The 110603-nt window shown below is 28.7% G+C and overlaps 4 protein-coding genes, 2 long non-coding RNA genes and 1 other non-coding gene across 9 annotated transcripts; 4 read left to right on the top strand and 3 right to left on the bottom strand.

Annotated features, from left to right (window-relative positions):
- Positions 1 to 2706: 2706 nt before the first annotated feature.
- LOC107442574 (uncharacterized) lies at positions 2707 to 9849 on the bottom strand. The gene is made up of 4 exons (XR_001583884.4): positions 9712 to 9849; positions 9544 to 9612; positions 5153 to 5379; positions 2707 to 2899 (listed from the first exon to the last, which is right to left on the bottom strand). It is a non-coding gene; the product is annotated as an uncharacterized LOC107442574 (long non-coding RNA).
- Positions 9850 to 13434: 3585 nt separating this feature from the next.
- LOC107438395 (uncharacterized) lies at positions 13435 to 23792 on the top strand. The gene is made up of 3 exons (XR_011636162.2): positions 13435 to 13586; positions 20553 to 20692; positions 22767 to 23792. It is a non-coding gene; the product is annotated as an uncharacterized LOC107438395 (long non-coding RNA).
- Positions 23793 to 34023: 10231 nt separating this feature from the next.
- LOC147813510 (zinc finger MYM-type protein 1-like) lies at positions 34024 to 35256 on the bottom strand. The gene has a single exon (XM_087160061.1). It carries the CDS (start codon positions 35254 to 35256, stop codon positions 34024 to 34026), a length of 1233 nt encoding a protein of 410 aa, XP_087016187.1.
- Positions 35257 to 41565: 6309 nt separating this feature from the next.
- Positions 41566 to 77756, bottom strand: LOC107438397 (uncharacterized). 3 transcript variants are annotated; one of them, XM_087159016.1, is made up of 18 exons: positions 77432 to 77756; positions 77214 to 77297; positions 72076 to 73209; positions 69447 to 69509; positions 67278 to 67337; positions 65910 to 65975; positions 63996 to 64052; positions 63874 to 63915; positions 63161 to 63199; positions 60429 to 60538; positions 58052 to 58179; positions 56697 to 56781; positions 49776 to 49870; positions 49102 to 49239; positions 47595 to 47730; positions 46239 to 46428; positions 44156 to 44259; positions 41566 to 41689 (listed from the first exon to the last, which is right to left on the bottom strand). In XM_087159016.1, exons 2-18 carry the CDS (start codon positions 77248 to 77250, stop codon positions 41621 to 41623), a joined length of 2553 nt encoding a protein of 850 aa, XP_087015142.1. In that variant the 5' UTR covers positions 77251 to 77297; positions 77432 to 77756; the 3' UTR covers positions 41566 to 41620. The 3 variants fall into 3 exon arrangements, with proteins under 3 accessions (XP_087015142.1, XP_087015143.1, XP_087015144.1); XM_087159017.1 differs by having other exon boundaries at positions 63161 to 63196; XM_087159018.1 differs by lacking the exon at positions 63874 to 63915 and having other exon boundaries at positions 77214 to 77748.
- TRNAR-UCU (transfer RNA arginine (anticodon UCU)) lies at positions 77721 to 77793 on the top strand. Its single transcript has one exon. It is a non-coding gene; the product is annotated as a tRNA-Arg (tRNA).
- A 7048-nt stretch (positions 77794 to 84841) lies between these two features.
- On the top strand, positions 84842 to 95033 carry LOC107438398 (uncharacterized). The gene is made up of 2 exons (XM_016050682.4): positions 84842 to 85553; positions 90545 to 95033. The coding sequence occupies exons 1-2, from the start codon at positions 85136 to 85138 to the stop codon at positions 91357 to 91359; spliced, it is 1233 nt and encodes a 410-aa protein (XP_015906168.3). The 5' UTR covers positions 84842 to 85135; the 3' UTR covers positions 91360 to 95033.
- Positions 95034 to 96352: 1319 nt separating this feature from the next.
- Positions 96353 to 110336, top strand: LOC107438399 (uncharacterized). Its single transcript, XM_016050683.4, has 2 exons — positions 96353 to 97786; positions 107921 to 110336. Exons 1-2 carry the CDS (start codon positions 97366 to 97368, stop codon positions 108733 to 108735), a joined length of 1236 nt encoding a protein of 411 aa, XP_015906169.2. The 5' UTR covers positions 96353 to 97365; the 3' UTR covers positions 108736 to 110336.
- The last annotated feature ends 267 nt before the right edge of the window (positions 110337 to 110603 follow it).

The following is a 110603-nucleotide window of genomic DNA, read 5'->3' as shown; positions in this document are numbered from 1 at the left end:
TAGAAGACACAACAGTTAAATGCCCTTTATTTTCTCTTAAACTCATTAAAAAAAAAGTTAATATGCAGGTTTCCCTTGATTCTGCCCCCCTCCCCCATTGAATGCGCCTGTGGGAAGGAAATTGTATTGGTCATACCGATATTGGAATGATAAGACCATCCATTTTGCTACAAACGTTTGACATTGGACAAGTATAGAAAGACTCATTCCCAATCCAAACATGATTTAAATGAAAAGGCTGAATGCATTTTTTGCGGAAGATACAAATTTTCAAATTCAACAGCTGATGAAATCCATAAAGAAAACTATTTTGCCCAGTTCCGAAAGCAGAATCAAAAAAACAAAAATGTTTGAGCCACACAGCTGATGGAACCAGAGCTGAATCTAGACCTCCTGGAAACTCCACTCGTGGATTATGTCCATGCGTTCATTTTGACTCCTCATCACTTTATTGTCGAGACATTGCAACAGATTGGACTGTATGACGACTACCCGGATGAATTTCAACAATTGAAATACACGGGTTCTTTACTTGCGTTTAATGAGGAGAGCAGTTTGGATCGAGAGGCTTCAGCCTTGTTCCGAGTGTTTTTTTCCAACACATGGACGTTCTATCACGTATTTGTTCGATCTTATGCCTATTCCAGTTTCAAAATGAAAATGTCCGTATTTGATTCCAGTCACTCGGTGGTCTCTTCCTTTTGGTGGTTGTACGATTGATAAGGAAAATGTATTAGCTTATCATAAAGTACATCGTCATATGATTGTGACCGAGCGGCCTATTTGAAGCTTGGAAATTGGTCAAAGTGTCTCATGCGTCAGAGAGATATTGCAAAGGACAGAGAAAACTCAAGACACCCCTGCACTTGGCAAATGCCATTCACTACGTATCCAGTGAAAATTCTCACTGTTCCTGATCCAAGAAACCAGGTGTTGAGCAAGGCGGGGATTTTAATATATCAATCGTCCTTTACAAGATCATTCAGTCATTTTCCTGGCAAGTTTATGTCCGAAAGGTTTAATGGAATGGATAAACCAACAAAAAATCGTAATGAAGTCGTCGTAGATTGGAAAATTGAAGCGTACTGGTCGTCAATATCGTCTGAAAGTGCTCAAAACCATGAATCTTCCAGAATGTTACATTTATTTGCGATGGGATTATGAACCTCATCCTGCTGGAGATCAGAAAGTGTTTTGTACTGAAGACGATATTATGCTCGTCAGACAAATGAATGTTGAACCCGCCTTCATGAATAAAATAGAGGCTATGAAAAATCAGATTTGAATGGAAAATTCTTTGCGGCAAATAATGAAGAATTTATATTACACGTTGAATAAACAACAAGTCTTTCAAATGGGCAGTTCGCACGTGAATCGGAAACAAGATGTAGAGATGCATAAACTAAATGCAGAAATTGAAACAAGAAATGAGAGATTCGAAGAATCAGACAGCCGCAACACAATACGAAAATGAAATACTAAAGCTGAAACTTTGAGACACATACAACTACAACACGAAAATGAAACGCAAAATCAGCGAAACAGGGCCTGGAATGTTTTATAAGTCCATACAAATTTAATGGAACCCACTGCGCATACCTAGCTACAATAGAATCATACTGCTCATGGGTACAAATTTGTTTCTAGAAAGTTCTATAAGTCCATAGAAGGAGAATGGAACCCACTGCGCATATCTATCTACAATAAAATCGTACTGCGCATCCATAACCAAGGAATCCTGGAATGTTCCTGAAGTCCATACAAATTGTATGGCACTCACTGCGCATACTTGGCTGCAATAGAACCGTACTGCGCATGCAAATCCAGAGGGTCCTGGAATGTTCTATAACCCAAGTAGCACTCAATATCGATTGATCTCGAAGAAAATTCGCTTACAACGTCCATCGATATTGTTCCGAAACATCGATCCATATAAAAACGCCCGATTTTTTTAATATTGTACGACATTTTAAAATTTATATGGGTCGATATTTCAATAACGCCGTAGAATGTCGAGTTTGAAAAAAACATATTCCACGGCGTCTACAGATACAGTAGAATGTCGATGAATATTTTCATCACGTTATTCGCACAAGAAATATTAATAAGCATTTAAAGATGCGGCAGAACGCCGGTTGATAATTTTGATACGTTATTCAGGAAAAATTTTTTACTGGGTATTGCAGGATATAGGTATATGTCTGTTAATTATTTTATAAGCTTTTGCACTCCAATTTCAACAAAAAATAAGCACTCAAAAATATTTTTAATCAGCTTCCAAAAATATATATAATTAGGATTTGATCAGTAATTAATTTAAGAATTAAGTGTAAAATAGGTGAATAGAAATAAGTGTGAGCACTGTAGATGGAATTTAAGAAGCGAATATTAATGCAAGGCATGATAATTATTTTCAGGTCAACTATGATTTATAATTCAACATCAAAGACTATTTGCTTCTTTTAAAATAACCACATTTTCCACGCATGTAAATTAGTTTTCCTATTTTTTAGCATTAGCAATGCACATTTTATCGTCAGACAGGATTCAGTCACTGAAAATTAGTAATTTAATATATTGCACAACAGCACAGCACTAAGAACTCATAATATATTATAATTTTATAGGTTTAATAAAATTAACCCTTCTGATATGAATGTGCTTTGTAATATAGAAGGTGTGAATGCAGAGGAATTAAACAAAAAGTAGCTATGAATATTTTATTTGAATAAACATTTAAAAATTTAGTAAAACAAATTGGCACATTATTGGGTCTCCAAGTCCAAAGAATTGGTTACATCAAATATCTTAGGTTTTCGTCCTTATCAATCAGTGGCTGTAGCAGACCTTCCCAAATTTTTCCGCAAGCTCTTGGCCTCAAAGCGTTTGAGAACTGTAGCTGGAAGCAAAAGATTGATTAATTAATAACATTTAAAAATTGAAAGACTAACTAACAAAACACAATTTATTAATGAGTATATAACGAAACTTAGAGAATTAAATTGAATGAAGGGCTTAGAGCAATGATTCTCAACCTTTTTTTTTTGTTGCGAAACTCTTTTAACGATTTCGAAATTTGACGGCACACAATAAAAAAAAATTAGACTAAAAGCTATTTACTTACCTATAGTACACTGTGTTAAATAGTTTGTGATAATAATATGTACTACAAAAGCACGTTTATTAAGGGATTAATTATTTCTTTCGACTGATTTTTTATCAGTTAGTAACAGTTATTTTTTTCTTCTTTTTGCCAGTTATTAATTATTAACTTATTTTTTGGGATTTCTTGTTAACTAGTTTTTTTGCTAATTATTAATTATTAGCTTTTTTTTTAGTTAGTTATCCTTTATATATTTGGTTTTTCTATAGTTATTCTTTGTTAATTTGCTTATTATTGCATAGCTTACTTTAATGATTAGCTTTTATTTCCATTTGTAAGATAATATTTAGCTTGCTTTCCTTTGTTAATTAATTATTTTAATAGTCATTAAATTTCCTACTTATTTCAACGTTTTTTTAAAACTGTGTGTCAAAGGCAATTTAATTATTCCATCTCATTTTAAGATAGTCAGAGACAAGGCAATCACCGACAAAGATGTTCATGCAGTTAAAGCGTAGAAAATTTATAAAAAGTATACATATACTTTTAATGAACATTCTAAGAATTTGACAGCACAAGAAAGTATCACGGCACAGCAGTTGAGAATCACTGGCTTAGAGAATCGACACACAGATAAAAAAAGGGCATGCTGCATTACACTGTTTCGTAAAACTGTCTGAATATTCAAAACGGCAATGCCGTTTTGAATATTCAGACAGTTAAAACAGTCTTAGATTAAATAATAAATTCCTTAACAACAAAAAACACTATAATAAAAGCTTATCAGTTCAATATTCAATTTTACTTCTATGTATTAAAGAACATTCACTTAAACTAATGTGAATACACAAAAAGTATTGAAGTTGAAAATAAGATTTATATTTAAAATTTAGATCTGATATTGATTACTTATGATTGCACATACTTAGAAGTATAATGAAACAAAAACTCAAATTTATTATAAATACACTACACTTCCAAATGCATTCAATTCTTTAATGTAATCATTTTTTCTTCTTTTTTTGATCAGATCCAAAAACTATTGATGTAAAACTGTGTTAGACTTAGAAAATTAAGCTTTTAAAGCTTCTTTATCTTGCTCACGTTTTGGGTTTGGATTTTTGAAACTTTTTTGCAATATTTGGCGTCCTTTACATGGGAACAAATTTTTATTTTGTATTTTTCAAATAGAAAGAATCTCTCCCTAGCATTATTTTTAAATTAAATTTAATTATAATGCTGCCTTTAACTACAGCTTGCAAAGATAAAAATCGGCTGATGATATATATTAATACACATTAAAAAATAGTGAGTATACACGAAAAATCCTGAATAAACTTAGAAATGTTAAGGATTAACTGCAACTTAATGTTTGTAAAATTTAATATAAAAAGAGAGGAATTCTAAATATTTAAATTTATTATTTGCAATTGGAATTGTTATTCAGATTAAAAACTTTTTCTAAAAGAGTATTTTCCAAAAGAGTTTTAATTCTAAAAGAGTATTAAAGTATTTATATTAGATAGCTCACTTTCAAGTATTATTTCATCTGTACACTTGTTAAAAATAAGTAAAATAGATGCTATCAACAGCTCCGCAGCTGATACATTGCCTAAAATGAAAGTCACTATCAGTTGCTTAAATCAGATTTCTGATGCAACATCTAAAACAAAAGTCATTATATCGGCCTGCCGATATATATGTGTTACAAAGATATTTTGAGATGCATCGATTTATTGCCCAGTTCTATATAGAATAATCCTTTAAACTCTCCCCATACACCCTCAAGTACAAAACAAATAAGACGGTGAAATTCTTTTTTGTTTTTTAAGGGGTCAACAAAGTTTGAAAAGGTTAAGATTCACTGATCTATACTTTAGAGCAAAATTTCCTTTGCCAAAGGATCCAATGAGCAATTGTAATTATTTTGATCATAATAATAATAGTTCCATTTTTATGAAAATGCTTTCAACGGAGAAAAAATTAGAGAATGATTATAATACCATTGCATAACTCAATCATAAAAATAATTACAATAAGTTCACTTACAAGTAAACTATAAATTCTTATCTTCTTTCAACTTTTCCTCTAATTGATTAAGATCACCATCCGAAGAGCGGGAGCTCAATACCTCTTAGTAATTCTAAAAGAACAGATGTTGAATTATCTTTCTTTTCCAGAGAACTGCATTTGATGAGACTTCATTTCTATAATTTCCTTTCTTAACTGTTTAATCTCCTCTTGATTTTCTAACACACAGTTAAACATCTTAGTCGCTAAAATAACAAATACAAGAGATTAAGTATGCGCAGTTTTATAAATGTGCTTTTAATGCTAATAAAATGATTAAGAATTTTATAAAACCACCAAGTTAATTAACAAAAAAATTAAAGTAATTGTGAAAACTATACATTTACTAATACATAAACTAAATTCCTTTTTAGTAAATATTATAACATGCAAATTTTTCATGAAAAATAAATTAGGAAAAATATTAAAAATACAAAATGTTACTCGAGGCTCCTAAATTTATACTAGTTTCCTCATCATGCAATCGCTCTGTTCAGTGACAACAAAGCAAAATAGTCTGATGTCATAATTTATTTAAAAGCTAAAAGGCTGAGTAGAGTGAATTATACACCTATGTTGGTGAAATTGCAACAAAATGAAAGAACTGTCTGACATTTATTCATTAAATTACTGATAGTGGTATGAATAAACAAGTGCACTCATTTTCTAAATAAATTCTAATCATTTACGAGAAGGCATTGAGAATAAGATAAAACAGTAACAAATTATCACATCAAAATATAAAATTTCTACTTGATATATATTGTAAATAGATATCAATATAAGATTATCAGGGGTCTGTCTAGTTTTTTCTGAGAGGTACCTATTTTGTGAAAATTTAGACTTTTGTGAAAAATTTAAAATTATGTTAAAAAATCAACACCAAAATATGGATTTATCGTTTCTTAAGGGATACAAAAATAAAATTTTAAGAAAAAGTATTTTGTAAAACTACCGTTTTTCCTACAGTTGAATTTGTGAAACTACCGTTTTTCCTAAAGTCTAATATGTGAAAATAAAGCTAAACGGTAGTAAATTTGGCCTGGACAGACCTCTGATTATACATTATAAAATTAATTTCTACATATTAATTTTAGAATGAATCACAACTAAGTTATAATCTTATTTAATAAGAATCACACATAGACCTGTTGTGTTATGTATATACTTATACCATGTATATTTATATATATACCATGTTTATATAGTATATATACCTGGTCTGTCTAGGTTTTTCTGAGAGGTACCTCTTTTGTGAAAAATTTAGACATAATTTATGAAAATTAAAAAATCAACACAAAAATATGGATTTATCATTTCTTACGAGACATAAAAATAAAATTTTAAGAAAAAGTATTTGCTGAAACTATATATAATTTTATTCAATTATATGTAATTTTAATTTCACTTTCTATTAATTTTATTATAAAAACATGGAAGACCATTGAGTATTTATTTGTTTTTTATTAAAGTCAAATGAAATTTTAGTTTTTACTGATTATAACTTTATAACAGGTAAAAAATATATATTTATATATGTTTAGTAAATATATGTGCGTGAAAACAAAAAAATTAATAAACTTGTTCCTTTTATATTACTGTATTTATATTTTATAATGCTTGGGTTAAAAACTGTGAAACGTTATGTATTTAACAGTAAAGAAGATTCAAATATGTATTAGTGATAACACGTTATTAAACATAATAAAAAATACAAACAACAATAAATAAGATTCAAATATGTATTAGTGAAAATGTGTTATTTATACTTAATATAAAATACATAATAAAATTAAAATAACTTTTCAGATTTATTTCTATTTTTAAGCTTATACAACACTTTTAAATAAATAAAAATATTTATACAGCACAGCAGTTTATGAGCACTAAATGAAAAAAAAAACAATTCCTCCCGAGTTTTTTCAATAAAACCCAGGCGGGTTGGGTTTTTTCGAAGCCTGAAAAACAATAAAATATTTAATTAGAAAAGCTTTGACGAATATTTCCTAATCATAATCTTAGAAACTTATTAGTTTTAGTTGGTGCGCTCTTATCCAAATTATACATCAGTTTTTAAAGTTATTTTAAAGATATAAAAAGTTTGAACAGCTTTAATATTATGTATATTAACACATTTTGATATTATTTTTGTCAATTAAATTTCCCTTTTTGATCGATAAATTTTTTTTATTATTTTCAGCAAACAAAAAATTCTTTAAAGAAATTTTAATAGGGTGACCCGGGGTAATTCACGATCACTCTGTTTCTGGGGTAAATAATGATCACCTAAGTTATATTTAAAAAAAAAGTTTTTTTTTTAAATTTGAGACATGGACAAGAATGCTTGTGCACTTTACTAAAGTATAACTACATTTACTTAATAATAGCTTTTTGTTTTATCTAACAAAATAAGTATCTTTTAAACTGCTTTCTGTACTTTCAATTTCAAAGATGGGTTTCAAAATGTGCACATTTCTGCAAAGTTCCTTCTCTTAATAATAAATATTTTGAGTTACTTTATATTTCTTTTATATAAAAATAGTGTAAGCTTTTGTTTAATTGTTTCACATCTACTGTAAACATTATAATTGATTATAGAAAACTGTATCAAATGTTGCCCCCTACAGATGGGGTAATTATTGATCACTGGGGTAATTCCTGATCACTGTCATTTCTTCTTATAAATAGTATATAAAATAGCTAATAAATAGCTAATTGTCTTTTCTTAAATAACAGTTCATATTTATTAAGTGGAACAACTATAAAATATATTTTAACTATCATCACAAAATTTGTTTTTATCGGTATACAAGACTGTATTCTGATTTGCACCATTTCTGGTTTGTCATACCTTGCTTCTATCTTAATTTTATGTGTGTACATTGTTAGAATAATTTTTAAGTTTATAAATTAGCTTAGTATAAATATGGTGAGAAATTATTAGCCTAAAAAGGATACCAAGCTTCTAGAAAGCAAAATTAGTTAATTTCTTTTAATGATTGGAAATGAAATTTCAATGTGAGAGCTGCTGCCAGAGCTGTTGAGTTGACATACCTTACTTTACTTTACACTTTCACTTAATGAAGTTAAAAAATCCAGCAAAAGTAATCCATGAGGGAACTCTCTTATATTTCAGCAGAACATGAGAATGAGTTGGCTGATTGCCTAAAATGTATGGCATGATGCAAAGATTTTTTGCAATTTAAAGTGTTAATCTTTCTTCTTGCTTTTAAAAAAATAGTTTTATTAGCTGCTTAAACATATCTTTTTGGTTTATTTGTTTGATCTTGATGTCTTATTTGTTAATTACCATTATATAATTATTTTTAAACAGCCCCTTTACAATAAAAACTGGTGATCAGTAATTACCCCAGAAGTGATCAGGAATTACCCCAGAAATGATCAAGACCAGGGGTAATTCCTGATCACTAAAAATTTAAAATTTTTTAAATTCTAATTAGATTTTCAAACAAAAGAAGGAGGCATAGGACTCATCTCATATAGCCTCAAACTTCCAGTAAATATTAAAATTCTATCTTGAATAGTTTTTTCACAAAATAGATGTTTGCATTTTTTGATCAAGAATTAATATAATAATACATATAAATCTCTATTTTGATCCTTTGTGTCTATTTTTATTTTCCTTTAGTATACTCTTGTTACATAACAAACACATATCATACTTTATACATAACAAATACCTTACTTGATATCTAACACATTTAAAAAAAATTGTAGTAGTAATGAATAACAATCATTCCTGTACCATAAACTAAATCTTATATTTAGAACTTTTATTTAGAGAATTATATTACAAGACTAAATTAAATTTAGGTAAATAGAATATCATTGTTTTCGGAAATAGAATAGTTTAACTTATTTCTTTTTTTTAAATTTGTTTAATATTTTCATATTGCTTATTTTACTTTTAGAAATAATTTTAAAATCTATATAACCTTTTACAATTAACTTACATTAATATTTTGATAAATTATGTATACTTGGATCATTTTGAGCACAATTTTTAATGTTATAAAATGAATTAACTGTTAATAAGCATACAGAATTAACGTTGACAGACTTAATTTTTATAAAAAGTATTTATACACTCATAACTACAATGCTATGAACCTTGTTCACAGAATAAATGACATTAAAAACATTTCATCTTATAAAAAATTATTTATATTGTATATTAATTATTTATTTAATAAAAAATTAGATAGATTGTAAAACATAACATTTAACATCCCGGCAAACAAGAAGTAAACAATTCAGTTCAAACGACTTTGACAATAAATTTACGTCATTAATTAGAAATTATTTCGATAATAATATTTAAAATTAGCGAAAAATTAAAAATTACTTACTTAATTACAATTCAAAACCAGCTACATTATGATCTTTTATAATGGAATACTCGGTAATGAAGGCCTAACCTAAATATAAAAGTGAAAGATTGCACTTAGAAATGAAGACCTGACACAATATTAATAGAGTTTATATAAGTAAATAGAAGATGATTAAACTTTGCTTACCTAAATTAAATCAGTAAGGTGACTTAGGAGATACAACACGCTAAAAATGCATCACAGCGTACATCACAAACCAACTGAAACATGGATTGTAAAGCGTGACGTCAGAGCTGAAGATCACGTTACAAGCGTTTATATCGATCTTGGCTGCTGATAACAATATTGAGGTCGCTTCACCCTCCAATCCCGTACCATATCGTTTTCACAGAATTCTATTTTTCACTTTCACTAATATGAGCAAGTATAAAGAAATTTTACTCATTTTTATCTTTCTAACAACTATTGTGAACTTTGGAACTAAAATATATTTAAAATAGAGTGTTTTAAGAAAAATACTTTTAAAGTTTCATTGACGGAATTCATTCAATAACTTGCTCACAGTATCTATATTCCTCCGCTTTCAAAATATTGATGGGAACGGCTACGGTATAGATCGATGTTTCTGTGCTACTTGGGAAGTCCATACAAATTTAATGGAACCCACTGCGCATATCTAGCTACAATAAAATCGTACTGCGCATGCATAACCAAGGGGTCCTTGATTGTTCCTACAGTCCATACAAATTGCATGGAACCCACTGCGCATACTTAGCTACAATAGAATCGTACTGCGCATGCATATCCAGGAGGTCCTGGAATATTCTATACGTCCATACAAATTTAATGGAACCCACTGCGCATATCTAGCTACAATAAAATCGTACTGCGCATGCATAACCAAAGGGTCCTGGAATGTTCCTAAAGTCCATACAAATTGCATGGAACCCACTGCGCATACTTAGCTACAATAGAATCGTACTGCGCATGCATATCCAGGGGGTCCTGGAATGTCCTATAAGTCCATACGAATTTAATGGAACCCACTGCGCATATCTAGCTACAATAAAATCGTACTGCGCATGCATAACCAAGGGGTCCTGAAATAATCCTAAAGTCCATACAAATTGCATGGAACCCACTGCGCATACTTAGCTGCAATAGAATCGTACTGCGCATGCATATCCAGGGGGTCCTGGTATGTTCTATGTGTCCATACAAATTGAATGTAACCCACTGCGCATATCTAGCCACAATAAAATCGTACTGCGCATGTGAAACCAAGGGGTCCTGGAATTTTCCTAAAGTCCATACAAATTTAATGGAACCCACTGCGCATACTTAGCTACAATAGAATCGTACTGCGCATGCATATCCAGGGGTATTAGAATGTTACAGAATGTCATACAAATTGATTGAAACCCACTGCGCATACCCAGATACAATAGAATCGTACTGCGCATAGAATTTTTTTCGCGCATGGGCAGTTCAAAAAAGTGTTAAAATTTTTTGAAGTCCGCTATATAGACGGGAGCTCAACACGGCAATCTCTCATTCTGCCTCCGCGTTTGGTGGTGTTCAGACGTGGCTTTGGCTCTACCTGTGGGTTCCTTTACGGGCTCATAGTAAAGGGGTGTGAGCCTATTGCTGCGTTTAAATACCATAAAATGCTTTTTTTGTGGAGCATGGTTCCCCGATTGTGCCTCAGTAGAATTTTTTTTTTCAGAATTTTTTTTTTTGTTTCAGAATTTTTTTTTTTTTTTTCAGAATTTTTTATTTTTCTGAAATTTTTTTTTTTTTTTTTTTTTTTTTTTTTTTTTTTTTTTTTCAGAATTTTTTTTTTTTTTTTTTTTTTTTTTTTTTTTTTTTTTTTTTCCAGAAATTTTTTTTTTTTTTTTTTTTTTTTTTTTTTTTTTTTTTCCCAGAAATTTTTTTTTTTCCAGAATTTATTTTTTTTTATTTTTTTTTTTTTTTTCCTGAAAATAAATTTTTTAAAAAATAAATTTCTGAATTTTTTTTTTCCTGCAAATTTTCCTTTTTTTTTTTTTCTGGAAAAAAAAAAAAAAAAAAAAAAAAAAAAAAAAAAAAATTTCTGAAAAAAAAAAAAAAAAAAAAAAAAAAAAAAAAAAAAAAAAAAAAAAAAAAAAAAAAAAAGAATTTCTGGAAAAAAAAATTTCTGGAAAAAAAAAAAAAAAAAAAAATAATTCTGGAAGAAAAAATTTCTGGGAGAAAAAAAAAAATTTCTGGAAAAAAAAAAAAAAAAAAAAAAAAAAAAAAAAAAAAAAAAAAAAAATTCTGGGGAAAAAAGAAAAAAAAATCTGGAAAAAAAAAAAAAAAAAAAAAAAAACTGGAAAAAAAAATTTCTGGGAAAAAAAAAAAAATTTCTGAAAAAAAAAAAAAAAAAAAAAAAAAAAAAAAAAAAAAATTCTGGGGAAAAAAGAAAAAAAAAATCTGGAAAAAAAAAAAAAAAAAAAAAAAGAATTTCTGGAAAAAAAAATTTCTGGAAAAAAAAAAAAAAAAAAAAAAATAATTCTGGAAAAAAAAATTTCTGGGAGAAAAAAAAAAAAAAAAAAAAATTTCTGGAAAAAAAAAAAAAAAAAAAAAAATTCTGGAAAAAAAAATTTCTGGGAAAAAAAAAAATCTGAAAAAAAAAAAAAAAAAAAAAAAAAAAAAAAAAAAAAAAAAATTCTGGAAAAAAAAAACAATTCTGAAAAAAAAAAAAAAAAAAAATTTCAGAAAAATAAAAAATTCTGAAAAAAAAAAAAATTCTGAAATTTTTTTTTTTTTTTTTTTTATTTATGTTGCTTATTTAATAGCGGCACATTGTGAGCTCAAGTCAATCTGCATCGTACTCCTGCTGCTGACGGTCTTCCTCTTTGCGTGCCCGGTGTAAGTGACAGCGTCCCGGATAACGTTCTCGGGGAGAACTCCTCTGGTTTCTTCGTAGATTAAACCAGAGATACGCTTGTGGCGTATTTTGTGGCGTATTTTTCTAACTTCTGGAAATCTTGCAACCTTTGGACAACAAAATGAATATCATGGCTTGGTCAAATCTGGCAAGAATCTTCAACATCTTTACAAGTGATATAAGCTTCATTATATTTCGACACCGAGTGGATGTTGTGTCTCAATTAGCATTATCTAGTGAAATCGCATTCCTTGTGAATTTGATTTTACTCGGAGAGACCAGATTGAACATCAGCTATATGTTACCCGTCTGTGCACCCTTAGCTTTGATTTTCTCAGGAGTCTCACTCTTACTTGGCAACATTTCTGAAGACAACATATTTACAATGGATATAAGCTCGATCATACGATTCCGAATGGCTTCATCAATTGAAATCGTATTCTCTGTGGATTTAATTCTCTTTGGAGTGGTTATAATGAGCATCCGCTGTAAGTTGCACGTCTTATTTCATCTCTTTGCTTGGGTTACGTCAAGAGTCTTCCGCTTTCTTAACAACTTTCTTGGAGGCAGCATTTTCCCTGCGATGCACTCAATTCCATGGACTGAAGTCGGAATCGCTCTGGATATCATTCACCTAGGAGAGACATTGTTCTCATTTTACCAATCTCTTGTGTGAGAAAAATAAATAAAAAAACTTTTAAAAAAAATAAAATTTTTTTATTGAATGTTGCTTATTTAATAGTGGCACATTGTGAGCTCAAGTCAATTTGTATCATTACCCTCCTGCTGCTGCTGCTTCTACACTTGTGATGAAATTGTATTGTATTGAAATTTGAATATATTGTATTGTATTGAATGTATTGCATTATAATATAAATAAATAAATAGCCCTCTGGGATACATTTTTTTTCAAAACAGTTTGTCATTCTTGAAAATTTCATTTCCTGTCAGATATTTGGTCAATTTAGGAATTGGTAACTGGACGGAGTAAGCTTGGCGCTAGCTCATATCCATCAATCTTCAAGACGCTAGCTCATATCCATCAATCAATCAATCAAAGTATTTGGCGTTGTTTAAACAACAGCATTCACCATTTTCTGGATTTGGTTGCGCGGGATTTCGTATTTTGTCATCATGAAAGTTTTAATTACAGGTAATTCTTATTATTTAAAGATTTATAACATTAGTGTATGTTTTATTGTACTATATGAAGGAATTACATGAAATTTAAAAAAAGATTAATGAATTTTATTCTATTTCTGTAAATACAACGCTTTAGAATGTAAATTACTTAGTTCGTTATTATATGTAGAATTTATGTATTTTAAGAAATTCGTAATAAAAGAACAACAACATTTTTCATTTACCAAAGTTTTTCTCTGCTTTCTTAGAAATCGTTTGTTTGATCTGTCAAAAATGTGTGAAGCAGTATAGTAATGAAATATCATTTAGTTAAATTACCTGATTTATATTTATTTTAGTGACATAATATAAAGGTATCTTTTTTTTCTGGGAAATATATTGCTAATTAAAATTTATTTTTTATAGATAGCTCAATATCAGGGCCGGATTTACGTATAAGCTAAATAAGCTGTAGCTTTGGGGCCCCGAGATGGCAAGGGCTCCCAGATCCAACTTTTTCCTTCTTTTTTTAAAGTTTTATTCAAAGCTGGAGCCCTCTGAAAACTAAAATACATTTTTTTTTCTTTTTTACATTGGCGAACGCTTTTCAAAATCTAATAGAAGTGTTTACAAATATAAAATAATTGTTACTCTTCACTTTTCTAACCAAAAGAGCAATAAAAAGGCCCTTTTCCTGATGAAAATATCCTGTAGCTTTCGTAGCTACCAGTGATGGGAGTAGTCCATGGATCCTAAAAAGCGGTACTCTAGACTCCATGGAGTGGTCAAATAGCCGCCTCAATTTTACACTGTGGGAAATGTTTTCAGCTTCTTTAAATTGCTGTGGGCTCTTTTGTCCTTCTCCACAAAAACACCCTTTTGTCTGATTTCTGGGCAAAAAATTTCTAGGGCTGTGGGAGAATCTTGTTTAGGGTCACTCTGTTTCGAGATTTCCGTTGTGTCTCATAGTCGTTAAAGAGCTTCTCGTTTAATTTTAACTTTTCTTTTTTGCAAAATATGTTTCTTCCAATTTATTAGAAAAGCTTTTTTTCCTTTTAATTATCCTAAATGTTTTAACTAGCTTAATTGTTTAATTTACTTAATTATTGTAATTGATTTTAAATTGTTATTTTCCAAATTAATCGTACATAAATCCGTGAACTCTTTTCTTTCTTTATTTAAATGGTGGGCCACTATTCAATTCCCTCTTTGACAGGCCTATCTGCCAAAATCCTTGATTTGGTCTATTTTGGATGAAATTGAGATAACAGATGTGGTTTTACTTTAATTTTACTTACTGCTAATAGACAGAAGCAACATGTGAATGTGATATTGCTTGATAGAGCATTGAAATCAAGTGATCATCAGCTAAACAAATGTTTAAATATATGGGTAAAAAATATTGTTCAAACCTCCTGTCTGACCAAATTTTCCATGTATCTCCAAAATATGAATTATGTTTAATTTGTAAAATATGATATTTCGTACACAAAATTCATTTATTTAGTTAGCTTATGATTTTATTGTTTATTGATCATACTTGTTTCTATTTTTAACTCCCTGATCTTTGTTGTTGTTATGTGTTTAAAGTCAATAAGGCATCTAAATTTTTTAATTTATAAGGATTTCAAATTTTTAAAGCAAAGTCGAAATAACTTCTTAAAATTGCAAATTGAAACTATTTATAAAATTTTGAGAGATTTGTTTTTATTTTAAATCTGTGCATTTAATTTAATAAAATAAAGGCAAATAAAAAATAAGTTTAAAAAATATAAATAAATGACTAGATAAAATATAAAACTGTGTTGTCAATGAAAAGGAACATATCCTTTAAACATTTTGAGTATTAATAAATTATTTAAAAATAAACAATTTTAAAAGGTAGAAAAGTTTTTTTTATTTGTTTAAAAGGCAAATTTTGTCCCATCATTTGATCAAGAGACTATTTAATATCTGTTTCTAAGAATCAGTCAGTCGCGTGTGGGTGTGTGGATGATGTAATCAAAAGAGGCATACAAAAAAAGCCAATTTAACTTCAGTTAATGCCCTCGCTATTATATTTTTAAACTCCTCGCAAAAATGTAGTAAAAAAGTTATACAAATTAATTGTCGCAAACAAATTAATATTAAGTAAGAACGAATCAAAAATGATATCAAAATATGCTGAATCACTAATGAGACAGGCGGGATGAAAGACATCGAAACCAATTTGATTAAATAGTAAAACTAGAAAGTGTTTCAAAAATCCGGACATGTATCAGGCTTCAATTTTTTTTACTGCCACAAAATTTATCAGAGACAATTCGTTAGATTTCAATACGGGTTATGTTTTTTCATTAATTAAATATTAAACACTAACTAATATTTGTCTTTCAAAGCTTTTCATTCTGTAATAAGGAATGTCAAGCATTTAAAGTAGGGGTGCACAACCTTTTTGAGTGAAGGGCCACTTGCACAGCAGGTTGGCTGACGAAGGGCCGCACATGTATTTAGACATGTTAATGACAAATGTAATAATGTTTATTTAAACATTATCGTTCCATTTTTTTAATTAATAAACTTAGTAATATCAATAACTTAGTAGTGTTCCATTATTAGAATTCATTCAAAAATAAAAAAACTTATACTTTTTTTTTTTACAAAAAAAAATTGCTATTTTTAGCATATGAACAATAGATTTATCAAAATAAATAAACATTGAAGAAAAGAAATATTTTTTTTAATCATATCATGCAATATGAAAACTCATTTTAGAATTAAATTCTAATAAATTAAAAAAAAACTGCAATGCCCACAGAATGAAAGAAGGAAAAAGTTTAGTCGTAATTAAGTAATATAAATTCAAATTAAATATTTTAATTGAAGAAAATTTATAGGTTTTAAACAAAAGCCTAAAATAAAAACAAAACTGTGATAGTTCAAAATAAAATTCAATGCTTATTTTGTAATGTACTTAATTATTTTATTTTATTAATTATTAGATTTTTTATATCGTAAACATTTTCCTTTTTTTTATCGAAAAAGATCACTTAAGCAACAAAAAATTGAAATCTAAACTACTAACAGTGAGCAGTTTAAAAATTCACGTTTTCCGCCATTTTATGAATTTCTCAAGTTGCAATACCATTGCATTTAAATTAGGGAGGGATGTAACGAGTATTTGGCCCTTCTGTGAAAAATTCAGTTGGTTGAATGATGAGTCAAATATTAGGCAAAATATTTTTTAGAAATGCATTTTTCTAAGTTTTTTTTATTTTTGAATTTTTATAGATATTACTTTTTTTTAAAATTATAATCAGACAAGTCAATTTTGTCATTTTTTCGATACTTTGAGAATTGAGAAGGATCCATTTTTTGCAGTTTTTATTATAACCCAGCATTTTAACAGAACGTCTCATACTATTAATTTATTATCACTCTTTCCCTGTACTGTAATATAAATAACCAGTAACATAGAAAAGTGTGATTTTCAGCATTAAAGTTTTGTTTCAGGAACTAAGAAAAATTTGTTTTTTCTGTTTTTCTTTTTTTAGGCATTTTTATTATGACTCAGCATTTTTTTAAAAATAAAGTTACAAATAAAAAAAATTTTATAGCAATTTTTTTTCTTCTAAAATTATGGCAATGAGAAAAATTTAAATTGAGATTTTCGGCATAAGATTTTCTATCTTTTTATTTTCTTTAAATAAAAAAAAAAAAACTTTTTTTTGACGTTTTCATTATAGCGCAGTAATTTTTAATAGCATTTCTGTTGACTTAATTCTTTTTTCTTGGCTTTTTCTGGTAATTGAAAAATTGAGATGTTCAGCTTTAAAAAAAAATTTCAAAAATTAAGATTGATTTTTAAGTTCTCTGTTTTGCTTTTCGACATTTTCAAAAACGTTCTTGATTGGCCTTATTTTTTAGAGTTAATTAGCGTTTTTCCAGGAAATATTATTCTGAGCATTGAAATTTTAGTTTCAGTGTTGCTATACTGCTAAAAGATTTTGCTATTTGGCCCCAAGTGAACGGCGTTCAATAGATTTTTTCTTCTTCTTTTTGCCGAATATTTGGTTTTTGATCAAATCACAATTCATTACCACATTCGAGCAAATCATATTCGTTGCGGAAATAAAAAAGAAGGAAAAATAACTAAGATTTACGATAAAACTGTACGGTAATACCGTATCAAAAAGTGATTATTTAATTGCGTGATTAACAATCACGTGTCCTAATAACATCATAGTTAAATAACGGGATCGTCAAAATCACGAGGAAAAGTATAGAAATAATTAGGAAAAAATATATTTATGCTGAACTCAGCACAAATAAAGCGCGTCAAATGCATGATTTAAAATTTGCATGTCGTAACAGAATAATTGGAATTTTTTATAATACGTAGGAACGCATAGCAATAACTGCCGAGAAAAATTTTTGAAGAAAAAGAAAGAATTGCAAAAAGATAGAAAATCACTTAGATTTAAGATGAAATCGTCACAAATAAAGTGCCCAAAAAGTGATTATTTAAATTTGCGATCTGAAACTCGCGTCGTTATAATAATTCGGAATTTTCAAAATCACGTAGAAAAGCGGAAATAACTGTTTAAAAAAAATCATTTATATTTACGATAAATTCGGCTTCAAGAAAGCGCGTTAAACGTACATTTACTAAAGAATCTGTTAAAATTGATTGTGTCAAAACGTGATGACTTTAAAGTGCGATTAAAAATTGCCATTTTTTAAATGTTTTTTTATTGTGTTTAGAAACTCTCGCGGGCCGCACTTCAGTAGTCGAAGGGCCGCATTTGGCCCGCGGGCCGCAGGTTGTGCACCCCTAATTTAAAGTATCCAGTTCAAGAATATCAAGTATCCAAATGACTTCATTTATTAAATTTAAAAAAAAAATAAAAATAATAATAAAATATCCGCAAGGCAGGTGTGTATATTTGGGGCTGATGTTTATGAAATCTAACACAAAACTGTGAAATCGCGGGCTCTATTCCAGCTGATGACAGTTTTTAATTATTATTTCTTAATACTGAAAAATGTATTTCTTATTTATTTTAAAGTATGAATGTTAAAAACTAATAATTTAACAAGTATTTAAAAAAACTAGAAAGCTACAGCACCTGTTCATTTTACACACTAACCCTCATGGTTGCTTCTGACTAATCATTGCAGATTAAGAGGAAAAACGGTTTAGTTATTACCCAGTGAAGATGGACTCAAGGGTACTGAGTTCCAATCCCAGTGTTGACTGGTCGATACGAATTCTACACCCGGCTTACACCAGCCACTGTACCGAAGTAAAATATCCTCAGTGATAGACGGATCATAGGTTAGAGTCCCCTTATTGTCAGACTGACAGTGGAAAGCTTTTGTGGTTTTCCTCATCATGTAACTTAAATTCTGGTCAGTTCCATCAAAACGTCCCCCTCCAAGACAAAAATTTCTTCCAATACCTGATCCTGGAGTTCCCTTGTGTTCTGAATTGAGTTTAAAATTAGAAGTCTAATAAGTTGAACATTAGTAGTCGTTAACTCGAAATTGGGTAGGCTGTTCAATGACTATTATAAAATAAACTAATAATTTGGCCGGGATAGCCTGTTTGGTAGGGCGTTGAACTCGTGTTCGTGAGAATGGGGTTTCGAATCCAGCCGGCCGAAGAATACCCATGTATAAAATGGTGACTGGTGCATGCTAAATCTGCCGTGGTCACAAAGTCCTCTAAGTTCTCACAACAAATCACTACCTCTGGGTACTGATCCAATTCTCTTGTCTTCTGGATTGAGTTCAAAATTATAAGATTATTATTCAATATTATACGGAGTGAAACATTTGTAGTCGTAAACTCAAAATTAAGTCGGTTGTTCAACGGCGGTTATAAAAAAATTAAACTAATAATCAAATAGTATTTTCTTATGTTCTTTCTAACTCCTTGCTTATTTTTGACACACCTTCATAATTTCATGTTTCTAAGTCATAGAGCAGCAAAGCGAAATGAAACGTTAAAAAAAAAAAAAAAAATCAATTTAGAAAAAAAATTTGCAAAAAAAAAAAAAAAAAAAAAATTATTTAAAATTCCAAATAACATATATTCAGAATTTCAGGAAAAAAAAACTCTGTTAAACATATAATGGTTCTTCTAACATGCCAAATCTTTACTCTGTTCTTAAAATGTGCTTATGATGTTCTTAAAATGATTTTCTGTTTTTTTTTCTCGTTCAAAAAATATGTGCAATAATAGAAAGGCTCTACATTATAGTCCCATCACAACCAATATATTTAACAATCAAGCAATATTATCAAATTTTTAATAATATAATGTTAATATTCAGCAATAAAAAATACGACAGTTTACTTTAGGTGTATAGAAATAGAATTGAACTTAAAAGGGCCCCATCATTTTCAGTAGCTTAGGGCCCCGCCAAGCTTAAATCCGGCCCTGCTCAATATTGAATTTTTTTCAAAAATAGTGAGTTCTTTGATCATGTTTAAAATAATTTGTTTCAATCTAAAAAACAGAAATCTAAAAGAAATGGAACAAATTTAGCTAATATTTATCATTTTTATTCACAATTACTGCATTCATTATTATTCCTTTAGGTTGTCTTAACTATTGAATAAATTATGAGCATACAAAGTTTCATAAAAAATTTTATTCTGTATGTATCACATATGTGTGCCAAACAATTTGTACTCAATAATTTTTTTATTTAACATGCATAATAAAATTACTATAACTCATTGGAAGATAATTCAGATTAGCAAATTAAGTACAATTTAAATTATCTTTATTTAGATTTTAATTTGAAATTGAATTTTTTCATTTAATTAACTTCTCAAACTGCTTGTATATTTTATATCTATAATTGTATTTTTTTCATTCTGAAAATCCTAAGATTTTTCACAGTTAATGATTAAGTCTAAATGGACAATGTAAAGCAAACCAGTCATATTTCTTCTGTCTCTTCATAAAATACTAACTAATAAAATACTTTGCTATTCTTTTTACCAGGTGATTCAATTATTTAGCTAATTACTTAAATGTTGAGCGAAAGAGGGATATTGAGGTCGTTTTCACGCCTTGGAATCAATGTGGACAAATTTAGGTTGCAGTTGTGAAGAGCGATTATGATTTTGCCTTAATTCATGATGGTAAGTTAAAATGTTGTTTATTTACATATTCAATGATTATGTATCTAAACTGTTGGTATTGCTTGTATCTTATGTAACTATTCTAATTCAGATAATGATTTTTTTAACATTATTTATGGTTGTGCTATTAAATAATAATTTATTTTGCTTATCTTAAGAATAAAGGTACTAATGATGTGCAATTGGGTACAATGGCCAACTTTAAAAAACTGACTTTTGTGGCTAATAGGGGAGATTTCGTATGGTGATCTGTGGGAGAATAATTGCCAAATCTTGGCAACTTCGAGGCAGTCAGCTGCCAGGATCTAAAAAAATAAACCACAGAAGGGGACAAGCTCAAAAGATTTGACTCGTAATTTTTTTTTAATTTTCAAGTTTAAAATCTATTTAGCACCTTGACGATTGTGGTTGGCACGACAAATCTCAATAAGGAAATATTCCTGAGTTGTTGTTCTTGAACGAAGAGTTGAGAAATTTCTCTCGCTGAAAGATCAGAGTAGGCAACAGCATTTTGTTAATTTTGAGAACGTCACTATAAAGCGATTCAATGAAGTAATGAAAACTTTGTGAATTTTACTTGGGCTAATGTTCTGTGAATCAGCTTTATCTGTAGATGACTGTATTGGTTAAGATCACATTCATTTAAACTGCCAAAGCCATATTCAACTGGCTAACATCTTGGAAGAATGCATAGCAAAGTTGCTAAAAAGGGTGTTATACACAACTTTATATACTGATTTTATGAAAATATCGTAATCTCGTCTTGACATTTAGCCAGATCACCAGAACTGCAACAGATTTAGTACTCTGATGCTGTAAAGAAAAATATTCAGAATATATTCAGTAGAGAGTGTTTTTTTTTTTTTTAATATTCTTATTTGTGCTACTTCACACAATGTAGAAAAATGTTTAGATGCAATAGAATATTTTATAACTGGTTCTCTCTCAACGATTCTGGCTCTGCCCTTGAGGGACAGAGGGAAGATTGTTTAGAGCATTGTCCCTGAATTATAAATACTCTTTCACTTTAAATGCCTTTGGTAAAATATACTAAATGAATAATGAACTGTTTCAAAATAGCAATGGTATGTTGTTTAGCACTAAAGAGAGAGGTTAAAAAAATTTGAGGATTGCACAGAGATTAATCTAATTCTCTTTTTTGTTAAATGATATGTAGATTCAACAAAAGCCAATATGAGTGTCTCAGTTAGTATCTTTCTCTATTATAACTATAAAGTTTTTTTATTTTGATTATTCGAGGAATTGTATATTTATAACCGTGGCATTTTACCTTAATTGTTGTGAGTTTTTTCCCAACTATATTGTTATAGTGCAGTTTGTTTACTGTTAGTACAGCACTGTTTGTAAATTATTTTAAATAATTAAAGACAGAATGAGTTAAATTATCTTCTAATGTTTATCAGAATTTGTCTTTAATCAAACCCTGGTTAAGAAAAAGACAGTGTTCAACAAAATAGTATATTACTCTTTTATTAAAAAAATATTTATTCCTTTTGTTTTATCAGTGGCGTTTATTGCATTCTAAATAAAACTGATTTAATGTTTGATCTAGATACTAATAAGTTTAGAAAATTAATTTATGATTTTATTCTTGAAAAAGGTTTAGAAAATAATATTCATTGAGGAACTGGTAATCTCGACAGAATATAAATGATTAGATACTAAAAAACCAGGGGCAATGCAAACACATCAAGATGTATTTGCTCACCATTGAAAGTCAGTGTGGGTATAACACAACATGCACACTCCACAATCAGTCATGGACTTGTTCGCCTTTAAGGAGCCTACGTTGCTGATTACCATGCACGCCATACAGTTGTCTCTCGGGTAAACGGTGTGCACACCAACTGAACAATTGGCTGTGAGGTCATTTATGTTGTGGGAAGAAAGTATTTTTAAAAAAATCTGTGCTGTGACTAACTATTAAATGTTGTGATGTAATGTCCTGTGATTGTCTTGTTCTTAAAGCCATTAATCTTTATGTGTAAACCCTGATGGATACTGCGATAGAAGTATTAAATAATTTTAATCAGATACTTTCTCTCTCTTTCAGATGTAAGTAACCTGCCTAAATTGGAGATCTGCAAAAAGAATTGAAAAGAAGTATTTGAGCAACAAACCTAACATTGCAATAATTTAAACTCCTTTTTTATGTCTTGATTTTTAAGTGACAGATGTTTCAAATCCCCAAGTATGAGTATACTTCCGACCAAAAGAGTTGTGAGACCCCTCTGAAAGCCTGCCATATGCATGGAAAAGGTGGATATACAAGGTTTTTCCTCGTTAATGTGTGCTTATAGCACTTTTCTGGTAATTAAAAATGTTCTCTTAAAATGTATACTTCTGTTCTAAATGTCACTCTTTCAATCTGTAATTCAAGTTGATTTGAACTAGTGTATGCAGTCCTTTATTAGATTCACAATTTGAAGAGTTGTACTTTTATCTATGTGCTTAACCATTGGTTGAAATCTTAACCAGGTATCTTGATTGCAATATTAATTCGAAGCAGCTTGTTCTCTTCTAGCTTTTGACTGGATTCAACTTATGATTCATATTTGTCCCGGGGAATGGTCTCACAGCATTGTCTGCTTAAAGCTTTTCTGTGAGATATATTTACCAGGACTTGTTTTGACAGATTCTCATTTAGTTTGAAGAAAATCTCTGTGCCGTAACAAGATAACACTTCAGTCATTGATTTTGCAATATGTATTAAATATAATTGTATATTTTTAAATTCATAAAAATAATTAAGCTCTTTATTTTCTGGCACGATTGTAAGCTATTAATATAATTGAAGTCTTCTATTGGAATCTGATCCACTGCAGAATTTTAAGGTAACATGATTTCTATTTTTCTATCTAGAAAAATGTAGTCACATCTGCACCTGCAAGCATCTTCATAGAGTCATCTGGCTACCATACTCTTTGTCTATATATTGTGTAAGAACAAAAAGAGATATACATGCTTCAAATTCTCTGATCCAATTTGATAAATTTTTTTTTTCTTACTATTTCATACTTTTTACATATGCTGTACTCATACCACTAAAAAAGAATAAATAAATCTATTCAAAAGAAAATGTATCTCATTTATGTATCCTTTCTTAAAGATGCATATGAAGAGAAAGATACTATTTTATAGTATATATTTATCCAAGGTGCTACTACTATAATACTATAGCTCTTTCAATTTAAATGAATGTCAAGTTCGAATTTAAAGCTACTATAATTAAAATTTAGAAAATACATTCAATAGTACGTTTGTAGAAGTTATTTGACTGAAATATTGATAAGTATTGAACAAAAGCTAGCCCTTGACCTGAGAAAAAGCCCGAGTTTCGGGGGCGTTAGTTAACTTATTTTTAACGAACTAATTTTTATAAACTTATTTTTAACGAACTTTTTTTATTCTCAACTAACTGAATATCCGCTCTTCGAACAGGATTAATAAAATAGAAAATCAATAACTCGGTACTGAACAACGAAATGAAATCTTGGACAAAACTAAACGGTATATACTGTCAAAATTAATAAGCAAAAACATAGCAAAACCTGTTTATTGTAGCTCAGCCAATTAAAATTGAGATTAACTGTATTCAGCATTATTAGGTATAATATTGAAATTTACCATTAACTTGGAATTTTCGTAAATAAGTAATTTTTTTAATTTATATAATAGGTATTTACCCATATTAAGCATCATTGGCAACAATAATAGCATGGCGCTTGTTTACGATTAATCTAAACGAATAAGTACCTGAACTCCATGAATGTTGCTTTTTGTAACATGGCTTACTTTTTAGTATTTCATTATGCATCTATTACATTACTTAATTGAATTGAGCGTCAGCGTTAACCCTTTGACTCAGAATTTTCATTAAATATATTTTTAATTTCCTTGTATTTATTCATGTCAGAATAAGTGAGAAATATATTTAGAATTTTAATAATATATGGTGAGATGAAATATAACGTGAAACACCATGTCTTTTTCTGCATAAAAGGTCAAATATTTCATACGCGGCTCATTTCCAAACAATTTAACTAATATGCAGTTATTTAAATCTTTGCGAAACAGTTATTTATAATTGAAACTTCTCTAATTTACAAAATCATTAATACATTTTTGAATATGAATTAAAAAAAAATTTCGAAACTAATAATTTTGAATTTTATATTTCAGTAAAATATATAATTCCGTATTCTAACAAATCTTTTTTATCAACTGTTTGACTTTTTATTTTAAAAGAGAGAATACCAAAAAAATATATATTCTTACTAGGAATTAAAAGGCCAGAGAAAAATAGAGGGACAACGGTTAAAAAAACTAAAGTAATTTTCTACGTTTCTCCTAAGCAAATTGGTACCACTTTTCCATTAAGTTCGCCTTTCATTGCATAAGTAATTTTTATTTTAATTACCGCTGTTTTTAAATTATTTACTTAAACCGAAACACATTTTGAAAGACGTGACAAATTAAATACATGATTTCAGGTAACTTTAGAGATAATTTGGTGACATAGTGCTACCACGTAAATTTTGTTCATTGTTGTTGTTGTAGTTAATTTATGTCGCACTAAAGCTGCTCAATGGGCTATTGGCTACGGTCTGGGAATCATCCCTGAAAATCATCTGAAGACATGCCATCACAATTTTGAACTCTGGAGAGGTGAGACTCCCGTCACTTCGATAGACCGACGACATGCGCGTGAAGTCAAGTACTTCAGTAGAACATTTTAACGATACCGCACACCCTCGGTCCCTTCACAGATTGATCCAATTAAGTCTCTCTCACCCGCACTTCGGTGATCTGCTGGGAACCGTGTCAATTGCGGAACTGTTGTTGATTGAAATTATGACATAGCGAAAACTAAATAACGTACAAGCAATATCTCTTTTTTTTATATTATTAAATAGAGCTATATAGTATCAATGATGCTATCTTTAAGATTTTTGAGGAAACAACGGCTAAGGCTTAACCAGTCAACCCCGCTTAGAGGAATATCATCAGTTCCAGCCAAATCTATGCAATTGAGCGGGTTGTTCGATTAAAAGGAGAGTGCAATATTCTATCCTAAATTTCTGCGAAATTTTACTTTTAATGGTATTTAATCCAAAGTATAGTGTTTTGATTAAATAAACTTAGTTTTATGATCAATAAACAATTTTGATTAATAATATCTGTGTTAGTATCATAAGATATAAATGTCATTTAAAGTTATATAAAAATAAATCAATATTAGTGAATAGTATAATATATAGGTACTAAAATATTATTTGATCCCTTTCGAAAAAATCTATAATTGAGGACTATTTTTATACCCGTTTAATTCGACAATTTATCAAAATTAGATTTTCCCTTTCAGTTTCTATTAAGACTTTCATGAATAATTGCGTATTCCTTTCAAACGCATATTCATATTATTTATTTTTAATTTTTTTTTCCAACCTCGTCTTGAGAATTTCCAAATTAATGAACTATTTTAGTTTGGAATTTTTTTAAATATATCGTTTCCTAGATTCATTGTCCCCCCCCTCCCCGATTAATTCAAATCCATCCTTTTCTCGCTGAACTTGCAACCATTCTCAGAGTTATTCTCTGGATTAAGCAATAATTATTCTTACTTAAGAGAAAGACACACTGTATACTGATATGTTACGTTCTTGAAATTTTTTCTTATGAAAGCTAATAGCGCACCAGGAGGGGACCACAAATCTTGACTACAAAACAAATCACTCGGCACCTTTTTAAAATTCTAAATGATGTGTAAGTAAGTACAATTTGTATAAAGTAAGAACTCTCCTATTCGTCTGGACCCGAGGCGGTGAGTATGGTATAGTCCATTCCACCTTAAGTTGGCACTGGAGAGAAAGGTAGGTAGACCGGATTACATGGAAACTGGGTTACTCTTTAAGTCAGTACGGGGATGAGGTAGCAACAAAGGGAGAGAAAGTGGCCTGTATTGGCGTTTAAGAAAGCAAAACGCCGATTTTTTTTTTAAAAAACCAAGAATCGTACTAAAATTTTGTACAGAATACGGAAAAGAGCACAATTTTTTAGAGCATTTCTCATAATTATTATTTTAAGATACTAGTTGTAAGCTGATTTCTTAATTAGTATTTAAAAAGCAGATTTTCTTATTATGATTTTTTAAGTAAACGAAACTAATTTTAAACAGAAAAAAAAATATATATTTAAAAATATTCTTTTTTGTTGAAATCTAAGTGGAAAAAAAAAAGAAATGCATAGATACGCAAAAATACTTTGCTTTAAATATTTATTTTTATATTCTTATTCTTTATAGATTAATGTACATTGATTTATCCCACATTGGTGATTTGTTGGGGAAGGAAAAGTCAACATAGGCTGGAAATTATTGATCATGAAAAAGATCATACTTATGTTTTATAATACTTACTGTTTTTTTTTTCTTATTATAATTTCTTAATTAAACGAAACTAATTTTAAACAAAAAAAAATATGTTTAAAAAGATTCTTTTTTGCTGAAATCTAAGTAAAAAAAAACGAAATGTATAGATGCGCATAAATACTTTGTTTTAAATATTTATTTTTATATGCTTATTTTTTGTAGATTAATGTACATTAATTTATCCCTCATTGGTGTTTTGTTGGGGAAGAAAAAGTCAACATAGGCAGGAAATCATTGATCATGAAAAATATCATACCTATGTTTTTTTAACATTTACTGTTCTTTTTTTTTATAAATAAAAAATTTTCAGAAAAGTTTTTTTTTTTTTACCATAAAAATTTTTTTTATCTGAAATATATTTGCTTCCAAGAGAAAAGAACTTACCTGAAAAAAATAATTAGTATTATCCATATGGGGGGGGCGTACTGTTTGTCCCCCCCATGTTTTTAGCTGCCATATCCCACCCTCTTAGACTCAACAGGAACTCTTTGAATAACATGATAACCACCTATCCTGGTGGTTATCATGTTATTCATTTAATATTTTAACAGTTGACAGTTCCTTCTGCAAACTCTATGTGGGGTAGCCCTGAATTGAATTCAATCCACAATTTCTCATCAGGCGAAATTCTACTTGGATGGGTGGGCGCATTTCTTCAAAAGAAAATACATATTTTGAAATATCAGAACTTTCCTTTACTTTTCAGGATCTTTGCTATTTAAGTACAGTAGAATTAGTTAGCCTCGAAATATTTTGTCAGATACTGAAATATCTTAATATTTTCTACATAAGGGAAAGGATTTCTCAGCTTTTTGGGCTTTGTATTTCAAAAATAATTATTAAAATATTGATTGGCTTGACCTTTCGATGTTTAAAAAAAATTAATGATTCAAATTTTGCGTCTTTTTTGAAATTATTTCAATTCCTATACATTTCATTAGTTTATAAGTAACGGATTAACACTTCTATTATGGAAATTGTATTTCAGATAATATTTAAAAGTCCCTTTAATTGAACAAACTAAAAATCTTAAATTTTTACATTATTTAAGTTCCTATGAAAAGCGAATTGTACTTCAGAACTAAACATGGCGCAAAAGACGCAAAATTTGAATCTTTACAGAGATCGATCAAAGCAAAAACAATTTTTTCTTTCGTAAAAAAATAATAATAAAATCACATGTTGAATTAGCTACACAGCAAATATGCTCAACTGTCATCAGTTTAATAATATTCACCTGTCTATTGGGTTTTTTTTTTCATTTATTCTGAGGGGAAAAAACTTTTCATTAAATATTGTACAGATGAGGTTAATATTAGAAAATTAAATAATCAAATACAAAAAAAAAAAAAAAAAAAAAAAAAAACGAAATAAGAACTGCACAAGAGATAGGACACTTAAGCAAAGCCAAGGCGAATGGAAAAGCTGACTGACCAGTGTAGAAACACAGCCAATGAGCCAATTCCTTGTCCTTGAAAACTAATTCAGCGCCAAACTAAAACACCTTCTTCTTTGTACATTCGCTTTACTGAGAAGGTATTTATAAGTTAAATACATTTAAACATGAAAAACTTCTAATGAATGATTCAAGATATACTTTTCTTACTATGCAACATTTATTTATATTTGTGCGCGCATTTAAACTGCAATTAATTCCAAAATAGCGAAGAACTACTTTTCAAAGGCGGAGTATTACATTTCCTACCTTTCTCTCCAGTGCCAACTTAAGGTGGAATGGACTATAACAAGTACAAGGTATAACTATTTCAAATAGGGGTGTGGGTCACTATTTAGGATATATTTTGTCTCGGGTGGGGGAGAGAAAGGGAATCTTTTTCTTCATATTGCCCTAAAGCAGTGTTATTCTCTTATGCGAATTCTCTTATGCGTTCTCTCTTTCGAATTCTCTAATGCGAAATATCTTGCAATAAACGAATATTCCAAACAAACTTATTTAAAAACAAAGCTAGCCATGAAAATTTACGCTTACGTATTTTTCTATTTGCTATTTTTTTTTCGGAGTTAGCAGTTAATAATTAGTGGTGTCAACAGCCAGTTGTGATTTTTAACTTTTATGGAATTTTTTTTTATAGTAAAAAATGGACTCAATTTTTATTAGTGGTACACAGCGTTACGAAAAATTTAGAAAGGGTACACAAAAGTCATAAGTTTGGGAAACACTGCCCTAAAATAAAGAGAAGCTACCCTCCCTGAAATGCGCTATTCTTGTTTCCTTAGCAGCAGACGGCCTCAGATTTAGTGGCGGAGGGAGTTCTTACCGTAAACAAACTATAAGTCAAAGAGGGGTAAAACACTCGTCGCTCACTTCAATGTATAACTAACAGCAAGTTTTGATTTTTTTTCTTTCAATTTTACCCCTAACACCTGTTTAAACCAACTAATGAACAGGACCCTTTTGAAGTGACCACCTATTGTATCCTTATCTTAACTGAAAAACGAAAATTTCATTTTAGTTAGTGAAGCATTTCTCCAAAATAAACAATTTTTTTTCATTTCAGTACCTCTTCTTCATGCAATTAGGCGGCGACAAAAAACAAAGAATGTCAGTTTAAACGGGGAAGTTTAACATTAGTTGCATACACAATGATTTGGTTCCATTCGTGTAAGCGGGTTATTCGATTATCCGACATGCAATTAAGTGGACATGACGCAAGAAAGTTGCAATCCGTTTTTCGCTCGAACGGTTTGTAATAGAATGTTTTAATGTCAACAGTAACCTTCGTGCGACGAACTATTAGTATGCCAAATTTCATTGTTCTCTGTCGGATGGGTTAGTCCAGGGGTGGCAAACCTTTATGTCTCAACGTGCAATTTTTTCTAAAAAAATGTTTATGAACTAGTTAACGTATAGTTTGTCTAAAGTAAAAACTCGCCTAGCCATTTGTCAAGACCCTTGGAGGTGACTATAATAATGGAGTCTAACTATTTCAAGGGATGTGGGGTCATTGCTTAGGACAGATTTTGGCTAAGATTCGGCGAGGGTAAGAGGACTTTTTTTTTCGGTCTATTGTGTTAGCCCTAGAGTGAAGAGAAGCTATACCTTCCCCCCTCCCAATGCCCGTCTGTGCTAACATTGTTCGTCAATTCGGACATTAATAGGGCAGATTTGTTGGCCTCTCTTACAAGGGCACCATATTAGGTGGGCCAATGCTGCTCCCACTGTAAGGACAGATAGTACAGAGAAGAAAAGAACATCCATGCCTTGCCCAGGATTCGATCCCAGAACCTTTCTGGTGCAAGGGCAGTTCTCTAACCCTTCCACAGGCCGGTCGGCTAGCTACCTTCCCTGAAATACGCTATTCTTGTATCCATAGCAGCAGACGGCCTCAGACCATGTGGCGGGGGGAGTTCTCAGCTTAGACAAACTATAAATACTCTGTTAAATTCTGCATCCATTTATAATTACATTCATGTTTTTAAAATATAGGAAAAAACAAGTGAGTGCGAGCGAAAAGGACACATAGCCTCTAACATAATTGGATATAAATAGGAGAACAGATTTTAAATTATCTTAAGTTAAAGCTAGACGCCCGGTGGCTGAGTGGTAGTGCTACGCGCTCCCGTGCCACAGCTCCTGGGTTCGATCCTCAGGCCGAGCAAGGTTGACTCAGCCTTTCATCCCTTAAGTGGGTAGACAAATGAGTACCAAGCATGCTTGGGAACTAAACACTGGGGGTTCCGCGTTCGGCTGACCACTTAACTGGAACATCTGCTCCTGCACCCCAGAGCCCAATGTCAATAAAACTGAGATGGGCCCAGTAGGCCTTGGCTCCCTTGGGGCTGCCGCGCCACTGATCAGAATGTCGCACGTCATAACACTTCCTCCTTCCTCGCGTATAAAATTCAGAGCCACTCCATTTCATATTCACCATGAACTGCAAATTTCACACTTTTATTTATAATCGTGAGGGTCACCCTCATGCAGAGCAATTTGCTGTTTTTATGGAAAATGTTGTTGTAGCTCATTTACGTCGCATTAGAGCTGCACAATAGGCTATTGGCGACTGTCTGGGAAACATCCCTGAGGATGATCCGAAGACATGCCATCACAATTTTGATCCTCTGCAAAGGGGATAGTATCCCCGCTTCAGTGCACGAAGACCTGCACGCGAAATCGAGCACTTTACGGTAGAACAGAAAGCAAGGCTCGGTTGAGCCATTGTATTCAATTGCCTCATTGACTTTTGACGAGCTTTACTCTTAAAATCTTGGAGGGTCCCACCACGTTCTGGAAGGCCTGCTAAGGCTGATAAAGGAATTAGTTGATGCAAATCGGCAAAAAACAACACTTGAAGTCGGTGAGAGGTTAAATATATCGAATCCAACTGTTTATGACCACTTTAAAGACCTGGGTTTAACCTCGAAGCTCGATATATGGGTTCCCCATGTTCTCACGGAGAGAAATTTGTGTCGTCGCTTTGACGTCTGTGATTCGCTTCTCAAGCGTCACGAAAATGATCCATTTTTGAAGAGCATCATTACTGGGGACGAAGAATGGGTTGCCTGTAACAATGTCAAACGCAAGAGATCATGGAGCAAAAAATATGAACCGGCTGAAAGCATTTCGAAAGCCAATATCCATCAAAAAAAGGTGATGCTGTCTGTTAGGTGGGATTTTAATGGAATAGTTTTTTTTTTTTTGAGCTTTTACCGGGCAACACAACACTTAATTCGGAAGTCTACTGTCTTCAGCTGGACAAACTGAATGATGCTCCTCAACAGAAAAGGCCAGGATTAATCAACAGAAAAGGTATAGTGCTCCACCAAGATAATGCGAGACCTCATACAAGTTTGATCAACTCGCCAAAAGCTTTTTTGGCGAATTTTTTGAACTGTATTTTTGGACTGTAAAACCTTTACTTTAAATGAGGAGGTCAAAAATCACCTGGATCAGTTTTTTGCCAGCAAAGACCAAAAATTTTATGTGCATGGAATCATGCTACTACCAGAAAGATGGCAAAAGGTGTTGGACCAGAATGGCCAATAAATAATTTAATAAAATATTTATTCATTATACCAAAATTGTCTTTCATTTCCCCCCCCCCAAAAAAAACGAAATTACTTTCCGAAACCAATAGAAATGGAAACAAGGCTTTCAAAATTTTATCCAATACAACTGGATAAGAGATTATTGAACAAATTTATTCACTGGACATGCTAGAACATTTTTTCAAAGAGCCAAATAATTACTCCATTTGTTTGGACTTGATGTTTAGCCCAGCGCAATTGAATTGTAGACATTTGTTCAGGGCCGTCTTAATAGCATGAAGGGCCCCTGGGCACGTAAATGGTTTGGGCCCCTTAAACATGAATTACTGCTTAAGATCGAAGTATAAAAATTTCACAAACATTAAATATAAAATTAAACATTTTTAAAACATGCAATAATTTTGACAAATTTAAAAACATCTTGAATTCTCTGAAAATTTAATACACAAAAAAGTAAGCTTTTTCCAGATATTTATAATTTAAAAAAATTTTAGATGGTAACCAGCAACACATCTTCACATTCAAAATAATTTTTAAAAAGGCAAAAGGTAATCGCAATAACTAAATGAAGATAAATAAAGATATAACGCCTTAGCCAAATAAAAACCTTTAATAATTATTTTAAACAAATTTTGCGAACTTTTTTATTCGCAAATTCTTTGATTATTTCGTCAAATTCGATAGTCATTAACACATCACTTTCAATGCACATCAGACATAGCCAGTTCAAGCGTTGTTGTCCCATAGTGCTGCGCAATTGATTTTTTATCAATTTTAGCTTAGAAAACGACCGCTCTCCGGTACAATTTGTGATCATCATGCACAAAAAAATTCTTAATGCTATTTCAATGTTGGGAAATATTGATTTTAAGCCACCAGAAACAATTGTTTCATACAACGCAGGAAGTTCAAAACTATTTTCTTCTGAATTTAAAAAATGTTTAAAATGGATGCATTCATTTAATATGTCATCGTAATCTAAATCATTCTTGTACGTATTGACTAGATTTTTGCATTTATCACTCAGTTCATTGAATTCAATGTCCATTAGATTACTTAAAAAGTGAAAATTTTCCCCAATATTTCCATACGCTTCTCCACGTTTACTTATTTCTGTTATTAGCGAGTCTAAAGCAGGTAGAAATGCCTCCACTTTAAACTTATCATTTCCACTGAATTTGGTTTCCTTTTCAGGACCATCATTTCTTGTGAGACGTATACTTCGAGTTCGGTCGCGTTTAGCTAAATACTCAAATTCGCAATTTGGCATTTTATTTTTTGCTCTAGATTCATAGTCACTATATTTCTCTCTGAGATCAAAAAAATATACTTTTAAGGAATCAAAAAGTTTAGCAGCTGTACTCAAATTCATTTCAGGTGATTGCAAAAATAGGCTTGTTTTATTCACCCTTTCTAGAATATCACTCCATAATATAGTAAAAAAAATTATTTCTAATGTGCTCATTTTTTTACAAAGTTTATGAGCTTCCCTCTTCGTACTTGCATCTTGTTCAGCGTCATTTGATAATAAATAAAGAGCTTGTTGAATTTTTTCATAACCTTGATTTAATGAATGAACTGCGTCAAACCGCGATGACCATCTAGTGCCTGACAACTGTTTCACAACTTTTTCACCATTTAGAGTAGAAATTAAAATACTCCATCGGTGAGTTGATAATGAGAAAAAAGTATACAATCTCTGGACAAAATCAAAATATCTCACACATTGCACAGAGCTCTCAGCTGCCTTAACTCCTACCAAGTTAAGGCTATGGGCAGCACAAGGAACGTAAATTGCGAACGGATTTAGTTCACGAATTCGTGCTTGCAGTCCAGAATATCGACCTGACATGTTTGCCGCATTATCATACTATTGTCCTCTGCAGTTCGATAAGGGAATTTCATTCTGTTTAAAATAGTTCACTATATTTTCGGCTAAGTCTTTTGATGCATGGGAAAATATAGGAATGAATTTTAAAAACCGTTCTATAGGCTTGCTTCCCTTAACATACCGAACTGTTAAAGTCAGTTGATCTGTATGAGAATTGTCAGGAGTGGAATCAACGCTCAGGGAAAAGTATTTTGACTCCTGTAGCTCTTTTAAAATAAAATTGAGAACTTGTATTCCCATTATGCCAATAAACTCTTCACAAATATTTGCTGACAAGTATGACGTTTTTCCTCTCCCCTTGTTTCCATTCAACTCCAAATGCTCCTTTAAAAAGGGATCAAAATCACTAAGGAACTCAAGTGCACCCAAGAAGTTTCCATTTCTTATTGAACCAAGTTTTTGATTATCTCCGCGAAATGATAAACCTCTAGATGCAAGAAATCGAATTGTAGCAACAACACGTGTAAGTATTTTTTGCCACTTTTCTCTTTCTGAACAATATTGGTCAATGAGCATAGAATCTACGCTCCCACACTTTTTATGTTTTATAAAGTATTCTCGCAAACATGCTTGGTGGTCTTTTCCATTTTCATGGTCTAATATTACTTTGTGGCTATGTTTCCAGTCATTAAATCCTAATGTAGAAAATGGTGATTCTTTGTGTGATAAAAGACGGCAAACAAAGCAAAATAGTTTTCCTAGGGATGGTGAATACAGTAGCCACTCACGTTTAATGCATTCACCATTACGCAGCTTTCGCTCAAATACACTTTTAGTTAGATACCGATTAACAGTTTGATTATTTGGTCCTGTTTCATATACTCTACATGAATTACTGAACTCCTTATTACTATTTTGGCATGATGATGGTCCAACACGAATCCAGTAATCTACCAGACTTAAGTCTTTCACGTTCCAGAGACCAGGATCTGTGGATTGGACAGAAAGCTTTTTCTCATTCAATTCTTTTTCCTCTGAAATTTCATTGTAGACCTCATCAACAGGTGCCAAGCCGGGTTCGGTTGAATCTTCACTTAAAATTGGTTGAGCATTTGTAAATGTTGAACTATAATTTTCTGTCGTTGACGTATTTTGCGATTTTGTCTCTGATGATATCAGCCATGAAGTAAGTTTAGGCAATTTGCTGATTTTTTCTACTTCCGCTGCTGCTCTCTTTCTTTTCTGACATCCACTCAAAGCAGTACGATTCATTTCTCAGAAGAATATTTCAGCTGAAAAAAAGTGTTAAAAAAGATACTTCCATCAATCGAACTATCATGCTATTGATAAATGATCAAGATCTACAAAAAGCAATTCATCATGCAATTGAACTGCTGAAACAATTAATTAAGTCAAAAACATTTTGTTAATATATACCTGACAGAAATGTCTTTGTGTATAAAAATGTAAATATATAAAAGTAGTTTCGTAGTTTAATGTAAAAATCATTCATCGTAATGTTTAAATAACCTCACGATTCTTCGCAACATGATAATCTTCATTATTTCGTATATATAACGGATATATGATTACTTTCACCCTTTTCCGGGGCAGTTTTGGGGCGCGATAGCCAGGCTGGTCGGGTGTTGGGCACACGTCCGAAAGGTCATGAGTTCGATCCCCGGATGATGAGTTTTGTTTGAGTTTCTGCTTAAACTATTTTTATGAGAAGCGATGACTCAGGAGATAGAGCGTTCGCCTTCTAATGAGGTGAACCAGGTTCGAATCCCAGCGATGGTCGGTCGATACGAATTATGCATCCGGCTTACACATCCGTGCTGACGTAAAATATTCTCAGTGGTAGACGGATCATGGATTAGAGTCCCCTTGCCGTCAGGCTAACCGTGGAGGGTTCTTGTGGTCTTCCTCTCCATGTAATGCAAATGCGGGTAAGTTCTACCCAAAAGTCCTCCACGAAGGCAAATACTTTATCCTGGAATTCCCTTGTCTTCTGGATTGGGTTCAAAATTAGAAGATTACGCAGTTGAACATTAGTAGTCGTAAAAAATTGGGTCAGCTGTTCAACGACGGTTATAAAATAAAACTATTAAAATAACACAATGTAATTAACACAATATGTAATTAAAAAATAACACAATGATAAAAATATTGCATCTATATGATACAAATTTATTTATACTGTTGCAAATAAAAATTTAAAAATAAACTTCAAGAATCGTTCTCAAGAAATATCCTTAAAAAAAAATTATTTATTTTAATAATTCGAAAAATTAAACAGAATTGTTAATGATCTTTTTAGCATTAGTCAAGTTTTTTAGAGATAGTATGACTTAAGACTTGCTCACATAAATTTATTTTCAAAAGCGCTATGACGCGTAAATATTTAAAAATTACATACTTATATATGTTTATAATAATCAGGGGTCTGTTTAGAAAAAATTTGGGTCCGTTAACGGACCCTTCACAAAATATCTTTTTAAAAAAAACGGACCCGTCACAAATTTGTTTATCTTCATTATTGTTTTGTTAATCGAATAAACCCTTCCCAGGGCAGAAAACAAGAAAGATGGATGTAAACGAATTTAGTTTTGTCTTCGGCAGAGGATTCTTCCATTATTCGCCCGAAATGAATATTCTACGTTCAGCAGTATAGGCTAAATACCAAATATTTGCATGTTTCATCTCTAATTTAGAAGCAGCAATTGCTGTTTATTTTTGAAAATTTAATTTTTTATTATAATTTTTCAGTTCCGAGCATAATCTTGTATCTATTTACAATTAAAAAACTCCTTGAAAAAGTTTTTTGCAATAACCGGACCCTATTTGCACAAATTCATGAAAGCAGGACCCTGGTTGAAAGAATGTGAGTAATTTTTTCACAATTTTACGAAAAACGGACCTTTCAAAAAATGTCTGGACAGACCCCTGATAATGCAAATTCACTTTAACAATCAAACTGAAATAAAGAGCAAAAAGTTAATTTTTTTATTAAATTATTTTATAAAAAACGCGTTGTTTAAACTGTAACAAACAAAGTATGGTTTCGATAATATTACATAATATATTAAATAAGCTACATTTACATAAAATTTTATGTTACCCTGTATTCATTCAACCAACGTGAGCAATAAAAATAATAAGTACAAAATTTTTTTACTATTCTAGAGCAGTATTAATAATTTACTTTTGAGTCTATTAAAACACACGCACAGCTATATATATATATATATATATATATATATATATATATATATATATATATATATATATATATATATATATATATATATATATATATATATATATATATATATATATATATAATAAAATAAATAAATACAAGGAAACACGAAAAAAGTTAAGAAAAACAATAAGTTTCATTTATTGCGCATAAGCTGCAAGTAAACAGAACTCATTAGATAAGTTCAAAATGAAGATAAAAAAAAAGGAAAATAATAGACATATGCAAAATAGGGGAGGGGGAATAATAATGAAAAAAATAACAAACAACTGATTTGAAAAAAAAAGGATGAAATTTAAAAAAAAAAAACGGAAAATAAAAGATATTATTTTTTCATCAGCCCACATGATTATATCCGTAAAAAAGAGTGCTTTCTGATATTGTATCTGTATAGCCAAAGCAAAATATATTAATACAATAGTGTGAGGAATTTTTAAAAATGTCATCCTTTTTTTTTTCTTTTTAATCTGTTGTTTGTTATTTTTTTCATTACATCCCTTTTGTATATGTCTATTATTTTCCTTTATTTTATCTTCATTTTGAACTTATATATATATATAAATATACATATATTTATGTTACAAAATATTACGATTTTTTTTTATTATATTTGTTTTAGTAAAAAAGCTTTTGAATTTTACAATAAAGTTAAATTTCTTTATTTGTTTTTTAAAATTGTTATTGCAAATTTACAAATAATGCTCTTTTTTGTAATAATGTTTTAAATAAAAAAATAAAATAATACTAAATACTAAATAATTTTCGAATTCACAACATTAAATAGTGAACTTGTAGATGTTTATAAATAAAACTAACTATTATACTTTCGAGTACAAATATAAACATTTTATTATATATCTCGTTAATTACATAATTTGAATAAACAATTCAAATTTATTATAAAATTTTGATATCGATTTCATTCAATCCAATTGAAATCTCATTTTCACCAAAAATACTGCCACAACTTTTCACTATAAATGACAAAAAATTTTCAAAATCTCATATCTCGGACAAAAAAGCTCGTAAAGTCATTTACTTAATCGCGTTTTAAAGTTAACGACTTGTACTTTAATGTGTAAATAATAATTTTTATGCAAAAAATTTTGTCACAAAGTAGCAACTTTTCAGACTTGAATTTTTTTTTTTCAACAAAAAAAAAATATTGCTTTGTTCAAATGTGTAAATTTTTGCAAAAAATTTAGATAAATTAAATTAATAATTTTTAGGTGAAAGTAGAAGACCTGACATAATATCCTGAAATTTATATGAAAATTGATTCATTTTTAAAAAAGTTATGACACTTTGAAAAATGATAATTTTTTAGAAATTTTAAGTGTGGTTTGGCAGGGTACTGTACTTTTTTTTTTCAATTACAGCAGTATACAAAAAAAAAAGAAAAAAAAGAAATGCGAGTTCAATTAGTAAAATTTCTGCTAATATTTAGACAGAAACCACAGAATAGTTTATGATAACAGCATTTTGACAAAGAAATGTTTCATTCATTTATAAGTTCTGTTTTTACTTTCTAGTTTCTTTTGCACAAAATGATTATTTTCTCTTTTTTCAGCTCATCTTTAATAAAATAGCACTATTTTTTTTTTTTTTTTTACTTTTGATTCTTTCATATTTTTGTATTCTATGTTTGATTACTATATATAAAATACATGGAACACTGAAAATTTATTCAGGGATTATGCAAAATGATAATCCGTAAGAAATGATATTAATTGGTAATCAGGTAAACCATCCTCGTATTTTTAGCGGTGGACGAAGAAAAGGTTCGGTAAAAAACATCTCAAAAGTAACCTTATATGAATTTAACAGCTAATTCAATTGGCACGTCAAACCACAATTTAATTTTAAAGTAATTAAGTATTTATTCGAATGAAATTATAGATATATATTTTAAAAACATTTCTATACGAAGATTAATTTAAGCACAACACAACTCTAAAAATCAATTATTATTATTTTGATAAAAACAAAATAAATAAAACTTCATAAAAAAAATTACGCTTAACACTCTCATACCATAAATTAAGTTAAACAAATTAACCAATTCTTAAAAAAAAATTTATTACAGTTTTTATTATTCAGCATAATTAAGTCATATGAATTTTATTCATGAAACTTTAGTGTTTAAATTATTTCTTGGTTTTTTTAATTAATTAAAATAAGTTTATGTTAATTTTTTTGTATTAAGATATAAATTATCAACATTTACATAAATTTGTTTATTAAATTATATGTAATTTTTTTTATAAAATTAAATGTGAGATTAAATTTATGAATGAAAACAAAGTTATTGAAAAATCATGAAAATTTCAAGTTTCGATTTACAATTTTAAAAGTTACATTAATTTCATAAATATAAAGTAAGACCAAACTCCATGCGTTAAAAATAGATTCATGCGCAAACAATAAACGGTAAAATCATGAATTAATGTTCAGTATAAACATATTTTATATATAAACTATAAAACGTAAAACAATTCAAATTCTAACACTACATAAATTGAAATATACACTACATTGAAATATAAATGTATTAAGTAATTTAATAGAAACATTAACTTACCTCCCAAGAAATGGATTTCTTTCAATCCAAAGATGAACTTTATTAAGAACAGGAGTTCTCGATGGTACAATTTATTTAGAAAATGATACTGTGCGCGCGTTGTAAGAGAAAATTTAAAATGATTTTGTCAGAGAAAGTCTCTTAACAAAATCACCAAGAAAAAAAAAAGAAAGAAAATATCAACAAATGTCTCCCCCTACTTAAATCCCTAAAAGCTTAATCCATCTGTTTTCCTAGAAATTCTAGATAATTGCCTGTTTGAGGCAATTCATGAATAGATAGCCAACAAAGAGATGGTTCTGTCGATATCCCACATTTTTAAAACATCGCAAAGGAGTGCAGGGCCATAAATAAGATAATTTCAAAATGCAACGAAGTTCTTTTCAATTCGTTACGCTATGCTACAAATAGCCTCTTGGACTAGCAAAATAAATGGTTTCGCTCCTCTGATTACTCGCCAAAAGGGTCCCCTAGGAGCGAGGACAATGTATGAAAGGACAGGAACAAACTGAAAAGGAAATGCAAGTTGATCACCTAAAAATTTCATGGAAATGTAGAACTTCAGGCGTCTTTTTAAGTTGTCATGATAATAAGCTATGCCTGTAATCCCTTTTCACTATAATCAATCACTATTTGTAGAAAGAAAAGAAAAGTATGCACTTTAAAGTGTGTAATGAAGGAATTATTTCAACTCCCATTGATGAAGAAATTGTAATTTTTAAATTTATTTATCACGAGTTTTTTTTTTTTTTTTAAATATAATCTATAAAGATTAAACTTCTCAAGGGCCCCCTGAGCACCAAGGGCCCCCGGGCACTGCCCGGTTGTGCCCATACGTAAAGACGGTACTGCATTTGTTCCATGAAAATTGTATTAATAAGTGGTTTCAGGAGAACGATACATGCCAGTATTAGAGAAATTTTATTATAACTTGGAAATTGATCTCCCTAAAAAAATTGGGATGAGGGAGGGCCCTTCATGGGTCTTCGTCCCATTTTTTTGGTCGTGTTGTTTTGCCAACCTTGGATTGCTTATGCTATTGTCCACAGAATACCCCTATTCTTTGAACATCCACAAAATTCTCCTATTATTCAAAATCTCACCTTGTTTTAAGCCGACCATCACGACACACAGGTTCATTCTTTTGATGGGGTCAATTTCAGTTTTGTGAAAAATTTCAAAAGGGGCCCAGTGCTCAGCTATTAAATCGAGCGAGTGTATAAGAACATGCACCGAGGGACCAATATTGAGATGTCTAGATTTTTTAATATTGGTCCTATTGCCTACATTGGCCAATATAGAACCTATATTGGCTAAATAATGGATATAAAATATCAGGTAGATCTGACAATCCTATATAAGACTGATATTGGTTGTAAAGTGGCTGTGAAATATCTGGTGTAACGGAAAATTTTATATAGGGCCAATATCAGAAAAATAACGGCCCTTTGGACAGGTATTGAGCTTAAGTTCATGAATATTGGCCCAATGAGGATCCAAGTTATTTTGCTGATAGGGGTGTGTTGATTTTAAATTAAATTCGATGAACATTTTTTGTAACTTAATGTGCTTTTGTGACTTAATATATAATACATGATTTAAATAATAATAAAAAAAAAAAAAAAAAATCAAACTAAAACCTTTTTTAATGGGTCATTGAAAAAGAAATAAATTTTCAGTATCATGAATTATATGTTTGTGTGAAATATTCTTAAGATAATAAATGAATACACCAAAATTAAAATGAAAGTAAATTTATTTACACTAAGTAAAGTGGGCAATTTATATTACAATTAATCTTCATCATCGCTCTCTTCAATATTTACCGTTTTCTTCTTTCCATCTTTACGATCAAAATAATCCTGAAAGAGATAGTAGAGAAACATTATAATTCTGTTTAAATTGCACAATTTTGTTAAAAAATTAACCGTTTTTATTGAGCAAAGCTACCTTCCATTAAATCTAAAGAATAATTATAATCTTGATAGATTGTTGATTTCTTATTAATAAATTATTATCTTTTTAGAAAAATGTATAAATTAATTAAAAGTCAGAATTTTTTAATAATATGGACATTTAGCAGAAATTAAAAAGAGGGGGCAATTTTGTTCTTTTCTGGTCCTTATAGTACAGTAAACCTCCAATACTAATTTTGAAAGTTGTAACTTAAATTATATACATAACAATAATATATTTTTATAAACCCAATAACACCTCAGAGCAAAAGGTAAAAAAAACTGAAATGGGTACAACAAACCTTGGCCCTCCAAGGGCTATTGAGCCACCGATTTTAGTTTACTTTAGTTACTGTGGGTAATTAATGTTTTAGCATCTGACTATTCAGAAAAAAGCACAGTGGCTCAGGAAATAGAAAGCTCGCCTCGCAATGATTTGACCAAGGTTTGAATCCCAGCAATGGCTGCTTGATACGAATTCTGTACTTGGCTCGCACCGACCATAGTGTTGACATAAATTAGTCCAAGTGGTAAGCAGATCATGAGTTAGAGTCTCTTTCTGCCGTGTTAACCGTGAGAGGTTTTCGTTATTTTTCTCTGAATATAACGCAAATGTAGGTTAGTTCCATCAAAAAATCCTCCACGAAGGCTACTTTCTCCCGATGCTTTATTTAGGAGTTTCCTTGTCTTCTAGATTGGATTCAAAATTACAAGGCTATAGAGTTGAACATAGACAGTTGTAAACTCAAAATTGGCCAGACTCAAAATCTGACATCGCCAGAGAAGACATTTTCGGAAGAACGGCGAGGGAAAACAGCAGCCACTTTCAACTACTGTTTACTCGCAATACTGCGCATATTAAGTAAGCAAAAACTGCTCATTTCCCTAACCGTCAAAGGGTTAAGACACAAAAACATACTTTCTATGAATAAACATAATATAATCTGGAAAATATGGTTCCAATAGTTTGGTTGAGAAAGAGCTCCTAAGTTTGGATCCCGTAATGTTAATTTTACTTTTTGGGTCTTTCGCTGTACCCAAAGAACTTTTTAAGCAAATCAAAAAATTTCGCACAAAATTATTAAATTCTTTTATCCAAAGATAATTTCATGTGAAAAAATAACTTATAGTAAATATTTATGATTTTATTCAATAATGGTCAAAAAAGTTTAGAATTGTAAGCCATACAAATTTTGAGAGATGGAATTTCAGTCAGATATTTAAAATCTGATTTCTCAGGAACTATTCGACCATTTTTGATCAAATTTTGTATTTAGCCATGTAAAATTACATTCTTTAAAATGATGCTAAAAATTGTATTCTTTACAATTCAAACTTTTGTTGTTCATTATTAAATAAAATAATGAATATTTATTAAAAGTTATTTTTTGCACGGAATTATCTTAGTATAAACGAATTGCGCAATTCTGCATAAATTTTTTTTCAAGTAGCTTAAAAAGTTCTGGAGATATAGCGAAATGCTCAAAAAGTTAAATTAACATTAAGGGGTCTAAACTAGGCGTACTCTCCTGGTCAAATTATTGCAGCTGCCCCCTTCATTTTTGGGGTCAGAAATCCGAATCCTTTGGGGAAAAAAAGGTAGGTTTATTCAGAGAAAGTACATTTTTGTGTCTGATTTTGTAACTTAAAATATCGTCTGCACTAATTAATTAGCATATTTAAGGTCACCACCTTGAACTATTAAGATTGAGCCCCATAATGTGGAGATTCAATCAAAATTTATTTAGGGTGGTCCGTTTATTTTTTTGTGTTTCGTTAATCGTAGAATTTTAATACACAAGAGCCACACTGCACCCATAAATCATAGGACCTGTATTTACTTGAAGACAAATTGTCTTTCTCCAAAGGGATTTATAATTTTTTGTGTTTGATATTTTTTGCATTGATATTTGCTAATGTATAATGTGTTTCGGTTCTTATCAAAAAGAATCTTTTGAAGCAGGTATATTCACAAAACAAAATTTCAAAAATAAATATAAATTTAAAAATAAAAAAAAAAAAAAAATGCTGAGAAAATAATTGAAATGCACATTACAAAATATTTATCTGCTCCTTTTTAAAATAGTACTGATTTTTTTATTTTCCTGCAATCAATAACAATAATTAATTCGATTTAGTTTTCAGTATCTTTCATTAAAAATAGTTTACTTTATGTACTTCATTTATTTTTTCATTCATGTTCCAAAGATGTATGATTTCTTCCAAAAAATAAATAAATAAATAAAAGCTTGGAGGAACTAACTGTAGTAACAAAGTTGCAAATAAGCAAATTTGCAACCATTTCAAATGGAAAAGAAAACATATAAGTTCAAAACATTTTATTTCCAAAGAGCAGGAAATGCAATAACTAACCAGATCACTCTCATCATCTTCCTCATTCTCCTTAGCTTGTTCCAATCTTTTCTCTCTTTCTTCATCGTCTGATGCTTCATCAGAAGAATATATATTAGGCCTGTCTGTAAAATACAAGTTTTACCTATCAAACAAATCCTGTTATAGTTAAACCCCATTAAAGTGATCTACCTATGAATAAGTCAACTATCAAAGGTGGTAGAACACTATATCCAAATTCTTTGTAAATTTATTTTTTAACATATGAAAATAGCATTGTTGTAAATAGTGATTACGGTAAAATTATTAACTGATTAAAGAGATAATAACTCAAATATCAATGAGAAAAATTATTAACTGATTAAAGAGATAATAACTCAAATATCAATGAGAAAAATAATTAGTTAATTTTTAGAATCTATGGAAGAAATTAGTGATTTTGGACTGACAATTCGACTACTACAATACTACAATTCGATTTTAAGTAATTCACGAATTTTGGCATCAACAATTAGCAAAGAATCCAGTATTTTCAGTTCTTATTTTCAACTGCACAAAATATTCCGAACATTTCACTTCTTAGATAAAAGTTACCAAAATTTTACGTTCTCCTTTAACATGGGAGGGGAGAGTAAGAAGATATATTGCTTAACTTGTTCACCCTAGTTTATAAGCAAAAGAGCAACTCCTGTAAGAGTAAGATTTCACAATGTAAGATATTGCTTTCATTTGCCTTTGCAACTCCTGCAAATTTAAAGTTAGAGAAATTAAGAAGAAAAAACTTAGTAAAAGGAAATTAAGAGTCCACTATAAACCAGGAGTGATTGGTGATTGGGACACAAAGTGAAAAACCGGAAAATTTTACATGCAAGATATCACTTTATATACCAAACATGTTTCGTACTTAACATAATATTTTGAAATAAGATTTATAATTAAATTACCTACCAACGAAGAATATCACACCTTTATAGTAATTAATTAAGGAAAAATCTTAGTTTTCACAAAAATTGCAATATTGTATTTTGAAATAGCGTGAATATGAATCACAGTATTGGATTTTTAAATTGCGCGAATATGAAAAGGGATATTGGTTCTTAAAAGCACATGATTACGATATTGCTTTCATTTGCATTTGCAACTCCTGCAAATTTAAAGTTAGAGAAATTAAGAAAAAAAACTGAGTAAAGAAATTAAGAGTCCACTATAAACTAGGGGTGATTGTGACACAAAGTGAAAAACTGGAAGATTTTACATGCAAGATATCACTTTATATACCAAACATGCTCCATATTTAACATAATTTTTCGAAATAAGATTTATAACTAAATTACCTACCAACGGAGAATATCACACCTTTATAGTAATTAATTAAGGAAAAATCTTAGTTCTTACAGGAATCGAAATATAGCATTTTGAAATAGCGTGAATATGAATCACGATATTGGATTTTAATATCGCATGAATATGAACCATGATATTGGATTTTAAAATCGAGAGAATATGAATCAAGATATTGGATTTTCAAATTGCGTTAATATGAAAAGAGATATTGGTTTTCAAAAGCACATGATTACGAGTTCCGATGCATAATTTTTAGATTGCGTGATAGGAATGGCAATGCTTAGCTTTTAAATCATGTATAAATATGAAAATTGATGTTTGATATAGCAGTGTTGTGTTTTTAAGTGATGGCGGCTAATTTTTACAAAAAGGACAAGGAAGGCAAGCTGCTCTTCCAAAAACGCTTAGAAAAACACTGCAATGTACTAAATACACAAAACATCTAACAAAGAGGAAAATTCGAGAGCAAAACTTTGCACAGGTCCTCTAATTCATAGTTTTAAGGAAAAATGTCTGGAAAAAAAACAAGTCCTGATATTAGACAAAAGAAATCTGATACTCAAACCCGAGAGTTGGTAGATCTACACACTTTTTTCCTATTGAATAACATGGGGAAAGCCAAGAGCCTTCTCCATGTTATTGGAAAAAGCCAGTATTAATACTCAAAGGGTTAAAAGCGTAAAATTACTATTTCTCAAAAAAAATAGTTTTGTATAACTCCATATGCGGCCCAAGCAGCTAAGAAGGAAATAACTGGTACCTTTGGATGCTGCAGCCCCTTTTTTATATTTGTTTTTAATAGCAGACAGTGAAATGGCTCCATCATCGTCGTCGTCATAGCGATCAGGCTCCAGATAAGAACGGCTGAGACCACTGGAATGAGACTTATCTTTTATTCTCCTTTGCTTACTCTCACGGCGAATGGATGCCCTCAGTTTGTCTTCTTCTTGCTGAAAGAAAAATATAGTACAATTAAAATAAACCAATAATACTGATTGTCTTAATTAAAATATAGGAATGTAAACATCTTCAGGACTGTGATCATATATATATCCATTCACAGCCCACGCTATCATATATGAGATTATAGTCTTTCTAACCCTAACAATCTATGATGAGTTCAACTGTTTTGAGAGGGTTAAGTATGTGAAATTCTGCACTCTGGGATGTAGTTTATATCTGGACAGAGACAGAAAAGGATGAATGGCTGATTGATATATGTGGCTGTAGACTTGTTTTTGCAGTTTGGGGTTAACTAAATAGTATTTTGTATGTTGTGGGTCAGTTTTGCAATTGCTTTTTTTTAAAAATATAGTGAATATTTTATTACAGAATATTCAGGTACTGCATATCAATGATAATAAACAATAAATTTCAATGTATTTAATTGCAGTAAGGATTTTATATCAATTAATTTGTTTTTAATCCATCCGAGACCACTATATGAAAATTTATTTAACACATTCGCTGCCACTAAAAATGATATTTCCATCCTCAGAAGCAGGATTACAAAACAGGGTTTTAATGGTTTAAATGTTCCTTATATTTTACCAGTAAAACCAGAAAAATGAAGAAACATATTATTTTCCTGTTTAGAGAGCGTTTTTTCCCCCGACACTCTGGAGTGTCAGTGGCACACAGACTCAACCTGTCTTCGTGAGTGCCACTGATGCTCCAGCGTGTCTGATCAATATTCTCAGAAATTACTGGCATATTGCACAAAATAGCAGCTTGAAAGGAATAGAAAGGAATACCATTCAAGTTTATGTAGTATCATTTATGAAGCAATACTGAAAATATTTACAAATAATAAGCACAATATACGGATATTGGCAGTCATGAACACAAAAAAATTAAAACAAAAGTTTTGAAAACCAACCACAAAAAATAGTGCTTCACTAATGTGCCGAAACAACATCTCCGTTTAATTCCCAAAGCCACACTAAACACAGAACATATAACTTATCATAGTCGATAGACGTGCTAGTGTGTCGTCGGCATACCAGGAGGTGCAGCTCTGATGCGCTAGTGCGTCGGTGGCAGCGAACGTGTTAACCATTTTTAACCACTGAATTTTCATTACTGGTGAGAACCTTAAAAATGATAATGAACTAACCTTAATCATTTCCCAACGATGAGCTTCAGGATCTTTTCCAACGATGGGCACCACTCTGATTTTCTGAGTCTTTTGATTTCTGTCAGCAAGGGAGAGGGTCATCTTACGATGAGTGAAACTGTCAGTAGAATGAGGTCTGAAAATAACAAAAGGCTGCGTGTCAGTAATGGACACTATAATATTTTAAATAAATAAACTAATTTTAACACACAACAAAAATATATGCAAGGTGGTTCAAAACTATATGTCAAAAAAGTAAAAGCAGGTAGGGAGGCTAAAATAAGCATATTTCATAAAGAAAGTGGTAGATTTAAAATTTGATTTCTCAAAATTTATTTGACCGATTTTGTTGAAATTTTTTATTTTGTGTTAGATTTCCGAGATATAGCAAAATATGAAAAAAGGAAAATTAATATTAAAGAATTTAAACTCCCAACACTCCCGACCAAACTATTGGGACCATATTTTCCTGATTGCAGCTACTCCCCCCACCCCATATTTGAAGAGTTAAGCATCCAAACTGGTCAGGAAAAAAGGTATGTTTATTCTGAGAAAGTACTTTTTTACATTTCAATTGTAACTTAAAATAGAATTGTAACCTAAAATATTGTCTGCAGTAATTAATGAGCATATTTGAAGCACTAAGTTTGAGTTCTGGTATACCTTACAAATTGAAATTCTTCTACAATAATTAATTAAAATAATAAATAATTATCAAAAATTGAATTATCTTTTTTTCTAATGAAAATCCGATCATTAGATAAAAAGTTATTTAAGATGTTCCGTTTCTTTTTTCTTCTTTTTTATTTTGCCAATTGTACACCACACGTCTTGATCTTTTTTAGATACTACTCTTGAGAATGTATTTTTAGAAATATATACCTTGTGGTTCATTGCCAGCACAAATATATTTTGATAGCCGAAGTCTAAGAAAATAGTCTTATTTAAAAGATTTTTTAATGACCTTTGAAACAAAAGTCTACTGAAAGTATTTATGTCTTAATAGTGTGGAAGTCAAAGCTATTTTTCACTCAGTTCACAAAAAGTATAAACATTTTTTAAATAGATGTCTTACTTCAAATTCCAGAGGACCTTCTGTTTAAGACTGCCAAGACTTGGAGAAAAAAATTTTCCCCACAAAAATAAAAAAGCATATGTCAAATAGTTTTACATTAAGAGTATATTCATTACTTCAAAAAAAAATTTTGAGTATCCAACACAGTCTGATTTTTTTTAAAAAAAAGCTACAAAGCATGAATTTTGCCTTGCTAAGCCAGTAATTATGTAAAATGATTGTCAATTCTCGATAATTGAACTAGTTTTACACTGAATAAGATTATTCAGTGAGACATGAGTTGAAGATCTCTACCTTATTACAATTAAAGTTTTGTTTAATTAATAAGTAGGTTCATGATGTTTAATTAAATGTAAATTATAGAACTCAACAAACATACAGTACTATCTAACTTGATGATGTTTCAAATTTCTGCCTAAAAAAATATCTGACCTGAATGTTAGCTTTGTCCGGAAGACAGCTTGCCCTTGTAAACCAGTTCCTTGACGTATAAAAATATGATTATGGTCTCCAGACATCAAGGTCTGTTTATAAATATCAAATATTTCAGAACCTAAATGTAGTGACAAACTGAAAAAAAAATATGACAAATTATTACTTTTTTAAAAAAAAATTTGCATAAAGTAAATTATTTATCCAATTTAAATCATAAAATAAAAAATTTCACTGTTTAAAAGAAATAATTATAATAAAGCAACTATTTAAAACACAACAATAAATAATTACACATAGTACATTTATTATTTAACCTATCATTTGAGTAATAAACTTTTGTTCAACTTGTTTCACAATGAGGACTTTTTTTCTTCATAGTTATATCAATACACCACAACTAATAACTCAACACACCTCAACTAACTTTCACGAAGAAAAATATTGTCATGCCCATAGCAGTAGCATTTTAATGGTGAAATATTTTGCCATAATCAGTTAGCATGTTCAATGCAATAAACTAAAATCTATTTCCGTTTTAATTTTCTTTTTTAAAAAATATAGTCTAACTATTTTATTTCATTAATGACTATCCATCATAATGCCAATACATTACATCAAATGTTTCAGAGCCTGGAATGATTTAGTTTAGATTGAGGAAAGTTAATATATACCTGCCATCAGACCACTTGATGATTCTAGCATTACTTTCGGGTGTCATATTTCCATCATCATCGTACGCCTTCCGCCACCTGATAGTGTTTTCCACCTATTTCACAATAACAACATAATTTATTATAAATGCAGTGTTTTCTTTATGCATTTTTTGAAAGGCGCCCCACCCTGCTTGCCATTTATGCCGATTTGATCGTGGATTCACAAGTTTTTCTTAATAACTTTTTCAGCAGTTATGCCTTTAGATTTCTAAATAATTAAAAAAATTCTAATGTCTTTAAAGCAAAACTATTATGACTCATGAATTTTGAAAAGAGAGGCGATTTATAACATTTCAATTTTCACCAATGTTATAGATTTCTATATGTTTTTTTTTAAAACTAATATATTTAATTGGATATTATTAAGCGAATGAATTTAGAACTGTGCAATTGAAAAACAGCTTCCTGACGTGTGCATTTGATTTGTGCAGATTTTGTTGTGGATTCACATGTTTTTTTAATATATTTTCCTGTAGTTATACCCATGGATTTCTAAATAATTTTAAATTACAATATAATTTTATACTAACATTTATAACACTAATACTATACTAATATTTATAAAAACAAAACTATTATGACTCATGAATTTCAAATCACGTAACGCAAAACCAGAAATTAGAGGAATACATGACGGAACAAAGACAAGGAAAAATAGGATTTTTTCTTTAAATTTGTTTTAAACACAAGCGAAAACAAGGAGAAGGAGTTATCGTTAGTGGCTAATCCTCAGACCGAATTTTTTTCTCCAAATATTAAAATAGGAAAAAATGTGAGATCGTAGTTTAAAAGTTAAAAGTATAGTCTCAAAATTTATTGGCTGCCAATGGCAACCAGGCGACAGTATTTCACGAGAAGCTCATATGTTTTTTATTGTCTAAAATTTTATTTTCAAAAGAGCAGACACGTGTATGTGCATATCTATAAACCTATACTTTCCTTATAAACTTGTATATTCAGGCAAAGAATAAACTAAACTGGAAAAAAAAATGTTTGGAAAAAAAATCTGCAGATTTTTAGTCAAAACTAGTTTTTAAATTGAAATACTCACATCTTAATCAGGTAAGATCTAGTAATTGTATACATCAGTGCCGTAACTTCACCCTTAGGGGCCCTGGGGCTCAAATTTTTGCCGGGGCCCTTTTCTAAAACTTTGTGTACTCTATCTCTAATCGTCATTTTAGCTACTTATGTATCATGTTGATTAATATCTTTATGAAAATAAGTCACTTGTTCACATAGAAATGGGATTACAAAATATTGCAAGTTGTAAATTTAACACTAGAATGTAAAATGTTATATTTAAAAAAATTAATTTTTAATTACAAAACACAAATAAGACATCTAAAAATAATTACAAAACACATACTAAATACAGATTTTAAATGTATTTAATGCTTCTAGTTTGGTAGATAGATTTTTACACTTAAGTTTGTTGATTATACATCAGTTTGCATTAAAATAAATGTCTAGAATAAAGATTTCTTATTTAAAATTTTAGATTAGTTTCAGTTTTTGAAAAATATTTAAAGTAAATTGTAAAATAGATTTCATAGTAATAAAATTTTTTAAAAAAGGTGAAAAGAAAAAAAAATTTATAAAATAAAAAAAAGTCATAAAATTTATATTTATAATTATTAGTGCAAAATATAAATCCATCCATAATTGGAAACACAGTCCACTAAATTTGCTAATCTATTATTAATTAATAAAAATTAAATAATAAATTATAGCAATTTTAAAATTACTGAACATAAATCTTTCTAAAGATTTCTAAAATCTGAAATAAAAAATTTCAAAACTTAAAATTTATTTCTCCTGGCCTTTGTTGCCGCAAATTCATCAATTATATCGCTGAAATCAATATTTCGTGTTTTTTCGTTTTCAATAGACAGTAGAGCAAGTCCATTCAATCGATCCTGTCCCATCGGACTTCTTAAATAATTTTTTATAAGTTTCAATTTTGAAAAAGTATAACAACAACAAGTATAATCTCTACACACTGTCACACATACATCCTTAATCCATTATAGTGATTTTTGTTAGTAACTGACAATTTTTAATATTTTTTTTTCTTTTCTTATTTCAAATTTTATTGTAGTAATCTGAATGTAAATACTCAAAGTCATTAACTTCTTCGTTAATTTCTTAATTCAGTGAGATCTTCATACAAAAATTTCTTTCAATTTTAGTTCAAATGGGCGAACAATTAATTATCTCATACACATTTTATAGATAAGCAATTACATTTAAAAGAGATGTTTAACAACTATTTATATTTTAGACTTTCTTTTCCTCCTACACCAGTCGTTTATCATCATATAGGTCGGTCATTTTAGATATAAAATAAAGTTTCAGAACTTCCAAGTGTAAAAGTCATTTTTTTTCAAGTGTTACATTAGAATACTAGGAATAAGTGAAACAAGAAATTTTTATGATATAGTATAGTATAGTTACGTTAGAATTTTCTTTCAAATGTTAAGGGGTAGGATATATTAATTTTAAGTCATTAATAAAATGAGGAAAAGAAAGAAGAAACAAAATATCTTGATTTGACCAAGATTTCTTACATTTTGAGAAACGAACTAACTGTGTTTTTAGAAAAATATTCTGAGTTTGTATTTTAAGGTTTTGTCTGCATATTAAGACATTTTTACGCATTTCCGCTTTTTACATATTCTTGTCATCTAATTTATTGTATCCAAGATTTTAAACATATGACTACTAGGAAATAAAATTTTTATAATTTATTTTTGGTTGTTTCAATAACGTATCATGAATTTCTATCATCTTTAATTAATAAGTTAAAAGATTTTTTCATTACATAATTTAAGTTCACATGCATTCCATCATACATAACAAGCTAGATAGATTTAAATGGCTTTTAAATCCCTTGTCATTTTGACGATTATTTATTGATATATTTATGTAAAATTGCTTGATAAATTTTTTTTTATCGAATTAAAAAATTAACTTTTGTGATGTAATGCAAATTAATTTACATTTCAAATGTTTCAAGAAAAGCTTGTAGACATTTCTAGAAGTAAGTAGTAGATCTCGTAAGGAAAGATTTTCGATCAAAGTTTTGATACATAATTAAATGAGATGTAATTCAGGCTGATAGGATAAATAGTTTTGAAGTTATAATGGTCTTCTTCATAATAAGGGCATTTCAAAGACAGTACTTTTGTACACACACATGAAAAAAAAGAAACATTTCAACTTTTCAAATATAAGCACTGTTGTTCCGTGTTTTGTTTTATTTGGTTCAGTGATTTAAAATACAGACGAAATACTACCTCATTTGTCTGTATAGCACAGCAATGTAAGATAAATAAGTTCAAGTAAAAATTGTACTTGTTGTACAGGGTCCTAAAAATATAGTAATATTTAGAGCAGAATTCATTCATGAATATTTTGCATATCGAAACTTCTGAACAGACAAAATGGCAAATAAATATATGTATTTATGATGGCATGTAATTAGATATGATAAAAAAAATTATGATAAGAAACTAATATTTTTTAATATTCCAAAAAGTTTTTTTCTTATTTTTCCAAAACAAAAATAAGAAGAAAACCTTTTTAATGGTTTGTAATGACAATGAATTTTATCTGATTTGGATTTCTATATTGAAAAATACAATAGCTTTGAAAATATTTCAATGAATATCTTAAACATTGGTTGCAGTGAAAATCATATTCACAATGGAAAAAAAAATAAGTCTCAAAACTAGAATCTTAAGTGTAATGTTTTACACATCTTGTTCCAATATTGAAAACGGAAAATAAAGTAGTTCATTGATAAACAGAAATGTTCACACATTTTAAAGAAATGATTAAATGTAATTCTGATGGTCGGATAAATTTCTTTCCTACATCAGCAATATTTATAGTTTCAGTATTAAAATTTTCAAAAATGTATACTATAAACTGAGATGTAATGCATGAAAAAAGTTCTCAGAAAGTTATTATCACAAGATAATTACTTTGATGATCCTATAACAGTTTTATTTAAAAAAAAACACTATATTAAGTGCGCTCAACACTACCTCCTTCCTCAAATGTTATGGAAACAAATTGTGCCATTTTTGAAAATATGATTTTTTTTCTAATTAAAGCAGTTTTTAATAATAATATTTTAGTTAAACGTTTATATCAAATATATTTCTTCGTTATTTTAATATTTAAAGTTTAAGTTAAGGATAATTTTTTGTGTTAGAATAAAAGTTACTTTTGTTTATATAAATTAGTGTTGTAAAAACAACAGAGATAGTCAAATAAATAAGACAGAATAAATGTGCAATGGTTTTGGTGTTTATCTCCTTTGAAATTAGTTTAATTTCAACGCAATGTAGATAATGCTGATCTTAAAGAATCGACAAAAGTCTCTCATAAAAGTCGAAAGATTTATCGAAACAACCTAATAAAAAATTTTCTTCGAAGAATTTTTTTTAATTGATTGAAAAACAATGGTTTATTTAAACCAAAATACTTTAAATGATGACATACTTTCAGTTATTCTCAACGAAACAATGTTTATAGCGTTTTATTAAATTAAATGCGATTTTTTAATTAAATTAAATATGATTTTTTTTAAAAAAATCAAAGTTTGCTTTTCAATTTTGAATGAAAACAAAATTGTTAAAAAGCATAAAAAATCGAATATCCAATTTTAAAAATTTAATGGTCTTAATTTTAAAGATATAAAATAAGAACAAAATGTACTACATAAAAGCAATTTGACATAGGAATATAAAAAAAGCAATTCCAACAGTACATTAATACGCAGTTTTGAATGTATTAAATAATTTAATGTAAACAATTGCTTACCTCCTTAGAAATCAATTTCCTTTTCGTTTTGTTGTAATTCAAAGTAATGACATTTATATTTAAAAAAAAGTTGCAAATAATTTTAATTAGTATCAATTAAAGTTAAATTTTAATTTGAAAGAATGAGCAAAATAAAAGTTAACAAAAAATCTATATTTGAATTAAAAATAGTTAATTTAAATAAAGCAATTAAAGGAGCTAAAAATTGAAGTTTAACAGAGAGTGATTCCCGCGTTTCTTTCAGAAAAAATATGTCAACAAAAGTAATCCCCTTCGATCCCTTAAAAGCTTGCATCTGCTTTCCTAGAACATCTAGATAATTGCTTGTTTAAGACAACTGTGACTAACCGACAAATGCATGGTTCTGGAAATATATGATATTTTATAAAAGGACAAAAAGCCTAGGGTCGTAAAGCCCAGGGCAATTTAAAGAAGTCAAAGGAAGGACATTTTCCCATGGTGTAAAAGGAGATGGCTATATTTTGAGGGGTCAGATAACTGTCTCGGTTGGTGATCTGAAGGTGTTGAGAGTCAAGGAATGCTTTAAAATATATGTCAGTGAAAGATGCATTTTATTACACCAGGGAAGGGGAAAAGAGAGGCAATTATTTTAGTTTCCTAAACACTTGTTTTGTTTTTTTATGCTGAGCTCTTCTTTTGGTTAAATTTAAATTTTAAAATTTTTCCTCAATAAATTAGAAATTGTCATATGTAGAAGAAAATTCAAACAAAACAGACATATTTGTCTCGGTAGGGGGGGGGGGAGTTTTATTTTATTTTTTTATTTGAAAAATAGCGTCAAAAGGTGAAAAAAAATAGTAGTTTCTTTTTCTGAAATTGCTAATTCTATTTTATAAGCAAAAATTACTTTATTGTAGTGAATGTCAATGTTTCACAAGGAATGACGCTCATCAATTAAATTTACGAGGAAAATAAAGATTGCTACTTGAAAAATAGCTTAAAAGTAAAAAAAAATGAGATAAATACTAATTTTACTTTATTTTAGTGAATATCTGAATTACAGAAGAAGCAAAGTACTTTCTTAGCTCCCTCGTTTTAATTTAAGAGGAAAATAAAATTTTCTACTTGGAAAATATCTTTAAATTTGCTTTTCCTTAAAAAAAAATTTAAGCAGATTTCTCTTTTTTATTTGGAGGAAAATTAAGTTTTCTATTTAGAAAATAACTTAAATGTTGAAAATAATAGCTTTTTTCTCTTTCTGAATTTACTAATTCTACTGGAACTTACTTTTGAGAATGTCTAAATTTTTGAATGGGTGAATCACTCCTTTACAATTTTGAAACAAAATAAAGTTTTCGATTCTCAAAAAATAGAGTGAAACTAAAGATATTTTTCCACTTTCTTTCACTTTACTTTCCCAAATTTCAAAAGGCACCTTATTTGCCCATTCAAGTTAATTTCAGAACAACATAAAGTTTCTTATTAGTGGTATAGCTTCAAAAATGCGTTTCCTCTTTTCTGTGAAGCGTTTTTGTTCTTTTGAGGAAGGGATATAATTCTCGGAAAAAGTCTTTCACCCTATGTTAAAGTCGATATGTAACTACGAAAAAGAAGATTTTAGCAAATCTTCGCACAATCTCTTTCATATATATATATATATATACCATTTTAAAAAATTTCGCGTGGTCCCTTCATATGGGGCCCCCTTGACCGTCGGGGCCCCGGGGCGGTGCCCCGGCGTAGTTACGGCCCTGGTATACATAAATGCTACAAAAATTTCGTTCCACAGTGTTATGAAACAAAAAGAAAAAAAATCCATGGATTCATACACTGTTTTATCCTAATTCTTTTGCTCATCCACCTCTTATTCACAGAAATAGACTTTAAGCAATGTTACATAAAATTGTTGATTTGTTTTCTCATCAATTTCTTTACTTGAAAAACAAACAATTTAAAAAAAAATAATAATAACAACAAAGAATATCAAAAGAAGACAAATTATTTTTGTTTACATTCTTTGTCAACAGTTCAACAAAGATAAAAAAAGATTATTTTTTTTTGCATGGAAAGAAAAGAAATACAAACCTTAAGTTTTAATCGAGCTCGACCTTCTTCATCTAATACCTCATCCTCATCAACTTCATCTTCATACCACTGAGGATCATATGGTCTAGAAAAACATTAAATATACATATATTTTTTACTTAAACCAGAAATTATGAAATTTTTTTAAATACATCACATTACATATTCTAATTTTAAGAAAGAAAATTGAGTAGTAACTATTATTGTAAGAAAAATATGTTTTTGTAACAAACAGGTTAATTATGATAATGTATTAAAATTGTAAATGAAGACATAATTTCTGGTAGAGCTTACTAAAACAAATCTATTTATCAGGAATCAAAATCATCCAAATAAACATAACCACTAGCTTGTAATCAACATAGCATCAAGCATAATGAAAGAGTTTAACAAATTAATGAATGAAGAACCAACAACAACTCTGGTGTCCAGTTGCACGGATATATGCAATCCGAGCGAGGAGAACTCACATCATTTGCAGATTGCTAACATAGCAATGCCAATATAAATTATATAAATTTTTATCCTAACTATATTTTTATCAGTTACAGTGATATACAAGCTTGAATGATCAAAATGTAGAAAAAGTCAGTTTTTTCCTTTTTTAAATAAAAATAATGTGATTATTTTCCTTATTATGAATCAAATCAGTTATTTTTCTTTCGAGTTTGAAATATCTATGGAAATTTAACGTCTTATATGTGTAGAAAAATATTGAAAATATGTATTGAAAATTAAATTTTTTGTTAGAATATTTTAGACAATATTAACTACTTTAGACTAATATGTTATTGATGATTGATTTACTTGTTAAAATTAAGTCTAACATTGATACTCATTTTAGTTCAAATCAATCAAATGATTTTTTTGATCAAATGCCTGAGTCTGCAGAATTTTAAAGTGTTTATTGCATTGTTGATGTTTGGAATACTTAAAACTTTAATTTTTGCTTTCAAATTTAAAGCTTTACAAGGTATAACTGAACTATAGATTTACTCAAAAATAAGGAATTTTTTAGATGTTTTATTTCAATTACTTTTTCAAAATAATTTCAGACACAGCAACAGAAAAATTCAAATGCTTCCTAACATCTACCTAACATCTACAAAGGATTATTATTTATTCAAAAACAATATTCCATAATATGTTACAAGAAACTAAGTACCCTATCCAGTTTTAATAGAATTTTATTCTATTTTCAGACACTCTTACATTTTTTCACTTAATAGTTTGAAAATAAAATTCAAATTCAATTTTATCCTTCAATTTTCCCAAAAATTATTTCTTAAATCATGTACAATCAATTATTTTCCAAATGAAAAATTCAGAGGAAGAATTTATTCAAAGCTATTTACCTAGTATCGACACTAAGAAAATTTGGCAATTTCACAAAATGAACCTCTTTGCCTAGATTTGTTGCAATTCTGGGAATTTCCAATTCAATTTTTGTTTCTGGTACAGGTTCCTCTTGTTCTTCTTGATCCTAGTTCCAGATTAGGTATTAAACACTTCATGAATAAAATAGATTTCATAATAATAGTCCATAAAAAAATTAAAAAATAACACAAATATTTATAGTTCCTACAATTTTGTAAATAACATTTTAGCACTATTTTCTTCATATAAACTTTGGTGAAATTAGGCAATAAATTTAACACATAAGATACTTTAAAAAATAGATACATGTTTATTTTAACCATCTCATCTTATAGCTCATAAGATATAAGACAATATAACCATATATTAAAAAAATAGACAAATTTCATTTCATTAAAATTTAATTGCTGGAACTTCTAAGATTTTTAAACTTTAAGTTATGATTTCTACATTTTTTCATACACCGCTGCATATGCATACACACTGGTGCTGAAAATATTTAAACTTTGCTTTCATATTCCATTTACATTAATGTCAGATTAGAAATTAAAACTATTAATGATAAGAACCATTTTCAGCAGAGCTGGCAAATTACAGCGAAAATTTCAATCAGGCATATATTTTTTACACTTACAATTATGGTTAGGTATGTAAACATTAAATCGGATAACACGAAATATTGGTTATGTTCCCCCCAAAATTTTAACAAAAAATCGTTAAAATACTGTATGGAGTAGATATATATGATTTTCAAAGTACTCCCTAGGAATAAAAAAGAGCAGGGCACTCACTTTACACCCTAAAAACTTATCAAAATGTGTAATACTATGTAATAACTGAATTTTTATTTTATCCTCAAAAATTTTAAATTACCCTCTTATGCTATTTTATGTGTGTATTTCAAAAAGTAATTCTCTCTTACAATCAAAATAAAAGGAAAATTTGTAGTTTATAAAACTAATAAAAGGCAATCTCTGTGCACATTCTTTTACTTCAAAAAAGAAAACTACCAAAAAGGATTAATTGATAAATAACTTGCAAGCTTTTTTTTTCTATAAAAACTGAAAATTATGAGAAAATTAGTATTTATAGGTACATTTTTTTGAAAAAAAGGTACTCGTTTGAAAAATAGTTTTACAATTTAAAATCACTTATAAAATTTATTAATACCTCCCCCAGAAAGATACTCATAAAAATTTAACCAGTTGAGAATGATCCTAACAAAGTAAATATTTGCAATAGTAATAAGAGAATTAAAACTATAAATACAGATAATTTTACTAGAGTGTAATTATTATTAAAAAAGTGAATTAATGTTTTACAAAATGGAATATGAATAGAAAAAGAAGTGTTTTTCAGGGATGGCAGCTTATTTTCACAGAGAGGCAAAGAGGGGGCATTTATTGGGTTCAAAGGGCAAGCAGGCAGGGTAGGAATTTTCTTTTTTCTTTGCTAATAACCATGTTCAGCATTTACTCTGATGAACAATTTCACTTACACACCAGAGCACATGAAATGCGCCAAAAATCGTAGCTGAGACTCAAAAGTAAAGTTAGGATGCATAATTTTCCATAGTGGAAAAAAATGAGAAGAGTAACACAGAATAGCTTGGGACTATAAAATTAACCCAAACTTTGAAAAGAAAAAAAAAATCACTTCTTTATTAACACCAGAACGATAAAATAATTGTGATTATCATATTACACAACTGCTTTTTCCTGAGGTAAGTACTTGATTAGTTTTATATAATTAAAAGCCTTGATTCTACAAATGGAACTCTTTATAGATGTCTATTAATAGATGGAATACCTATAAATATGCATGTTAATTAAATGAACAGAGAGATAGAGAAATTATTGTCTGCTCAATATCACAGATCATTTGCATTGATTTTTTTAAAAATACTGGTGACCCCTTTCCCCCATTCTTTATGTTTTAATTTTTAAAACATTGTTTAAATTGCAAAATTATTTTATTCCATTCCACAGAAAAGTTTATTATTTATGAAGACTTAGAAACTTTAAAACTTTTAATCTTCAGTAAAAAGTAAAAAAAAATTAAAACATAAAATATTTATTTTTTAAGTGTATCTTTAAAATGGGGTTTTATACCGCTTTTAATTTGAATTTGTTTTTGGTGAAAAAGCGAAATTCGAACCTCAGATTTATAATAGGTACATTCATATGCTTTCATTAATACTATACATTGGAGAAAAAAATTTCATCCATGTAAACTTTTCACTCACCCATTATTTTGTAGACTGATAATTCTATGAAGCAAAGTGTAAATTTTTAGATTTTTAACGTCCTGATTTTCAGCAAATTTCTTGTGAACGATAAATGAGGTTTTACTCACTTGTATATCATGGAGCGTAGTAGCAATATCACCATTGGGAGCTTCTTTTTCTTTGTTTTCTTCATCAGAACTAATATCAAGATCCTCGCCAAAAAGAGCTTCAGCAGTTGCTGTAAAATAATATGTATCTCAAGATCCTTTCTTTAAAGATTGAAATATTAAATTTAACAATTTTTTAAAACCCACACACAAATGTGTTATTCAGAAAAAGGAACATGAAGATACCTTTTAGTATGCTACAAACGTTAGATTTAGCAATTTTACAAAATTTTGTGAAAAGACATTAACATTACAATCTTTACAAATTAATGAGCAATTAAATTAAACATTATTTGCTTATGTCCACTTAAAGCTGAACATTGTATATGGATTAATATTTCCAATAAAGTCATATGTAACAACAAATTAAACATTATACTTAGTTTCATATAAGTTTTTCTAACTGTAGAAAATGTGTTATAACTAGGACTGGGCTATAAATCGATATATCGCGACATATCGATTTAACGCCTATATCGGCAAACCGATACAGCAACTTTCATTCCAAGCGATGCATCAGAAATCTGATTTAAGCCGTCGAGTGAAGAAGACGATATAGCGATAAACGCAAGGACTTTCTCTTACGTTCCGATGCCAACTCGCGCTGTGGAAGACGATATTGTTTCGTTATGTTGAGACGGCCTTGACTGATGAGCGGTAGAATCAGAATCACTTTTGAGACCTTATATCGTTATATCACATGTTCGTTTTCGCACCTTCGCGATTTGAAATCGTTTCTTGTAAATTATTTTCAATGGGATTAACTTCGTGATCGCCGTCGTAACCTTGTTCTGAACGCAATCTATTATTGAAAAGAATTTATAAAGAAAAGTTTCTTCATTAATTAGGTAAGTTTTTTATTTATTTTCGGACAAAACTTTTTTTATATTTTTAAATGTGAAAATTATCGGAAATCTAATTTAAGGCACCCATAAGGAATTAAATTACAAAGTAAATAAATTTGTTAGGTTATTTTTTTACTTTCTTTTAATTTATTAAAAACCTTTCGGATAAAACTTCTAATAATTTAATGGGCTTCTATTACTGATTTTAAATTTATAAATCTTGAGTTGTTTTTATTTTTAGAAATAAAGTTAAAACAAAACTTATTTTTTGGACATAAGTCAATAAACTTTATTTGTTCAAAAGAATTTGAAAAGCTTGCGAATTTTATTCATTTCTTTTTTTTTTTTTTTTATCAATTACCACTTCGTTTTATTAGAGAGTAAAATCATTATTTTTTTTAAATTTTCGTTTTATATTATTAGTTAATTAGCTAAATATATTACCGAATATCACAATTCTTTTGTTTTTATTTTTAAGAATTTAATTAAGAAACTTTGCCTTACTTTGTTTTTCGTTCGTTCATTATTTAATTTAATTTAATTATTTATATTAAATAATAATAAAAATAGTGTTTAAGAAGCATTTTTTTTCTAAAATTTATTTAGCTCTTTGTTTTAAGCATACAAATAATTTTTTAACGAACTTATTTTTTAAATTTTGTTCCTATGCTGTTAGGTAAACATATTGATAAATTTGACTTTTATTTATTTTTATTTTTAAACTAAGAAATCTTTTGTTATTTGCGTGATCATTTTTAGAAAATATAACAAAACTTGTGTTTACTTCTTCATTAAGAATTTGAACATTACGATCGAACTTAATAATTCTGTAATTATTTACGCATAATAGTACAAGCAAATATTGATTTGTTAAAAAAAGTTTCTTTTTTTAAAAAAAAAAAAAAAAAAATATTTTTAACAGTTTGTTTTAAGTGTATAATGAATTTCTTAACAAACTTTCTTTTTAATTTTTTAAATTTTCCTTCAATAATTTCAGCTAGATATCTTTATAAAATTCCCTTTTTATTTTTAAACTGAGAAATCTTTCAGAGAACGAAAATTTTAAGAAATTATTACAAGTCTTATGTTTACTTTTTAGTTTAAAATTCGAACATTTTTAATTTTAAACTTCGGCTTTTAGTCAATCTAACTTTTATTTTAATTAAAATATATTTTGAAATTTTAAAATCAGCTTTTGTTTAATAACAATATTTTTTTTCATTAAGGCTGTTTTAGGGGTTAACTTAAATTAAGACTGCTTATACCTTATAAACGATAAAGAAGTGCAAATATTTCATTCTGTATCTACACACATTTTTTCAATAAATATTTTAAGTAAGATTTGTACATCTTAGTCAATTTATTTAATATCTTTCTTTAGCAAAACATATATATTTTCAAATTTATAAATTGATTTAAATCAATATGCGTATGAAGTCTTGATAGAAATCTGACTTTCTGTGCCTTAAAGTAAATGAAATTCAAAAATACTATATCGCGATACATCGCTATATCGCGATGCAAAACTGACGATATATCACGATATATAATTTCTAATATCGCCCAGTCCTAGTTATAACATAAAAAATTATAGCATTTAGTTTCTATATACATTATTCTCCACTTTATGACTAGATCATCTGTATTTCTACAAATTTAAAACATATAACTTTAACTACAGTGTTATATAAGAAAATTAGATAAGTGTTCAATACTATGAACAATATGTCCTTATATGAAAATAATTTCAAGATCTACAAGCATAGTAAAATGTAAAAAATAAAATGCATGATTGATAAGAGAATTCAAATAACTGATTTTACATAAAGTAAATAAAAAATTGCTTACCTTTTGGTGATCCCATTTCATTATCAACATCCATTCCTTCTGAAATTTAAAATAACATCCACTTAGAAATTAATTTGCAGTGAAAAAAAAAAAAAAAAAAAAAAGAATGGATAGCGTAGAACAGAAATTTTTAAACAATGCTTCATGAAGAAAAGTATTAGTGCTCCATAAAACATTTCCCAAGACTCAGCAAAAAGGCAGGATAAGATTTTAAAAAAAATTAAAGTTTAAAATTTAAAAAAAAAAACATTTTTATGAAAAATATTTGAATATTCTGATCTTTTGCACTCTTGGAGTATTAGTGTTAATTGTTTATCACCGTTAATAAGAAACCATGACTAGAAAATATAGATACAAAGAGAAATTTTGTTTTTTTCTGATTAAAATTTACATGATTATAGATTTATGTACTACTATTTAGATACTATCATTTATCCATTTGTATGTATTTATTTATAAATTTACTATGTTTTAAACATTTGATAGTGATGGGTATAACAATGACCATAATGACAGGCTTCAGTATATAAGTACCATGAGATTGAATATATTTAACATGCATAATAATTTTGTGACTATTTTGTTTTTGAAAAATTTTGGAAAATTAAACCAACTTTTGATACTTTTTATGTAAATAATAGCAACCATTGTTATCAGATAATATAAAAGCCAGATTTCATTTTTAATTGCCTATAATAAGAAAACAAACTAACCAGCATCGGAATCAAGTTGACGTGGACGATCTTCTCCTGAATCTAAGAAGAATTTTGTTTTTACTTATGATTCAAACCACAGTAAATAAAATAAAAGACAATGAAAAATTATTTTTACCAACCTCCATCAGAATCATCGATAATCAATCTCTTCTTTTTTTTAGATTCTAAATTGGAATCTGAAAAATTAAGTGATATTGCTTATACAAAAGTTTAAAAAAAATGTCATTTTTAATGTTTTCAAATTAAGAAACAATGTATTTGAATATTTTTAATTAGCAAAGAATGCTCTTTTAATTAGCTCTGCCTACGCTACTTTTGGTTTTTGTATTCTAAAATGCTTTTTTTTTTGTTTCTTAAGAAACTTTAAATCATAAGTCCCCAACGTTTTTAGGTTCATCCACTTTACAAGTCAAAAAATTCCAAACACCTCTTTACAAAAAAATTAAAAATAAATAAAATTAAAAAAAACAATAATAAATGTTTATTAAAAACGTTTTAAACTTTTTACATTTTCTTTTTTTTTGTGGTACAAATTTATAATCACAACTTTTAGCAATTGAAAATAACTGATATATTAAACAAAATTTTTATGTGGTTGCATACAAATAAATTCAATATATCACTTTCAAAGTTTCAATTAAAAAATTAAATATTTAAGAAAAAAACAATACAAACTTAAATATCAAACCAAAAAATGTAAGAACTTTAAAACATACTCGATACTAATTTCATCCATAATTTAAAGACATTCTAACATCCCTATAATAGCTATAATCATGCTAGTTCCCCCTAAAGTCTTCCCCATTCGGGGGGGGGGGGAATCAACTCCCACATAGGGAACCTATGCTCTTTATGACATTGTCATCCAATAGCACAAAACATTCCAAAAGGAAAAGCTTTGTTTCATTGGATTAAGAGATATATTTCATTTATTTTTATCGCAGTCGTTGAACAGCCGACTTACTTTTAAGTTTACGAGTACTAATATTCAACTCCGTAGCTTCGTAATTTTAAACCCAATTCAGAAGACAAGGGAACTCCTGGATCAAGTATTGGGTGAAATTGTCTTCATGGAGGACTTTTTTAATGGAACTAATCCGCATTTGCATTACATGGAGAGAGAAACCAGCAAAACCTCTCAGGGTTAGCCTAACGGCAAGGGACCCAAGATCTGTAACTAAGACATTTATGTGGTCAGAGCGAGACAGGAGCAGAATTTGTATCAACCAGCCATAGTTGGGATTCGAACCTGGTTAAACTCATTGGAAGGGAAGCGTTCTATCCCCTGAGTCACCACAGCTCAGATATAATATTTGAGAATTTTTGGTATTTTTATTTCATCTTTTATTCATAAATTGGTTTCATTCATACCATATTTATTTGGTTGTTAAATGAAAGTGGCGCTTGCTAAAGTGGCTACACTATTGCCAACAATCTGGAGACCATACTGGCACATGCATGCACTATACCAATATTTATATAGGAGGGCACCAGGGTGATAGTAATAACTCAAACTTGACACCACTCTCTCTAGCTGCCTAACCATCTGAGGACCTTCATGGTTCAGAAACTACTAAGAACAAATCACTAAGACACAAAGGAAGAAAGTACAATTCAATAAAATCCGAGTCTTTAACAAGGAGACTCAAACCCGGGTCCTAGCAGTGGCAAGTAAAGTGAAGACTCTAACCACCACACTTACTGGAAAGCTTTAGAATTTTTTTTTTAGAAATTTCTAGATGACTTCATGACATTTAATAGTTGTTATAAAATAAATTAAGCTCAGATTTTAATGGGTTTGACAAAATTTATTTTCTTTTACAGTTTCTATAACCTAAATAAAACAAGCTCTGTAAAGATACCTAATTATCTTAAATGCATGCAAAAAAACTCAACTTTTTATAAGAGAGAAATTTAATAATGTAACAAATTTTTCTTAAAAAAAAAAACAACAAAAAATTAACTTAAACACTAAGATAAAATGGCAAATAAAATTGTAAAAATATAATAAAAATACAGTAATTCTTTCATACCATGATCAGAATCATTCTGACTGTCACCACTAAACTTTCTTTTCCTTTTTTTCTTCTTTATCGATTCTAAAGAAAAGAACAAAAGAATTTATTTATATAGCTTGAGAACAAATTTTTTTTTTAAATACCACATAAAAAGCTATGTACATAAATCGATATTTGATATTAAAATCATGTGAATATGAATCGTAATATTCAATTTTAAAAACACACTAAACACAATTTGTGATATTGGATTTTTAAGTCGTGCGATTACGAATCGTGATGTGTGATTATATAAACCCGTGAATATGAATCACATTTGCTTTTTAAAATCTCTTGAATTTTTTTATTAAAATTTAATAAATCGAAATTGCAATTTTAAGTTTTTAATTGCGATATTTAATTTCTTAAATTCTGCAGATACTCCTGTTAATTTTTTTAAAAAAAGAATCATTCATCTTAATATGAATAATGTTGTTGGTTTTTTAAATCTTTTGAAACTATGTCTATGAAATCTTTTAAACCCTTTGAAACTATGGGTGGAGGCTTAATCGAACATGGGAGCTCGTTTAGTATTTTTTGGTACATTTATATCAGGACCTCTAAATACATATAATATTTATATACTCACTCACTTTTTGTCCAACCCAGGTGTGAAAAAAATGGATTATATAAAAGGAGAGGGGGAAAATTTTGTTGTACTAAAGTAAAAACACTACTCTTAACAGTCAATATATTCACCAATATAGATTAGAATACATGATGTTGCATACCATTTACAAATACATAGTGCACAGTAGCATCCATATTATCTACGGTTTCAATGATATCAGTCTTCAATTCAGCAACAAGCAGAAATAGCTGAACTGAAGTCAGTTATTGGAATTTATAATCGGAACACTGCGTTGGTCAGAGAAATATGCTCTCTTCATTTGGCTGTTTTCCATTGTTTATGAAATTTGTAAAATAATGTTTTTTGTACAATTAATATTTAAGTTACAGATTCATTATCTTATTAAAATAAAACCAGCAAACATTTTGGATTCCAACATAATAATGCTTATTTATTTATATTCATTATAGTTATTTGATTTTATCAGAAAAAAAAAGATATGTATAGAACAGATTTTACTTAGAAATGCCAGAAAATAAACAATCCGTATTGAGTTAGTTTTCTAATTCCCATTACTAAAGTTATACAATAAGTTTTATAGGCGGGCTCAAAGTCAAACAAGAAATAACAATTGATTTAAACCTAGGGCAGAGTTTGATTATGGTTAATAAGACCACCAAAAACCTATTCAAGTCTGGTTTTATTGGGGATTTTTAAGTTTATGTTGGGTCGAAAACCTTAACTTAAAAAAATCATAAATAAATAAATTTTACCATCTCCAGAGGCATCTTCATTCTCACTGCCCCTTTCTTCTTTATCTTCATCATTTGAATCTGAAATAAATTAAGATGTTAAAAGTAAAAATAACTTTAAAAAAAATACAATTCATAAATTTTATATTTAATATTTACAAGACTATAAGTAGAGGTAAAGCATTTCTAAACAGACAATGTGACCAAGCGAGTTTATGGAAATTAAGGCTCCAGGCTAGTATATTATTTAAGTTTATTATTAAAGAAACAATAATATGAAATGAAATTTTTTATTATTTAAATTGGAGTATAAGTTAATTATAATCATCTGCTGCCACTATAAAACCTTACGATTGTTTTGCATTCATTTTTGTTCCATGACATAAAATGAAAATTGTTTCAGTATAATCTGAAAGAAAATTTAATTAAAATATATTTTACAATCATGTCAGTAAGTTTTTCTCTGTAAATATGATTTACATTTATAGTTGAGATTTCTTTGTTAAACCAAATAATTTTACTTTATTGCTTTTTAATATTAAAAATCAGTAATTTTTTTATTATAAGAAATTTAGAAAAATTCACAGTGATTACCAAAAAACATTACTATATGCAATAAAGTTTTCCTAGGAATACTAGCACAGGCTTTGTAATAGACCAAAGAAAAAATCAGGGCAACAATTTACGAAAAAATAACGTATTTACTCGATATAAACCCTTTTTTATCAATTACAGTGGGAAATAATTTTTTTTTCTATTGCAGGATATTTTTTGACAGATCTCAGATACCTTCTTATAGCTGATTTCAAATCTGCTATCGGTTTCTCTCCAAGCTACAGCTCTTTTTTTTAAAGGACATTTTTAGTCGAAATGTACACGTTTCAAAATATTATAAATAACATAGGGTTGCAAATATGTTGTGGCAAGATTCTAAGGAGTCGCAACATTTACGCAATCCATGCAACATTTATCACAAACCCTCAGTTACATTAACGAAAGAAAGTGGACAAAAAAATTTATTTAAAAAAAAATCTGTAGGCTATGGGGCAAAAGTAACTTCAGATATAAAATATCTACACCCAAATCAAATAAGATCAACTATTTGTATAAATGCAACAAAAAAAAATTTTTTTCCCCCCAATGTTATGATTCCCGATCTCCCAAAGTATAGGGAGTAGGGCCATATTTCTCAGGGTAATCTGGGAAACATGCTCCTAAGAAAGCACTTGGGACCATATCTTCAAATGCTCAGAAGAAATCGTAAATTTGAACTCCTTTAAACTTAATTTTACTGTTTGCATATTTCACCATATCTAAAGAACATTTTAAGGAAATGGAAAATGTTTTCACAAAACTATAAAATTTGTTTACCTAAGATAATTATGTAAAAAAATTTATTCTAGTGAATGCTTATTATTTTTTGTTATTTCATTAAATAAGACGAAAAATTTTGAATTGTAAGTGCACAAGTTTTAACACCATTTGAAAGAATGTCTCATTCTATGAAAAAATACTAAGTTTGAATGAAATCAATCTAATAGCGCCTGAGAAACAGAATTTTAAATATCTGACATTTTAAAATTCACTTTCACAATAACTATTATACCGATTTCATTCAAATTTGGTATTTTTCCATATAAAATTACATTCCTTTAGATGATGTTAAAATTTATATACATTACAATTCAAAATTTTTCAGCTATTATTGGAATAAAATAAGAAAAAACAATAAATTATTATAAAAAATTATTATTGTATGCACATTATTTTGTCTGAACAAATTTATAATTCTGTGCAGACATTTTTAAATTTATTTAAACAATTTTAAATTTATTTTAAATTGACTTCATAAATTAAAATATTGTTTGCTTTAACTAGCATATTTGAGATCACACCCTCTATACCATTAATATTGGGAGTTAGTACATGAAAATCCAGTCATTAGATCAAAAATTATACAGGATGTTTTGTTTCTTTTTTGCGCACTGTACATGCATAGTATATACACAAACATGCAAGTAGATAATATAATGGATAAATACTACTTAAAAAGCAAGTATAAACAATACGCATTATTTCTATACATTTTTCATTTTACATATATAAAAGATATATAAATATTCAATAATATATGTATTCAAAAATATATTTAATTTGTTGCATTTCAATTTTTAAAAAAATGTTTGCTACCTGATTCATGAGATACAGTTTTTCGTTTCTTTTTTGGTCGAACCACATCTTCATCATCTGAATCTGCAAAAATTTGTTAAGTCTTAAAAATACATTAGAAAGTTATTCATACAACACTCAAGAATATAAAGTAAGAGGTAAATAATTTTTTACTTATTTCCATTCTTAACCTTTTGAATACAGTCATTAATATTCTTAAAAACTACTATTCTTATTCAGTTATTGTACCTACCACAAGTAAAATGTTAAGAATTCACAATAAAATATAAAAAAGTAAATAGCATAACAGTAGGCAAAAACAATAAATCAGGACTATTTTCCAAAAAAAGCAGGATATTTTTTGAAACAGTTTATATTACCATTACTATGATCTGGGGTCTGTCTAAATTTTTCTGAGAGGTACCTATTTTATGAAAATTTAGATATAATTTGTGAAAATTAAAAATTATATTAAAAAATCAACACAAAAATATTGATTTATCATTTCTTACGGGATACAAAAATGAAATTTTAAGAAAAAGTATTTTGTGAAACAACCATTTTTTCCTAGAGTTGAATTTGTGAAGGTACCGCTAAACGGTAGTAAATTTGGCCTGGACAGACCCCTGATGACCCTTCCATTATAATGACCAACATATTAAGGCTCATTTACTATTCCATCAAATCAATGCAATGTTATTTTAACTCCCATTAGGAAGAATGAACCAGTCCATTCTTTCCAATGTAGCTATCAAAGTTTTATTTTGGATTTTTTATTTCTAAGAAAACTATTTCAAAAACAGGTATATGAATGAATAGAGTGACAGAACCACCTATTCTTATTCAAGGTGATCCTAACCGTAATCTATGATCAAAACGATACTGAAATATTGAGTATTTTTTCTTATTGAGAATTAAAGAGTACATTGCAGCCTCATGTGGAAACAAGAATCCCATTTTTGAATTGATAATCTTTGTACATTTCTTCAATAAATTAATCAATAATATTTTTTTTTTCGTAAAAAATTATATTCACTCTTTAGTGATATAAGGCTCTAGGGAAGAGTCTTCTAGTGAAGTGTTGCAATAGGTAAGTTTTAGAGTCAAAACAAGTTATATTCACATTCTTTTATTTTTATTAATTATTTTACTTAGATTTTACAGTTCTCTTGGCGTTTATTACTTAGCAAAAAAAATTGCCTAAAACTAGTATTATGCTTAGAACAGAAGTAAAAAATTTTGTTGGCAATGGATAGAATAACAATGTGTTTATATAAATAAGTATTTCTGAATTAAGAGTAAATATTTGGGTTCCTCCAACATTTGAAGTTTCTCCACTGGATGTAAATTAAAGTATAATTTTCAAAATAAATAGAACTTTTATGAAATTTTTTCAAAATTTAAGAGAATGACCATTCATTAGTGTATTTCTACACTTATTTGAATTACTTATAAATAGTGGAGAGTAAAATTAATTTAAAATTTATTGGTTAAATTATTAATTAAAATATCATTATATATTACTTTTGCTACCAACAAGAAAAATATAGTCAGACCTCTATTTAACGAAGTCACTAAATCACGATAAGTTTGCTTTATGGAAAATTCTTTAAATAGAAAATCACCTTTCGAAATACTTAAACACAAAACATGTTTTAAATTCATACACATTAGATATAATTAAAAAAGCAATTGACACACCTTTATCTTGTAAACTAGTATCTACTATTTATTTTATAAATCTTAAACATAAAAGAAATCTACATGGAAAGCAAGAATAGAGCAAAAATTTATTCAGTGTTACACTATCATGCTACATGCAATTTCAACTAAAAAAAGCTAAATTTATGTATAAAATTATAGCTGTATTTATTATAAAAGTAATTTTAAACATATATTACCATATGCGTTCTTAAGTGTAATTGCTACTGATAAAATCTGTTTTATCTGAATTTTTCGTTTGAAATGCTAACAAAAAGGGAAAGGGGTTTTACTGCTTTCTCTAAAAATTCAGTGGTTATGAAAATCAATATGAGGTCATTTCCCCCATAAAATGTGTTAATAAGTTTGAAATGTTCTGAAATATTTTGAGAAATAAGGAAAGTGGATCTCAAAGAAAAATTCGTTAAATAGAGAATTCACTTCGTTATTTGGAACTTATTTTACGAAGAAATTTCCAAAATGTTCTTGGTACCTCGAAAAAAATTGCAAAATGGAAGTTCGTTAAATAGAAGTCCGACTGTATACATAAATATTATAATAATATACCATGGGAATTCTGTAATGAAGTATTTGTAATAGTTTTGTCTACTCATGACATAGTGACCGGCAGTACTACATGTAGAAAGACGAATTTTCTTATACTCCTAATGCACGTTAAAAATCTCACTCCTTTTTCTACCTACAAATGGGCCTGCACACGAAAAAAAAAACTCACTTTTTTTTTTTAAGATGGAACACCCACCTATTTAGAATTAGATTGGAGAAAAACAATTCTTCATATCAGTTTTCTAATTGGAGGGTGGGGGAAATTAGTCTTCACAACAGTTGTATAAAAAAAAAACTGTGAACATTTGGAAACAACAAAAATAAAAAAGGCGAAACTGCTAGTGGGTTTAAAGCAAATTTAAGAAAAAAGTAAAATTTTAACCTTCTCTTCGACCATCATCAGATCGCTCATTGTCAGACGCTACATCTGATTGTTCTTTTTCGGCATCAGAATGTGCTTTATCAGAAAGTTCCTCAGCCGGGCTACCCCTATCAGAGGCAACTGGACTACCCCTTGGAGATTCTGCATCTGATGGAACTCTTGCACTTTGTGGAGTAGCACTACGTGCAGAATTGTGCTCATCTTCAGAACCACTTTTATCATTTTCTTCATCTGACACTTGATGCTCAGAAGCATCATCTCCGGATGCATTTTTAACACTCTCCCTATCAGAGTGTTGCACCTCAGATCCTGCATCTGAATGCCTAGCCTCAGATTCTGCATCAGAATGCTGCATCTCAGCATCTGATTGCTGTTCTTCCCCAGCAGAGTGTTGCTCTGCATCAGAATGCTGACCTGCATCTGAGTGCTGTTCCGCATCTGACTGTTGGTCCTCAGGATCTGATTGCTGAGCATCAGAGTGCTGAGCTTCCACATCAGATTGCTCTGCTTCAGCATCAGATTGTTGAGCCTCAGTATCAGATTGTTCAGCATCTGACTGCTGAACTTCAGCATCCGAATGTTGTGCTTCAACATCAGAATGTTCCATTTCTGCATCTGACCGTTGAGCTTCTACATCAGATTGCTCACCCTCAGATTGTTCAGCTTCAGCACCTGATTGCTCAGCTTCAGAGTGTTCTGCTTCAGCGTCTGACTGTTGTGCTTCAACATCAGATTGTTCCCCATTTTCAGAGTGCTGCTCTCCTCCGGATTGCGGAGCTTCATCTTCAGCCTCAGACATCTGTTCAGCCTCAGACTGTTGTTCAACATCTGATTGCTGTTCTTCTCCATCTGAATGTTCAGCTCCAGATTGTTGAGCTTCAGCATCAGATTGTTGCATTTCCTCATCTGATTGCTGACCTCTAGATTCTTGATCTGAATCCTGTCTTTCAGAAGCATCATCTGAATCTCTTTGACCATTCGGAGATGATGCTCTACCATCACCAGAGTCACTATCATTTGCTTCAGATCGTTCACTGCGATATGATCTGGCAACTTGTCCTGACTCTTGATCACTTTGATCCCCTGCTTCAGAATGAGAGCTTTGTTCAGGAGAAGGACTTCGGTTAGACTTACCTGAAAGTTAAAAATAATTAATATTCTTTTTTAAAAAAATGATAATAAAATTTTAAAACTGTTTTCATAGTTATTTAATTTGTATAATTCTTAATTTAAAATTTTTAAGTTGAATTGAAAAGCATAAATAGAACCTTTATAGATATAGACTACATTCTGTATCTTAGCATTTAAGAATTAACCCATTCAGGACCTTGATCGCATGCATGTGATCAAGCAATTCACCTTTCACAACCCATGATATCAGTTTTGAAACAATCCTTATTTCCCATTCCAGTGACTTATGATCACACAGTAAGATCTCAATTTTTTACTCTCCTGTTACATCTTGTATTAATCATCAGAACAACTGAACAGAACATCTTTGAAAGTACATCTAATCATACATATACGGAACATCTAATTGTAAAAACAGCTGAACGAAACATCTATGAACAGCTGAGAAACAAATCTTGCTTTTTTTTTTAAAAAAAGCATTTGTTTTTTTCAAAGAACTTGAAAAATGTTTGTATCTATGGGCTTAGTAGAGAAAAAATGATTTTGATCTTTCAGAAAAACATATAAAAGCGGAATTTTCTAGAAAAGTGTAACTTAATTAGCAGGATATTTTAACAATATCGGTATAGTCAATTTTCACAGACAACAGAAAATGATGTAGGAAGCAAGATAAAACCACAAAGCAAAGTAAAACTGGGTCTCTACTATATATAAACAGCTACACATTTCAGTAGGCTGTAGAAAAGCTATTACAGCATTTGTCAACTGTTAAAATCGTGTCTGTTTTGAGAACATTTGGTTATATAAGGCAGCTGATTTTAATAAACTGAATAACGATGCTTAGAAAAAAAAATTCAGAATTAAACTTTACATATACATTAAAATTTAAATTGATTGCTACATTTATATTTTATTTTAATACTGAATCTACATTTGTTATTTCAATTAAAAATGAACAATATTTTTTAAATTTACGGAAGGGATTTAAAATATTAGAAAATTTGTTTGACTCAGGAAATTTAAAATTAAAGATTCAACATGGTTTGGGAGTTCACAACTTTCAGTATATCCTTTTCTGCAAAGTTCATTTAAAACATTAAATACTTTTCTGATATTTATTGTGTGCGGAATTATAAATCGACTATGTCAATTTTTTTTTCTTCTTCATTTTTGTTTATTACTTCACCGGATTTTTTCTTCTTCTTTTCTTTGAGCAGTTTATTATTTTTTTGAAGCAAATCAACTGTTTAATGTGGCCCATCCATCAATGTTGGCAAGTTCCTATCACGTCCGGCTCACCATTGTGGGGAATTATAAATCGACTATGCCAACCTTCATCAATCAAAAGGTACCTCTTGATAGAATCAAGTTAACATGTCTTATATACTAGTGAATTGGTATTTAATATTTATAGTGGTAGTTACACCACAATTGAAGATAGATTTACATTATTCAATGAGTGATAATTATTGACATTCAATGATGATCGACATTTTTATTCAATCTCGTATCCTTTACAATCCCTGTTTTATAATTTTTTAACTAACCTTTTTTTATTTCCCTAAGAGGTGTAATCCAAGTCTGTAACTTTGTTTGTTGGCAGAGCACAAAAAATTTGCTATTTATATGCTTTCCAAAGATGAGAAAATAGAAGAAATAAAGAGCAGAGTTCTTAATTATTTTAAACATATGCCACACAAAAATTTGAGTTTTCGAAAGGGCATTTATGATTTTATATAAAGGATGGTTTGAGCATATCTTTTTTTTTTTACTGCAATGATTCCATTCTTGCAGATTCGAATTTTTTTTTAAAAAAATGCTGATTTCATATTTTAAGTTTTTCATAAGTGATGATCACCGTACCAAAATACCAGCAATACCTGCAATCATAATTAATTAGGCATCAATAATAATCTGGCAATATTTTTATAATTCTTGAAACAAAATAGTACCTAGGTTACTTTCGTAAAGGCAAGAAAATAGTATGAATATATAGGGGAAAGGAAGGCTTAAAAATTTCGTCCAGAAGAACAAAACAAAATAAAGAAACTATAAAAGACTAATATAATTGTTTAGGAATAAATTTTATAAGAATAGCTTAAATTTAAGAAATTAAATTTAATATATCACAAGAAAGTTAAAAGTTTTTCAGATCAATTCTCTTCAAAACTATTCTCAAGTTATTTATTTCAGTTTCAAACAGAATTCTAAAATCTGTACAACATAAAGTATTCATCTTTAACAGTACTTGATTATACAAATTAGTATGCTATTTTGTAACTGTTGTGATTTGAAATAGTGTAAATGTTTAGTATGTGATTTGTAAATTTAGTAGTATTAATATAACTTGATTTAACATATTTGATTTAAAATTAATGTTCTAAGATTTTTACATAAAAATAGGGTTTTACTGTACTCATTTACATAATATACTGAAGGACTAAAGCTACTTTAATTTTTGAAAAAAATCACAAAATTTATTTTTCTTTTCAAATGCTGATTTTTATATTTACACATATTTAAAAATGAAATATTAAGTAGCTAAAGGTACTTTTCATTTCTCCAGCAACTTTTTTTTTCATTTTATTAATTTTTTTAAAACAAAAAAATTAAATAAAATAAAAAAAATTAAAAAAAATACTTTAACATTAACATTTATATCATTTCTTAAACTAGATTGCAATCATAATCTGTTTTAAAAATGTATTGTAACATTTAATACTTCTTTTTTAATAAGAATATTTTAAATCTCTTCCAACAGGTTGGAAGAAACTTATTTCCTCCAGAACAGTTTTCTTCATTGTAGGAGAAACTTGCCATCCCTTCTCCAGTATCTACTTTTGAATTTATCATTTAATTATAAGATATCTTTGCCTCAATTTAAGTTTTAAATAATTTTCTTCCTTTCTTTCCTTTTGATTGAAAACTACTTTGTCTACTAAAAAATAGGTTTATTTTACCTATGCTATTTTTATAATTTGCAGGAGTGCATGCAATTAGGATAAAATTTGCTCTTTAGGGAAATTCATCGTCAGTGCTGTTTTCATCAATTAACTGTAGTTGTAATTGACAAAGCAGGTAAAAAGGAAAAGAAACAAGAAAATAAAGGCAAGACCCAGATGAAGCACTAGAGCATTACACGTGGATGTTCGAAACACATCAAGTACGACTAAACAGTTAAACAACAAAAATTGATTCACTGTAAAATTTTAATGGAAAATTACAAAATGCAGTAGAGAAGCATAGATGTTATACTGTGTTTTACAATAAAACAGTTACTATGTGTTGTAATTGACAAAGCAGGTAAAAAGAAACAAGAAAATAAAGGCAAAACCCAGATTATGCACTAGAGCATTACACATAGATGTTCTAAACACATCAAGTGAGACTAAACAGTTAAACAACAAAAATTGATTCACTGTAAAATTCTAATGAAAAATAACAAAATGTAATAGAGTAGCATAGATGTTAACTGTGTTTTATGATAAAATAGTTAGGAATATTTGATATTGGTATCTATTTGAACCAACTACAATTGCTAAAGTGCCAAAAGGATTTTTTACTTGAAAACTTAAAGGAAAAAACTTGTAGGAATTGCTTGGGGCAATCCTACAAGTCAAATCACACAGTGTGTGTACATGAATTTTAAATTATATTATAGTAAAATTCTGGATCATAATTAAAATCAAGCAGATTTTTTATGTAAGCTTAATTTTTATAAATTTTTTTAAATACTTTAGTTAATAGTTTACCTTCATTCCTGTTAAAATTAAAAGAGTTATAAATTTTGCTAGAATCTAAGGTAAAATGAAAATAATACAATACGCAATTAATTATGATAATGATTAAAAATTATAAATTGCTTCAAGAACTGTTCACAGAATGGATACACGTATTTTAAACACAAACATTACAGGAATGTAACACAAACATTACGAAATAAACAAAATAGATGCATTTTTAACATGCCTAAATTGTCAACATTTCAAACAACTATAATTATTTACCATCTCCAGAATCATCGCTGCTATATAATTCTTCCATAGCAAATCTTGTATGTTTACTAAACGTCCAAGCCGATTACAGAAATACTAAAATATAGTAACTTGTTTTAAAAATAATACGAATAATCATATATGACTACGACAAAAATGTTTTCCTGAATAATAAAAAGAACAAAAGACGAATATACAAAACAGTATTTCACTTATAACATACTGTTTACCTTTCGCCCATAAGCGGTAATTTGTAGAGGCCGTATTCAGAAAGAAAAAAATATATAAAACACTTAGAAGTAATGAATAAATATTAGGCCTAGATTAAATATATATCACTCTTTACGTAACACAATTTGTAAAAAGATTTTACATTTTTAAAACATTGCAACGTGCGATTTTGATTATATATTTTGTTTTTAACCTGTTTCTTTAACTGCACTTATGAACGTAACAAAATTAAAAGATCTTAAAGCTAACTATCTGAAATTTTTTTATTTATTTCACTCGTCAGGACGAGTCCCTGTAGCGCAGTGGATAGCGCGTTGGACTTCTAATCCAAAGGTCCCGGGTTCGAATCCCGGCAGGGATGAGTACATAACTCAGTGTGGTTAATGAGTATTCTTTTTATATATATTTGAGTATTCTTTTTATTATATTTATTTATTGCATTTTGTAAAAAGAAAATTTTTTTTTTTGAAGCTGTGAATCAAATTTCTGTTATAATAATTTCTGGAAAAAAAGCTGTTGCTAAAAATTATGAGGATTTAAATGGAAAAACTCATTTTATTACCGTTGCCTTAGTATATTACTTTATTTTATTTATTGAAAATGAGATTTAAAAGAAAATATCACTCATTCTATGATTCACCAAAATTTCGCAGTTTGATTCGACATTAAAAATTTATAAATAAATATTTCTGCCTGTATATATACTAGTTACAAATGAAATTCGGGAAACCTTTCACGCTTCGGGTACGGTACAAAGTATAAAATTATTAAAATATTTCTTACTGGGCTCTAAATTATTATTTCTTTTTAAATCCATAGTAGAAATATATTCTTCTATAAATATATTTCTTTTTCTTTCGTTATTTATTGTATCTTTAAGAAATAATTAATTATCTGCAATTATAAACTACTGAACATCATTATCTAAAAGTAAATAATCTCTAAAAATATATTTTGATTCTAATCTGTAATCATTTAAAAGTTTTTCCTCAGAAATAGTATATCATTAAAAATAATTATCTTACATGGCTAATTATGGTTTCACGAGATGAAATGGTATTAAAGGCTCTTAATATATTCCACCTAAGCGTGTAAGATATTTTGAAGAGATCTATATAACTGTTGTCAATGTTAATCTTTCTCTTTTTCAATCGATGGACGTCTTAAGCCGTGCTGGATTACCCATTAAGCTATGGCCTTGGGCCCCCAATGATAGCAATGGATTTTTTGAAAATAAATTTTAAAAAATTAAGAAAAACAATAATTTAAAAAAAAAAAAATCTATTTCACATATATAATAATATACGATAATTTTTTTACATAATGTTAATTATATTTATTTATTACTTATTTTAGTTATTATTTATAAGTATTATTATAGTTTATGTATTATAAGATTTATCAATGTTTTAAGTTCAAATTTGTTATTTTGATTTGCGCGCGAAAAATTAAAGGCAGTACTATAGTGAGCTGAGACTTCTTTAAACAAGAAGCAAAGAGTTAATTTGTTGTTGACATTAGTGAGACGTTTTAAAGGAAAAAGAAGTTATTTAGTGCCTCAACTGAAGTGTCTCATAATTTTTTTAGTGTTTTATAATTATTTAGTGTCCGTAATTCTATATGATCAATAAATAATTACAAAATTTTTTACTAAAAGGTAAATGTTTGTTTATTGTTTTATATACTCTAGAAAAAAACTCATACAACTGGTCACTTTTAATCAAATTTCAAATTTAATTAAAAGTAAAATTTAATTTATTATTTATTTTTATTTTAAATGTGCTTTCTTAAATGAAAAGATATATAAATACTTTTATATTTGAATAAATAAAAAACATACGAGAAAAAAAATTTAATCTAAGGGCCCTAAAAATTTGAATGACCTAGGGCCCCGCTTACGCTTAATCCGACAGGTCCCAGGAACTTCAAACTATAGGATAGTGGCATAGTTTTGGGGATGGATTTGGGGACAAAACCCCCTCCGAAATTAAACATTACTTGATTAATGAACTAAACCTCGACACGACTTCAAACTCATTGCTCTTTGTAATGTTGTTGTTCCTTGATATACAGGAGGGTATCCCGTAAATGTTGTGACAAACTTTTGGAGGAAGTAAGGCAAGAATTGCATGGGAACACATGACCGGAAATGTTATCGTAAGCCGCTAGGGGCACTTTCCTTATTATAAACTGATGCTTCGTATACCTTTGAACATCAGGCACTTAAGTTAGGAGCATCAGTTTGCTGATTTCTTTTTACGATAGGAAAATGTTCACAGCTTCAAAATACTCTGATTCATCTATATTTTTTTTGATAGCTTTAGTATGGGTCATCATTTTTAAGGGGCAGCGTGAGTGTGGCATATCTATAGGATGTACGAGAAGATAACTTGTCTGGTTATAAATGGAAAGTTTCTTAGAGTTTTAGGGGCGCCTTTTTAGGGTTGAAATAAGATGTAACCAGTGGATATAGGGTGCTGCGATTTGTCCTAACTTATAGGCTGATTCTCAAATAAAACAACCTTCTAGAGATTCTGTCAGGAAACTTACTAACGATGAGCTCAAATTTTGTGTAACTTTACAGGTTGTCTTTAGTATATTTTTTAAGTGCAGTTTTATTTTAATTTTGTAGACTATTTCTTTACCTATGTTATTATATTTTCCTTTTATTTACATTTTATTAAATTTTTTTCCAACATTTGAATCAATAAACTTTTTTTTGAAAATTTACATATTTTAATTATTTTTCAATAGAGTTTTTTTATCGGTTCAAAAAATGCATTCAGAGAATTATATTCATTTGGAGGTAAGCTTATATTTAATTCAACTATTTATGATGTATGTAAAGACTAAACCTGGATTAGATTTGAAATTGCAATATATTTCATAAACTAATTCTCTCTATGGTCTTTAAAATTGTAACAATGTAATATTTACTACAAAACAATTATTATAAAAAACTAAATTTTACAAAACTAGTAACTTTAAACATATTACTGTTAAAGAAAATTAAACAAATTTATTTTCGATCAACAAAGTAATAAATATATAATAATTAAATAATGTTGCACGTTGACAACTAAAAATCTGCCCTAATTTAAATATGACGCAATACATAAAATAAAATTTAAATATTTGAGTTATTTAAAAAATAAAAAAATTAAGTTATTAAATACATAAAATGAAATAAGTTATTTATAAGGTAGGTATTATTTTCATTGAAATTGGGTTGCGAAGAAATTTTACTTTAATATAAAGTTTAAAAGTAAGATGTTTTTAGTAATTTGGATGTAGCCCTACGTTTTAAGCTTTTAAATTTGAGTTCAAATAACGGCATTTTGCTCAAAACTTTTCATTTGACGAAATGTAATGATTGTAAGAAGAAATTAAATTAGTTAAAAATGATTATTTTTATTATTTCTACAAAGATAATTACTTTAAAAGAAATAGAAAAGTTATTTTTTGAGAAATCCATTATTTCAAAACAATAATTCACCAATATTATTTTTTCTGGAAATTATGAACTTGGAATAAATAAAATATTTAATTTAAAAAAAAGAGCCTCATACAAATTTGAGACTCACAATATATTATATTCAACCTCTTCAAAATTCTTATAAAACTTTCATACCCCTATATCTATATTTCAAAAATCATTATTTGGCTAAAAGTATAAATTATTACAAGAGTTGAAAGTGGTTGCACTGCTCTAAACGCAAATATTATTACGTACTCAATTCAATATAAAGCAATCAAATGGAGTTAAAATCAAAGTCAGGTGTTAAAATAGTAGAGAACGCAAACAAAACAAAAGGAAAAAATAGCCAATGTTACATACTTAATGGAAACACGTATCTATCTGAAAGAGGTAAACCATAAGACGAAAAAAAATATTTCAATAGATAACAAAATATTTTAATAAACAAAATCCAAGTTAAAAATAACATAATGAAAAATGTTTATTTCATAATATTTTGCATTCAATGTTTATTCTTTACAATAATTTAGTTCTTGATATTTCTTTTTACACCGCACACAATAAAATTAAGTAACTATATAATAACTAAAACAAAACAAATAACGACATTAAAAAAAAAATTCCGACAAATTTTCCTTAAAACTGTTATCAGCTATTAGACAAGTTTTTTACAGCTATTTTACAAGTTACTCATATACGATTAGTCAGTCATGCGTTTTAAAAATCAATGTGTCTTACCTTATTCTAAAGCAGGGGTTTCCAACTGACGGTTCGGAGGACCGCATCCGGCCCGCGAAGCCTTTTTTTATGGCCCGCGAACTAAAAAATATTAGTTGTCATTTTTTTTGCGGACAATTTTCGTAAAAAATCTATATGGGTTTAAAATACTTTTCTCGTTAATAAAAACTTAATATCTTCGTTTCTGTGAAATTTAACATACCGACGGTGCAAAAAAATTTATTTCTCAGGTTTTGCATCCAAGAAAATATTTATTCAAATACAAAAATAATCGTGTATGTTGCTCTTTTTTATTTCATTTTTTTGTATTTTGTCAAGATAATTTAGCATGTGCGTATCAGAATTTTTCTCGAAGAAATTCTTCGATTTAACTTTTTGAAACCACTCATTTTGGACCAAAATATTTAAGCACACATGTGTAAATTTTAAATTTAAAGTGTAAATGTCTATTCTCTGGTGGTTGCAGCAGACAAACCTCAATTTTCCCATTGAATATTTTGTGTGCTACAATGTAAGTTTTAATACCAACCTTTTTAAAGCTTTATATCTTAACAATTAGATATCTGTTGCACATTAATTGTTTAATACATAGGTGCACATTAAAGTTATTGTAGCCCGAATTTTTATTATTTATTTAATATTTTTAAAAATATTATTAATAACAATTAAATATTTTTAAAAATCTACTTTTTATTTTAATTTGTAATTCAATACTTTTGTTTTGTACAACTTGGTAAAAATCTGACAGTAATATCTAATGTTCCTTCAAACATAAAAGAGTCCTAGATAAAATTTAGATAAGTTGCGTTCCGCCATTTGATTTGTGTTTTTAATTGTGGCCCCTGGCCTCATGTATGTTGGAAACCTCTAAAGCAATCGAATGAGTTAAGGTGATAGGGGATAAATACAACAATTGTTTTACTACAAATTCTTATCCTTCCTTAGTTTTTTTTTTTCCTCCATATAAATAGAAATATCAATCATATTTTACTGTCCCTTAAAAAATTTCACATTACATCTTGCCTCGAATTTTGTTGAGCATTTTATTTAATTTGAAAATATTTATTTTAAAAGAAATTGTAAGTAACTCGGTTTCAGACCTAAACTTTTCCAGCGTTCAACAGAAAATATTCAGTGAATTTAGTATTGTTAGAAATGGATTGATTCCAATAATAACCAAGGCTAGGGGGGGGGGGTTATCGTTAAAAATAAATTGTTGCTGAATTAACACTAAATGAGCGTAAATTGGAATTTTGAGAGGAGAAATGATGCCAGAAATAAAGCTTATGCATATTCCGTGTCAAAAGATTTATAATAGTAGAAGATTTGGCACTTAAATTTTTCAGTAAGGCATTTGAGGATTTAGAGTTTCCATTTTCAATTCAATTTAAAATTGAAAACTAAAATTACTTTTAAATGCGAGTTTCTTGTTGTTGCATTGAATCGACACCAACGTTCTTTCCTCTGGATAGTACTTCGCCCCTGTGTTACATTGGACAATCGCCCATGATTTTTTTAAAATTTCCAATGTAAATAAATAACCCCATTTTTTAATTTATACCATTCAACTTAAAACTGTAAATAAAGTGTGACTGTCATACAATTAGTTATATTTACAATTTTCTGAATCAATTTTTATTAAAAATCTTCCCTTTGTCATGCCATTTACTTTCCTTTTATAACTCCACGTTACGGTAGATTAATTTTTCTTTAAATTTAAAATTGATTTTTTTTCTTTTCATAATCGTTTTTAAGTAATTTTATGCCCATTTCGTTTATTTTTCCCCTTTCTAAAAGTAGACGAAATAAATTTAAAAAATGTAAATTAGCACAACAATTACTACAAATACATATATATATATATAAAAAACTCTTGATTATGCTAGCAATAATAGAGTTCAAACTTCAAATAATTTTTCATTTGTTAAATCAGCGCGTTCTTTAAAGAATATATATCATACAAAAAAGAAATAAATAAGAAGGAAAAAAGAACTCGATAAGACATAAAGTTTTAACTCTGTGAATACACGCATATTTTTGAAGAACAAAAAGGTTTTGCAAATAAAAATGTTTGAAAATTAATATACTTCTTTAAACAAGACACAAAATAATAATAACTAGAGGGGAAAGACTGATGACTTTTTATCTACAAATTTCATTGGAAAGAAGGTACAACAACCATACTTCATTTACTTTTATATGTAAAATGTAGTTTTCTCATAATTTTTCCCATTAAGATTTTAGAACAGGCTAACGTATGACATTAAGTAAGTTTTTGTAATATCTACTGGAAAAAGGGTGTTAAAATTTTTGTTTTTTAAATTAATTTCTAACAATGTGTGGTAAATTTCACCTACAGTTATAAAAAAAAAGTTTAATAGTCTCTTTTCCATATTATATACAGTTCTGTGGGTTACTTTTAATCAGATATTGTCCTTCTCTAACACAGATTTTACACGTTAAAGAAAACAATGTCTTACTGTTTGAGATAGCAATATCAAAAGCGTAAATAGGATCAAGTACAAATTTGTACTTTTTATACATAAAATCTTTATAACTTCTAAACAATTAGACTGATCGTCTTGGAATGATCTCATTAAATTCAGTGGGAAGATTTATACCGAAAAATATTTCTCACGGAAAATAGGCTCCCTTCTCCTCCTCAAATCACCCCATTTCTTTCAAAAAGCGGATAGGTTTCACATGAAAGATGGGGAGTTTTCACGTATCATTTATAATAACAGAACAAAGCTTTTTATGAAGAAAAAAAATCCAGGGTATTGATTCTTTATTAAAAAAAATCTTATTTTACTAGACTATAAGAGATATGGTTATGAAAATCGTATTCTTAGTTTCTTGTTCCAAACTTAATAGATTTTTCTAATACAGTAAATTTAAAATGTAATTTTAAATTTATTAATACATTACTCAGTTTTGAACATTTAAACGTTACCAATTTAATATATCAGTTTTAAATATTTAATCCATTTAAAAATCTATAAAACATATGTTTAGACACCTGTTTTAAATTTAAATTCACTTCAATTTTGAATTCCTGAACACCCCTATGGAAAAGCTATACCGACGTGTTTGATAAATTATAAAATTTAGAATACAGAGGATACGTCTTATCGCAGCAATAGCTGAGGCAAGAATCTAAACTGAAAGTAAAACCTCCGAAGTGGGGAAAGCTCCGACTGCGCATGCGTGATATGATTGGTAAACATAGCCAGCAAAGAAGCTTCGCGTGAAGAAGGGAAACTTCCCTTTGCCAAGCTTCCCATACTATCAATGCTGAATCTTTGATATATCCTCGAATGGCTACTACTAGAGTGCCTTCTAAGCTACTACTAAATATACTCTATATATACTCTAGCTACTACTAAATACACAACGCATGTTAAGTTTTGGTTTCACTTCGCTGCTTTTTTTTAATCAAATGGATTAAAACTAATGTGATGATAAGATTTTATATGTAAGTTACGATATGACCGAAGCAAATATGTCACACTTGGCCTTATTTAACAGTGTTTTCAATACATCTACAATTGAATCACTTAAGGCAGAAGAAAAATTAATCGCTTCATTAATCTTTGAAAATGCTAGAGAAGTTGTTAAGAGCATGGCTAATGGCAGTCATTTAAATGATGAATCTTCAGATGATGAGAATGATGTGGAATTCACTAATAAATTCGAGTTAACAAGAAGAAATCTGAAAGAGATTATCGATGCCTTCAATGAAGCACAAAAGGCTCGACAGAGTTTTCAGAAACATTTTCCTAAGTGGACTCCTTCTAGGAAAGAGAATGTTTCTAGTTTAAGAGAGATAGCTGATTGCATCAATACTGATCGCTTTAATTGTAATGTCGCCAAAATAACCGGCAGTGCTGTTGGTATAGCTGGAGGTATGACTTATTAATACTGTGATTTAAATGATTAAGAAATTTAAAAAAAAAAGATCCTTAATTTTTTTTTTAAATTAATATTTTACCTGTAACATTGCATATTAGATTTTAAAATACTGCACACCAAAATATAGGTTAAATTACATAAGAGCAAAGTAAGGAAACTAAAATAAACTGTCAGCAAAAGGGGATATTTCCGTATCTGTCGCGCCAACTGCAATCGCCAAGGTGCCAAATAGATTTTAAACTTGCAAATTTTTCTTTAAAAAAAAAACATGTAGATGGGGGAAATTTCTTCAACTTATGAAATGTAAGCAATTTTTATTTATCTGTTGACTTTTCTAACAACCCAGGTCATAGTTTTCAAGTGACACCATTTTTCTCTTTCATACATATTTTAAATAATTTATCAAACAAACTGCAACAAAAAAAAAAAAAATTAAAATCTTTAAGAATTATCATGATTCTGGATTTTAAAGAACTTCGGGGAACATTTTTACTGGATTTTATTTGATCATACTTCAGATTCTTATCTTCAAATTTATAGTTTATATTAATTTTTACTTTGATGGGAAAGTTATCATAAAAAATTAAACTTTGTCTCGTATTTTTGAACTGAGTGTCATCACTGTTTAAAGTGTGCTCTAAGAACTCAAAAGCACAAAACTCACTTTTAGAGTAATGACAGGGCATTCAATGGCTTAGTTCTTAAGCAGTTTTCATTTTAATTAGTTTACAATTTCTTCTCTTGCATTCTTTAACTTTGACTCTTTATTTTACCCAAAATGAATACTCCCTATCTGTTCCTGGAGAGCAAGTTGGAATTTTTTATCTATATGTAAGACATATATTGGAAACTTTTCCAAAAGGAAAGTTGTTATTAAAATTTTAAAGGTGCAATTTTTCTTTTTGTTTACATTTTAATTTTGAAAAAAGAAATTTTAAGAGTTTTTTCTTTGAATTTTTTATTTTCCCCCGCAGAAATTAATAAATCTCAAACTTCCCCCTTTAGTGCTTACATAATTTTTGATTAATCCCTTAATTATTGCATTATTAATAGGTATTGGAGTTATATTGCTCGAGCCAAACAGAACAAACGTAGAATTTATTTGATATTTTTAAACAAGAATTATTGAGAACATTAAGAAAGTATTTTAGAATTTTCTGAATTGATGTATGGTAAATGGGTCTAAATTTTGTGACTTTTAACATTAAATTTCTTAGTTCTGAGTTTTTTATAATGTTTAAATTTCTTGTATTAATATGTTTATGATGTTTCTCAACAAATTTAAAATATTTATTTTCGTCACAGTGGCATTCATAATTGGATAGATTAATTTTTCCTAAGTTTGATATTAATATATCGCTTATGGGCTGCAACAGCTGCACAACTCAAAAAGTCGTGTTTTGTGATAAGTGGGTTTAAAGTTTTCATTGCTAATGAAATGCATAAGAAATTCTTTAGCTTTCTTAAACGAATATTACCTTCAACTTGAGCTAGAGTTGTGCTGGTATTGCTGCTGAAAAGAATGTGCATTTTCATATTTACACCTGTTGTTAGACCAAAACACATGTTTTTTTAGTTGTGCCACTATTGCAGCCCATGAGTGATATATATAACAAATTCAAAGTTCTCCTTAGAAATAAAAATAGGGCAGGGGACATCCTCACATAAAAGGGGACTCACTTACCTCTTTCAAAATTCATCAAAATGTGTAATATTATGTAATTCAGAGCTCATTCTAGGCAGAAAAAAGGGCAGGGTGCAGAAGTTTAAAAAATGGGCATTATTATTCTAAAAAGGCAATAATTTCTTTCTATGGTCTTTAGACATTCTAAATAATTATGATTTTATGATAGTGGAAGTAACTGCAAACTTTCAAAGACAAGTGCAACAAGGGGGTGTGATGGCTATTTTTCCCTTCCCATATAAATCTATGTATTGACATCAATGACAAACTAAATAAAAAGAGTTGAAAATAACAAAAATTTAAGAAATCCATAGTAGAGTTAGGGGAAAAAACAAAGTAGGGTTGAGGACAAAAAGGGTATGGAGTCTATTATATAAGGGCACTAATTTACTTCAGGGGCAACAGGGTGGATTCTTTTGACTAAAAGGGCAGCAGGGTTCTGCGCCCTGTTTACCCTGCCTAGAATGAGCTCTGGTAATTACTAATAACTGAATTTGATCCTCAAAAAATTTTAAATAACCTTATACAGTACAGAACCCGTTATCCGGAAATCAGAAAACCGGAAAACCAAAAAACCGGAACGAAATTCGCTAAATTTTCGCGCCATTTAAAAAAAAAAATTTTTTTCCTCATAAGATTTTAGGATTTTTTTTCTTTTTTGAAAGATGTTTACCTTACCATCATTTTGGAAATAATCATTAGTGTATTCCTTCATCATTTTTTCTTCTTTTTAAGATTATTTCCAAAAAAACATTTTTTTGTTAAACAATAAACAAACGGCTCTTTGTAGCGATTCAGAAAACCGGAAAAATCAGTTATCCGGAATAGCGATGGTCCCGATCGTTCCGGATAATCGGTTCCCTACTGTACCATTTTATGTGTATACTTGAAAAAGTGATTTTCACTCATTATTGAAATAACAGAAAAATTTGAAACTTTTATAAAATAATTCATTATTATACTCTCCCCTCCCTCCTCAAAAAAGAAATCCATAAATATTGAACCAGAAATAATTGATTTCTTCTGAATTATTAAATTAATTAAATAAATTTTTTTATATAAAAATTACAATATGTAAACTTAAAATAATAAATACACACATTTTATTTAGATGTACAGATGCATATTTATATTTATTTATGGGAATAAGACATAATCTGTTAAATAATAAAATATTATAATAGCTTAAATAGATATTATAATTTTGTATAAAAGTAAATTACGAAAACAATATTTTTAAAAAGAGATATGCAGGGAAACTTACAATTTTTTTTTGTACTACATAAAATTTTATGTGTTTAAATACAAGCCAAGAGTTATTATACAAGCCAATTGTACTGGTTATTTTTAGATCATAATTATATCCTGTCCTTTTCAGTGTCTTGAAAAAAATATACTTTTTTCCTAAAGAAATCCCAACCCTTGTATAATAATCTGACAATACCTTTAAAAAATTTAATCTAAAATTTTGAAAGAAATTTTTTTTAATGTGAATATGTCTGAGGCCGAATATCATGTCAATTTTAACTAGATGACTGGACAACATAAGAAAAATCTTTTTAAAATGAAGGAATTAAATTAAAGTTATTATTATCTATTAATTTAAATTAAAACAGGTAGTCAAGAAAAGAACTTTTTCCTAAAATATAAAGGAAGTGAGCTTAAGGGATAGAGCAGCTTATTTTTACAAAGAGGACACATTTATAAGAATCAAAAAGCAGGAAGGGGAGACTTCCTTATAAAAATGTTTAGAGAGATTGTCTTTTAGCTTGCCTTTAATTTTCTTATTTTTTTTTGAAAGCTTAAAAGTTTTCTGTGAATTTGAAATTTAGAGTGAGAATTACTTTGGGAAATTTACTTGTAAAATAATGTAAAAGGGTAATTTAAAAAATGAAGATCAAATTCAGTTATTACAGATTCTGATAAATTTTTTAACAGTGATAAATGAACTAAAAGTGCCCTGGCCTTTTTTATTTCTAGGGAGAACTTCTGTATATGTATATAAAACAGCTAAAATTTCCATGTTTTATCCTGTGGTCAATTTTACAAAATTCGGATACAACAAAGAGTTGAGTGAATCAATGACTAGTTTTATATCTTCAAAAAACTGCTAAATGTAAATAAATATATGCTGGTATATATATAATAAATAATAATCCATGTAAAGTTTAATAAAAATTACAACACTTATAAGAAAGAATCATTGATTTTTGAAAGAATCTCAGTAGAATTGGGTTGTGATGTAAGAGTTGATATTAGTTATTAGAGTCTAACTTACTTGCAGGAAGTTTTTGATATTTTGTGTTTATAGAAAGTTTTTTTTTTTAGTTAGGTCTGTCTCTTGCCTTGTGTGTACTTTTTTTTTTCTATAAAGATTCTAAAAATACATATTTGAGACAGTCTTAAAAGAATAGCAGACTTAGATAAAAAGAAAAACTTTTTGTGAACATGAAATCTCAATTAAAAAAAACTCTTCACACGCTAACTCTTGTTACTAGTTTCAATCCTTTCATCACCACCTCATTTTGGCGAAAATTATTTGAAAATGACAAATGTTATAGAAATATGTAATTTTTATGGAACTTTATATTGATTCATACTGCTAAGTTCGGTAAAAAACCAAGAAAGCCGAAAGTAGAAATCCGAAAATAATAAGTGCAAAAACATTTAAAAAATACTTAAAACTTGAACTAGAAAAAAGTATGTCGAAAGCATTTATCCGTTGAATATTTATCAATGTTTCAATAAAAATATTGATGTGAAATTTTATTTATTTGTTAAAATAGTGTGAATATAGATCTCAATGCGTGATTTTAAAATCGCATGAATACAAATCTCATTGTTTCATTTTAAAATTGCCTGTATACGAATTTCAATGAATAATTTTTAAGTTACTTGAACATGAATGATAATAATGGCTTTTAAATCCTGTGAATATGAAACACGATATTTAACATAAAATTGCTAAAATATTAGATACTATGCGCATTCTTAAATCTTGTGAATAGGAATCACGATGTGTGATTTTAAGTCATATAAATGTAATTTTAAATCGCATTTGCATTGGTAAGAAAAGGAACAAAAAAAAAGTTTTTTTGTTCTTTTTAATAATAGTAAACAAATTCTGTGATGGTGACACATTTTTGGTGAACAGCATTTGTGTATGTTATACAAGTCTGTATTATAGATATTTTTTTACAAAGTATTTAATTTATTGTATTGGTAATTTTAATTGGATATATAGTAGTTAAAAGAACAAACCAATGAAGATTATGTTTATTAATATTATAATATTTTCAGGTGTAGCTATTGGTGTATCGCTTGTTTTCCCACCTGCTGCTATAGTTTTAGGCGCTGTTGGGGGAATCGCTTCACTTGCAGGTGGTGCTACTGTATTTGGTACATCTGCAACAGAAGTAACTCTCTTGCAAAAGAAGATGAATGAGGCGAAAGCAATTCTTGCAAAGGACGGAGAACAATTTTCACCCTTGGCTAAGTGGTTCAAGCATTCTCAAAACTTAATAGATTTATTGGATAAAATCATTGGATTTGATATAATTCAAGAAATTTTTGAAGGTCTAAAAAATTTTAAAGCTGATGTTACAGATTTTCGTTCTTTAAAAAATGGAGTTGTGCATTCTTCAATAAAAAGACTTATTAATCTTTTTATTCAAAAAGCTGCTCCAGCTGGTTTGGGTGCTTATTCTGGTTTTGTGCAGATAGTTCCAGTTGTTATAGCTTTTGTCTTTGTTGTAATATTGTTCCGTAAAAATAATAGTCTATTATTCGATTGTATTGTTATAACACACCGCACTGTTTTGGGTCTAGTCAAACTACTTGATATGGGGAGTGACCTAGGAATGCTTATATACAATGCTGCTGCAAAAGCAGGAATTGCATCTACAGAGCTTATCACAAAAGCTACAGCAAAAATGATCACTCAAGGCGTATTAGCTGGTGTTGGAGTGGCTTTGGATGTAGTAAACCTTGTTTTTGCTTCTATCGATGTCCGCAAGGGATCGGTGAGTGAACAAGCTGTCCAGTTAAAAAATGCAGCATATCAGTTAGAATATGAATTGAAAGTAATTGAAGCAGTCTATAACGCTCTATTTTGAGACGTTAATGAAGCAGACTAGTTCAAAAGAGTATTTTTCTAAATACATATTCTCTGGGTTTTACCTATTGTTTGAGATTTTAATTAAATATTACTAGATAGCTTAATTATATCTAATTCATTGCCATAATTACAATTATAGAAATGTATAAGTGATGATTCAATAGTGTTATTTTAAATGACATTGATATTTACCATCAACAATTTTAGTAATGAAATTGTCATTAAAGAGCAAACTAGTATGCATTCCAAGCTGTAAGAATCGACTAATGAGTACATACTACTTCAAAATAAATTTGCTTTAATTTGAGTAGTTATTTGATAAATTTACATTTAATTTGAGACACATAGATTAAAATTTTCTTACAAGACCTTAGAGTAGTGACCAAAGGTTTTTAAAAAATAAGTGAATATTTTTAAAGTTTGTTCTAGTTTTACAAAAGAAAGTTTTAAAACAGTATTAGTAACAACTTTGTAAAAATGTAATTTTTTTTTCAAACTGTAGAACATTAATATATACATGTGTCTTATAAGTGAAATTCTTTTTTCATAGTATATATAACATTTTTTTAAAGATAGAAGTAACAATTTAATCTTATGAAATAGTATGATGAATGTGGTAAGTAATAAGTTCTAATTCAATGTAGTGGTTTTCAAAACTAAAAAGGTTAAAATTTCTGTTTGAGTCGGTTTCCCAACTAAGAGATAACTGTTTAGACTATGCTCTTCGAAAACAGACTGAAAAGTTTAATTGGTTTTAATCTTAAGGGCGGAAATACTTTTCCCTTCTCTTTTTGATCAGAAATATTTTTCCCTTCTCTTTTTAATTTAGGGCATTAAAATAACCAAGTTTTCTTTCTTTTTGTGAAAAAGGAAGAAGAAAAAAAACTTTTTTTTTTCAACTCTGCTTTAAGCTGCTGTTGTTCATACATATTTTTCGACTCCCAATTAAGTGTGTTATAGGCACAGTAACATTTTTTAAAAACTGTAACTTGTTTACCACTTATGCCACACAATTAGTATCATTAAAAAGTTTTTTAAACAAAAAAAATTTTAAATTTTTATTTTTTATATATTTTGTGTATTTTTTATATATTTTGTATATATTTTATGTATTTTGTATATATTTCATATATTTTGTGTGTATTATAGCCAGCTATGTTATAAAAAGCTGCACTGATTTGTGTTGAGGTATTTGCCCAACATAAGACCATTGCTACGTTGATGTAAGCAGTATGATGATGTTCATTTTTTAAAGAATGCTATATACATGTTACCTTTTTAACACATTCTTTTTAGACATTAATTTAATTTGTGACAAGGTAAATTTGTTGACATTTGTATATATTTCTGAGCACTGAGCATGAACTATTTTTTGTAGAAACTTTCACCTGTGCCTTTGAATGATATTTTTATTCTAAGAAAATGAGCAGTAAATGAATTTGGAAATAGGACCTTGGACTTTCTTATTTTTGGATCCCTTTTTACTAATAATGGGTTCATTTTAAAATATGTATTTTCCACTTCTTTATCCATCCACATTAATGTTCACATTTATGATATCTTATTTATTGATAGACAAAACAAGGGATTTCAAATTAAAAAGAGTTATATTTGAATAAGTCTTTTAAATAAGACTAACCAAACTTAAAGTTATAAAATTTTGCTTATACATATCTGCAGACGTACTATACATAAATATTTGCACTGGAGTATTATCGGTACCTGGAGATGTGTCGTAACTTATTTTTCCCGTTTCTTCTTCAAGCTTCGACATATTTGCGCTTAGGCGGAATCACTGATGTTGAATAATTAGCATTATTTTTGCAATTCTTGTTCAAGAAATTATTTCATTCATAAAGAAATTATTTCATTCATCCATTAATTTATTGTGTTTAAACAAAAGACAAAAATTACTTAATTTTTAAAGTATTAGTTCTAAAACTTACTTTTATTTTCCAATATATATATGCAGCCATTTTAACATTTCAGTCTTTTTCTCAATTTCATCATTTTCCAATATTTTTTAATTGGAAAAATGTATTTTCTTAAATTTTTTATGCTTCGAATTTTTGTGATTCATTGGATCAAAAAATTTTATTTCATATGTTTTATATACAAGTAAATTGATTTGTTATAAATTGTTGATGCAGTAATGTTATAAATTGTTAACACGTATGTTGCTAAACAATAACATTTATTAAACAATGCTGAAGTGTGGCATGTGCATACATACTGACAAGTAAAAAGAAATTTACTCTTTTACATGCATTGCTAATACAACATTAAGATATTAAATTTTTAATTGCATGGTTAAGTGACATGCATATACATATGCATTGAAGAAAAATGGATATTTTTCCTTATTAAAAACATAATTTAATTGTTGAAAAAAAAAATCTATTAAATACTTTTTATTATTTAACTATTTTTAATTTAGGGCATTAAAATAGCCTAGTTTTATTTCTTTCTTTTTGTGAAATAAGGAAGGAAAACAAAACTGTTTTTTTCCCTTCAACTCTGCTTTATGCTGCTATTGTTCCTACATATTTTTCGACTCCCAAATAAGTGTGCTATAGTCACAGTTCAATTTTTTAAAAACTATAACTTGTTTACAACTTAGGGCCAGAGCACATATTTTGTATCATTAAAGAGATTTTTAAACATTTAATTTATTAAAATTTATTTTATTTTTTTTGTATTTTGTGCATTTTTTATGTATTTTGTGTATTTTTTATATATTTTTTTGTATATTGTAGTCAGCTGTATTATAAAAAGCTATGCTGATTTGTGTTGTGGTATTTGCCAAACTTAAGACCATTGCTATGTTGATATAAGCAATATGGAGATATTCATTTTATAATGAATACTATGTGATATACTAATGAATGTTACCTTAACCAGGGGTCTGTCTAGGTTTTTCTGACAGGTACCTATTTTGTGAAAATTTAGACGTAATTTGTGAAAAATTAAAAATTATATTAAGAAATCAACACAAAAATATGGATTTATCGTTTCTTAAGGGATACAAAAATGAAATTTTAAGAAAAAGTATTTTGTGAAACTACCGTTTTTCCAAAATTGAATTTGTGAAACTACCGTTTTTCCTAAAGTTGAATTTGTGAAGGTACCGCTAAACGGTAGTAAATTCGGCCTGGACAGACCCCTGCCTTAACACATACATTTTAGATGTTAATTTAATTTGTGACAAGCTTAATTTGTTGACACCTGTATATATTATAGAGCATTGGGCATGAACTATTTTTTGTAATGTGGAAGCTTTCACCTGTGCCTTTGAATGATATTTTTATTCTAAGAAAATGAGCAATAAATGTATTCTGTGATTTAGCCACAATTTGGAAATAGGACCTAGAACTTTCATATTTTTGGATCCCTTTTTACGAATAATGGGTCCCTATTTAAAATATGTAAGACTAACCTAACATAAAGTTAAGTTTTAATTTTGCTTACACAAATCTGCAAATATATTTGATATATATATATATTTGCACTGAAGTATTATCGATCCCAGGAGATATGTCGTAGTACCTCCCCCCTTTCTTCTACAAGTTTCGACGTATTTGCGCTGATGTGGAGTCTGTGATGTTGAATAATTAGCAACATTTTTGCAATTCTTGTTCAAGAAATTGATTGTTATAAACTTTTTAAAAATTGTATTTGTCATTATTATTATTTTTTTTTTTTAACTATTCACCTATAAATAAAAATATTCTCTCCTCAAAACTCATTTTGCATTAATTCAGAGTTTAAGGGTCAAAGAAACCTGAAATTATCAAAGGAATTGACTATTGGGGAAAAATAATTCTATCAATATTGAAAGTTTTAACTTAAACCTAGAAACTTGTTGCAGGATTACTGCTGCAAGTGTAAACTTATAAAAAATAATAATAACAAAGAGGGAAAGAAAGAAGATTTTCAGTCTACAAATTTCATTGGAAAGAAGGAACAACATACCATACTTCATTTACGTATATGTGTAAAATATAGATTTCACATTATTTTTTCCATTAAGATATTAGAGCAGAGTAACATGTGTGACATTAAGCTAGTTTTAGTAATATCTACTGAAAAAAGTGTGTTGAAATTTTTTGTTCTGTAAAATAATTTCTAGCAATGTGTTTCAAATATCACCCACCGTTATACAAAAAAAGTTCAATAGTCTCTTTCCTATATCACCAGGGGTCTGTCTAGGTTTTTGTAAGAGGTACCTATTTTGTGAAAATTTAGACATAATTTGTGAAAAATTAAAAATTATATTAAAAAATCAACACGAAAGTATGGTAAAAATATGGATTTATCGTTTCTTAAGGGATAAAAAAATAAAATTTTAAGAAAAAGTATTTTGTGAAACTACCGCTTTTCCTAAAGTTGAATTTGTGAAACTGCCGTTTTTCCTAAAGTTGTATTTGTGAAGGTACCGCTAAACGGTAGTAAATTCGGCCTGGACAGACCCCTGTCACATACAGTACTTTTTATCTAATATTGTCCTTCTATGACACAGATTTTACACGTTATTCTTTTCTCTCGGATATATATTTCTGAACATAACGTTAGGGTTCCTATACATTTTCTTCGCCATGATTAAATAGTCCAATAATTAGGTATCGTACAAAAAGAAAGGCATTTCTTCGAAGTGATAAATGAAAACTCCCTATCTCTCCTCTGTACTATCATTTCAACATTTTAAATATCAGCCCTTCACGTTTTTGTCTCATTAGATAAAACCAGAAAAAAATGCATAGTGAACAGTACCTCACTTGTCTGTATAGCTAGATATGTAAATAAGAGCAAGTACAAAATTATATTTTTTGTACATTAAACGCTTACAAGTACTAAACTATTAGTTCGATTGTCTTGGGATTGGTTTCATATAATTGCGTGAACAATTGCATTGGAAAATTTACATTAGATATGCAGAAAGCTTCTGGATAGCAATATGAATTATATAAATCAGTCCGTGCAAAAAAAAGAAAAAAAAAAGAGTTATTGTTTATAGATAAAAAAAAAATCCTTCAACTTTTAAACTTTTTGTTCCATTGACTTGTGTATAATACAGGAATCCATATTTTGCGTGTCTTAGATAGTAATATCAGAAGCGTAAATAGGTTCAAGTACAAATTAGTACTTTTTATACATAAAATCCTTATAACTTCTAAACTATTAGACTGATGGTCCTGGAATAGATCTCATTAAATTCAGTGGGAAGATTTAAACCGAAAAAATATTTCTCACGGAAAATAGGCTCCCTTCTCCCCCTTACATCACCCCATTATTTCTTTCAAAAAGAGGATAAGTGTAACATCAGAGATGGGGAGTTCTCAGGTATCATTTATTATAACCAAAAAAAGCTTTTTATGAAGAAAAAAAATCTTTGGTATTAATTCTTTAGTAGAAGAAGTCAAATTTTAATAGACTATAAAGAGATATGGTATAAGAAAATCGTATTCATAGTTTCCTGTTCCAAATTTAATAGATCTTCTAATACAGATTAAAAATAAAATTCAGTTTTAAATTTATTAATACAATACTCAGTTTTAAAGGTATCCAATTTAATATATCAGTTATAATATATCAATTATATAAATTAATTTAATATAACCAATTTAATCATTAAAGATAAATAAAGCATAAGTTTAGACACCGGTTTTAAATTTAACCTCACTTCAATTTGTCAATTTTTAATTTCTGAAAACCCCCATGGGAAAAGTTATACCTGCGTGTGTGATAAATTATAACATTTAGAATACAGAGAATGCGTCTTAATGCAACAATAGCTGGCGAGGAATCTAAAGTGAAAGTGAAACTAAAACCTCCGAAGTGGCAAGATGTGATGCGCATGCCTGATATGATAGTTTGAACACAGCCTGGAACGGCCTTAGTTTCACTTTCAAGACGCTTTAGTTTGTACTTTTCTCTTCTGCTTTTATAATCAAACGGATTTTTTAAAACTGATGTGATAATAGGATTTTATAAGAAAGCTTTCAATATGACCGAAGCAAATATGTCACACTTGGCCTTATTTAACAGTGTTTTCAATACATCTACAATTGAATCACTTAGAGCAGAAGAAAAATTAATCGCTTCGTTAATCTTTGAAAATGCTAGAGAAGTTGTTATGAGCATGGCTAATGGCGATCTTTCGAGTGAAGAATCCTCAGATGAAGATGAGAATGATGTGGAATTCACTAATAAATTCGAGTTAACAAGAAGAAATTTGAGAATGATTATCGATGCCTTCAATGAAGCACAAAAGGCTCGACAGAGTTTTCAGAAATATTGCCCTAAGTGGGCTCCTTCCAGGAAAAAGAATATTTCTCGTTTAAGAGAGATAGCTGATTGCATCAATACTGATCGCTTTAATTGTAATGTCGCCACAATAACCGGCAGTTCTGTTGGTATAGCTGGAGGTATGATTTTTGTTAATTTAAATGCTTAAGAAATTTTAAAAAAAAAAGGGTTCCTTAGTTTTTTTTTAAAATTAATTTTAAACCTGTAATATTGCGTAGGCGATTTTGAAATATAATTTAATTAACTGCACGCCAAAATATAGGTTAAATTACTTAAGAGCAAAGTAAGACAAAATTAAACTATCTGCACATACAAATTGTTTCTGCAAACTCATTTAATTCCAATAACCGAATTCCTTTTTATAAAATAAAACTTTAAAGCCATTATTACCCCCCTCCCTCCTTCTAATTACTGGACGATTTTTCTGCCTCAGATCACGATAAGGTAATCTCCACTTTAATTTTCTAAATATGCTTTAGTGCTGTCACTTTTTAAAATAACATAAATTCTAAATACATATGACATTATAAAGCAGTCTAGTTTATAGAAAATATTTCCGTATCGTGATCTGTCGGGCCAACTACAATGGCCAAGGTGTTAAATAGATTTGCAAATTGAATCTTGCAAATGTGCATTGAAAATCTTAATAAAAAAGAAAAAAAAATTATGTATATGTTTGCCCGGGAGTGGCTGTTAGTCATACCTTTCGATTTGGTCCCTTTCTGAATTTTTAATGCCCAGAAGTTGCCAAGACTTGACATTTATTCTGCAACAGGCAAGGATTCTGCAAAATCCATAAAATCCATTTTATGGATTTTGTTTGACCATACTTAGAATCTACTGATCAGATTCTCATCTTCAAATTTATAGTTAGAATTTTTATTTTGATGAAAAAGTTACCGTGTAAAATTAAACTTAGAGCATTCAATGGCTTACTTCTTAAGCAGTTTTAATTTTGATTATTTTACAATTTCTTCTCTTTCATTCTTTTTTTACTCTTTAAGAGTCATACTTCCCACCTGTCCTGTAGCTTTGTTTATTTTGTTCTTTGTTTATTCTGTTAAACTTAAACATTCAATGGCTTACTTCTTAAGCAGTTTTCATTTTGATTAGTTTACTGTTTCTTATCTTTCATTCTTTTTTACTCTTTAAGAGTCTTTACTCTTTAAGAGTCATACTTCCCACCTGTCCTGTAGCTTTATTTATTTTGTTCTTTGTTTATTCTGTTAAACTTAAACATTCAATGGCTTACTTTTTAAGCAGTTTTCATTTTGATTAGTTTACAATTTCTTCTCTTTCATTCTTTTTTACTCTTTAAGAGTCTTTACTCTTTAAGAGTCATACTTCCCACCTGTCCTGTAGCTTTATTTATTTTGTTCTTTGTTTATTCTGTTAAACATTCAATGGCTTACTTCTTAAGCAGTTTTCATTTTGATTAGTTTACAATTTCTTCTCTTCCATTCTTTTTTTAATTTTTACTCTTTAAGAGTCACACTTCACATCTGTCCTGTAGCTTTGTTTATTTTGTTCTTTGTTTATTCTGTTAAACTTAAACATTCAATGGCTTACTTCTTAAGCAGTTTTCATTTTAATTAGTTTACAATTTCTTCTCTTTCATTCTTTTTTAATTTTTACTCTTTAAGAGTCATACTTCACATCTGTCCTGTAGCTTTGTTTATTTAGTTCATGGATAGCAAGTTGGAATTTTTTATCTCTATGTTACACATCTATTAGAAATTTTTCCAAGATGAAATTTATTTCAATATGTTACACATCTATTAGAATCTTTTCCAAGATAAAAGTTATAATAAAATTTTAAATGTGCAAATTTTTTTTGTTTGCATTTTAATTTTGAAAAGAAAAATTCAGTATTTCTTCTACATGTCTTTTATTTTGTCCTCAGAAATTAACAAATCTCAAACTTACCCCTTTCTACCTAGAGCTTACATAATCTTTGATTAGTCCTTTAATTACAGGGTTTGATAAAACTTATTGAAAAAACCTGGGAAAAATTGGGTTTGTTCATTTAGTAAAAAAAACTTTAAAGTTTTACTGCGTAAATATTTTTATTTATTAAATAGTGTTGTATAAGCTTAAAAAGGGAAATAAATCCAAAAATTTTATATAAAATATATTTAACAAAATTAAAATAAGTTTAAAAAACACATTATCACTAATACATATTTGAATCTTTATTGTTAAATACATAATGTTTTACAATTTTTAACTCAAGTATTATAAAATGTAAATGCAACAGTAATATAAAAGGAAAAATGTCATCAATCTTTTTTTTCCCACACACATCTGTTTAGTATATTTATTAAGCATTTATATATAACCCCGGGGGGGGGGGGGTTTCAAAGTGGGCCCACTTGGCAAACCTTGCTTGATTATTGTATTATTAATAAAATGTATTGAAGTTATATAGCTCAAGCCAAACGGAGCAATTGTAGAATCTATTTGATATCTTTAAACAAGAATTATTGAGAGCATGAAGAAAGTATTTTAGTATTTTCTTAATTGATATAGGGCGATTTCACAGTATGTGCGGACATGACATTTACAAAGTTTGATTGCACATAATTAAATAAAAAATTTTGTTAGGTGAGTGGTTTTTTACATTATAAAATCAGGAAACCTGTCTTCTTTTAACCCAATACATATTTAAAAATTAAAATGAACTTATTTTAACCCAATGCATATTTAAAAATTATAATGAATTTAAACACCTTCAAAATAAAAATTTGAAGGGTTGCGGACATGATGCAGAAAATATGACTTTTAGAAAGTTTTTCTACGTTCACCAAAATCTCCGAATTTTATGAAATAAATTAAAACTTTTTTTAGGTAAGATTTCAGTGTCTATTTCTATAAAAGAAATCACAAGACTTTTGAAGAAATAAAATTAATTTAGTTGAAAATTACCAAATTAAATATAACATGTATGTTGCGGACATGACGTTGCAGACATGACAAAAAGTTTCTCTTTGTAATTATAACTTTCTTAGATGGTCGTATATCATTAGAATATTACAGATTTCTTTTATTGAATAAAATATTGAGTAAATTATGATTGTTTATTCATTTTTTTTTAATATTTTGAACTTAGATTTTTATTATAAAATTAATTATTGCAAATTAGTTTTATTTTAGACTCCAGGCAAATGATGTGTAAAAAATTACATTGCAATTTATTTGTCATATTATTTATCTTTAAAGCAAATTCAGAATTGTATGAATAAATGAATGATCAATTTAAAAATTCTTTAAAAAATATTTAAAATAATAATAATTTTTTAAAAATAATAATAATACAACACTGCAAATAGTTGAAGGAAATCACATTTTTAAGAAAATTGATCGTTTAATTACTTTGTTTTAATAAAATTTGAGAAAAAAAAATCATTAAAAAGTAAGCATGTTCTCTTATAAGCACCCCATATTTAAATAATAAACGTAAAAATGACATTTTTTCAGTCATTAATTATGTAAATACAATATATCTCTTAAAATACCATGCTTAATTATAAATATTAAATGCTGCAATAGCAAAAGAAATTTATTTTCTCTTTGTCAAGTCTGCAACTTTTAAACTCAATTTTTTACATTTTATACAATTTAAAGAAAGTGCATCACTTTCTTTAAAAAAACTAATTGAATATTCATAAAATACATTTAATGGCCTTTAATTTGGTATGTAGTTTATTAAATTTAATGAAAAAAAAAATATTTTTAAGCATGCCAGGCTACAAGTAGCGTGGAATCACCCTTTATGGTAAATGGTCTAAATTTTGTGACTTTTAACATTAAATTTCTTAGTTCTAAGATTTTTATAATATTTATTTTCTTCACAGTAGCATTCATAATTGGATATATATTAATTTTTCCTAAGTTTGATATATATGTTACGTTGAAACACCGAAATCTGGATAATGTCGACATTCATCGGTGAATGTCAACATTCACGTAGTCGCTTGGTGTATGTCCGAAATATTTGCTAAATACCCTCATTTCTGACTCTCACCGGTGAATTTCAACAATGACATAGTCGCTTTGGTGAATGTCCGAAATATTTGTTATATCCACTTTTATATTAATTTATTCGTTAATATTATTATATTTATTTGATATATTTATATTTATTCTGTATTTTAATACTTACTGACGATAGATTGGAAGAAACATCAGGCATAGGGTATACCGGGCAGTGGCACTTAACCTTAAAAAACATCAGTGTAGGGTATACCGGGCAAATGTATACCGGGCTGTGGCACTTAACCTTAAAAAAACATCAGTGTAGGGTATACCGGGCAAAGGTATACCGGGCAGTGGCACTTAACCTTAAAAAAACATCAGTGTAGGGTATACCGGGCAAAGGTATACCGGGCAGTGGCACTTAACCTTAAAAAAACATCAGTGCAGGGTTAAAATATCGAATAAATGTAATTATATCCATGAATAAATTCATATCAAATCGAATATAATAAATATTTCGGACATTCACCAAAGCATATCTGTGATTGTCGACATACACCGGTGAGGGTCCGAATGTACAAGAATGTAATGAAATATTCGATCTTTCACCGACGTATTTGGTGTTTGTCGACATTCACCGGTGAAAGTCAACACCTACCGATTTCGGTCTTTCGCCGTGACATATATATATATATATATATATATATATATATATATATATATATATATATATATATATATATATATATATATATATATATATATATATATATATATATATATATATATATATATATATATATTAATTAAATTCAGAGTTCTCCCTGTAAATAAATAAAAAAAAGCAGACTTCCACAAATAAAAGGGCACTCACTTACGTCCTTTAAAATTCATCAAAATGTGTAATATTATGTAAATAACTAATAACTGAATTTGATCCTCAAAAATTTTTGAATTACTTATGCTATTTTATGTATTTGTTTGAAGAAGTTATTCTCACTCATTATTTAAATAACAGAAAAATTTAAACTTCTAGAAAATAATTCATTAATTCACTCTCCCCTCCCTCCCAAAAAAAGAAGTTGATGAAAATTAACCAGAAATATTTGATTTACTCTGAATTATTAATTCATTTCAATGAATTTTTTTTTAAAATTACAATATGTAAACCTAAAATAATAAATACATATATTTTATCTAGATGTAAAAGTACATATTTGTATTTTTTTATGGAAATAGGACATAATCCATTCAAAAATAAAATATTATAATAGCTTTTAATATTTTGTATAAAAGTAAATTACGAAAACAATATTTTTTAAAAGAGTAAATATATGCAGGGAAACTTTTTTTTGTACTATATTAAATTTTATGTGTTTAAATTTAAGCTAATATTTATTGCTAAACAATTGTACTGGTTATTTTTAGATTTTAGTTAATTCTTCAGGGATCTGTTTAGAAGAAATTTGGGTCCGTTAACGGACCCTTCACAAAATATCTTTTCATAAAAACGAACCCTTCACAAAATAATTTAACTTAAAAACGGACCCTTCACAAAACATTTTAACTTAAAAACGGACCCTTCACAAAATGATTTTTTTTTTAATCGAACCCTTCACGAATTTGTTTATCTTCATTATTATTTTGTTAATCGAATAAACTCTTTCCAGGGGCAGAAAACAAGAAAGATGGATGTAAACGAATTAAGTTTTGTCTTCGGCAGACGATTCTTCCATTATTCGTCCGAAATGAATATTTTGCGTTCAGCAGTATAGGCTAAATACCAAATATTTGCATGTTGCATCTCTAATTTAGAAGCAGCAAATGTTGTTTATTTTTTAAAATTTAATTTTTTTAATTATAATTTTACAGTGTTGAGCATAATCTTGTATGTCTTTACAATTTAAAAACTCCTTGAAAAAGTTTTTCTTTCGCAATAACGGACCCTATTTGCACAAATTCATAAAAGCGGACCCTGATTGAAAGAATGTGAGTAATTTTTTCACAATTTCCCTAAAAACGGACCTTTCACAAAATATCTGGACAGACCCCTGTTCTTATTCTTTTCAGTGTCTTGATAAAAAATATACCTTTTCCTAATGAAATCCCAACTCTTGTTAAAAATCTGATCTAGCAGTACAATATCTTCAAAAAATGTATCTAAATTACTGAAAGAAAAAAAATTGATGTGAACATGTCTGAGGCCGAATATCATGCTGATTTTAACTACATAACTGGACAACATAAGAAAAATCTTTTTAAAATGAAGGAATGAAATTAAGAATTAAAGTTATTGTTATTAATTAATTTTAATTGAAACAAATAGTCAAGAAAACAACTTTTTCTTAAAATATTAAAATAAAGAGGCAGTGAGGGATAGCAGCTTATTTTTACAAAAAGGACACATTTATAGGAATTGAACGGCAGGTAAGGCTAACCCTCGTTTAAAAACGCTTAGGGAGAACTCTGTGAATTTCCCTTCATGCCTTATATGTTACATTTTGTGTTCTGTATTTTTCTAGGATTTTTCTTTCTTTTGTTTAATAAGTTTTATAGCATTTCTTTCAATTGTTTTGGTGCTCATCTCACTATTGTATTGATATATTTTTCTTTGGCTATATTAATGCATTATTAGAAAGCACTCTTTTTTAGGGGATATAATGGTGTGAGATGATGACGTAATTATAACTTTTTCTTATTTTGTTGTCTGACATTTTAATTTTTTATTTTTAAATGTTTTTTTTTTAAATTTTTTTATTCATTAATAATTTTTCTTCTTCTTTTCTTTGTATTTCAAAATTTAAACTTATTTTATGGGTTCTATGTGTATGCAGCTTATGCACAATAAAAAAAACTTTTTCTTAATTTTCCTCGTGAATAATTTCTCCTTTCTTTTACCTCTTTATTGTGTTTATATATATATATATATATATATATATATATATATATATATATATATATATATATATATATATATATATATATATATATATATATATATATATATATATATATATATATATATATATATATATATATATATATATATATATATATATATATATATATATAGTGAAGCATCGTTTATACGACGCCGAAGGGACCACCGAAAAACGTCGTATAAACGATAACGTCGTATAATCGATTTTTACTTCTAAAACTGAAACTAACTCTGTTTTCAGTTAATTTTAATGTTTAACGTGTTGATTTACATAAATTTCTAAATTAGACAAAGCAAAACAAACAAATAACCAAAGAAGAGAAATTGCAGTGAGCAATTTGAATGTATGATACCTTTAATTATATTTTCTTGCTATTTGTCTCTACAATGCTTTGAATAGCGAGTTGAACTTACTGCTTTCTATGATGCAATTTTAGATTTCTAATCATGGCCAAATCTAATGGCTGAAGCGCACTTGTGCAATTTGCAGGAAAAAGGAGAGCTTTTACATTTTCCGAAATAATTAGTATCGATGGGTGCGCTGGACATTGGTCGATGAATAGCAAAATTTTTCGTTTTTTCCTCTTCATAACATTGTCTAGTTTTTTCAGTCATCTAGTAAAAATTACGGTCGTCATCCAAGCATTCTTGTTGGCACTCTTTTCTGTATCATTCATGTTGGCAAATTCCGCCCTTTTTTAAAATACACAAGAAAAAATAAAAAATTAAATAAACGTGAACAAAATCTAAAAACCGACGTATAACCGATTTTGTGCGTCGTATAAACGATATATTTTTTCATTAAAATGAATAGGAATGATTTGGGACCACACTAAAACGTCGTATAAATGTAAACGTCGTATAAGTGATCGTCGTATAAACGATGCTCCACTGTATATATATATATATATATATATATATATATATATATATATATATATATATATATATATATATATATATATATATATATATATATATATATATATAAAATATGTATGTAGAGTTCTCCCAAAGAATAAAGAGGAGTAGGGCACTTCCTCACGGAAAAGGGCACTTTGAATTTTAAAGGGGCACTCATTTAACTCCGTAAAAATTTGTCAAATTGTGTAATGTGTAATTGTGCGGTTATGTAATAACTGAACTAGGTCTTCAACAATTCTTAAATTAAACTCTTATACTATTTTATGTATATATTTCAAAAAGTAATTCTCACACATTATAAAAACAGGAGAAAAATTTGTATAGTTTATAAAAACAATAATTAAATGGATGCTAAAGGCCAATCTCTGAACATAAATTTTTTTCAAAAAATGTTAACAAAAAAGTGATTCAGTGATAAACAACTTGAAAGCTGTTTTCTATAATTTATACGGAAAATTTTAGAATATGACATTTATTTAATGGTGCATTTTTTAAAAAAAAAAATATTTATTTAAAAAATAATTTTACTATTTAAAATCACTTAAAAATTTCATTTATAAACCCTTTGAATTCCTTTTGAGAATTTTTTTTTTTAATAGTAATCAGAAATATAAACCTATAAAATACAGATAATTTTACAAGTGTGTAATTATTATTTAAACAGTGAGTTATTTATTATTATTTTTTAATGGAATGTGAATTAAAAGGCAGTGTTATTAAGGGATGGCAGCTTATATCTTACAAAAAGGGAAAAGATGGTACATTTATAGGGATCAAAGGGCAAATAAGGCGAGCTGCCTTTCTAAGAACACATAGGGAGAACACTGATGCATGCATACACATATATACATTCAATAAATAATTTTTATTTAAAAATTAGCCTTTAAATGTTTATTTTCTTATAATTTTCAATTTAAAATATTAAAAAAAAAGCTTTTAAGTTATTCATCAATTAATCTTTTTTAGTCCACTTTTTTCTTTATGAAGAAAATGCATGCACAAGGATTATCTTTTATCTTGCCTTTAATTTTCTTTCAAAAGCTTCAAAGTTTTCTGTCATTTTTATATTTAGAGTGAGAATTGCTTTGTGAAATTTACACGTTAAATAATGTAAGAGGGTAATTTAAGAAATGAAGATCAAATTCCGTTATTACATAATATTACAGATTTTGATAAATTTTAACAGTGATAAGTGAGCTCAAAGTGCCCTATTCTCTTAAGAAACACCCTGCCCTTTTTTGTTCCTACGGTGAACTCCGGTATATATATCTGTATATAAAACAGCCAAAATTTTATCCTGCGGTCAATTTTACAAAATTCGGATACAACAGAAAGATAGTGAATCAAAAACTAGTTTAATATCTTCAAAAAACTGCTAAATGTGAAGAAATATGTGCTGGTATATATAATAATCAATGTAAAGTTAAATAGAAAATTAAAACTCTTTTAAAAAAATTAAAACTCTTTTAAAAAAATGTTTAAATCAGCTTGATTTAAATCAACTGATTTTTTTTATATATATATTGATTTTAAAAGTTAAAAAACAGTGTTTTGAATTATTGATACTTTAATTATTTTCTTTTTTTAGTTTTAAAATTTATTTTAAATAAATTGCTGCATTAATTAATTTTAGTTAACGAAATTACTTTCTTTCTTGATGTGTGTTAAGTTCCAACACATTTGAAATTACATTTTTAAAAATCTATAGATTCTTGAGATTGAAAATACAGATTAAATTAAACATTTAATGCAGTCTTAATACAGACTTGCAAGCCCTGCTTGCATAGCTGTAGAAAGTAATTAATAAACATGACATTTTTTCCAAAGAAAAATCCATTGAATATTTATCAATGTTTTATTAAAAATATCGATGCAAAATTTTATTTATTTGTTAAAATTGTGTGAATATAGATCTCAATGCATGATTTTAAAATCGCATGAATACAAATCTCGATGTTTCATTTTAAAATCGCCTGAATACAAATTTCAATGAGTAATTTTTATGTCACTTGAACATGAATGATAACAATAGCTTTTAAATCGTGTGAATATGAAACGCGATATTTCATATAAAATTGCTGAAATATTAGATACTATGCACATTCTTAAATCTCGTGAATTGGAAACACGATGTGTGATTTTAAATCATATAAAAGCAATTTTAAATCGCATTTGCATTGGTCAGAAAAGGAGCAAAAAAAAGTTTTCTTGTTCTTTTTAACAATAGTAAACAAATTCTGTGATGGTGACATATTTTTGGTGAACAGCATTTGTGTATATTATACAAGTCAGTATTATAGATATTTTTTTACAAAGTATTTAATTTATTGTATTGGTAATTTTTAATGTATGGAGAGTAGTTAAAAGAACAACCCAATTAAGATTATGTTTATTAATATTATAATATTTTTAGGTGTAGCTATTGGTGTATCTCTTGTTTTCCCACCTGCTGCTATAGTTTTAGGTGCTGTTGGTGGAATCGCTTCACTTGCAGGTGGTGCTACTGTATTTGGTACAGCTGTAACACAAACAACTCTCTTGCGCAAGAAGATGAGTAAGGCGCAAGAAATTCTTACAAAGGACGGAAAGCAATTTTTACCCTTGGCTAAGTGGTTTCAACATTCTCAAAACTTAATAGATTTATTGGATAAAATCATTGGATTTGATATAATGCAAGAAATTTTTGAAGGTCTGAAAAATTTTAAAGCTGATGTTACGCATTTTCTTTCTTTAAAAACTGGAGTTATGCATTCTTTATTAAAAAAACTTATTAAGCTTTTTGTTGAAAAAGCTGCTCCATCTGGTTTTGGTGCTTGCTCTGAATTTGAGCAGATAATTCCAGTTGTTATAGCTTTTGTCTTTGTTGTAATATTCTTCCGTAAAAATAATAGTCTATTATTCAATTGTATTGTTCTAACACACCGCACTGTTTTGGGCCTACTCAAACTTTTTGACATGGGGAGTGACCTAGGAATGCTTATATACAATGCTGCTGCAAAAGCAGGACTTGCTTCTACAGAGCTTATCACAAAAGCCACAGCAAAATTGGTCACTCAAGGTGTATTAGTTGGTATTGGAGTGGCTTTGGATGTAGCAAACCTTGTTGTAGCTTCTATCGATGTCCACAAGGGATCGGTGAGTGAACAAGCTGTCCAGTTAAAAGCTGCAGCAAATCAGTTAGAAAATGAACTGAAAATAATTAAAGCAGTCTATAATGCTTTATTTTGAGATGTTAACAAAGCAGGGTTGTACAAAAGAATATTTTTCTAAATATATATTTTCTGGCTTTCATCTATTGTTTGAGATTTTAATTAAATATTAGATAACTTAATTATATCTAATTCATTGCCATAATTACAATTATAGAAATGCGTAAGTGAAGATTCAATAGAGTTATTTTAAATGACATTGATAATTACCGTCAACAATTTTAGTAATGAAATTGTCATTAAGCAGCAAACTAGTATCCATTCCAAACAGTGAAAATCTACTAATGTGTACATACTACTTGAAAATAAATTATCTTTAATTTTAGTAATTATTTGATAAATTTAAGTGACACATAAATTGAAATTTTGTTACAAGACCTTAGCTTAGTGCCCAGAGGTTTTTAAAAAATAATGAATATTTTTAAGGTTTATTCTAGTTTACAAAAGAAAGTTTTGAAACAGTATTTTTCTTTTCAAACTGTAGAGCATTCATATATACACCGAAGAGCCATTACATTATGACCACCCTGCTAATAGCATGCAGGACCACCTTTAGCCCTCAAAACTGCTAGCACCCGCCATGGCATTGATTCCACAAGGTGCTGATAGGTAGTCTGAGGTATGTGGTACCAAGCGCTCACCAACTGGTCCTGCAATTCCCTCACATTGCGAGGGGATAGCGTTGCAGCACGAATTTGGTTTTCCAAGTAGGACCACAAATGCTCCATTGGATTAAGGTCAGGTGAATTTGGGGGCCAAGACATGAATTGAAAGTCACTGGAATGTTCCTCGCACCAATCCATGACGATTCAACCCTTATGACATGGTGCATTATCCTGTTGGTAAACACCATCCCCAGCTGGAAAAACTGTTGTCATGAATGGGTGAACCTGGTCTGTAACTACGTTTAAATAGCTTACAGACGTCAGGGATTGTTCTATGAGGATTATGGGTCCTAATGTGCCCCATGAAAACATTGTTCTTGGGTGAGAAACCATGAAAACCTGGGCGAGCCCATTGTTATAGATCAGGGGTTTCCAACATACATGAGGCCGAGGGCCACAATTAAAAACACAAATCAAATGGAGGGCTGCAACTTTATCAAAATTTAATGTAGGACTCTTTTATGTTTCAAGAAACATTAAATATTACGGTCAGATTTTTACCAAGTTGTACAAAGCAAAAGTATTGAATTACAAATTAAAATAAAGAAGTAAATTTTTAAAAATACTTAATTATTACTAATAATATTTTTAAAAATATTAAATAAATAATAAAAATTCGGGCTACAATAACTTTAATGTGCACCTATGTATTAAACAATTAATGTGCAACAGATATCTAATTGTTAAGATATAAAACTTTAAAAAGGTTGGTATTAAAACATACATAATACAACACAAAATGTTTAATTAGAAAATTGAGGTTTGTCTGCTGCAACCACCAAAGAATAGATATTTACATTTTAAATTTAAAATTTACAAATGTGTCTGAATATTTTCGTCCAAAATGAGTGGTTTCAAAAAGTTAAATCGAAAAATTTCTGATACACACATGCTGAATTATATTCACAAAATACAAAAAAAAAAAAAAAAAAAAAAAAATGAAAAAGAGCAAAAACATGATTATTTTTGTATTAGAATAAATATTTTCTTGGATGCCAAACCCGAGAAATAAATTTTTTTGCATTGTTGGTATGTTGACTTTCACAGAAACGAAGAAATTAGGTTTCTATTAACGAGAAAAGTATTTTAAACCCATATAGACTTTTTACGAAAATTGTCCGTAAAAAAATCACAACTAATATATTTTAGTTCGCGGGCCACAAGAAAATGCTTCGCGGGCCGCGAAGATGGAGACAAAATAATAAATACATAGGTGGAGGGT

Source organism: Parasteatoda tepidariorum, chromosome 3 (assembly GCF_982258835.1).
Source record: "Parasteatoda tepidariorum strain Cologne lab strain chromosome 3, Ptep-v5.0, whole genome shotgun sequence".
NCBI lineage: Eukaryota > Metazoa > Arthropoda > Arachnida > Araneae > Theridiidae > Parasteatoda > Parasteatoda tepidariorum.
The sequence above is the reverse complement of the archived record's forward strand: the minus strand, read 5'-3'. Positions and strand labels throughout refer to the sequence as shown.

What these genes read in the sequence shown, in the direction of transcription:
- LOC107438398 (XM_016050682.4), top strand. Translation starts at nt 85,136, where the DNA reads ATGACCGAAGCAAATATGTCACACTTGGCCTTATTTAACAGTGTTTTC. An exon ending in TGCTGTTGGTATAGCTGGAG is followed by an intron (nt 85,554 to 90,544) that starts GTATGACTTATT and finishes TAATATTTTCAG; the next exon opens with GTGTAGCTATTGGTGTATCG.
- LOC107438399 (XM_016050683.4), top strand. Translation starts at nt 97,366, where the DNA reads ATGACCGAAGCAAATATGTCACACTTGGCCTTATTTAACAGTGTTTTC. An exon ending in TTCTGTTGGTATAGCTGGAG is followed by an intron (nt 97,787 to 107,920) that starts GTATGATTTTTG and finishes TAATATTTTTAG; the next exon opens with GTGTAGCTATTGGTGTATCT.
- LOC107438397 (XM_087159016.1), bottom strand. Translation starts at nt 77,250, where the DNA reads ATGGAAGAATTATATAGCAGCGATGATTCTGGAGATG. An exon ending in TCAGAATGATTCTGATCATG is followed by an intron (nt 64,053 to 65,909) that starts GTATGAAAGAAT and finishes TTAATTTTTCAG; the next exon opens with ATTCCAATTTAGAATCTAAA. An exon ending in TGAAATGGGATCACCAAAAG is followed by an intron (nt 60,539 to 63,160) that starts GTAAGCAATTTT and finishes ATTATTTTACAG; the next exon opens with CAACTGCTGAAGCTCTTTTT.
- LOC147813510 (XM_087160061.1), bottom strand. Translation starts at nt 35,256, where the DNA reads ATGAATCGTACTGCTTTGAGTGGATGTCAGAAAAGAAAGAGAGCAGCA.